The following is a 144,179-nucleotide window of genomic DNA, read 5'->3' on the forward strand; positions in this document are numbered from 1 at the left end:
ACTTAAACCTTAAAACCTTGACTCTCCTGTTAAATTAGTTTGGATTTTTTTTAAGACTCTTCCGACCAACTTCCTCTAATAGCCATTTAAAAAATCTCTACTGACCTTCACAGTATAGGACTTATTAAAAGTCTTCATAATCGATTTCTGCAACTAATTAACTTTAAAAGGCACCTTAATGGTGGAAGCCCCATTCCAGTTAAATTGGGACCTAATAGTCACTTTGCTAGTGACACATAACTGTCAAATGCTTTATGGAATCCGCTGTGAACAGTATTTCTCTGTGAGTTCCTTTTCCAATGTCCGAATAATTAAAAAGAATTTTTGCTCGAGGAACTCATAATGAATGACTTCTCTGTGTTTCACCATATTTCTGAGGAAAATTTGTCTTAAAAAATTGATTCAGGGCTGGAGGAGGCTTTGCATGCCTTTTTGCTGACTTTCCAAGTCTCAAATTAATAATCTTCACAGTAGGGAATACCAAAGAAGCTAATGGCAGAGTTACAATGGTAATCATTTTCTAAAAACTATTTCATCTTCCAATAGCTAAAAGAAAGTTTTTCAGTATTTTAAAGCTGCGGTATAATTTTTTGTTAAGAAACTGTATTGCCTGAGCGAATGTAGTAATTTAATATATAACATTACTTTTCAAGTACATCTAAAGATTGCATTTTCTTAATATAATTTTGAAATATTTATGAGAAAAAAAGTTAAAAAATCTCCTGTTTTGCCATATTTTGAGGGGATTACTACATGAGTGAGTTAAAATTTATGGCCAAGCAAATGCTGCACTAACACTGCTAATGTAGATCTGTTTCCCAAATTTCATTAAGATAAAACTTTAATTTAGTGAGGAGTGAGTTAAGAAGGAAACTCTTTAAGATAATATTATCAACAAACACATGTCATAGATCTATACTATTATGTAAATGTTGTGACTACAGCCATAACTTTAGCTGACTTCAACAGTATTGCCAGTTTTATCTCAACATTGGCTGGGGATGTATATTGCTATTTCCTCTACCATTATTATAAATCAAAAAATAATATGTGCTACATTCATTTACTGTCACTTACTGTATACTAAGTATGATGTCAGGCACTTATGTTATCTGTACGAGGCATGATGTCAGGTACTTATCACCTAACTCACAACAAACCAGCAAGGAAGGTATTTATATTAGCTAAGACTAGGTTCAACTGCGAGTAACAGAAACCTAAAATAGCAACATCTTAAACAAGGGAGAATTTTATTTCTCTCCCATAAAAGTCCAGAGGTAGGCAGTCTAGGTCTGGTTTCACAGTTCTGCTCCACAAAGTCCTTGGGGACCCAAACTCTTTCTCCCTGATAAGTGGTCCCTAGCTGCAAGGCCAACAGAGAGGAAAGGGCTGAAGGAAAAGAGGGGCAAAAGAAGCGTACTGGTTCCCTTAGGAAGATTCCTACGACATGACATTTCACTTAGAGCTCATTGGCCAGAACTTAGTCACGTAAACACACCGTGGGTGGCCATGTGCCCAGATAAAGATTGGGAGATCTAAAACATGGAGGAAAGGAGATAAACTGGGGGCCAACTAGGTCCCTTTTCTGCCACAATTATTACTGGCCCTATTTTATAGATAATAAATCTGAGCCTTAGCACTATTAACTTGTCCAAGTCATCTGACTATTCCATGTTTCCAAGAAGACTTAAAACTAGATCTGCCTATCTCAAAGTTCTGTGCTATTGGAGCAGGAGTGAAGGGGGTGGGGGATAAATTTGAGAAGCCTAGTAATATTGCCTTAAATGTTATCTCCATTAGTTATTGCCATGTAACAAATCATGCCAAACTTAAACAACAGGCATTTACTTAGCTCAGGAATGTATAGGTTGGTTGGCTGAGCAGTTCTGATCTGAGGCAATTTTGACTGATCTCTGCCTGGCAGTTGGCGGGGGGCAGTTCTAGAATTGCATTGGCTGTGATAACTTGACATTGCTCCACACAAGCTCTCATCCTCCAGCAGGCTAGCTTGAGCTTGAACTTGTGGCATGGGAGAAGTCCAAGAACAGACGCATGCAAGGCTTCATGAGACACTGGTTCATGATTGGTTCAGTGTCATTTCCACTGCATTCTATTAGCAAAATAAATAACAAGACCAGCCCAGATGCACGGGGTGGGGAAACAGACCCCATCTCCTGAGGCAGTGCAAGTCACACTGCCAAGAGCATGTATGTAGGAGAGTACTTACACATACAATTTTCTCTTCTGCTAGACTGAACCTGGATTAAGTCCAGGAAGGGATACAGAGAGAAAGAGTCTGTGGCTAAAGATTTTCTCATTGTCCTGTGAAACGATATTTTGTCCTGAATTGCATTCTTCCCTAAAATAGAATGCCCATGTTAAATCTTAATTCAAAGTGTGTGGACATCTGCAGGTTCTTGAGAAACAGAATGGAAAGAGTTAGCTTTGTTTTCTGGATTGTTTGGACCAGTTTGTTTATTCATTCATTTAACAAAAAAGCATTGAGTGGCTCCCATGTCCCAAGCACTATGCTAGGCGCTGAGAGATAGTGATTAGCAAATCTCAAAATGGTGCCTCCTTCCCTGGAGTTTACCCCTGGGGCTGGGGAGATGAGACATTGACTAATCTCACAAATACATGCATCGTGACAAAATGCAAAAAGTGACTTGAAGTAAGGGTATATGATGATGTGAGACTTTCTAAAACAAAGCCGATCTGGTCTGGGGCATCAAGGAAGCCTTTCTTGAAGAAGAGATGTCCAAGTTGAGCTGTGAAGGATAAGAATTCGAATTAGGAGTGTGGAGAGAGGGCAGGGTTCCAGGCAAAGAAACAGTATTTTAAAGGCCCTAAAGTTGCAGGGAGCCTGGCACTCAGGAAGAACTGAGAGAAAGCCTGTGGGACCAAAACACAGAGTGGCAAAGGAGGTGGGTTATAAGATGAGATGGAAGGGCTGGTGGCTGTCAGATGACTCTGGACCTTAGGTGGTTATAAGAAACATTTGCTTTTACCTTCAGAATAAAAAAGAGGCAAAGGTAATGACGCAGAGACCTGTGAATGTGAAAGATCACTTTGGGATTATGTGCAAAATTGGGTAGGCAGAGACCAACTGGGCAGCTATTACAGCATCCAAGTGGAATGTGAGAGCTTAGATTAGGGCAATGATGGAGGAGACGATAAGAATGAGACACATTCAGGAGATTCTGATGATAAAACCAGTCCCAGTGTAACGCATCAGCTATGAGAAGTGGGGAAGAGGGAGATGTTGTATGTTGAGTTTTTCACCCCTTCCTGCATCCGTGCTGTTGTCAGGACCTCCCTGTCATGTCTAGACTTTGGGTTTGACCATGGGGCTTCAGCCAGTGGTATCAACAGAAATGTCAGTGTGCCACGCCAAGTCTAGTAGTTAAGAGACCTTGTATTTTCCTACTTTGCTTTTGAGCCACAGCCACCATCATGAAGGGAACATGCCTGGACTAGCCTACTAGTCAATGGAGGGTGAGCAACACGTGGAGTGGAGCCACCCACAGACCTTCAGCAAGAAGCAAGCACCTGGCTGCTGTAACCTGAAACAGAGCGGACCAGCTGAGCCCCAACATCATGTATTTAGGGTTAGGGCCTATAAGAAGGTAAGTTAGGGTTAAATGAGGTTATATGGGTCAGGCCGTGATCCAACAGATTAGTGTCCTTTTTATAAACAAGGAGGGTTCTCTCTGTCTCTCTCCTCCCCTCTGCACCTCCCTCTCCACACACACCTAACAAAGAAGAGGTCATACAAGCGCACACGGAGAAGGGGGCCACCGAAAGCCAAGAGGAGGGGCCTCAAAATGACGCCTGCCTTGTCGATACCTTGATCGTGGACTTCTCAGCCTCCAGGGCTCTGAGAAACAAATCCCTGTTGTTTGTAAGCCACCTGGTCTGGGGTATTTTGCTGCAGCAGTCTGAGCCGATCAGGACGGTGGGTGTGAGGCTGTGAGAGGGCGAAGACGGGAGTGAAATGGATGGGGGATGCCAAAGGACAGCTCTGTGGGGGACAGGGCATAGGCTAGTCGTAAGTGGGCCTCTCCTTAGAAGGACACGCTTTATTTTGACAACTCGGATACTATTCTGCTCTTTATCTACTTGAAGTTCAAAGTGGTCATCAGCGTTTCCCACGACCACGTTTCAGCGCAGTGAGCGATCCTGACAAACATGACACGTGCAGAGTGGAGCAAGGGAAAGCAGGAGCATCAGCCACTGCTGCGCCCACACGGGCCCCGGCTCCTGGCGTGGGACGGGGCTGTGGCTGGGCGGCACCCAGGACAGGGCCCAACGGCCTCATCCAAAGTCCTGCTTGTCTCCGAGGAACAAGCATGAAGAAGGTTGAGTTTAAAGGAGGTTTTTTTTCCTCCTGTTGACCTGACCCAATCCATTTCCCTTCCCCTTGCAGAGGCTGCAGACTGAAGCTGATCTGCAAAAACATTTGCATAATCTTCTTATTTGAATTTTGTTTTTCTTCCTCATTGCTGTGGATAGACATTGAGGTGGGCGTAGAGCGAAAGTTGGGGGAGAGGTTTCTTAATCTCCTGTGTCTGGAAGGAGAGGCTGTGTAAAACCCTCAAGCAGCACGTGTTAAAACCTTGCCTGCCACCTTTTAAAGTGGCATCTAATACATGGCAGAGAATATTCTTAACAGTGCTGCTTCTTTGCTGCCCAAGAATTTCATACCAGTAACTATTGGAAAGCTTAAGTGTCAAGCCAAAAGAGTCTTTGCCCTGACACGGTTCTGACTGAATGAATGCCATTTGTGATGTGTATGCGTGTGTGTGACAGAGACAGAAACAGAGAGAGACTGAGACACAGAAGGAGAGACACAGAGGGCTGGTTGTGGTGGTTCATTCCCAAGGCTGCGCTGTTGGCTGGTCTGGGTTTCGTTCAACAGTTCTTTGACTGACATTTGACTCCGTTGCCTCTTTAGAATAAGGTCTTTTATAATTTCCTCCCTTTCTCCTGCATGATTTCTGTCCATCACTGGGTAGGGCAGAATTATTCCTAATGAGTTTTTGATTTGTTCTTTGGAGCCCCCGTTTTTTGTAAGGACACAAAAAAACTATTCATCCACATTGCTACCTTACACTAAACGTTCTTTGTTTAGTTAAATTCTACAGGCAGGGCAGCATAAACAGTCAAGAAAAAAAAAAATCATTGTACCGCCAGTTCTAAGAAGCTGGCACCAAACGGTCCTCTAAGGTTTGTTTAAACAAGAAATGTATTAAAAGAGAGACATTTTTCACAGTGATGATGGCCTGGACCACAGAAGTCACATATTTGAGTCCTGGACTTTGCAGGAGAACTAAGGAGCCTGTCAGTGAAGCTTTCCTCCAGGGAAGAGCTAATGGGAAGATTTCTTCACTTTGGAAATTCTGCATCTTTTAGTTTTTCTAAGGATAGTTTCAGTTTTTTTAGGCTTAGCACATGTCAATACTTGAGAAGAGGGTCAGAGAAAAGCAGCTGGAAGTGAAAATAATTCACTTGAAGCATTTAAAAGGTTCCTCTATGAAATCATGTTATTTAGTGATTTTTCAATCAAGTTGATCTTAATTTTCCAGCCACTTTGCTTCCAATTTGATCTTGTAGAACACCTTCAGCAGTAAGGATGTCACCGGGCAGAGCTGGGGTCAGGATGCTGTTTTTCTGTGCAGCCTGCACGTGATTGTGGCTGTTCACTCCCTGATCAGACCTCTGTCCATTCCCACCTTGCTGCAGATTAGACTTCATGTTTGTCCTGAAGCATTCCTAGACATGTAGAATGTTTAGGGCTGACAGGGTCATTCACTCGTTCATTCATTCATTCATACAGTCTGGACATATTTGTGCTTTGTGCCAGGCATTGCCCCAGGCCCTCAGTAGCTTCCATTCCAGCAGAGGAGTGGATATAGAAAAAGCCATTATAACCCAATCAAATAAATGTTATAATGGAAGAGTGAACATATAATAGAGAAGAACAAATCAGACTACATATTAGATCTGTTTCTTTTACTTTAACCTTCGTATTCTATAGCTTTTGCTACAGGTTAAGAATGTTGCCTATAGCCTAAAATATACAGGAGAGCCCATTCTCAAGGATCTGACCTTTGAGGGTACAACACTTTTCCATTCATATAGAGATTAAAAAGTTTCAGGACAGAGAGTAACAATTGTCTTGTTGGGGGTTTACAGGAACATCATGACTTGACCTATGGGGACAAGCCTGAGTTCTAATTCAGGTAAGACGATTCTTTGGGACACTAGTCTACCATCTTCTCAGTCTGCTGGCTTTCTGAATAAAGCTGATATTCCTTGTCCCAACAACTTGTCTCCCAAGTATTGGCTTGTTGTGTGGTGAGCAGTACAAACTTGGATTTGGTAACAAGCAGAGCACAGGGGAAGCAAAGGAGTAGCTATCTTGTCAGTCTGTCAGAAGAAGACCATGAAGGCTTCCTATAGCTGACAGTGGGTATAAGAATAATGTTTCTATTGGAGAACAACGTGTGCAAAGACGTGGAGAAGCTGAGGGACCACTAGTGGCTGAGTATTGCTTGGGGTATATTGTGAGCAGGGGAGCCACTGCCAATGGCCTTGAAATGCTGGGATAACATCTTGAAAAACCTTAAATGTCTAGGTCTAAATGCAAGAGCATTTAGATTTTAAACTATTAGCAATAGGAGAATCACTGAAGATTTTTTAGCAGATATTTTATGTTAGAATGGTCACTTTGGAACTAAGGGTTATGGATGGGGTAGTGGATGGAATCAGTGAAATTCAAGTCAGGGAAACCCAGGAGGTGAATGTAATAGTCCAGGCAACAGATGATGAAGGCCTGAGTTAGGGCAGTGACTTTGGGCATAAGGGGGAGGGATATTTAGAATAAGAGATTAACTGGGGATGAATATAAAATGAATCTAGCCTTTTCTGGCCTCACTGATTGGATGGAAAATTGTACCATTTTCCTGTATGAAATCTAGATATTTTCAGAGCAGTTTAGGGCTGAATGAAATGATGAATTCAGTTTTATTCTTCCTACATTCAAACTGAAGACATGGAATCCTGGAAATATAAGTGGCAACTGACATGAGAGAAATCTGAGGAGGGGTCAAGACAGAACTGTGGGGTATTCCACATTTAAAGATTAGAGCTCATCTCAACTCTGAATAGATTCCAGGTCCCACCCTAGAAGATTTAGAAGGCTTAGTGAGGAATGAGAATCTGTTTTTAAAAAGCTCCTCAGGGGATTCTGATGATCAGCTAGAGCTGAGCACCACAGATCAAGTCCCATCCTATTCTAAGAAAGAGCTGGAGCCTGAGGTCCAGGGGGTGGAGTGACTTTCCCAAGGTCCCAGGGCTCCCTGGAGGCTGAGGAAGGCTCAGATTCCCAGTCCACTGTCTGCAGCACTCACTTCTCCATTTAGATTTTATTGTCCTTGTCTTATTTAGATTTTCAAACCTCTAGGGACAGTGAGTATTTACATTCTCTGTATATAAAATGTGATGAGTTATAAATGCACGTCTAGCTGAGCTGTGGATCTGGTAGACTGAGGGAGTGCTGTCTCTCACAAATTCATGCCACGGGATTCCTAACAATGCCACTTTGTATAGCACTCTCAATTGTAGAGAGGAAACATGATCAGTGGCTCCATCTTAACATTCTGTTAGCAGCTTTCTGCAGAATCTGGTCTTGAACCTAACATCTTGATGTATAATCTAGAACGTGGAAAAGAAAAATGCCTCTATTTTTGTGGGATTAAAATAGCCCAGAATATACAGGTCTTTAAGAATTGATGGATGATGCAGAAATAAAATACAAGATTGCTGTGTTTAGAAAAGTTGGGATCTCACTGCTTGTGGGAGACCTTAGGTGAATATCAGGATTTCTCTCCAGTTTTTCTCTCCTTCGGAGCACATGTTCCCCTTGGAATGAGTCACAATAATATGACTTGCTTTAGCCAAAGAAATGTTAGCATAAGCAACGTGTATCACTTCTAGATAGAATAAGCATGTGAAACTTCTCCATTCTCCATGCTCTGTGCTGCTGCCCAGTGAACCCTGAAGACTGACACTGAGATGGTGGTGTCACAAGATGGTAGAACTTCTGCCAACCTGGACCATGGAGGCACTATGATGATCAGAGCCTCTCTGATGACCAGTGTAGGAAATATAGTATAAATTTTAAAAAACCAGAAAAACACCTCAGAAACTATTGTTTTAAGCCACTGAGATTTGGAGATGATTTATTTACAGCAGCATAATTTAGCATAAACTGACCCACGCACGGATCAATAGAACATGTGCACGGGAAACAGGCAACTAAAAACACAAAGGTGTCCCAAAGGGGAAAGATCTCTGCAGGCTGCAGTAGTCCTAGACAGCAATGCTGGTAAGCTGGAATAATGGGATGCAGACCAGATGGAGTTCAGCAGGGGAAAATTCAGGGTTACGCACTTGGAGTTGAAAAGTGAACATGTTCAAAGGCAAGGTGCCAACCACTCAAAGGCAGTTGGCTGGAAAATTAAAAGTATAGCTTTAGTGGATAGCCAGTTGACCGGGAGGAATTGTCACAACCCTGCAGTTCTGTTGATTGAAAAAAATGCAAGCAGAGAACTGTGGCAAATGAAAAGCATGTCTGTATCATGAGGTAATTGCTACACTGCTCTGCACAGATCACAACTGTAAGGGAGCTGGACCGGCTCTGGTCTCCATAGTTCAATGGGATTCAGAGAATGTGGAGGGAGTTCAGAGCCAAAGCAAAATAGTCACTCAGTGACCAGCCAAGAAGGGCTAAAGACCTGGGATTACTTAACCTGGAGAGAAAAAGCTCCAGGATCACTTAAGAAGCATCAGCAATGAACATAAACTTCAGAAGAGCCACTGCATGGAGGATAATGGCTGTTTTTTCTCTGTTGCCAAGAACACAAAACAAATGGGTTTATTAAAGTTCAACAAAAGGAAGAATTTCTTGACTCTAAGGGTTGTTTGACACCAGATAGGATGGGAGCTGTCTCTCTGGAGGACTTTACAAACATCCATGTTCTCTTGAATGTCATGGATTCACCGGTTCCTTCCTGAAGCTAAGGGATGAAAGGGTCTCTGTCTCTTTTCTGCCACGACCCAGACAATGGATGAAGTCCACCGTGGGACACCCTCCTGTGGGCATGCTGACGTTTTGCACAACTCCCAGTAAGCTCCCGGCAACTACATTCTTTTCCTTCTTCTCAAAAAAAAATGTATCAGAAAACAAAGGAGAGCTGTTGTGATCAAGATTACCTCAAATCCTCTTCATTAAAAAAGGTAAATATTTTGTAAATGTCAGTATTTTAAATTCTTGCTTGTAAAAATAACTTGTGATACGATCATTCAACACTTATTTAACAAATGGTGACTGAGTGGGGTGTATGTGTGTGTGTTTATCGGGTGGAGGATGCCTAAGGCTAAATCAACGTGCAGTTACAATTCAGTTGTGTGGGGCATGGGATCTGCTGTGAAGGGCTGATTAGCCCCCACTTGGAGCCCAGGAAGGCCTCCAAAGGAAGGCACATGCAAGCTGAAGTCCACAGCGGGAGAAGGAAGTTGGTTAATAGAGAAAGAAAGGCAAGGAAGCAGGGAGAGAAGATGTGTGTGTGAGGGAGTGGAGGCTTGAAGCATCTGGAGGAACAGAGAAACAGGAAAATATCTGAATCCAGAACTAGGGCTGAGGGGGACGGGTGATGGCAGGAGGCAAGGCTGGTTTGCAGGTGGCAGGGCACACGGGGTCCTGGCTGCCATGATGAGAAGCCTGAGTTCCATCCCAGGAGCAGAGTGGAGCCCTAAGATGGTTTAAACAGGGGAAGACATGATCAGGTTTGTATTTCAGAAAAAGCCCTCTTGCCATGTGGAAAATGGGTTAGAGGGGCTTTGAACTTAATCTGGCCTGGATTGGAATCTATATTCTGTATTCTGAGCTATAAAATTTTTGACAAATAATCTCACAGAGTCTCAGTTTCCTCATCTGTAAAATGAGTATCATGATGTCCATCTGGCAGGGTGGCCATGAGGATAAACTTAAATATTGGGTGTAAAAGGCCCAGAAAGTGTCTGATACCCTGAAATAGGTGCTTAGCAAACATAGGTTCCCTTCTGTATGAATGTATCATCAATTTGCAAGTGATAAAGGCCCTGGACACCGTACAGAATCAAACACTTTTTCCATTTGAGAGTGATTATCTCATGGATAGTGTCCATAATCCTCTTAAAACTATAGAGACCAGACTAAATTTTCCTGCAGCCCTTTAATCATCTTTGTGGTTCTTTGTGGAATCCTCTCCAATTTTTGAAAATTCCTCTTCAATTGTGGAGCCCCCAGCTCGATTAGTCGCTGTAGAGAATTCACAATAATTAGATCAACAGAGCGCAGTCCCAGGCTGCTGCCTCCACCATGTAAACCCAGTTAGCTGGTCCCCGTAGACGAATAGGTTGTGTTCCAGGAGTTCATTAGTAAGTTGGTTGTTTGGAACACAGAAAGCCTTTCCCCATAGAAACAGAATTATTGATGGTGGCTGGCTTCCCAGGCCAGTGCATAAAAATCTATTTAATGCACAGGCAGCTGAACCAGGGCCTGGCAATAATAGTCACTCAAGCCCTTGACTTGCCTAAGTCCCCATGGGACTCCCAGTCCCCCAGTCCCATGGAGCCCTGAGAGCCTCTGACCCTGGTCTTGCAACCCCGAGCTGTCCGAGGGAGGTGAGAAGTGGGCTGACAGTTTTTAACTGTTATCTGCAGCATAATTGCAAAAAAACACTTCTCTGAGCTAGATCTTTGCCTGCAATTGTGCCTATTAATATATAAGCAAGTAATCAAGACCTCCCTTATGATAAACACACCTACAATATGCTAAATACTTTACCTAGGTCTACTTAAATTATTTTAAATCCTCTTGATAATCTTGTAAGAAAACTATTCTTTTTATCTTTCCCTTTTTGCTGGTGTCTTAAGATTTTGCATGGCACGAAAACAGGCAGGTAGAAGGCAGTGGAAGTGAGATGGGAGCCCCGGCATTTGTCCTGCAAAGCTGGGAGCTTTTTCACTGCACAACACTGCCTCCCAGTGGAGTGTGCTTAACACAGAACCCAGTGTCACTAAATCAACTATGTATAATCTCCCTCCCAGTGAAGTAACAAGTTCTTCATTCATACATCCAACAAAGAATCTTTGAGTGCTTCCAATGAGCGAGGCCTTGGGAACGCAAAATTAAATTAGACTTGGTGCTCTCACAGAGTAGTTGAGAAAAGAAACAAGGAGATCAGGGACTGAAATCAATGAGACAAGAATATGACCAAATTAAAAAAAAAAGATTACACAGAAACCCAGGAGAGAGATTATTCAGACTAGGGTGGTTGTGATGGTAGGCAAAGAAGGCTTTCTGGAGAAGGTGAAATGAACTGAGTTTTGAAGGATGAGTTGGAGTTAGATGTAAATCTACATGACAAGGGGTCGAAGGATATTCTGTTCAGAAGAAACGGCATGTTTAAATGCATAGGGACACTAAACACATCAAAAATATGTTAAGTATTTCTTTGACCCATCTGCTTTTGTGATATGTCAGCACTTTTCAAAGATGAAGTAGCTGATCTTGTGGGATAGCAGACAAGTGAAAATAGTGTTTATTTTAGCTTTAATTTGCCTTTTTCCCACCGTGATGTTTTTAAATTCTTTATATATTTAAAAGTGTATATTTGTATTTTTTCTGTGAACTGTCTATATTTTATTGATTTCTCTATTGGGTATTTTGGTCATTCAAAAATTGATTTGTTAGGAAATGGAAACACTAATTTGAAAAGATATCTGCACCCATGTTCATTGCAGCATTATTAACAATAGCCAAGATGTGGAAACAACCTCAGGGTCCATCAGTGGAATGAATGGACAAAGAAGCTGTGATACACACACACACACACACACAGAGGAAAGTTGTTCAACCATGAAAAAAGAAGGACATCTTGCCATTTGTGACAACATGGATGGAACTTGAGGGCTAAGTGCTAAGTGAAATAAATCAGACAGAGAAAGACAAAGACAATATGATCTCACTTATTTGTGGAATCTAAAACAAAAACAAACCCAAACACCCTGAACTCATAGACACAGAAAACAGATTGGTAGTTGCCAGCGGCAAGGGGTGGTGAGTGGGCAAAATGGGTGAAAGGGGTCAAAAGATACAAACTTTCAATTATAAAATAAGTAAGTCCTGGGGATATAATGTACAGCATAGTGACTATGGTTAATAATACTCTGTTGTATATTTGAAAGCTGCTAAGAGAGTAGAACTTAAAAGTTCTTATCATAGGACAAAAAATTTGTACCTCTGTGTGGTGATGGATATTAACTAGATTTATTGTGGTGATCGTTTGACAATATATACAAATACTGAATCATTATGTTATACACCTGTCACTAATATATTGTTATATGTCAATTATACCTCAGTTAAAAAAACTGATTTGTTAGAGCTCCTAATTCATTACAGAATCATTTATCTTTTGATTTAAAAAAATTCTTCTAAAAACCTTCCCCAACCCTGATTATTTCATAACAATTAACTTCTCTTTTTACCTTCAGATCTCTGATCCAGCTGGAGTTTGGTCCAGGCAGTGTGTAGTCTTGCACATACATTTCCCAGCCTGCCTTGTAGCTTTTTGTCCTCATGGCCAGGAGCCAGGAGCTGGGAGCTGGGCTCAGCAGGTGACCCTGGGGCAGAGAGGGGCTCCCCAAGTGTGAAAGGAGTCCAAGAAAGCTGGGGCCACTGCCTTGGCTGGAGCTGGGAGGCCGGTGCCCGTTTGCACTGGCAGGAGGCAGCAGAGAGCGGTACAGACAGAACTGAGTCAACGCTGCCTGGTGCCCCTTCGAACCCTGCCCCCACCTTTATCTCTGTTGAATGAGAAAACCTGGTTCCAGACCAGAGGGTCCTAGGAGTCTTGATGCAGGCAGCAACAAACCTGCCACAGGAGAGGCGGCTCAGAAAGATACGACAAAGCCAACAACACACTGACACCACACCAAAACAGGACAAGGCAAGACAAAACAAACAAAACAAAAATTCCAAAGCACGAGAAGAAAACTAGCACAAAGACACTCAACACACTAAACAGCAGGTAATTCAACCTCTAATTGAACACCACTGGCAGACTCTCCCCCAGAATCTCTTTTCAATCAGGACAAATTAGCTGTGCTCAATCATTCCCGGGACATCCGGGTCACTCCTCCACTCCTGCCGTCCTAATCTTCACGTGGCATCACACTTCCTTTATTCTGTCCACGCCCCCTCCCTCCCTAACTCCTGAAACCCTTATATCCAGCCCTTGGGCCTTAGCAAACTCCTGTGCACCCTTTACCACCTTTCTGGACGCTCTCCTCAGCTTCTTGCTCTAAACAAAACATGATCTCACCCTGTTGTCCTCTTTCCAACCCCCTGCACCACTGGGCCTGAAAGTGTCCTCTCTCCTCATTGGTGCTTCCAGGCCATTCCCTCATCTTCCCTCCATCCATCCAGCTTTATTCTCCTGTCATCAGATTACATCATCCACCATCCACAATATCATAGTGCTGCATCCTCTGACCCAAGGGTACCCCATTCATGTCTCAGAAATGGTAGCTCCTAGCTCACTGTGAGTCTCTCCAACTTCACTCCCGTGTTAATTCTTGGTGATTTTAGCATACACATTGATGGTCGCTTCAATACCCAGGCCTCTCATACCTTGAACTCTCCTTGTCATCTCCCATTCCGCGTCTCCACTTACCCCAGTGGTCATTCTCTAGACCTAGTTACTGTCAATCACTGCAACCTCTCCAGCACTTCAAGTCCAGGCATCCCCTTTTCTGAGCAAGACTTCCTGTCTCTCTAGCTCACCTTTTAAGAAACTGAGATATAACTGACATATAACTTTGTATTAGTTTCAAGTGCACAACCTAATGATTCAGTATTTGTGTATATTGTCAAATATCACCACAATGAATCTACTAAACATCCATCAACACACAGTTACAATTTTTTTCTTGTGATGAGAACTTTTAAGATGTACTCATTTAGCAGCTTTCAAAGATACAACACAGTATTATTAACCACAGTTACTATGCTGTATATTATATCCCCATAACTTATTTATTTTATAACTGGAAGTTTATACCTTTTGACCCCCTTCACTCATTTTGCCCCCTCCCCCGTAACCACCAATCTATTCTCTTTATCCATGAGTTCAGGGTGTTTTGCTTTTGTTTTTGCCTTAGATTGTACATATAGGGCAGGGAAGGGTATAGGTCATAGGTAGAGTACGCGCTTAGCATGCATGAGATCCTGGGTTCAATCCCTGGTACCTCGTTAAATAAATAAGTAAATAAATAAACCTAATTACCTCCCCTATCAAACAAAAAATAAATAAACTACTTTGGTAGTAGATTGTGTATATAAGTGAGATCATACAGTTTTTGTCTTTGTCTGATTTATTTTACTAAGCATAATGCCCTCAAGTTCCATCTGTGTCATCGCAAATGGCAAGACTTCCTTTTTTTAATGGTTGAATAATTTTTCTATATATATATATATATATATATATATATATATATATATATGCATTTTATTACATGCCAGACATTTTATTTGCAAAGCTGTTTGTAGAAATAATTGAGTGAACTTGGATGATGAGAGGATTTACATTTCTAGTGCCTGGAGTGGGGGTAGGGGGAGATGCTAGCAATAATCTGTTGAGGAACTGAGATGATTAGAAAGTTTTTAGTCCCCATTTTTAGGGCCTATGTATTTCAGTTCATTGATTCTCTTAGGAGGTAGTTCTTCAGGGTCCCAACCCAAAGTGGAGGGTTTACTTGGGTCCTACCTTCTTAGTAAACCCTAAATTCCAGTCCCTGTGTCATCAGCCCCAAAGAAGCTGTCAGAAGTATGGACCAGCCTCCCGGGACCTCAGCAGCCCCTCTAAAATGCACAGACACTGCCCTTGGTTCACCTCTTTTGCCCTGGTCCTCCATGCCCACAGATGTGGAACTGTGGATTTAGTAAACCAGAAGTCATGTATATTGTATGCATTTATGGAAAAAAATCCACGTATCAATGGACCTGTGCAGTTTAAACTTGTGCACAAGTTGTTCAAGTGTCAACTGTAAAATAATATGAGGAAAGCACTTAGGATAGTACACTGGCACACAACAAATGCTCAATAAATGATGGCTGATCTTTTCTATTTCTCATATTTTTTATGTTTTATTTCTTTTGTTTTGTGCTAGCTGTGTTCTCTCATAAACAGAAAGCTGCTGAATTTTGTTTTTAAAATGTGGTTTATTGAAATTAAACATTCAGTAATATAATATTGTAAATCAACTGTACTTTAATACAAATAATTCACATGTTGATATGTAATGCACAATGTGAGTGTATTAGGAGGTGGGGTCTTTGGGAGGTGATTAGGTTATAAGGATGGAACCCCCATGAATGGGATCAGTGCCCTTGTAGAAGAAGTGAACAAAGAAATCTCCCCACCTGCTTTTACCATGTAAGGTTACAAGAAAATTACAGCTGTCCAGAAAGCAGGTCTTACTAAATATCAAATCCGCCAGCACATTAATCTTGGACTTTTCAGACTCCAGAACTGTGAGGAAAAAAAGTTTATTGTTTATTAAAACAAAATTCAAGAAGTGCACAAATTCTAAGTGTAGCTCAATGAATATTCATAAAGTGAACAAAGATGTGGAACCAGACTTCTGATCAAGAACATCCAGAAACCCTCCTCTTGCCTCCTTCTAGTCATTAGCCTCACCGAGGGTAACCATTTCTAACACCACAGACTAGTTTCATGTTGTTTTGAATTTTATATAAATGGATTCATCAGTGTGTGCACTTCTGTGTCTGGGCTCTTTTGCTCAACATTGTGTCAATGAGATTCACCCATGTAGGCAGGTACAACTGAAGTTGTTATTTCCTTGCTAATTCTTACTGCTGAATAATATTCCATCACGTGAATATACCACAATTTAATTTTGCACTTTTTGTTGATGGTCTTTTGGGCACTGTCTTGTTTAGGACCATCTCAAACAGTGCTGCTGTGAACACTCTTCTGTGTATATTTCAGTCAACCTCAGATGCACTTTGGTTGGGAATGTGCCTTGGGGTGGAATTGCTGGGTTACGGGATATGCATGTTTTAGTTTTACAAGACACTGATAAACAGTTCTATAAAGTGGTTGTACCAATTTACATGCCCACAGACTGTGCCTTTTAATAAGAGTTTTCAATTGTCATAACTGTTATGACCACTGTCATGTTATTTTGTGGTTTTGTTTTGGCTTTCTTGCTGTCCTTTTTTATTCAATATAAACAGAACTTTGTTTTTGCTTGCCTTTCGCAATATTTTAGAGGGTGAAGAACCTGTTTTTAATTTTACTAATGGTTACTATACAGCAATTCATAATCAATGTCACAAGTCTCACTAATTACCTAAATTACAATAAAAACAATTACTCTGACTCACTTTTTATAAAAATGAAGATTGCAGTGCTTTTACTTTTGCTCCCTTCTCTGATTCCTGTTTTCAATAAATTAATGTTGTGTCATAAATCCTGTCATCCAAAATTTAGCCTATCAGAGAGGTGCTAATCCGTAGGGCTTGATACTGGCCCATATTAAATTGACCCAATGGCATGATGCCATCGACCTTGAATGCTGTAGTAAGAAAAGCCATGAAACTACTGATTGTGATTATGAGGATCTTGCTCATTGCATTCCCGTGTTTTCCCAGCAGGGCATTGTTCTCTGATCACAGAACCAGAAATGGAGCTTTTCAATGAGCACATGGTTTACTTTTACCTTATGAACCTGGATAGTTCCCCCTTTGTAACAGTGGCTCCTAGAAAACTTAGAATATATTTTATCTCTCTGTGTCTATATCTTTGAAAACAGGATTGAACCCTTTTGGAAATGAGATGAAACATGAATCAATGTGACAGGAAAAAGGTGGTTTCCTTGTTGATGGTGGTCACCACCAGGGAGGGAAGTGAGATTAAGAAGAATAAAGAGTGAAAGTAACTTTCCTGTTTATTCATCTGTGTCATGTGTCTTATCTGAGTATGAATTTGTGTGTTAGTGGTATAATTTTAAAAACAAATGTGTATATATTGAAAAGAAAGAAAATAAAGGCAATTGTATTTAGGAGCTGGAACAGGACTTCCAAGACATGATCTGACTCAGAAACTCAAATCCTTCTCTCCAGCAAAAACACTAAATGCTGACACAGAGTAGGCCCTTAATAATTTTTTGATGAATCAATGAATGAACTGTAAGTATGCACTCCAAGGCTCACTTCCTCATGGAATAAATACAAAACAAAGGAGGCATCAGGGCACCCAGACAATAAATTCCTTCTCCATTGAATCTTCCCAGAACCTTCCTTTACTCTTCTCAGGACGGCGGCTCCTTGCCTGTCCAGTCCAGTGAGGAGGCTCTTACCATCAACTGGGAGAGTCATCCAAGACATGGCAGGTGTTTTCCCCACTTTTCCAAGCTCTGCGCCCCCTTCCCTGCTGTCACCACTGGTGCCTCTTGCTCGGTGGTAAGACCAGAGCTGCTCTCAGTTTATACCGAAGTCGTTGGTTCTCAAGTCTGGGTTCCCTGTGAAGGACCCAGGGCAGAGGGACACGTGACTCAGGAAAGAGCAGGGAAAAGCATGTGCTCCCATAAACTGGGCGGTCCCCACTTAGCCCTGCGACCCTTACCCCATCCAGGCTCCCTCATAGCTGGGCCCCTGCTCACTGGTTGTTGTGGCCAAGAAAGAACACATGGAACCTTTCTGGATAATTTTTGGGGAATTGGAGAAGAGATGAGAAAAGAGAACATAAAAAAAAAAAAATGCTCTAGGCCTGTTTTTAAATTCCCCTTCAAGAAATCTCATCGGCTTCCTCCAATGGCTGGACAGCTTGGATTTTGCCTGAGCTAATAGGTATTGAGTAGACTCACCGAATTCTATGTGTGGGTGTGATACCCATGCACATTGGATCCAAATTAATGGAGTTTTATATTATTTTTCTATGTTCTTTAATCCAATCAAATTTTAATTTTAAATCAAATTTCTGGAGCCTTGAATACAACAGTATACCAGCAAGGAAAATAAATGCATTTCAAAAGGGAAAAAAAAAGCAACCTGCTGTTTGATTTACATCATTTTATTAATGGGTTAGTCAACATTTATTCAGAACCCACTGGGTACAGTACATAATAGGCATGTGGGAAAATTACACAAGATGTAGGGAGATATTTCTTCTGCCTGCAAAAAATCCAACCAATTTAGTTGAATGGAACATACCAACTAAAGACATATGAGAACAGCTAAAAATACAAATAATGGGAACCTGGCAATTCCACTAAGGACATGGTAGTTTCAATTGCCCAAGAGCACTGAAGGGCTGGCTGGGTGAGCGGTCCTCAGACCTACGTGCAATGAAACATCCCACTTGGGGATATTGTGGCATTTCCCTGGCAAAATCCACCCAACGGCAAGCCTCACCTTTCTTTGTCACTATAGGAATAACCGTACAGGTAAATGTGGTGACCTGGGAGGGCTGTTTTTCTAACCATAATACCTGATTTTATTTAACTGATTATATCATTGTGGCCATTTGGGGATTTATGCCACAGGCTTTGTGACTATCTCAGCTCAAGACTCTTCTATCTCCCTCAGAGTCAGAAGATGCAGATGTGACACTGGCTCCAAAGACAACACTGGTACCACTCCGTCCTCCATGTGCCTCCCTTTGGCCGGCCCTCAATTTGTGGCCTTCATGTAAAATCAAGTGTCTACTCTGGATAAATCTGGCTTTTAAGGGGAGTGTACTCCACTTTTCAAAGCCTCCTTATCTGTGCTTTCTGTTGGCAGAAATCTGGAAGGCTGCCAAGGACCTGGCCAAAGACTGTTTTGAATGAGAAAGGGTGGGTCCAAGCTCCCTTCTGACTTGTCAAGAGCATTTCTGGGTCTTTGCGGGGAACCGTGAGGCTTAACTGCTCGTGCTTTTGAGTGGAGTGCCTTTGCGGCCCACTTAGTGGCTCAGAGCGATGGGTCTCAGTGCACTTGTGGGGAAGGACCGATTTTGTTTTAAATCCATTATGGAGCAATATTTTAAAAAACAACAAAAAATAAGGTACTAGGAAAATTCAATTTAAAAAACCCCAAAGACTATAAAACACAAACTCAATTTTTTTTTGATTCAACAGACATAAAACTACTCTTCCAAACTGCCATAAAAGTTCTAAAGGCTTCCTTCGTCTCTGTACATATCTCATTGCAGATTGATTACAGACAGTTTGCAGATTAGAACAGGAACTGGTCCCTGGCCTGAAGTTTGAGCAGCACTGTCTTAAAAGATGATGAGGCTGTGGGTTATTCTTGACTAATTGCTTAAGGCCAGGGGGCGGACCCCTGAAGTTGATTCCCTGCAGTTTTTTGTTCTGACTTAAACCAGAACTTGATAGTCTGAAATCAACAATGTTTCTCCCTGAAAGCCAGTTACCATCTCTCCTGGCCTCCGGGCTGAGATGCGAGCTCTTCTGCCCACCTGCCTGGAATGATTTAGTGCATTGTCCTAGTTTATTAACCTGCGGGGTCTCATTTAATGTGAGGAGGAAGGAAATAGTAAAATAATGCCAATTACGCCTGCTAGAAAATAAGCAGACACTTCACCCGTCAGACCTACCAGTGTTGCTGAGAGGGTCCCAAGAAGTTTCATTTTCACTGGCATCTTTGCAGGAGAAAGACCGGCTAAGAAAACCAGGGGAAAACAAGGGATGGATGTCCTCCTTTCCTGTGACCTGCCCGCTATCCACCTGCCAACCACGCAGGTATCCACCTGCCAACCACACCTCTCCATGGAGACGGCGGCAGGAGGAAGGTTTTGGAGAGACGGTGGCGCCAAGGAAATTGGGTGGACCTGGAGGCCCCGGGCCTGGTGTCAATGTCGTGAGTGAGCTGTTCTAACCAACGCTCAGAATCTACAGGGACAAACAACACAGGCGTGATTCCTGCCCTCACTGAGTTTAGAAAGTGTGAGGACAAGTAGCCATGTACAAAAACAGAATGACAAATTCTAAGTGTTGTAAGGGTGTATGCCGAATGCTTGAAAGAGACAGAAGGATGGCGGGAAGGGGAGGAAAGGCCTGTCTGAGAAAATTACCTGTAAGCTGAGAAGCCCAGGGTGGGTACCTCTAAGGCCCAAGAGTGAGGGAGGCATTGGTGGAGGATAAGGAATGGGCTGCTGGAGGGTGTTTTGGGGACTGAGGTCAGAGAGGCTGGTTCTTTGCTGTACCAGGGTGTTAAAATGCAAACATCCCTTCCCCATTTCTTCCATTTAGATGCAACCTCCCACCCTGGGGCCCTGCTGTGCCCAGGGAAAGATGAAGATGCCTGGGATTCGGCAGAAACTGTCCACTCAAGAACAGACATTTGCAGAGCTCCAGGGGAGGCAGAGAGGGTAGGCATCTGTTAAAATTGAGCTTCTTTGAGATGAGAAACACTAAGTATAAAATATCCTACATGGCTAATAACTTCAGCGTTTTGTTTACGCAATTGGAAATATCAATTTCAAATCATTTAAAGCCAGAATTTCAGATCAGTGAGTGAAGTTCCAGGACTGCATTCAGCTTGGTGCCTCCCATTGGCCATTCCGTCACATCAAATCGTAGTAAAGTGGAAGGGCTTCGTTGTGGAATTCTGAAGCCCGGTGTGTGAAATGGAAGAGTGCTATTTCAGCTGGAAGTGTAGCGCCTGTATAAAGGAGCAGCTGCAATAATCAAGGCAAGAGGAAAAAAAAAAAAAAAAAAAAAAAAAGAAACACCCCACAGGCTGAAAGTGTTTCCTTTAGTAGAGAATTTGTGACATTAGTGTTTTTTTTTTTTCTTTAAAGGAACAAATGTCCAAGGCAGCTGGGTTAATGAGTATAGTGTGTCCAGCTGCTCTTACCTCTGGAGACCAAGCACGTTGAAGTTGATGGGGTGTGAGCGGAAAAAGAGGGTGGTGATTGCAGCAGCCCCTAACGAGTCCTCACTGCACATCAATGCATAATGGGGGATGATTGGCACTGCCTGCTGAACAGGAGATGCTGGACTGTAATTAAGATGTTGGCGCTCATCAGAATACAGTGAAACAAGGGCTGCAGTGATTACTTAAACCTGAAGCTACATTCCACAGGATGGCTTTGCTTTTCAAATTCTTTGTTGTTTTAGTGTTCTCACTGGGGGGAAAAACCCACAGGCCATGCAAAATTAAGATGCTGTGTAATAGCAAAATGAATGAGATGAGACTGCTTTCTGTTTAATGGCCAGTATTTAGAGATGTGCTCTATAAAGGTCGATGGAAATCCCTGCAGAATATTTTCGCTCACTTCAGAAAGAGATTTCTTTTTGCTACGTGGTGATTTCCGCATCCTCCTCACATTCCTCTGTTCCATTATTTCTGCGTTGAGACAGAGTTTACCCACCATGTCACATCAGTGGAGAAATGTCTTCTAGGTTTGAACTGGGTTTTCTATTCACTGAGAATGACTGATGTTGCGGTTTTGCAAGCTCTCTTTGAAAATCAGGTTGAACCAAGCCTTGCATATTTTCTGTTGAATTTTTCAAAGCTTCCTCTATGTATTAGGATTTAGGTAAATACCAATTTTATACTCCTGGTGGTCATCTAGGAGTCATCCTTAATCCTACAGAATTGAATTCACTTTTTAAAAACCACACTTGATCTTTCTATCTTTCATTTCTTAGTATAGATACAGTTTTCCCTTCTGACCTGGGTTGCAAGTAACCTGTGTCTTACTGTTTTGTTTGCTTCTTGTGAACGACATCAGCAAGACATAGAAAAGGACCACTCTAGTTGGTCAGAAGATCACTAGTAACCTAAATTAGTTTAGTCAAATTGCATTCTTGAAAAATTAATCTCTAATTGTTTTCCTAAGAAGTTTTATTATAGTTTCTCATATTTGGGGGAGAAAAAAGCTGTTAGTCCAGAAGTCAATCAACCATACACTACAAAATATCCTCAGTCTTCAGATTTTGGTCTGTTTCATATATTACTCACACTTAGGCGTCTATCCACCCCATCCAGGCCTTCCAGTCTATTTGCAGAATTGTAATTTCTAGGACATTTTACGAGATCAGTTTGAATTTCTTGATGAACATTATCTTATAATAACCCTTTTCCTCTCCCCCGTAAATGTTCTCATTTACCTGATGGAGCTCCAGTCTTCCCATTAGAAGGTAAGGTGACTCTAAGCAGCTGTAAGTTCTCAGGAAGTTGTACTCACTCTCATGTAAATGAAACTGTGGTTTCATAAACCATAGGTCTCTAATTTTTAAAAAAATCATTCTTTAGAAACTATACATGCTATTTGCTTTTATGATTATTGTGTTACATAAGCATAAGTGATTCAGTACAGACTCGAAAGTTTGATTTGTGGACTTATGCTGGGTAAGCATGCTTACCGCCGTACAATGATTCAACGTCTGCAATAGTGGCTTAAACATCTTGGGCAATGTCATTACCCTCCCCCACCCCACCAAGGGCAGCAACCAGGGAGCACTGCTCTTGCACTGTGAGCATGAGTGCTCATCGACCTTGTAGCATGCGTCCTACAGGGGAAAGGAGCAACAACTCAAAATGACTCACTACTTACTATGAGCCATTCACCCCCTGTGCTGTTTGTTACAAACTTCTGAGCTAACAACTAACATTTAGTAAGGATCAGGCATGGAGCGATGTACAACCTGTTCTTAGAGCTACCTTGCGGGGTAGGTCCTACTGCTTATCTCAGGAAACTGAAGCATGGACATTAATCAGATCCTACAGAGCTGATTGGTGGAGGAGTCAAGATTTGAACTCTGGCCTGCTGGTCTCACTGCTATGTACCTATTAGTATCAACAGAAATCAACAAGGTTATTTATCACTTGAAGTTTGGTCTTCAAAATGAGAAGAGATTCCTTTCTTTGGCCAAGGTGAAGTCAAAGTTAAATTACTAATGGTTATGGATTAGACTATATAATGGAACCTAAGCTTCTTAAATACTTTTTTCTAATTGGCTTCTTTTCAGGATGTGCAAAATGTTTGATTTCAGCCTTAAGCAAATACAGTATTAATCTTTTCACTAAAAATAGTTAAGCTAGACAAATTGGCTTAGGCTGTTTTTGAATATGGGATAAAGCTGGGTGACGTGTGGCACACAGATACCTAGGGTAGACTTCTGTAAAGCAAGTTAGGCTTAGGTAAACACGGACTAAGTTTGTCTTTGTAAATACTGTGCTCTGCTGTCTTCACAAGATACAGCTGAGCCTCCCGCAAATGGCTGATGGTTTTACGTGGTGCTCAGTAACCAGATTAACGAAGCCCTGTTATTAGAGCGTGACTTCTTGTCTCTTATTTCATCCTGGTGGGTTGGGCTGTCTGTCTACCCAGGGCTTCTACAGTACATTCTCAGTCCAACTCCATTCATTCTCTTCAGGCCCTGGGTTACTAGTCTTTATTCTTCCTCCTAACACTTGCTAATGTCCACTTTGGAATTCCCAACCCAAAGTTCTATAATAGATTCTTCTTAACTGAATTACCTATCACATCTAATGTGATCTTTCTGGAAAAACATCCGTAGAAGCATTACCCTAGAATTTCCTCCAGGGTTACTTTTAAAGCCACTCTTTAAAAAAGGAAAACAGGTGATCAATATCAATTTTTATTGGTGTCCACATGGAGACAGGCAGCAGAACCAGTTTTCAGTGAAAACATTTGGCAACACCCTGGAAATACAGGTGTCATTGGCTGTTGTGAACATTTGTGCAACAAAACATTTCTCTCCCATTTCCTCATCTACACAAGCTTTGCTCCAGAATTAGTTCTGAATTGAAGGACTCTGCAGAATTACTTAATTTCAGATGAACGCCGTTAAAACTTCTGCTCCAGAATAGTCCACTTGGACGACTCACAACTGTGTCCTAAAATACAGGGAGAAGGCATTTTACAGAGCGAATGACTAAAGCCCAGACTGGCAAAGCAGCTAGTTGGAGGTCACTCAGTGAGACAGCTGTCCTGGCTCACGGTCCCACCACGATGCTTCCCTTCTGACCAGAGGCCGGGTGACAGTGGCAGCTTCTGCAGGATCTGGAAGCCAGTGGAGAATAACCTCCCTCGGAGCATTTGGGAGGAGGGGGTCTACGGCTTACTCTGTACAGTTACACTTGTGTATGAACGTGTGCCTTGTAAAGTTTCACCTACGCACCAAGGGCTTTCTCCCCCTGCTGAAACCCATAGTGTAAGCTGTAAAGCACAAGTGCTGTACGTAATTTCACAGAAAAGAAGGCTCCTCAAATGAGCTGGGAAACACTACATATTATCTCTGTTGTCATCATTCTAGGTGCATTAGGAAGCACATCTGCATATCGAGGAATGACCAGTCTTGTAGTAAAAAAAAAAACTAGATTTAAGTTTAACTTAAGAGTCCCTGGATTTATTTGGTTATGAACCATTTTTCTCCCTAGTTATCTTCATTAATACATGAAAGTAATCATCTTTTCCAGCAGAACACACTTTTGGGGAAAGGTTATTCTAAATGTCTATCAAGATTATACTGTTTAAACATGTATACATTTTAATGAGATTATATGCTAAAACAGCACGAACACTTGCTAACAACAAAGAAAACATCCAGGATAGCTTGTGAAAGTAAAAATTTTTATTCTGATTGACTTCTCAATGTATAGTTCAATATAATGCCAGTTTTTAATGGCAGAGATTTGGTTCCACTCAGACTCCATGATGCTACGGAGACCTACTACTTTTCCAGGAAAGTAGGTAAACAGCTGGAAACAGAAAGCACAACTTTCTAGCAGCATGGCAACTTATTAAACTGCAGACCTAGTAGGTCTGCAACTTTTATACTAAAAATGGCGCAAACATTAGCTGGTGACAGAAGTGGGAAGAGGGGAGCAAGATGTGAACATCAAAAGGAGTGATGTATGTCCTGTAAAGACAACAAAAACCCAAATAGAGCTACAAAGATTTTAAAGGATAATTATAGAAAAGGGAACCAAATACTTTACTCAAATGTTTTTTAGAGCCTTTCTGTAGAGATACAAATATATATATATATTTATCCAAAAATATGTTTTATACAGATAAATGTTTCTCAATTAAAGATGGGACCAAAGCTATAGTTATAACATAAAGTACTGTCTTTTCTAAGACTATTTATCCACATGAATTTTCAGTTTAAGGTTAGTGCATTAGATGTTTTCCAAATATATTTACCCAACATCCTTCTTATAGATATAAATAAAGTAGGCATTATTTTTTAAAGGGGTTTTCACGTTAAACACTATTTTTCTAAGATGCTGTGCGTATTGAACTTATGACAAGCCCCATTAAAGAATCATTATTAATAAAAGTATCAAAAAGGGCTATGTTCAGATTTTCTTCTTTATAGTAAATATTTAATTTTCTGATTTCCAGTTTACAAGTGTTGAAAATGCACAAGAAAGACTTTACTTCACAAATACTTTTATGTTAATATAAGATATTTTGATTCAATACATATGGTAATAAATCTCCACACGTCATAACCAAAGTATGCTTTTTTCCCTAAAAAAATGGGGATGTAACATTAACAACCACTATAAAATAAAGTACACAATTATTTTGGTGACTTTACAAATCTTTTTTCCCAGGTGTAAAGGGTACAAAAATTCCTAAAAATTAGAGAACACTGAAAACATATTAAAGTTTGACATCTGACTTTAAGTATTTCCATTTTGCCCTGAATGATAACTTAAAAAATATGACCTTGCTGGAACAGGCCATCTTGCTAATATAAAAAATTGGTGAGAGCAAGAAATTGTATTACTGATATGTAGAATTTTTGTAAATAGTTCTCTCTCCAAATCATTAGAAAAATGCTCTAAGATAAAAAACAAAATGAAATATGGTGGTGGTCCCTAAACTATTCTGAAGGCAGGTAGCTTCGTCTAAGCTAAAATAATTTTTAGTAATTCATCCTCCCCTCAAATGCCTTAAAAAAAATGCATGAAACAGTACAATAGCAAGAATCAAAGAGCACAAACTGTATTTTCAAGAACAGAAAAAGACCTCTAGGGTTGAAAGATACAGTAAAAAGCAGATTTCTTTGGGGACATTAATCAATTAGATTATAATTCATTATGAAGATTTCTCTTTTCTTTTACGGGGAGAGTCTGCTCCATTTGAAGTTACAGTTCCATTTACACCATTTTCTGAAAAGAGAAAAAATCAAGGTTAATTTCTTTGATAAATAAATGCAAGTAATAACATTTTTATACATAAAGGTACCTTCAGAAAAGAAAATATAAAACCCAATGTATACTCAGGGGGGTGGGTGTAAACTCAGTGGTAGAACGCATGCTTAGCATGAATGAGGTCCTGGGTTCAATCCCTCTGTCAGTAACTGAAAAAGCAAAACTCCTTCCACTGAGTCAGTAAAGATACAAAAGACTGAACAACACAAACTGACCTGACGCCTGTCTATAGAGCGTAATACTCAATGGACACAGAATATACAACCTTTTCAAGTCCAAATGGAACATTTACCAAAACTGAACACGTGCTGAGTGAGCCATAATGAAAGTCTCAACAAACTTCAAAGAACTGAAATCATTCAGACTATGTTCTTTAACCAGAGTTGAATTAAGCTAGAAATCAGTAGCAAAAAGAAAACTAGAAAATGCCCAAGTATCTGTAAATTAAACAATGTACTTATACATAATCCATTGGTCAAAGGAGAAGTTACAACTGGAATTATAAAATATTTTGAACTGAACGATAATGAAAAAACATATCAAAACTTGTAAAATGAAGGTAAAGCATTGCTGAAAGGGAAGTTTGCCCTTAATTGCAGGTGATTCATGAGAAGGGATGAAAATCAATGATCCATCTCAACAAGGTAAACCACAAACAACAAAATAGCAAATTAAACTTAAAGAAAGGGAAATAAACAGAAATGACACAACAGAAAATCCGCAAAAGAAGCCAAATGTTGGTTCTTGGCTGATGGAAAAAAAAAAAAAAGAGAGAAAGGCATAAATTACTAACACAGGAAATGAAAAATGGAAATCACTGCTGCTCTACAGGTATTACTAAGGTAACAGGATAGTATGAATAATTTTACATCAATACACATTACAAATTTAGACAAAATGGATAAATTCCTTGAAAAACACAATTTACCAAAAGAGAGACTGTAATAAATAGAAAAATCTGAACAATCCTATCTCTATTAAAGAATGTGAATCTGTTTTTAAAAATCCCCCTCCTAAAAGACCAAAAAACTTCCCATAAAGAAGAGTCCAGGCTAGACAGTTTTACTGGTGAGTCCTTCCAAACATTGTAAGAAATAATGCAGATCCTACACAAAGGACAAAACTGCCCAAAACTTTTTATAAAGCCAGCATAACTCTGATATCAAAACCTAACAAGGATATTCCAAAAAAAAAAAAAAAAAAAAAAGGCTAACCGTAGCCCAACCATTTACATGTACACAGATGCAAAAATTCTAAGAAAATATTAAAAAAAAAATCCTGCAAGAATGGTAAATTATCATCATCAACTTGGGTTGATGCCAGGAATATAAGATTGGACTTCCATTTGAACATCAATGCACCACCCAAAAATACGTATCAATATCCTTCATGAATATAGATGTAAAAATCCTCAACAAAATGCCAGCAAGCCAAATCAAGTAACATCTAAGATGATTATATATATGATCAAGTGAGGCTTATCCCAGGACTGCATTTTTGGCTTAACATCAATTAATACAATCCATGAAACCAACAGAATAAAGGACAAAAAACTATTTAATCATCTCAAAAGATGCAGAAAAAAGCAAGTGAAGAAACCTGACATTCTTTCTTGATAAAAATTACAAACAAACTAGCAATAGAAGGGAATTTTCTCAACCTGATAAAGCCCATTTAAGAAAAGCTCACAGGTAGCATCATACTTAATGGTGAAAGAGTAGATGCTTTCCTGCTAAGATCAGGAACAAGATGAGGATGTTTTTTTTCTGCTCTTGCTATTAGAAATTGTTCTGGAGGTTCTAGCCAGGGTAATTTGGCAAGAAAATGAAAGACATCCAGACTGGAAAGGAAAAAGTAAAACTATCTCTATTTGCAGATGACATGATTTTGTATACTGAAAATGCAAAGGAATCCACAAAAATACTATGAAATAACAAAATTAAAAATTATAAACCCTAATAAGTACAGCAATGCTGTAGGATACAAGATCAATATGCAAAAATCAACTGCATTTCTATACACTGGCAATGAATAATCCAAAAATGAAATTAAGACAATTTTAAGGGGGGAGGGTATAGTTCAATTCGTAGAGTGAATGTTTAGTATGCACAAGGTCCTGGATTCAACCCCCAGAACTTCCATTAAAAATAAATAAATAAACCTAATTACTTCTCCCCCAAATATATGTAAATATCCAATCATTGTGCTGTACACCTGAAATGAATATGCTGCATGCCAATTATACCTCAATAAAAATTAAAAAAGAAGATAATTCTATTTACAATAGCATTAAAAAGAATAAAATATTTAGGAATAAATTTAATAAAGAAGTCCAAGATTTTTACACTGTTAACTATAAAATTTAACTGACGAGATCATAGAAGACCCAAATAGACAGAAAGATTTCTATGTTAACAAACCCTAAGGCAATCTACAGATTCAAGATAATCCATATTAGAGCCCAGCTGGCTTTTTTGCAGGAATTGACAAACTGATCCTAAAATTCATATGGAAGTGCAAGGCATCCAGAATAATCAAAACATGAAAAAAAAAAACCTAACGGGTAGACTCACATTTCCTGATTTCAAAACTTACTACAAAGGTACAGTAATCAAGACAAGGGCGTTAAGAATGGACATATCCATGAACAGAATATCCATGAACAGAATAGAATGGAGAGTCCAGAAATAAATTCTTACTTTTATGATCTATTGACTTTCAACAAAAGTCCCAAGACAATTCAATAAAGATTAGTCTTTCAGCAAATGGTGCTGGGACAACTGGGTATTAACATGCAAAACAATGAATGTAAAATGGTGTAGCCACTTTGGAAACAGTTTAGCAGTTCCCCCGAATGTTAAATATACAGTTATTGTATGACCCAGCAATTCCACTTCTAGCTATATATCCAAAAGAGCAAAAAATAGGTATTCAAACAAAAACTTGTACATGAATGTTAACAGCATCATTCAGAGTAGCCAAAAAGTGGAAACAACCCAAATGTTCATCAACTTATGCAGTCAAGTGCTCTACCCCTGAGCTATACCCCCATTCATCAACTTATGGCTAACCAAAACACAGTATATCATTCAGCCATAAAAAGGAATAAAGTATTGGTACATGCTACAACACATATGAACCTTAAAAACATGCTATGTGAAAGAAACAGCTGCAAAAAATCACATAATATATAACTCCACTGATATGAAATGTCCAGAAAAGGCCAAGCTATAGAGACAGAAAACAGATGAGTGGCTGCCAGGGGCAGGGGACAGGAAAGGATGGGAAATAATTGTGAATGGGCATGTAGTTTCTTTCTGGGGTGATGAAAAAGGTCTGGAATTAGATGTACAACTTTGTGAATATACTTAACCACCACTGAAATGTACACTTTAAAGGGTGAACTTTATGGTATGTGAATTTTATTCCAAAAAAAGCAGTTATTAAAAAATATTACTGAGAGAAACAAAAGATAATCTAGGTAAATGGGAGGTCTTTATCATCTTCATGGGCTGAAATACTCAGTTCTTCCTCAACTGATCTATAGATTCAATGTAATTTCAATCTAATACCCCAGTGAAGCTCTTTTTCTGTGTGGAAATTGGCCAAGATGAACTAAAATTTCTATGAAGTGCAAAGGGTCAGGAGTTGCTGACCCAAGCCTGAATAAGGACAGGGCTGGAGGACATAAACCATCAGACATGAAGGCTTGTAAGGAGCAAACCAATGACAGACATTTTAACACGGCCCTCCTTGTGTTACAGCTCTGACTATTAACATTACAAGTTGAAAAAATTACTGCACTGTCAATGCATTTTTGATCAAAAGCCAGAAGGAGAAAAGACATCAGATGCAGACTCAAAAACGAAAGACCATTCAATCAGAAGTTATCACAAAAAGCTGTTCCACTTGGGACTAAATGGTAGATGAGAAGGGGCTGAAAAGAGGTTTTGTTTTTTAAATATGAGTAAGACAGTGCTTGAAAGCTCACTTTCCAGGTTAGTTATCCACTAAACCTACCCACGCACACGTCGGTCTACAGAGACTCAGAGTGATTAAGTGTGGAAAACCTGTGAGAGAAAATGTCAGGGGACAACCTTTAAGGGCGACAGCTGACCCCAGGGAACTACCAACTGCAGGATGGGGCAAGATGATTTTGTTTCTAATTTTGCTAAAAAGTAGAATAAATTTTCCTTCATTAAGACATGATTATAAATAGGATCCCATATTAAAAAAAGTTTTCCACTCCAGGTTTTCCCCTGCTGACTGAATACAAACCTGTTCCTTTTCTAGAAGACCTGCCTTTCGTCACTGTTGGTTTCTTCTTCACAGTTGGTGCCTGAAAAGTAGAATGTTCTCTCCATCTCCGAAGCTGAAAATTAATGAACTTCCACATCATGAATGCCTGGGTAATGCAAATGGAGGCCAGAACAGCAATTCTGGGAATATGAAGAAATAAACAGAAAATCAGAGTGCACCAAAACAATGCCACTGAATAAAGTAGTCTATCCTGCTTTTACAGTATTAACTCAGTGCTAAACTCCCACTCTGTTGACAAGATTATGTTAAATAAATAATCCCATGAATAATTAATCGCAGAAGTTAAATAAATGCTTTAGTACTTCCCCAATTTAGACATGGAATTGCAAAAGGTGTGAAATTAATTATTAAATGAATATCTTTCCTAACCCCCATCTTTATCCCTTTTTTTCATATCATAAACTGTTAATACATACTACATAGTAGTGCAAAGTGGGAAAAAAGTTAAATTGACCATACCTAACAGCCAACACATTGAAGTTTCCAGTACTGAAATCCAGCTTCTGATTCTCTGCTCTTGCAAGGCCAAAGCCAACAGTGAGTACCGAAAGAATTAAAGTCAGAAGTCTTCCCAAAACAAACAGAACTGCCCACAGAGAAAATCTGTGAGAAAAATGTCATTAAGTCAGATTATAAAACTGCAAAGATAAAAGATTCTAGGAGTCAGTACATGTATATTAAAACAGCATTTCTTATTGTTCTGAAAAAAGGATTCTGAAATATAACATTTGGGAAATGCTTCATATTATATCACATTCTTGGAGATATATAACATATCAGCACATGTAAGATTCTAGGAAGTCCAGTAAAGAAAGATTTTTTTTGTTTAGCTGATCTCTTTTTTTGTGTAACACCGGTTAATGATCTTCAGAACTACTGGTATACAGAACAATTTTGGGAAATGCTGGATAAAACAGAACAAAAGCTATGCACACAATTCTCATGAGTCCTATTTTTGCTTCTTTTTTTTTTTTTTTAAGGCTATACACTCTTTGTAAGTCCTACTGCTTCAATTTTGTTTTCAATTCAATCTTCTCATCAAAATATTTTAATATATTTAAGGCTGTATGATCTATTTCAATTTCTTCTGAAAATCCATTCTTCCCTACTATTCCTTCTCCAAAAGAAAACTGTGCACAAACAAGATGGAAAGTTATAACAGAAAAGTAAACCTCAAAAGCCCTCAAAATTACAAGTTCTAATAGAATATCTTTCTAGTTAAGAAAGACTATTTTAGAGAACAAAATACCAACTTCAATTGCTAAACAGTGTGATTTTATTTAAAGCTACCAACAGCTTATAAACCACTATGACTTCCCACGTCACGGACTTTGGCAATAACAAGGTCCTTGGCAACACAGGCACTGACTTTAATTACACAAGAAAACAGAATGGCTCAACAACTTACCCTTTCTGATACTTTTCATCACTAAAATAAAACAAGCGGGAAATGTGGAAAAGGAACTCAACAAAGTAGTGCAGCACCAAAAGAACAAGTCCTAGATGATTCAAGCTGTTAAAAGAGCACATTTACAATGAAAAGATTAATTATCAATTAAGACAGACTAACATACTATCTGCCCAGTCCATATTCCCATGCAGGAAAAATCCCAACTCACTTCAGAAGATAAGCTCCAGCAATGTGGAAGAGGTAAAGGCCAATGTAGACGAGCTGACGTGGAATATCTTCCTGCAAATGGAAAATTGCATAATAGATTAAAACACGATGGCACAGTCCTGCTCCGCAGGGGCTGGGTGGCAGTGAAAATGTACTCTCACAGCAGCAGGAGGCCCGCTGGCTACTCTGGCCTGCACCCTCCCCAGATGCTCACCCTAGCTGGCCACAGCTCTTTTAACCTCTCCTGGCTTCTGCTTTCTCATCTGCAAAACGTGAATAACACCTGGGTTTGCAGGTATTAGATGAACTCAAAATCCCTTGTAGGACTGAGGTCTGTAGTTCTTTTTATAATAAACATTAAATGATACAATATTAATAACCACGACCTTCTAATATGAAAATTGCTATGTTTATGCCAGCGGAGATGCTTTTGCTCACCTAAATCGTATTCAGGTTTTTTAGCTCACACTTTTAGCCCCTTTCATTGCCAATTAAATCATTAAGACTGAAGGTTAAAATTCATCTTCTCACTTAGGATGCCACCTAAGTGTATATTCTTTCTCTTCTTAACAATCCTGTAAGCTAAGGGTCCAGGATTACTTTTGCTTCTCTTTTTCTCTTCCATAGTCCCCAGTGACCTGGTTATCTTAGAAGGTGGTTTTCAAAGATGTAAGTCAAGTGGATCACGAAATCAACTTTGGGGGGGGTCACCCTAACATCTTTTAAAATATGAAATAGGATAAAAAATGTTAGAGTGCACATTGTATTGTTTCATGAAAATTTTATTCCATATTTCATACACACAATTAGGTAAAATTTAGTTTTTCACCTTGGGTTGTAGTCAAAAATGTCTGCAAAATATTAACAGTGCTAGGCCCAATAAACAACTTATAAAATGTCTGTACCTCTAATTTCTACTCTGTTTTGGCAATGCCTGGCATATATATATTATAAGGCTCTATGAGCCTGGTTGGTTATCCCATGTATTATGGCTCTAATTAATATTATTTAAATGGCAGCTGATGTCGGCAGACTGAACGGACTGGAACCTATTTGTCTGGAACCTCATTAGACTCATCTCTGGCATATAGCACAGTTGAGCACACGCCTCTATTGGTCTTCCATTTTGCCCCCTACATCTCAGTAGAGAGTTATTTCACCAAATCTTGAGAAAGAACGGAGTTTACAAGTATAGTTCTGAAATTGAAATTTTTTTTTTTTTTACTAAGCATGGTACAAAGATCAAGTGCTAGAAAGGTGGAACACATGACAGTCGAACAGTACTAGAGTCCTGTACTTCGGACTCTTGGGGAAGACTCCCAAGGCATGGTACCAAGTTTACAGGGGTTCTTCCAACTGGGGTGAGAAATATCTCTGAAAATAGACTGTGTGAAGATCCACATAATTTTCAAGCTTCCAAAGAAATATTTCTCCTTAATAAAGGAGAGAGGGAGAAAGGTGTTGAGATAACATGCTGAAGTTCAACCACAAGGAAGCCTCTTAATTCTTTTATCGTTTAAGCCAGCTCAGTAGTGTTATAAAAGCAATGTGATATGCTATGGATATAGAGGTGCCACTATACATACACGGTATACGTGTTTCCCAAAGTGTGGTGTATATACCATTCACATTATACAACATGACTTTAGATCGTACACAACAAAACACTTCAATTTTCACTGTAATTATAAGTAAAACATTTTAAGTTTCAGCAAGGTGGCATGTCAGTGACTATGTATGGGAAATACTCTCATATTCCTTCAGGTGTGCTAATCAACGTTCCAAATTTCAGAGGGGAAAATAATACTGGGGGGGGTGGTACTCAAAACTTATAATAGAAGCTTTTTAGTTTAATTGCTGAGTGAACACTAAACTCATTTCATTACATAAAAACTTGTGAAAGTCAATATAAAAAACTAATTTGCTGAAATAACTGCTGGAAAAATTATTTTACAGAAATGTAACTTAGGAGGATTAAAAAAAGTTTAAAAAAAAAGAAACACAAATAAGTTTTAAATATATGTCATTTAGCAGACAACATAAGCTACCTATCTTTTTTCCCTCTCTCACAAATCTAAAAACACTAAATTATAAATTACAGACTACATTTCGAAAAGTCATTCCGTTTCTTTTATTTTTTGTCCTTAAATCTCAACCTAACTGAGTCAAGGTTTTGCTTCCCATTAGTAACGAAAAGCCCAGAGCTTCCTCCCCAATGCAGGTTCAACTTGCATCTTACCCTGCCTCTGGTAGTCAACCAATTAAATCAATAATGGAGACTAAAATGTATCACAGCATCCATCTCCACAACCATCCAATGTCCAGCAAGAGCTCTGCCATAGTTTTGTCTTCAACTTTCATAAGGACAGAGAATCAAGAAACCTTTTTCTAAGTAACGTTCCCTTCAGCCTTATACAAACTGACCAGTGTCTCTAAAGCAATGTTTGCACACTCAAAACCTAACCGAGAAAAAGTAAACATAAAATGAGTGACAGAGATTAGTCCACCACAGGGAGTGGTGGAGAGTGTGGTGAACTGGAGAACATACACCCTTGGTTAACAGCACTTCATGTTATTCTAACAATTCAAAGGTAATGGGGGTGATGTAGCATGATTTTTAAAATGAGAAATGTAATCTAGATTTCATTTAGTAAATGGTTGCCTTTAGCAGCCCTGTTCTAGGCCAAACTCCTCTGACATTGTCTAACTCTCATGAGGTTAGCTCCACTGGTGGGGTTGCTTCCATGTCTGAGGCCAACAATAAAGACCTTGCCCAGCACCGCGGTCTCTGAGGCTCAAATGTCTCCACGAGGTGTGGGGATCGGGGACAGTAGATGAGGCTGGCTGAAACACCAGTGCTCTTAGAGGCTGTTCCTGGGACCAGTTCACAGGCCAGGTTACAGATCTCAGTTAGGGAGTCAGCGCCACTCAAGGCCAGCTCACCACTGTTCTAGAATCTAGAGACTAGGTGAGTATAAAAGTGGCTGAAAGCTATTTTGGTTTTCATGACATTTTTGCACATCATGCCATGATTTTGTTATGTTAATAAACTTATTCTACCAGGAGCAAGAACCGAGGTTTTGCTTATTTGTTTGTTTAAAGATGAATAAACTTTTAAAATACTTGAACAGAAAAAATATATAGTGAAAATGAGTTACTAGAAAAGCGTGGCCAAGCTCCTTAACACTAACAGTCAAATAGTTTATATAAGGATGATGTCATGCAGTGATGACTTAAAATTCTGATAGTCTCATTTTTCATGGAAAAATCTAAGAAACAGAGTACAAGTAAATCAAATTCTAAAATTATAAATAACCAGGTGACATTTTTATTCCAACAACTTTTTATTAAAAAGGTCAGCCATATGCTTTAGTTAATTTCTCTTTTTGTAAGAAAGTGTTTTTCTTAACTACTCTGTACTAAAAAACAAACTTTAAACTGAGTATCACATGTACGCCCAAACACAGGAAGCCATCTCATATTTAAATCTTTTCAAAACTCTCACACTATATACTGATTATTATTATTTTTTCTATAAAGTGTTTTTTTAAAACTTTTTTTTATTGAGTTACAGTCATTTTACAATGTTGTGTCAATATACCGATTATTTTGAACAACAACAACAAATACATGTTTGGGAAAGACACAGAGCCTGGAAACCTCAATCAGTGTCATTTCTAAATGGCTACTGAGGTCTAGTGGAGGAATCAAGACAGAAAGCAATGATGTACTCTGGAAAGACTGAGATGATTCAAAAAGTAGCTTTAGTGATGAAGGACAGATATTAACAACAAAGCTGCACATGAAAAGTGTGAATATAACCCTCCTGCAGTAGGAGTGGGGAAAAAGCATTCTTCTACTTTAATACAATTTATATGATACGCAATTATATGTAGAGATAATTAAACTAAATAAACTGAATATCAGAAAGAAAACACTTGGCTATTTCATCCACACTTCCCTGAAACTTCATATATTCAGGTTGGCTAAGAAATTACATTTTGAATCCTTTCCTGGGCAAAAATAGAGATTGTTTATATTGAAGCATATGTATTACATGTAATTAAAATATTCTTCTTATAAGAAACTGAGTAATTTGTGACTAACACACCTCTTGAACCGCTACTAAGTGTTCCTTCATTTCTCTGTAGGATCGGATCAAAACAATCACTGCACCAGTTTTTTCCAGTAAAGAGTTCTTCCAAAAATAATTTTTATAAATTTTAAGAAACTGTTTAACACATATGCAGCTGTTACTTTAAAATTATGTTAATTACTTGCAACAGTTACTTTCAACTGTCATATGTAGGTGTTAAAAATAGTTTCAGTTAAGTTCTAAGTTATGCAAATTATTCCATAAAAATTAGATTGCATTTCTGGAGAAATGCCATCTGGCAGGAATTGATAAGAAATGAGCTTTGAAAACAAAAATGGACAATTATTTTTGAAATGTCCCTCTTTACTTACATGGTCAATGAACAAGATACAGACATATGAATTAATAATGAAACCCAGAGATATTGTATTATGCCTGTGAGTATAAAAGTACATGAAGAGTTTTAAACATTTGGGCCATGGTACTAAGACATCAAGGAACTGTGATGGTCTCAGCAGTGCCGTCCAACAGAATGTTCTGCAATGAGACACGTTATCTCTGATCCAAAATGGCGGACAGTGAAACCACATGTGGCGAATGAGCGCCTGCCATAGGGCTAGTGTGACCAAGAAAGTGTTTAATTAATTTAAATGTAGCTAGCGGCTACTATTTTGGACAGAGCCGCTGTAGGACATCCATGGCTCACATTAGGTGCTTACTGAATATGGACAGGTTACTGGAAATTGTGAGCCTAAGAATTTTATCTTATCTTAAGACAGTTCTAAGTCAAAGGTTTGAAGGCTCTTCATCCTAATTCTTACAATCAACCAGAAAACATCTTACTTTATACACGGACTTCATACTTTATACATGGAATTTGGTGGTGTTTTCTAATTGTAGCAGACAACATTCATGGTGACATAGAACACAGAAAAATACAGACATGAAACAGTAGTAATCAAGAACCTATACTCATAAATTAACTATTTGCAGCACATATAGAAATAAGCGTTTGTGGCTTTTGAGAAGGCAGGAATAAACTAGTCACCGGAAGGGTGGTTACACTTCTATTTTGGAAACCTTCTCAAAGTAAGGGGATTAAAAAAAAGTTTTAAAAGTGGAAAAATGTAAAACACACAGAACAGAGAGTATAATGAACCCCCATGTACCATCACTCAACTTCATGGTTAACTCATAACTAAAATTCTCTTATCCACAGCCCCACCTACAGATCATTTCACATATGGGGGTTTTTTAAAGAATCTCCTCCACTCTCGAAGAGAATAAAAGCGCCTGATTAATTTATCAGAGGGAAAAGGTATTCCAGAAAAGAGAACTGATGCGTTGGAGGATGTCCATGTGAATGAGGCACAAGGAGAGGGAAAGGGGCACAGAAGGGAGAACACTTAGCACACAGGTGAGCAGCTCTGTTGTGGTTTGAATCAGTAGGGAGCCAGTACAGGCTGGAGAGGAGAAAGAGTTGGAATGGAAGTAAAGTCCAACTCTGTGACACCAGGGAAGCCTGACTTCAGAAGCACCGAGGGCGAAACCACAAAGGAGACACCGCAGTGCTCAGCCACTCACGGGCTGTTCAAACAAAACCAACATTTCCCCACTTGCTAAAACAAATAAACATTTCCCCCACCTATTTCAGGAAAAGCTTCACTGGTGAATATTTAACTATGGGTTACTTTTCTCAATACTGAATTTTTCTTCGGGACTTATATACAGTATCATAAGTTGTAGAATAATTTAATTAAGCCTTTTGGTCTCACTTGTGAAAATGATAAGAATATCAATAACATAAAACTAGTATCACATTTCAAAATTTGTTTAAATTTTAATTTAAATTACCGCTAATACAATTTTAAAATGATCAATTAGCATTTTAAATGTAAGATGCCCCTCTAAGTTAAAATGACTAAAGGTTTCTCCAATAAAGACTTAAGGATGCTCAGTCTTTGTGGAAAGAGCTGTGGTGAGAGAATGATGGGGGAAGAGCTGAAGTGAGAGGGAGGTTAGAGACAGGAGGAAATGTTCAATTTTAGATTTCTCAAAAAAAAGGAAAGAAATGACAAGACAATTTTTGAAACTGTAAAATCTCCACTTACTTTTTTGGTTTTCTGGAAGTAGAGCTCAGGAAAAGCATGAAACCAGTATGCCAGCTGTGCTATGTAGAAAAACTTCATTTGAAATCTGCACAACACAAGAAAGTAAAAAATACCTTTTAAAGCATAATATTTTTTAAAGAATAAAGTAAAAACAAATACTGGAAGTCAAGATATACTAAGTAGCTACCTCTGTGTTATCATTTCAGGCCCCCTTAGATACCCTGTGCACTTTCAACCACACTCCAACGCCACTTCCCCCAGCGCCCCAGGGTCTCCCATCATCAGTCAGCTCCCCTGGATTAAACAGCACAAGTGAAGACGTTATCCGCAGAACCCTGCTAACATGCGAGCGAGCTGCAAGGAAACAGAGCCCCCCTCATCCAGTGAATTAACACTGACAAGTGTGCCGCGTGAGCTGCAGAGAACGTAAGGAACACGCCTCGAAAGAGTCGAGTCTCAGACCGCTAAGGCTTCATCAAAAGGGACGTGGGAAGGGCAGAAAGGCTGAAGGAAACATGAGGGTGCACAGGTTGTATAATCCGTATTTCAAACAGCCCCTGGCTTTTTTCTTAGGGAACTAGAGTAACTACCCGGCTGAGACACTGAGAGCCCCGAATAAATGGAGGCAGCCCAGGATTCAAGAGAGGAGCTGGCCCAGGAGGCGCACCCGTCAGTCTAGAATCCCGTCTCCTCCCTACATCGCCCCACCTCTGTCCCCCCCCCCCCCCGCTCTCTCTGCTCTCCCTCCCTCTCCTCCAAGGTCTAAAATAGAAAACATGAAGCCAATCTGAATAATCCCGGGGGGGGGGGCGGGGAGACGGGGAAGACACAATCCCACACAAAGGTGGTATCTGTATCCTATTCTACAACAGTTCACTGAATTAAGATGACGTTCAAGTTAGAGTGGCCCAGCAGAGTGGGTGATGTGCACGGCCGTGTTATTCTGCTCACGTGGCTTTGTCCGGCTCGCACACCATGGTGCGTGTACTGCGCACTGTCTCGGTGACGCGCACCTACAGCCTGGCCCGACAGAGCACGTGAAAAGGGAGAGTTCCCTTGCTGTCAAGGCCCCTACAGTCCTGGTGAGCGTGGGCACGACAGAAGACTTACATAAAGGAGACAATTACAGAACCACCAAGACAATGTATAGATAAAATATTATACACCAAAATGACACATTCGGGAAAGGAGAAGCCAATGTAGGCGAAAAGTAGCAAGGACAACATGGACTAGCTGTACTGGAGCTGGGCTTGAAGAAGCAATCATTTAGCTGCCCGTCTTTGCAACCCCTGAGCTTCTTAACAGCACTGAACAGAAGCCTGGGGGGAGCTGGGAAAATAAAAAAGAAGCTATCCCTGCCCTCAAGCTAATAATGTAAGAGAATAAGAAACAGAAAGAGTAAGAAGAGACTGGGGCAAAGGAAAGGAGCAGAAAAATGTAGAAGACAGAGCGGTGAAGAGGAGAAAGGGTGAGGGAAGAGAAAGGGAAGACAGAGGACTCAACTAGAATTATGGTTAAAATCAGTTTTCTCAAGGTAACAGGTGTGTTGAAAAGACTATACATGTGAAAAAAGCACACAAGAATTTTTTTTCTTACAGTAATGGGACTGCCAAAGACATACCTATGATGTGACTGCCTAAGGTCCTAAATAGAATAACCAGAACAAGTCCTGCTTACAAGTGACATGACCATGGTCCTTAACTGAGGAAAGCCTGCTAAAAACAACTTACGTCATCAGGTTGTGGGGATAAGCTCGCCACAAGATAGTTGGGTCTGAGATGTAGTTTTCCTGAGAAAGAAGATACAAAAATTAGCCTAACAAGCAGGCAAACTTCTTAGAAAATAAGACAGCATTTGTATTTCTTGCACATTTACAATTTTCCACATCAAGTTCCAAAGAGCCCACTGAAGTCACACTTTTTAGATGTTTTAGTTATTTTCAGTTCAGTTGAATTGCTGACTTTAGTGAAGTGAAAATCAGTATGAGTGACATGATGTCAAAGAAGACGTAATTCCTGGCTTTTGAAATTCTTTCAATCCAGCAGAGGAAAAAATACATGTATGCAAACAAACATACCACCACCAAAAAAAGAGGAATGGTACTTAACTGAGGTACTTCAGCTACTAGAGGGATGAATTTTGTTGTGGGTAATCAGGGAAGGGGGAGTGGTTCAGAAGAGAGGCGGCACCCAACAGGAAACAAAAGATCAAGGAGCTGCCAAGTTTTACAGGATTATGTCCACTTTCTAACCAAATCTTTTTCTCAGATAAGCACATCTATTTAGTGAGAATTATTGTATATGCATATAAGAAAAATTTATCCTTAATATGTTCACACTGAAACATAACACGTTTATGTTTTTTTAAATGTACAAGATAGATTTTTTTTACAGCAATACAGAAGTTTTTTAATGTATAATATAGATGTTAGCTGAACTTTACATGCATCTATAAAGTATTATTAAAGCAGCAGTTTAAAATGGAACAAGCACTGGATTGAAAGGTTTGAGTTTTAGTCTATCTCCAGTCTTAAGTGTTGTACCCTGGAAAATTCACTTTGCTTATTTATTCATCTCTAATAGGTGATTAAAAAAAATTATGTGTCCTGATAAACTCAAAAATATGTAAACTCTGGGCTTCATCTAAACTTAAAGGATTGGTATTACTAATATTAAAGTAGACACTATCTTTTCCCTCAGTAGTCAGAATGATACACTTAAAAGGTTTAGACAGCTTTACTGGAAAAGTCAATCAGTATTTTAATTTCTCAGAAAATATCTGGACTGTTTTTAAAGAAGGAAATGACTGGAAACAGTACAACTTATGTAACCTAGTAAAAGTGTCACTGACGTCTTTCTGCTAATACAGATATCTGCAAATGACTACAAGATATGAAAACATTCAGATTGGCTAAAAATGAGTAAAGCTTTCTGAAACATTAAAGACAGTAGGCAATCTTTGGTGTATAAAAACTAACTAAAAGAGAGGCTTACTGATGAAACTTGATTTATACTAGTTCAACTGAATTCCTAATCTTAGATTAAAACAGTACCAGAGGAAGGATTTTCTAAGGTTCATGGTTTGCTTATATAAGCATTAAAAATAGGACATCATTTTCTGTTCTGAGTATATAATAAAACACTTTGAGATGAAAATTTAACCACAGTACATACTTACAGATATTAGAATGAATGTGCCCCAAATACAAGAAAATAGGTAGAATGCACTAAGCTGACCAGATTCATTAAACTTGCTGTGTTTCGTTTTGGAGAAGTGCATTCGCCTGTTAATTTTCTAAAAATAAAAACAATTGTTAATAATTAAGATTATAAAATATATTTAATATATGACTATCATAGTACAGAGAGCTAGTATTTTGCAAAGTATAGACTTCCAAGATTGTATACTTACATCCAACACATACTCTTGAATTATGGCATGAATAATTATCGCCACTAGCATGTAGAAGAAAACTGTAGCCAAATCTTTGATACCATAGTAATAAAGGAACGCTGATTCAGTAGCTTGTTCTTCTGAAGGCCAAAAAGGACAGGACACACACACACACAAAAATATACATAAGATTATAAAAACAGCACTAAATACAACAGTTATGGAAACAAACAAGAAAAGACTAACCTAATAAATAAACTCTACAGAAATATCATGGTAATTTGTTTTTGGACATCCTAAGTCTTAGAAGTGATGAAAATTGAGGAGACTATCTAGAAGTCAGATTATCTAAAGCCTCAGAAATTACTTACAAAGACTGGACACATGTTAGTTACAGTGTCAAAGACCAAAAAACAGGGACAGGGGGCCACGCTCAGATCCTTGGGAAGACTGTAAAATTGATATTACCTCAGGGGTAGGGATTAGGTTATACAAGTTATACTTAACCCATTTGCTTGTCTTTTCAAAGAACCGTGGAAACTTCCTACTACTAGCTCTACATTCAAACTGGACCCCACATTTACGATTCTGATGGAAAAGCTGACTTAACTTCTGCTTGACTTCATTTTGAACTCTAAGCAGTAGAGATAGAAGCAACTGCTACTTAAAATTGTTTTTAATCTTTAAAATTGCTAACATTTTTCAGAATATATCTTAATCAAATGCTTGTGAATTGATAAAAGAGCTTTATTCTTCTCTGGCATACTCAAATTTCAAGACAACTTTGTGGTTTTGAGTAATCTGATACCTGAGTTACTAAATCAAATATTTACAAAATGATATAACTGAACAAAACCCCAACTCAGTGTTGTATAATTATCTTACATTCTAAATAGACACTTGGGGCAAGTTTACTGCCTGAATATGTTAATATTTTGTTACCTGAATACCTCATCCCTCACCCATGCTAGTTAATTTTATTACTGTCTTCAACTACAATCAACTTACCATAACAACTTGATTTTTACATAGTGTCATTTAGGAAAACTTTTTGAAATAAAACCTAAAAGTATAGTTTGGATGCTATTACCAGATAACTCCTAGAGCTCATTGATCAAAAAGACAGGTAGAATGGTCGAGCACAGCAAAAAAAATGAAAATTAAATGGGCTTATTAAGAGAGTTGTTATTACAGGTCCAAAACATAACCTATAGGTCAGAAAAACTGAACCTGAACACTGTGCCCTTAGAAACCTTGATTGAACAATGACACTTTAAACAAATATAAAATATCTATTCTTAGGATTTTTCTTATGAAAAGATCACAGGGAAGAGAAGGCTAAAAAAGGTTCATTGATGGAATTTCAAGCCCACTTACAAAAATATACAGTAAACATCAGACACATAAAAACTGATTTTCATACAATATATGGGGTGAAGTCAACCAAAAACATCAGATATTGTATTACAAAATTATCAAAATAATGTTCAGTCTCATCATGAATGAGATCTGTGAAAATAATGAAGAACCTAGTGTTCATGGAAATTTCCAGGTCTGTCCAACTGAATTTTTCTACTGAATTAGAAAATTCCAAAAGAAAACTACCCACCTGTTGCAGGGAGGGTAACATTGTACTGAAGAGTAACAAAAATTATAGAAGCTTTTGCTGTTACCTAGAAAGAAAAAAAAGATCAAGTTCATTTGTGACCTTCTCCCAAATAGCAAATTGGGGGGTGGGGGAACATTACAAGTTCTGTCCAAACATCTAAGTCCCTGTGGCACCACAACAGACTTGACCGGACTTCTTTATTTTTTTTGACTGGACTTCTTGATCATCAAGGAGGTGAGTGTGGAAGTTAACATAATCCACCAGAGCATTCTACAGTTTGGATGAGACTGTAATTCACTCCTATCTTTAAGATTTCAAGAGATACTGTAGCTCCAGTAAACAGTGTTTTGATAAATAATGTTTCTCTACTCTAGATCTGTATATAGAACACAAAATTCTATTCAAGAAAAAATTTAAATGTAAATTAATGAAAGAAAAGGAAGCACAATTATCATGACAAAAATGGATCAAAGGCAGGATCTGTGGAGTGTTTGTGTTAATTTCCCACACACCTGGCATAGTTACATGGTCAATAAATATTTAAATGATCTGATTACTGGTAAAAGTAAAATGGTCAGAACAGAAAAATAGAACACTTACTCGATATTTACAGGTACCAGGCACTGTGCCACATAAGACAGGATAACAAAAATGAGTGACATAATCCCGATGACTAGAAACTTAAGTGTGGTCTGGACGATGGTAAACAAGCTGTTACAGACTGCAGTCAGTGCCAGTGAGAACGCAGGATAAACACTGCATTTTGTTGTTGTCTTTCCTGGGCTGAGGAATAAGGCAGGCTCTGGAAGGGCTTCTCAGGGCATGTGGTGCAGGAGCTGTCTCTTGTTGGAAAATACAAGTCCCCGAGGCTCATAAAGGGGGCTGGGGAGAGGCAGGAGAAACAGGAGGGCAAAGGTGGAGGAGAAGGAAACAGGGGGTCTGGCATGGGCACGCAGCAGGAAGGGGTAGAAAGACCCAGCAAAGTTACCAAGTGCTAGACAGGGCCCAGCTTGCTGAGTTAGGTGGTTTACATTTTACTCTAGCATGACCAGTGTGAGGAGCTCTCTGGGAAGATGGCTGACGGGGGTAAGTCCCCTTGGATCTGGACTCCACACTGCAACCAGAATCACTGCCATTCCCACACTCACCCTCCCTCCACCCCTGCCCCGAAGGTCCCTCACTGGATTCCCATTCTTTCTAGGATAAGAACAAAATGTCAACATGGCCCACATCACATTCCACTGTCTGGCCCCTCCTCTTGGACTCCCTCCTCCCACCACAGCGCAGGGCAGTTCCGTCTACAGCACTGTGGGGAAACCTCTCTGCTTCAGATCTCAGTTCAACCTCACCTTTTCAAGGAAGCCTTCCCTGCCTCTTAGGGTAGGTCATTTCCTTTGCTAGATTACCTTAGGGATCTGTGTTCCTTTCTTACAAAACACACTCTCCTGGTGTGGTTACATTCATAACTGCTGTCTCACTCACTAGGAAGTAGGTTCCATAGTAGCTGGGGCCATGCCTGTCTCTGCTCACCTCTACATGCTGAGAGCCTAGCATGGCACATGGCACATATCAGGCAACTGATCAGTATCACTGAATAAACATTAGATAAAATATAACTTGGAATAAGGATGCAAGTCAAGTCTAAGGGCTCTGTGAGAGACCACGTGAAAGACAAGAGGCCTGAACTAAGCAGTGGCAGCTGGACAGATGGGGAACTTTTGAGGCAGAATAAGGCTTAGTAAGCAAGAGCGAAGAATCAAAGATTATGTACTGATGCTTCAACAAGTAGATGAAAAGCAATACTATTAGTAAAGGTGTGGAATACAGGAGAAACAGCAGGTTTAGGGGAAGAAGAATGAGTTTTAGATAAATGCAGATTTCTGTAAGAGATACAGATGGAAAGACCAACAGGCAGGTAAGGCCCACACCGGGAACTCTGCAGGGAGACCAGAGTTAAAGATTTGGAAGTCTATTTACAAGAGCACAGAGTTGATGCTGTAGAAGTATATAAATCATCCACAGAGCGCATACAGGATCCGATGAGTAGGAAAACATCAGAACTGTGAAGAGAGCAGAGAAAAAGGTAGTGGCCAAAGAAGAAATAATCAAAGAGAGGCAGATTTAGAATAGAGCACGATGCCCCCAGAGCCAAAGAGGAAACATTTCAAAAAAGTGTGGTTAATAAAGTCAAAGTTTCAAAAGCGACGTTGGGAAAAGGCTGCCGCAGACCGGACAATTTAAGAAGTCATCAGTGGTCACAGCTCGAGTGATGTCAATGAAGGAGTGAGAGCAAAAGCCACATCACAGTGGACTGTGGAATACAAGAGGAACAAATGGTTCCCAGCGACAGGCGCCAGGTCCAGATTTATGTTGTTTTATGATGGGAGAGACTGAACTTGTGTGGGGGCAATCAGGAAACGAGCCAGGGCCAGGGAGGATTGAAACATATAAGGGTATAAAGGGATGGAAAGATCTGCAAGGGAATGAAATATAAGGCTAGAGCTAAAAGTTAATCTTGAGCAGTTTTCATCTTAGACCAGGCAGAAGGCAAAAATGATCAGACAGATAAGTTCAAAAGGCAAGGAAATGAAGACATTCACATCTGATGAACTATTACTTTCCCTGTGGGAAATAAAAAATGGAGTACCACTGTTAAGCATAGTTGGGGACTTGAATGATGAACATGTCTCTAGTTAGGGAAAGGAGCTGGCCAGGGAAAAGTAAAAAGATGCCTGGGTGTTACTGTTGTCTGAGGTTAGGGACCTTTGCTGTGTAATATTATCCATCAGCGTGAATGCACTACTTTCTCTGACAACACTTAACGATCCACAAATGGGGAGGCACAGAAAAGACAGATGGCAGGCTGGATCCATGGTTGGATATCTGCAGGCCAAACAGGGAGAAAGACCAAGAAGGGAAGGCAGCTGAGGGCCTGGGGAGTCTGGACTAGTAGTTAAAGTCTGCAGGACGAAAAGCAAAGCAACGAGGGGGCTAATATACTGGAGAAAAGGAAAGGGGACCAGGCACCATAAAAGCCTGGACCGGGTGGAGCTGGCAAACGAGCAGCAGCAGCAGCAGGAGGGAGAGGAACAACATGCAGGTTGTAGCTGAGCTCTGCCCTGCTGGAATTCAGGATCTGGAAGCACGGCAGGCCTGTGAGATAAAGTCCAGGGCATGGCCACTACAGTCACTTTGCTGGGGTAGATACAGAAAGGTCACTTGACTGAAAAAGGCCAGTAAGGCTTTTCTGTATCACACTTTGGGTCATTCACATGTATGAATTAGAGGAGAATGATGACATGAGTTTCTAGGGTAACACTGCTTTCATGTGACTATTTTTAATAAAGTTGACTGATTACTAAATTTCATTTTTTAATATCTTTGTTTAGGCTTCATAAACATACACACACTCCACATCCTTGTTTCTAGTTCAGAACATGAACTCACCACTACCATTGCTAAAAAACCTTTTTAAGTTTCCTTTACAATTGACAAGTGTAATTCTTCAAAGATAAATTTAATATCAAATTCCCAAAGCAACAAAAATTAGATTATCCTTTTATGCTAGGCTTCCAAATAAAATTAAAATTTGGCTTCCAGCTAGTTTAGCATGTGACATTAAGTAGAATAAAAGGAAAAATAAACTACATACCCCCAAAAGTTAATAGAAAAATTAAGCCAGTAATCATGCTCTTAGTAATTTCTAGGCCTCCTAAGCTTCATACCCCAGCCAGCATTGTTTTAGCTAAACTAATATTACAGTTAAACAATAGTAAGACAAATTAGCTTGGAATAATATATGCTACAGAAATATATAATGCCCTCAAAAGTAAACATAACTGAACTTTTGACCGTTTTGGACATTTAAAGCACTGCTTTCCACTTAGTAAGAAAGAATGAGACTTATTCAGATACACATTAAGTAGGTTATCACAAACTTTAAAAAATTATCTAATTCTGCATTCCTGACATACAATATCAGGAATACCAAAATATTTCTTGTGTGGTTACCTGTTGGGGCTTGGTATCTTTTCTTGTCATACAGAGATGTTAACTGTTTTGTACTTGTTAGCGGAAGGTGTGACTACTACACTGATTGGGTGCCCAAAAGACAAAGGCAATTTCTAAATAGCAAATCCCACTTCCCCATCAGCTTATATAAAATTAAGTTCTCAAAACAAAAAAGAAAAGAAAAGAAAATGTGTTGGCATTAAGACAAGTCAGGCTTAAAAATAAAACAAGCCTTCAAGACTGTTCTGTGATAGTTTAACTGTAAAGGTCCCCCAAATCTCGCATGGCACAAACAATCCGGACTTCTGAGTATCTGGAAAGTAACTCCGATCCAGAAGAAAATACTCCTCGTGGAAACCCCTAACTCCTCTTCTGTATCCTCACTTTCAGAATGTTTCTCAAGTATCCTTCTATCTTTTGTCTGTTAAAATTTCCTAACCGGAATATGAAGCCATTAATTACATACCCTGATCTGCATTATGTGGACAGATACTGACTCTACTAAAAACATGATTTCAACTTTCACAGCAATTTTTGGTAACATGAAGTCCCCTGGAAATTAAACTCTTACGTTTCCTCAAAACAAACTACTGCTTTATCCGCCTGATCAGTATATATAATCTCTTTATAGTGTCCAACTGTTGGACCCTTCTCTCACATAAAAATGCTGTCTTCTATTTTCCAACTTTGATAAACACCTAAGGAATAATGAGCCACCATTTATGGCACGCCTCCTGTAAGCCAAACTCTGAACTAGGCCTTATACATATTAGTTTAATTCTCAGAGTAATTTGATGAGCCCCATTTTACAGAAAAGGAAACAAGTTCTGGGAAGTCAAATGACATGCCCAAGGTCACGCAGTCCGCAAGCGGCAGAGCCGTGAAGTCCCTTTAGCTTCAGCGTCTGTACTGACTCATTTTGGCTAGTAGTGCAGTATCTATTACTGCTTTGTCAATTCCACCATAGACACTCTGACATTTCCTCAATATACTTACACAAAAGGCCTAACAGTTCTGCTGCAAAAACATCAGCTTCTCTATTATTCTAGCACAGACACTGGCATTCTATAGTTACATTAATATTGATATTCAGCAGCAATTAGCTTAAAGGTCAAGCAGCAAAACTAAGCTAGTGAAATTTTTCCCACCTTTTGAAAACACACTTTCAAATCCTAAAACTTCAATATACGGTGAGAAAAATGCAGTACAACTGCACAAACTTCCTTCTGTATACTACTTTAACATTCTTTTTTGAACTGACTTTAAAAATTTCTGTTCAGATCTTGGTTGTATCTATTTCAAATTATAAATTTTATAGATGTACATAAAGGTACACAGATGTACACAAACATCCACTCCTTGCTAACAAATCATTGACATGTGGGGCAAGGTACAGGGAGGTGGTGAACTTCCCTAGAAATGTGGTAAGAGAACATGAAATAGTTTACATAGAAGCAAAGTTATGACATTTCTAAGTGTCAGCATTTCTGATTTATATTCCATTTCATACAAAGCACTACAAAATACCTTGCAGGGAATATTACTCCTAAATTATATCTTTAAAGGTAGGAATTCCTACCATGTGGAGACAGGTTATGACAAGTTTTACAAAATTGTCCAAAATATTGCATATACACGAGTATTACTTATATCAAAGCAGAAAGTATACCTAAATGTAAAATTTGGAAGGTGAGTACAAATGTTAGGCAGTGCATTTTTAGTATCACATACATTCATATAGTACTTTATAAACCATGAGATGCTATCACATCATATTATCTGATTTTTGCAACAATGGCTGTGAGAACAGCACAGGTGGTGGTATTTCCTTACACAGCGCAGAAAAACTGGGGTTTGGCTTTGGGTGGTTCAGTAAGAAGCACAGGCCCAGCCTAAAGCGAAGTATGTGACATATGTTAGTTTCCTTCTACCTTCCCTTTCAGGATGCCTACTACCTCCTTAGCAGTGTACTAAGAGAACACTATTAAGAATTAAAAACATCTACATCTAGATTCAGAAAAGCCCGTTTGAAGAGAAGCAAAAATACGTTAAAAAAATTAGATTACTTAATAACATTTAAAACCCACATAGGCTCTATTTTAGAAAATTATTCATTGTTTTGGCCACTGGCAGCCTCATTCCACCAGATTTTCTCAAGAATTCTTAACGTCACTCATTAAACAAATATTTTGCAAGCACCTCCTATATGCCAGGCACTAGTCTAGGCGCCGGAAATAGATTAAGAAAACCCAAAACTTTCTGCCCTCACTGACATTGCATCTCAGGAGTAGGGCAGACAATAATCAAGTAAGATAATTAGTATATTTGATGGGGTACAGGAGCTACAGAGAAAAATTTAAAACGGAAAAATTAGGAATGGGCGTGTGTATTGGGGAGCGAGGGAAAGGAAGACGTGGGATGTTACACGTTCACCTTGCAAAGTTTATTACCCACATTCAACAGCTGTTAACCAAGTCATCACAATACTCGTTCTGTGGGAGGAGAATTTACACACTCCTGACATTTTCATCCTCTCCTACTTCAAGAAACGAAAAGGAAATTATTCGACTTCACGGTACTGCTGTTCAGAACCTGGATTTATGTATCAGATTTTGTTTCTTTAAGGAAAAAGCAAGTGTAAGAGCAAAAAGTTCGGCCACTGGTAACAATACCAGTTTTTGGGAGACAGGAGTTAAGACAATCGGATGCGCTTCGGAGCGCAGATCCCGCGGCGATCACTCGCTGCCCCGCGGCCACCGCCCTTCCAGGGGGCAGCGGGCGCCCGGCTCCATCGGTTTCACGCCAGACTCCGTGCCATCGGGCCCCCGCACCCGGCACCAAGCGCTCTCCCGCCCCGCGGCCTGGCCAGCTGGACGCGCCGGGCTGCCGGCGCCGGCCATTCCGCAGCCCGCCCACCGCCCGCGGCCAGCTCGGCACGCAGGGGCCGCCCCCGCCGCCCGCCGGCCCCTCGCCGGCTGCCACGTAACCCTTCGCGGGAACCAGGAACTGCGCGGTGAGGCGCGGCGCGGCCGGCGGGAGGGGGGGGGGGGGCGGCGGCGGCGGCGGCGGCGGCGGCAGGGGAGGCGCGCGCGGCAGCCGAGGGGGCGACGCGCTGGCCCCGGCCCCGGCCGCGGCCGGCGGGAGGCGAGCGGCGGCCAGGCCCGCGGGGCTCCGCAGCCCCAGCAGGCGCGGGCCAGGTAGGCCCGCTCCCCGGGGCCGGCACGTCCCCCCGGCCCGGGTTCCCCGCGGTACCGGGCCGACCCGCTGAGCTGGCAGCCCGGGCCCAGGAGGAGGCGGTGAGGTGGGCGGTTGGGGCGCGGGCCGGTCTCACCTCGAACATGAGCCCCAGCAAGAAGACCATCGCCACACAGGAGACGATGTCCGCGTGATTCTGCAGGATGAATTCGTGGCTCAGGACCGGGGGGCTCTTGGTGCTCTTCTTGCGAATCGCCATGGTGAAGCCGCCGCCCGTGCCTGCAGGTACTCCGCCCCGGCTCCGCTCTTCCCAGCTGCTCACTAACTCGCCTTCGCCGCCGCCGCCGCCTCCCACTAGCTGCTCCTCACAGCCCCGCCGCTGCCGCTCGCTGGGGCTTCACTTCCCATCCCACAGCCAGTACGCAGCCGCCGGGGCCGCCCGGAGAAAAAAAAAGAAAAAAAAAAACAAAAAAACCAGGGAGCCCACAGAGGAGGCGAGCGTGCGCACTGGGGAGACGGCGCTCGGTAGTGCCGCTGCCGCCCCTGCGAGCCCACAGTGCCGCCTAGGGACCGGAGGCCGTCTGTCAGCGGCAGGCGAGTGCAGGGAACCTGAGCTGCGTCTCCCCTGCTCCGCACCAAGCGGGGGTTGGGAGTCGTTTGAGGCGCGAGCTTCCTGTGCTTACTTACAAGCTGAATCCGCTGCGGGGTCCGTGGGCGGCCACGTACTGTGGCGTGCACCGCCTCAAGCATGCTTGGCCGCCCTCCTGGCCACCCTGGACTTGGGTGCCAGTGCTTGCCTGCACGTTGATTGTCACTTCTTGAAAGCCACCGCCACTATCAAGATAATCTAAACATATGCCTGCAGCTTAACTACAGAAAGGTAGGAGCTTTCTTCGGTTTTTAGCATCTGCCTTAAAAATTAACTTGAGTTATTTTAAACACTTATGAGGACTTTTTCCTGTTCCTTGTAGGCTTGAATTAGTTTTTTTAAAAAGAATAATTCCTATTTGGTCTCATTTACCCATCTCCCATCCCTCATTCCCCACCTGGCATCCGACTGAAGATGGGATAAGTGATCAGTTTGAATTTACTTGCCTCATGCTTATTATTAACAACACTTATTGACAATCTAGGGAGATGATAAAAAAAAAAAAGTTTCTGTATTAGGCATGTCCTCCTCTTTCATATTTCTGCCCAAACCAAGACTCCTTTGTATTATTTGTCCCGATGAATTGTACCACTCTCCACCCATTTGCCAAATCTAGAAACCAAAGTCATGCAGGACCGTCTGCGTCCTCTCATATGCAAACTGTTATCAAACCCAGGCCATTCTGTCCCCCTTCCCCCTTCCCACTGCTGCAGTGGGGGACTTCACCTCTTGTCTACAATGTTGCAACTCTGGTGAATGCCTTGGTTTAAAAACATGTTTTGTTTTTTTTTTTAATGTTTGCATTAGAAATTCTTTTTTTCCCTCTGTCTCTATATTTTAATTTTATTTTTTAAACATTTTTATTGATTTATAATCATTTTACAATGTTGTGTCAAATTCCAGTGTAGAGCACAATTTTTCAGTTATACATGAACACATATATATTCATTGTCACATTTTTTTCTCCATGAGCTACCATAAGATCTTGTATATATTTCCCTGTGCTATACAGTATAATCTTATTTATCTGTTCTACAATTTTGAAATCCCAGTCTATCTCTTCCCACCCCCCGCCCCCTTGGCAACCACAAGTTTATATTCTATGTCTGCGAGTCTATTTCTGTTTTGTATTTATGCTTTGTTTTGTTTGTTTGTTTGTTTTTAGATTCCACATATGAGCGATCTCATATGGTATTTTTCTTTCTCTTTCTGGCTTACTTCACTTAGAATGACATTCTCCAGGAGCATCCATGTTGTTGCAAATGGCGTTATGTTGTCAGTTTTTATGTCTGAGTAGTATTCCATTGTATAAATATACCACATCTTCTTTATCCAGTCATCTGTTGATGGACATTTAGGCTGTTTCCATGTCTTGGCTATTGTAAATAATCCTGCTATGAACATTGGGGTGCAGGTGTCATCCTGAAGTAGGGTTCCTTCTGGATACATGCCCAGGAGCGGGATTACTGGGTCATATGGTGAATCTATTCCTAGTCTTTTGAGGAATCTCCATACTGTTTTCCACAGTGGCTGCACCAAACTGCATTCCCACCAGCAGTGAAGGAGGGTTCCCTTTTCTCCACAGCCTCTCTAGCATTTGTCATTTGTGGATTTTTGAATGATGGCCATTCTGACTGGTGTGAGGTGATACCTCATTGTAGTTTTGATTTGCATTTCTCTGATAATTAGTGATATTGAGCATTTTTTCATGTGCCTATTGATCATTTGTATGTCTTCCTTGGAGAATTGCTTGTTTAGGTCTTCTGCCCATTTTTGGATTGGGTTGTTTATTTTTTTCTTATTGAGTCGTATGAGCTGCTTATATATTCTGGAGATCGAGCCTTTGTCGGTTTCATTTGCAAAATTTTTTTTCCCATTCCGTAGGTTGTCTTTTTGTTTTACTTATGGTTTCCTTTGCTGTGCAGAAGCGTGTAAGTTTAATTAGGTCCCATTTGTTTATTCTTGCTTTTATTTCTTCTAGGAGAAAATTTTTGAGATGTATGTCAGATAATGTTTTGCCTATATTCTCCTCTAGGTTATCCAGTTTTGTTCCATATAGTTTTTCATAATATTCTCGTATGATACTCTGTATTTCTATTTTATTTGTTGTAATTTCTCCATTATTGTTCCTTATTTTGCTAATTTGTGCTCTCTCTTTTTTCTTCTTTGTGAGTTTGGCCAGAGGTTTGTAAGAACATGGGTTTTTAAACCAGAATTCTGTCACTTATTACCTGTATGATCATGGACAAGTTGCTCAATTTCCATGACACTCGATTTCCTTATTTATTTATGTATTCATGTATTCAGAAATATTTATTGGGAGTCCACCATATGCAAATCACTGAGGATACTGAAGGAAAAACACGAATGAACCTATTCTTATGGGCTTTCATTCTAGTATGAGAAGATAATCTTTAAACAAGATTTAAAAAGTGAAGCATATGTTAAGTTGAGATGAGAGTCCTGGAGGAAAATAAAGGGATTGAATAGGGAAAGTGTGGGGAAGACCTGACGAGATGAAGGAGCAAAGCATGTGGATGTCATCTATAAAAAGGAGGTTAACGGTAGTACCTAATTCAGCAATTAAATGAGACAATTCAAGGAAAACACTTAGTAGAGAGTTTGGGCTCTATAAATGTTAGCTATTCTTATTTTCCTATTTTCTGATGAAACAATTAATAGTTTTACTTACCTCCAAATCACTTTCCAATTTCACATTAGAATGATGCTTCTAACGAAATTTTTCAAAAATTTTTAGTGGTTTCCCTTTAGCACTTTATGATTTAGCACCTGCCTACCCAAACAGGCTCAAACCCTGCCTCTATAGGCTCCAGTCTCTTAGTACCAGGAATACTGGGCTTCACACCCTAGCCACACAGTAGTGTGCTCGCTTCGCAGGCTCTGCCCTGGCTTTGTGCCTGCTGCTATCTCCGACTGGAACGTTTTCTCCTCTCCTCTCATCTACCCAGCACACTCCTTCTGTTCCTTCAAGTCTCATTCACATGGAACCTCACTGAAACCTTCACTAACTTCTGTGCCTGTCTCTCATTTGCATTTTTAAAAACATCAATTGCATTTTTTTATTTTTCAGTTTTATTAGGTAGAATTGTTATAATTTAACTGCACATATACAGTGCATTGCATGTAAATAATACACAATATAGCACATATTTTAAAAATTTACGTATATGTACTGTTCATTGTTGCTAAGAACGTTTAGAGCTGTAACTTTTTAGACTTATGTAATTATCAAATGAATAAAGCCAATCACAAAATAAGAATTAATTAAAAAAGATACATACAGCCCACTATTAACAGCAACATTATTTATAATTGCCAAGATATGGAAGCATTGTAAGTGCCCATCAATAGATGAATGGATAAAGAAGATGCAGCATATATATGTAATTTAATACAGCTCACCCATAATCAATTACATTTTTAAAAACAGCTTTAATGAGATATCATTTATGTCACATAGGTCACCTATTTTGAAAGTACAATTTGATGGTTTTTAGTATATTTACAGAGTTGGGCAACCATCTCCACAATCGAACTTTAGAACGTTTTTATTATTCCCCAAAGAAAGTTCTTTAAACTCATTTACCTGGAATGGAAGACAGTTGATAAACAAGTAATTACGAATGTGATGGGTATTTTCAAGACTTGTTTGGTGAAGGGTGAGATGGAAGTATTCTAGGTTATTTGGAAATTCATTGTTCCACTGAAGTGAGCTTTTAAACTGAAACTCACTTTTTCAGACCTTAAGATTTAATTATTTTTCACTCTTTTATGAGAAAATACCCCCCACTGGTCTCTTTCAGTTGCATAAACCTGCCATACTCTGATCAGCCTTAGGACTTGAGATGACTGTTGGATTTGGCAAGACAGAGGATGTGTTTGTGTCAATTTAGGTTATCTAGGAAACAGATGGCAAGACAAAGTTAGAATCGTAAGAGATGGATCGGCAATAACACTGGTGAAAAATAAAGGGGAGGGCAGCTGGTAGGGAAAGCCTCCAGACCACCGGCAGGTCTGACACCTGTGAAGAGAAAGAAGGAGGACTGGGCAGGAAGAGCCTCAGACTGAGGTGCAGCCTGAGAAAGTTGTGGCCAGCCCAGGGGGGAGCTCCTGCGCTAGTGCCATCTTCCAGAAAAGGTCGCAGCTGCTGTCAGGAAGTCCTCTCCCTCAGCTCCCTCTTGGGCTCTGGTACCCACTCCTTCCTCGGGCCCCTTGAAGCACTCCATGGTGATAGCCTCGGGGGATGGCATTATCTCTTGCGGGTTCCTTACACCCTGCCCATACCTCTGAAGTGTCCTTTTATGACCATTTCTCCCAAATTACCCAATTTGAATGTGCCACTTGCTCCTGCTAGGACCCTGACTTATTATGAAGATCATTCTTGACCTTCAAGAGAGTGTTTTCTTTGGAACGGTAGGAATAAATGACTGATCGGAGTGGGTTCAAGAGAAAATGGAACATGGCAAGATGGAGGCGTGAGGATAAGCAACTCATTGAGGAAGTTTTCCTGTAAGAGGAGGTGGAGAAATGGACAAGTAGCTGGAGAGCGGTTGAGGGGTCTAGGGAAGGTTTTTGCTTTCTTTTTGGATATGATCTATTCTGTTTGCATTCAGAGAGAATGACCATTAGAGAAGTTTCTTCTACAGGAGATACTTGCCAATCTGTGAGATGTGGTGGCATCTTGTGGACAGAGCACCCACAGGAAGAGGGCTGGAGTTCCCACAGGAACCAGGGGAAAGCAGGGCTTGTGGACAGGCTGGGAGTGGCAAGATGAAGTTGTCTTCTTCCAGTTGCTTCTATTTTACCAGTCGGCTATGAAATGAAGTCATCAGGAGTAGGGAGAGCATATTGGAGTTTGAGGAGAAAAGGGGGTAAAATTGGGGGAGGGTGAATGGATGAGAGGAATGTAACCAGACAGCAGCCCCTTCGTGAGACTTGGGGACATAAATTTAAAGTGAGACTCGTGGGCAGAGTCACATGATTTTCTCCAGTCCCATCCCCCTGCTTGGATACAGGTACAGAGAAGGCAGAGAGTTGGGGCTGGCTAGAGTGGTATGACAGAGGCAAGGATGTTGAGGGGAAACCCAGATTGGGGCAGGGGTGAGGAAGTGAAGGCTGTGAGGAGGTGGCTGTGGTCCTTATACTCTGTCACCCTCCACCCTTTTATCACTGTGAAAGGCGATCCTCTCCAGACAGCAACCCTGAGGCTCCCTGGCCGTCTAACTTCTAGTTGAGTTCAGCCAGTGGAAGGCACTGGGGCCAAAAACCAGAAGAGCGTTTTGGTGACTTACTCTCCCCTGACCCCTCCTTGCCTGACTGTGGTTCTGTGGTGGCCATGACCCTTGGTTGCCTTTCTCTCAGTGTTCTAGCTCACTGAGCTCGGGACTGATTCTCTCCCTGGCCTCTCAGGCTGTTGATGGTAAAGGCTTCCCACAGTCCTCGTCCCTTGGCGCTTCCCTGTCTCTGGTTGGTTCCCTCAACCGGCCCACTCTTCTGTGACCAGGCCTTTCATGAAACTCTCCCTCCAGTGAAGCCCTTGTGAGCGGGCCATCTGTCCCCTGCCAGTTCTGTATCCCCAGGTCAGGACAGCGTGCTAGGACCTCTGAATTGGAGGCGCCCGTGGGCTTGAAGGTGTTTGGAGCGGGGCTCGCTGTCTGAGGAGGGAGTGCTCAGAGGGTGGGATGCTGGGAGCAAATGCAGAGGTTGTGCGGGCTTTGGCCGTGAGCCGGGAAGGGCAGGGAGAACGGAGTGGGGGGCGGAGGGGGAAGGAGGGGTGGCTCATGGCAGAGAGGAGTCCGGAGGGGAGGGCGCTCTCTGCGCACTTTACCTGGACCTTCTGTCACCAAGAGTGACTGAAGGAGCAGAAAGGGGAGGGAGCCCGCGAGGGCGCCAGGTGGCAGGAATGAGGAGGAGGGGGCCGAGCAGGGGAGCCCGATTAGCAGGGGGTGGGGGGGTGGGGTCGTCACGTGGGGGAGGGAGGTGGTCTAGTTGGAGGGCTTGGGCTTCCCGAGAATCTGGGCTTTTGGGGGCGAGGGAGGAGAACCGTCTGTCCTCGGCAGAGAGGGTCAGGAAGAACACCCACTCCGCCCCTGGGCTCTGTGGTGTGCAGGGCGTGGGAGGCAACAAGCAGCTGCCTCCCGAGAAGGCTTGAGGGGAAACAGGGTTTAGTTTCCACTCAGAGCTGCCACCAGGTTTCTAAGCGAGAGGGCGAGGGAAATATGCAGAAAGGTGTGGAGGGTGTGAAGGATTTTGAACGACGGGGTCCCCAGGGGTGCCCGGGAAGGGCTGGGGGGAGGTGAGCTTAAGTCAAGTAAGCGGATGAAGGGCCACCTGGGGAGGAGAATGTGGTGATGATGATGGATGAGCTGAAGGTTTGCCTCCCGAGGGGACTAAGGTGGAAAGGGTCCCGAGGCGCGGGAAAATTACCCAGGCGGTCTTTTAGGGGAACGTGGGGGAATCAATTTGAATTTTAGCTTCCTTTTTAGGATGGGCCTCTTACGAAGTTTATAAGGAGGGGCGACTGCCATCAAATCCTCTGAACGAGGGTCCTGGTAGTGAGGAAAGTGGTCTTAGGGCCCTGGAGGGTCCTCTTAAGCAGATTGATTGCTCAGGTGTGTCCAGCGTGGCTACTCCACATACAGAAACCATATTCCTGGTAAATGTTGCTCTGGCAATGTAGCTTGGACCGTAAAATGCTGAGATTCTCAGGACATTTTAAATAATTTTGAAAAGGACAAAAAACAGATTGTTTAAAATTGGGTCTATCCAATCTGTGGTATAGGGTTGCTATAATTATGAGAAACATAAAAGAAACATAAAGACGCTTTTTTGCCCTCATAGAGGTTATCTCTAGCTGGTCTTTCAAGATGTATATAAAGAGGAAAAGTCAGTTCTGAGATGATGAGAAAGTAAGTGCAAGACAGCGCCTAATAGAAGTTAAGAACTAAAATGGAGCTGGTGGATTTCAGCATCTCCTAGGGGAACAAAAGGATGAAAAAGAAGAAATTAACATTTGTTACATGACCACTGTCCCAGGTATTTTGCTGTCACATAAGTTATATCATTTAGTTTTCACAGAAACCCTATGCAATAGTCACTATTCTAACTTAAAAATGGGGAAACTGAGGCTTGGAGATGTTAAGTAATTTGCCCAAAGTCCCAGGGCTGGTAAGTTGGCCTCATCAGGACTCTCTCTCAATGTATCTTTTTTTCCTCTCCTGTCTTTTGTTTCATGTTGGCTTCATTTTTCCCTATTGTAAATGGACTTTATTTACACAGCAGAGAACATGCTCACAAGTTCTATCAGAGCAATCCCAAGGAAAGACCTAGACTAGGCTGGCGTGGTTGTATGATCATATCTGGGTCATGTGGCCTGTCTTGGTCATGTGCTTTTCCCCAATAGTAGGGTAAGTAAGTCTATTATTAGAAGATACAGAGGAAAGGGTGTTGGGCAAATAAGAATATGGACCAACATAGATGTTCCAGAGAACACAGTGGTGGGAAGCTTCTAAAGGCAGACAAATTTGACACAACATTGTAAAATGGCTATAACTCAATAAAAAAATGTTTAAAAAAAAAGTATTTTGCACTTTTAAGAAAAAAAGAAAAAGAAAGACGTTAAAAAAATAAATAAATAAAGGCAGACGAACAGATGGAGGTGGTTGGACCAGGGAGAAAAATCCAACAGTAGTATGAACATGAGAGAATGAGAAGAATAGAAGATGGAGTGACTTGTATTTGAGGCAATGGCCAAGGACTCTGGAGGTGTGTAGTTAGTAGGACTTCTGAAATAATCTCGGCAGGCACAGGTAGAGGTGGGGGTCTTAACCCTGAGTTTGTTATGCTTCCCAGAGGGTCCTAGTTCTCATGAACAGGCAGGAGAATGGTGGTAGGTGAGTGGTTTCTGGGGAGACTGGTGCACGAGGACACAGCAGCAGATTTAGGAGATTCTTCACAAAGTAGTGGAGACTTCCCTCTGCCAGGAAGGCCACCCAGTAGGTCACTTTCGCCTGAGGAGAGTGAAATCATGAGAACATCCTTCTGTGCAAAATACTTTGCTAAACTGCTTCTGAAATTGGAGGGCTTATGCCTCAGGGAACTTGTGACAGTTGAACTGACATGATACCTTGTAGCCATCAGAAGAATGGTGTATGGCTCAGTGCCTAGTAGAACCAAGGTCTTGGGGTGGTGGCCAAGGATTCTTTGGAGCTGTTTCCTTGCTTGCATTAGCCCTTGTGCTCAAAGACAGAGTTTACAGCACAAGTAGAAACAATTAAAATGTATGTAATTCTTGGCAATCCCCTGGGCACTGTTGATGTACATTATTAATTTTAACCTCGTATCAACCAGGAATATAATGTTTTCCCTATTTCCAGTAAGGAAGCAGAGGCTAAGTAAAATAACTAGTTTAAGATTTTATAGCTATTAAATTTTAACACCCAAGAATGTGTTTATCTTATAAAGTTATGGTAAGATCTTACTAAAAGTAAATATGGTGTTTTGTGTTTAATTGGTACACGTCAAAGTGAAATAATTATAAGGGAATATGTGAATGTGTTCCGTTAACAACAACAACATGCATAATATCGATATCTGGATTAAAAGCAAAATGTGAACTTTAAAAAAACCCCAAACAGCCACAATATAATAGCAACTGGTATTTATTGGGTGCCAAGCACTGTGCTAAATATGATGAACATTTAATACTCACAATGACTCCTCGAGTTAGGCAGTATATCATTCTTTTTCTATAGATGAGGGATTGATTGGACAAATATATTACTAAACTGTTACTACCACCACTGTCACCACGATGATGAATGGGAATAGGAATAGGCCACATGCAGGGAAATCAATTAGTAGTTTATTTAAATTTAGGAAATGAGCACTAGGCCAGGGAAGAAAAGAGAGAGAGATCCCTGAGACAGTGTAAGACAAATGATAGATTTCGTCCCTATGAATCGAGCCACTTTCATTTCCTAGGCTCTTTGTCAGTCCTGGTCATCTCCTGTGCCCACCAGCATTTTCTTTGGCCTTCAAATTGCATCTCCATCCTCAAACTTTAGCATAAATATTGCCCTGCTAAGTGGATTGGGATTAAACGAAATAGGAGTGACCGAGGACAAATTCAACTTGGGACGTGGGAGAATAGCGATGCTGTTTACCTAGATGGTGAGCTGGGAAGGGGAGGAATCAGGAAGATGAGGATTTGGGGTAAGCAGAGGTGTTGAGTTTTAGCTATATTGAGTTTCTTCACATTGATGCCTGCACTTTGGGAGACAGCCTCGTGAAGAGTTCCTGCAGGTGGCAAAAGACTTAGACCTGGGGCTTTAGTGAAAGATTCAAGCTCATCCATACATTTGGAAATTGTTCAGCATGGTGGCCACTCAAATGGATTAGCTCTGTAAAGTGGTGAATAAAAGAAAAAGAAGAGAATGAATTTAGTCTTGAGGGTGCCCGTAATGAGGAGACTAAAGGGGGATCATGATCTCAAGTATACATACAGCATTTAATAGCAATGATTTTCAGAATACTTTTCAAACAGTAATTTCCCATGAAGCCTCCATAAACTCTGGATGATGAAACTTTTAAAAGCTCCCAATATTCTTTCACTCTTTAATCCTAATAACTGATTTATTTGAGGCTTAAATGCTATTGCAAGGAATGCACTGGTCCCAAGGATAGTATTATTAGAAATTATTTCCTCTGAAGTTGAAATTCATTAAAAGTGTACTAAATGAGACAAGTAATAAAATAGGGGAGAGAAAAGGACAATAGTTATATTAAAGAACTGAATTCCAAGAAAAACTGCTAAGACTAGCTTCCAGGAAGTCAAGGCAAAATGTGAACGTGGTGAGATAACTAGATATTTGTCCCATGGAAAGCATTTGAAACATAGTTAATTACTAGTGTCACATGGATCCTCCCTAACCTGGATATTAACATGAGTCTTACATAGAGTCAGGGGAGCTGTGCATGTTTTAAAAGTTCCCCAGGTGATTCTAATAATTAGTCAAATTTGACAAGCTCTAGTCTAATAAAGGAAACAGTTCACAGGTGAGAAAATCTTTTTTTTTCTAGCTCTGAAATCTGAGAGATTTTGTTCCATGAACACTGAAGAATGTGGAATAATAAAAGAGACAATGTGCTAAATAGCATTGAAAAAAAGAAACCAGGTAGGGATTTTATATGTGTGGATCTCACACTGACCTTTGACGAAATAAAACCCAACAACATAATAGTAAATTATAATTCTGTTCATGTAAAAAAAGAACTATTTGCATCAAGTGGAAAAAAATTATATTCCTTGGTCATTTTCAGAAATTCTGATTCAGTAAATCTGGTTAAGGACCAGAAATCTGCTCATTTGTAATAAGCACCCCGGTTGATAGTGATGAAAGTGGTTCAAGACCATATTTTTGTACCAAGAGACCAGATGGTTAATAATATTCCTTAGAGTTTCAGGGTTAGATATAAAATCTTGGGATATACCATTTGTGATAGATATTTTCGTTATTTTTGAAAATCGAAGCAGGGGAAGAACCAAGATTAATCTACTTCCACAAAGTAGGTGGGGAAAACTTCTGTGGTATGAAACCAGAGAGCTTCTTCTTTTTTTTTTTTTTATGGTGGGGAAAAAGAGGTAATTAGGTTATTTATTTACCTTTAATGGAGGTACTGGGGATTGAACCCAGGACCCTGTGCATGCTAGGCATGTGCTCTACCACTGAGCTATACCCTCCCTCCTGAGAGAGCTTCTTTAGTGAAAAATTTCTTCTGCCCTTTGGGGAAAACATTAAAAGCATAGGCTGCATCACATGCCAGAAGAATAGATGTTGGTCTCACTAAAAGGAAGAAATGGATAATAGAATTGACATTCTGTTATCATAGGTGACGATTTAGCATTCTCAGCCTGCCATTTCCTTTCCTCTCTTATCCTCCAACACATTTTAAAATCAGTGTTTACATTATTGCCTATGTAAAATTGCAGGATCAGATAGTATTTTGCAATTATTTCCTTCCTAGCATAGCCTTTTTTGGGAATCAATAATTGCCTCGTTTTTCCCCTACCAATGTGGTTTTCAGTTAGCTGATCATTCTTTCAGTTGCTCAACGAGAGCTGTTGTATGACTGCCAGCAGGTTTTTTTTTCCCCCACTAAAGGCTCAACCATACCAGATAATCAATTCCATTTCCCCTGACCCTGAGATCTCTTTCTAAAGCCTCTACTTCCTTTTGCTCCAATCTGGAGCAGGCTTTGGGGACACCTTTGTCTTAGAACTCACTTTTGATATTTTTCTAGGTTGGATTTACTATTTTAATTGTGGGCTTTCCTTTTTCTTGTTTTTCTGGAGCATGTTATCTAGCAATTCCCTAGAGAGAGGTGCATGGCAGATAGAATTTTTGAGCCCTTACATGCTCACAAGGTCGATAGTTTGGTTGGTTATAAACCTTGACATAATTTCTCCCTCAGGTTTTGGAAGGTATTATGTCCTAATACCCACTGTTACACTGAAAAAGCCAGCGCCATTTTGATTCATGCTCCTTTCTGAGTGATTCCAGCCCCCCAGTCCTTCCATCACTCCCATACCCTGTAATCTTTTAAGAGCTTCTCTTTACTCCTGATGTTCTGAAATTTGGCAACGGCATGACTTGATTGTTCTTGGTTGTTCTATCTTTCTTACATTGCTGGGCATGGAGTAGACCCTTTCAATGAAAAGACTCATGTCCTTCGGTTCTGGGAAATTTTTGTGTATTACTTCTTTGATATTTTCTGCCTGTTTTCAGTTCTGTTTTTCTGTACCCCCTATTACTTGGATGTTGTACTTCTTGGTTTTCTTTTAAAAAGTCTTCTTTTTTGTTTTTCATCTTTGATGTTGTTTTCCAAAAACTTTCTCAACTTGGTTTTCCAACCTATTTATTTTGGTTATATATTTTTATTTTTCAAGGCTTTTTCATAGAGCTACTTTTTATAGTACCCTGTTCTTGTTTTATAAATTATATTACCTTCTCTTATCTCTCTAAGGGTACTAAGAATTACAGGGAAATATATAGAAGATCTTGTGGTAGCTCACAGTGAAAAAGAATGTGACAATGAATATATGTGTGTTCATGTATAACTGAAAAATTGTGCTCTACACTGGAAATTGGCACAACATTGTAAAATGACTATAACTCAATTAAAAAATAATAAAAAAAGGATACTAATAATTAAAAAAATTTTTTTTCTACAGTCTTTTTTCTTTAAGATCCTGCTTGTTTTGCATCTTCCTGATGACATTTGGATTTCTGTTTATGTTAAGAGATACTGATTGGAAACTATATGTGTGTGGGTGGGGGTATGGGAGGGTTTGTCAAATTGTAGGCCTCATTGGAGATACGGCCATTGCGTTGGAGAACCCACATGTAACTGTATGTGAAAGTTTTTTTCTCTCTAGATTATTTACTTTCTCCTGAGATGAAATTTCCAGTCTTCTACCCGGCATTCATCTATTTGGCAGCCACTGTTCTGGGGAAAGGTGGGAAAAGGGGAATGGAGATCTACTGTTCTAACTTACACTTAATTTTTTTTTTCCAGCTTTTCGCACTGGATGAAACTTAGGTCTCTTCTTTGGGGTGGTGGTTGGCTGACTGTTTAGCACATATAAGCTTTCACCAATCCCACTTTTAGAACAGAGCTGTACCCCCACTTTCTGCAGAACCTGGTGCTGCTGAGTTCTAATCTTCTCAAAGGGTGGTTAGGGTGAGCTGGCTCCCTCCCCTCCTGCAGTGATTTTCGTCTCTAGTTTTATCACTTCCCTGGCTCCATTCACTTTCTTTCAAAATTAGGTTAAGATCTCTGCAAACCCCTCTTGTGCTGTCTTCTCAGGCTTGTACCTTTTACTATTATGTTTTATCTGTATCTCTGTAAACTTAATATATACTGTTTTTTATTGGGTCTTGGAAAGGAGTGGCAACAAACATGTGATCCATCAGCCACAGATCGTCAGTACCTAAGAATTACCTTTTCAAAGAATAATGCTTAATGGGCTTTGAAAAACTGCCTACAGTGTTAATGGCTTCTAATGTAGATTTGTTGGAGCGTCAGGATTTTAGCATTTTCGAGGAATCTTTCAGGATAAAATTGGTAATCAGCAGTCACTTTGTTGAGAATTTAATGTGATGTTATATAATAATGGATAAAATAAGCACAAACAGCACATAAAATTTAATACTATTGACCATCCCTTCTTGGATACCTCTCTCGGTGGCTGTCACACCACTCTCCCAGTGATTATCCCATCCTTGATCAAGCTTCCTTAAATCTTCCTTGCTCTTTCTCTTCCTGCATGCCCACCCGAAGGTCTACACGTTTACCTATTGCTTTAATTGCAACCTCAGTGTGGGACTTCCTACTTTCTCTCTAACCCAGACCACTTTCGTTAGCATCTCTGTAGATTGGGGTGCAAATCAGCTTTCCATCTTCCCCGTGGGCATGTATCTCCCCTCTGCTCTGGGGGACTAGCTCAGTAAATCCTGTAAGACAGACTTGGGTCTTTTATTTTGATTAAAATGTTTTATTATTTCTATTTTGAATAAGCAATACATTCAATAATTTAAAAGTCCAAAGATGTAAAAGGGTAGACTATGATGATTCCAGACTCATCCCTTGTCCCTCAGTTACCCGTAAGTTCTCCTGGGAGGTAATAAACGTTACCAATTAAAATTTTGGGGGGGGGTATTTTTCTAGAGATATTTTCTCCATACACAAGTAAATATACTTACACATGCCCCTCCCCCATTCTCCATTTTAATTCCAGATGTTTTTCAAAAGGTCAGGCATCGATGTGACTGGAACTAAAAATTTCACAATCAGTATTTCAAATATTGAATCTCTTTCCCCCTTCCAAAACAAAGAATCCTTTTAAGCTCTGCCCAAAGTGAAAAGAGGGGAAAGACTGATGAGTTTTCCTGCCTCAACAATGCCTGGAAATTGGTAGCAAGATTCACGCTGGTGCATGGTGCTGGTGAGCAAGAGAGACTCAGAAATCCAGTGCTGGCAGAACAGGAGTTGGCCCAGTCTGTCTGTGAGCTACCGCAGAGGGCTCTGATTTATTACCTATTTCACACACCCTGGAAAGAAGGGAAAGCTATTCGGTAAGGACTCAATACTGGTCCAGGATCCTCCTCTGACTCTCTTCTCCATCTGAGAAAAGATCTCACCCACTCTGACCACAGGGGTAGGCACGGGACCAAAGCTGGGCCAAATCTAGTACCTCATGTTTCCTTGACCACAGGGACTGGCTTAAGGACTGGGTCAGGAGCCAGGATAAACCAAGAATCCTTCCCCCTAGGATTTTCCAAACTAAAGCTGGAAGAACCAGCTTTCCTGGCTGGTTGTGAGTGGTTAGGATATGAGCCCAGGGCTTCCCGTAACCACGACCCCCACGATGTGAGGAAACCAGTCTGCTGTGGGAGCTCTGACCCAAAGGGGGAGAAAAAGAGGGACATTTGGGGTTGTACTGATGCGATCCAAATCCTCGTTACTGTTTACTCTTCTCAGGTTGGTTACAAGTGCCAACCAACTTCTCTTTTTGCTTCCACTAGTTGAAAATTAGTTTTTGTCACCTTCAACAAAGTATATCCTATCTAGTTAGCCCCATTCTATGTATCTAAGTGCTTACTAGGCATCTCCCTCTGATGTTCCTTGGTACTTCAAACTCACATCTATAGTACAGTGCATCGTTCCTCCCTTCCCCACTTTACCTACCCCACTTCCTGTGCTCCCTCGTCCTGGTTAGCAACCCAGCAACTATGGCAGCTGCTTAAAGCCAGAAACCTACAGCTCCATTGGACTTCCTTTCCACCTGATCCCCATCCCTCAAGACCTAATCAGCCTCTAAGTTCTATTTCTCTTCTTAAATATTTCTCAGATCTGTTACCCTGTCTTCTACTACCTTTGAGACTCCTTTGGCTTCTTTTTTCCTTCTCCCACTGTATTGAGAAGGCCATCTCAGAATGCTTACCCTGCGTACTGCCTCTGCTGAATGGGGTACCCTTCTGATAAAATTTCCTGTGATCCTTCTGGTCCCAGATGATTGGTCTAGAGCAGTTACCATAAGGCCTGATCAGTAACATGTAAGACAGGATGGCAGGAAAGCTCTCAGAAAGGGACACGGAAGATTAATTACACCAGTTGGGTCCTCTTCTGTGAAAACTGAATCTGAGACAGCTAGAGGGCTGCTCAGCGGTTGCAAAACAGAAGCTGAAGATTTATAGAGAGAGGGCAGAGGGGTGACAAGGAGGATGTAGAAACTCTTGAATAAGCAGAAAATGGGTAAGTAGAAGCTATGAATAATCCACAACTCCTGGGTTATTGAATGGAGGCTAACATAATTGGCTGGAGTGACAGAAACAAAAGGAAGAACAAATGTATTATAGTGGTTGGGGACAAACTTGCTGTTGAGGAAGCAACAAAATGATACTAACCCTGCCCTGGACCACCGGCCGCTTTCCAGTTGCTAAGTTGTGTTACTCCAGCCTGTGTGAAGCATGGCTGGATGACAGTACACTGGCTCCCGTGACTTTCCTTGTTTTCAGGAGATGCTTCTCAGCCCTGTGACCTCGACCCACAAATACTATTCGAAATAGTCTGGTTATGTAAATTAGTTCCTCAACCACGTGATGCTTTGCCATATCTCTGTTTACGTGCATACACTATTTCTTCCAACTGGAACGAGTCTTCTCCCAAACAAATGCCCCTAACTTCATCACCTGGCTGCCACTGACTCAGCTTTCAAGACTGGGCTTAGGCTCCTCTAAGCAGCTTTCTGTAACCCAACCAGGTTATATATACACTCCTCCTTTACTCCAAACAGACTTACTGATAACTGCATATTGTAACTGTGTGTCTCCACAACTAGAATTCGAGCTTCTTTTGAGAGCTGAGATGCTGTTTTGTTCCCCTTTGTACCCCCAGGGCCTGGCCCAGAACCCACACAAAGCAGATACTTAGTTAACATCGTGGTTTTTGTTAAAGCTCAGTTGCCTAGACTTTAAATAACCAAGTTTAGTAACCTCCCATTATCAGCCCTTTCAATAGATCCACTTGCAGCTTGAAGTGTGCTGTGGTGCCTTTAAAAAAACAGTGATTCCGTGGCTTTGTGCATGTGGTTCCCCCAGTTCAGAATGCCCTTCTTACCCCTGTGTCCTAACTTCTTCCAAGAATGGAAGTAGGGAGACCAGAGTTAAGGGTTGTTGTAGTAATCCAGGCAAGAGAGGATGATGGCCTGGACTAAGACGTATGGATGAAGTAAGAGATACTGATAAATCCTAGAAATGCAATGCTCAGGAAGTCCTTGGTAAAGAACTCAATATGAGATGTGGGGAGCACAGCAAGAGTGACTACTGGGTTTTCTGCTTTGATCAGCTGAATGGTGTTTTCATTTAGAGAGATAGGAAAGAATGGAGAAACAAATAAGAGGTAACTAAACATTTACACATTCATAGAATCAGGTTTCTTGTCTAAATTCTGTGGATGTGTGCTATACATAGGGATGGGAGTACTGGTTTTTCTCTTTTGGTGTTGGTGAGAATACTTAGTTGTTATTTTTTAAATTTGCCATTTTGACCATTTTTAAGTGTATGTTCAGTGGCATTAAGGACATTCATTTTGATGTATGTACAATCATGACCACCATCTATCTCCAGGATTGTTTTCATCTTCCCAGACTGAAATTCCTTACCCTCTAAACAACAGCTCTGGCATCCACCACTGTACTTTCTGTCTCTATGAATTTGACTAGTCCAGTCGCCACATGTAGGTGGAATCATACAGTATTTGTCCTTTAGTGACTGGCTTATATCACTTAGCATAATGCCTTCAAGTTTCATCCAGTTGTAACATGTCAGAATTTCCCTTTTTAAGGCTGAATAATATTCCACTTACATATATACAACAGTTTTTTTGTCTATTCATCCTTCAGTGAACACTTGGGTTGCTTCCACCTTTTGGCTATTTTGAATAATGGTGCCCTGAACCTGGGTGTACAAGAATCTGTTCAAGTCCCTGCTTTCAGGTTTTTTTTGGTACATACCCAGAAGTGGAATTGCTGGATCCTATGGTGATTCCATGTTTTTTTGAGGAACGACTAGACTGTTTTCCACAGCAGCTGCACCATTTTACATTCCCACCAGCAATGCACAAGGGTTCCAATTTCTCCATATCCTCCCCAACACTTCTTATTTTCCATTTTTTTGGATAATAACCATCCTAATGGGCATGAAGTGGTATCTAATTGTGGTTATAATTTGCATTTCCCTCATGATTAGTGATGTTGAACATCTTTTCATGTGCTTACTGGCCATTTGTATGTCTTATTGGGACAAATGTCTATCAAGTCCTTTTGCCCATTTTTGAATTGGGTTGTTTGTTTTTTGTTGTTGACTTCACAGTTATTTTGTAATATGCAGTGGTTTCAGGAACACAACTGGTCTCCAGTGTTTAGAATGGTATGAAAGTGCTAGGGACCTTGGGAGAAGGGGCAGGAAGTGGTAACCATGGCAGAGAAAGTTTTTATAAAGAATTTTAAGTTTTTAAGGAAGATTAAAGAAAGTATACTCTCAGAATTCTGAGTTCATTTTTGTATTGTCATTTGGCAACCTTCTGGGTTAAATAAGCATTGGTTGGCTCCTTTGAACCTAACCACTATTTGAAAACACTACTTACATTAAAAAATGCCCTGTCTTATAATCTTCCAATTTAAAAAAAACTTTTGGTATATAATTCACATAGATATTGATGGTTGTTTATATACTAAAACCTAAAGGTGGAAAGTAAGTTGGTTGTGCTAATGGATTACAGAAATTATTTCTCTGCAACATCTTTAATTGGGAATTTAATATTTTTCTATTACCAAAGTTGATTTACATGAATCATTTGTGGAATTCCATTATAAGAAAATATACATGATACAGAGCTGTAGAACTGATACATAATCATGATGTAATTGATAGGAACATGAAAACAAAGCTGTTAGCTACAGATTTAGACAAATGCTGCAGAAAGGAGGGATTACATTGAAATCTGTGCTGTTCACTGAAGCAGCTAGAGAAAACAGTATTATTGAGCACTGATAATAGATAAAGACTATTTAAATACTATCTAAGAATACTATCCTGTTTAAATTACATACATATTATTACTTTAAAAGAAACTGTTTTATTTTACCTATTGAAAATGGATAAACTGTTAGATTTTGAATTTTTGGTAAAATGTTATAAGAACCAGGTTAGATAAACAGCCAGTAGTACAGGTGTAAAATACAATTTTAGAATAAATGTGATGCTATTTTAAAGTACAGCTATGTTTATTTTTAATGTTATACACTCTATATTCTTTGTAAATAATTCATGGTTAACAAAACATACATACCATCCTCTGAAAACAAAACAATAGAAACTTTCATTCATCTGAAACTAAAGATGAGCTTTCCATTTCTTGTCAGGATCCATGTTGCTAACTGTGGAAAGAAAATTAGAGAGTAAAAATTTAACAACAGAAAAGCAAATCACTAGATTTTAAGTTATCTTGTAGCTAGAAAAAGCATTAACTCCTAACATAATTCTGTTGCTCAATACAAAGCTGGCTTGTGTGTGTGTGTGTGTGTGTGTGTGTGTGTGTGTATTTATATATAAAAACATTGCTGAAGCTTCTACACAAAATCCAACTTTGAACCTCTTGATTTTAAGGCTCTAACTTCTAAGACTATTAATATGATGAATTAATTTCACACTAGTAAACAGTTATAGAATTACTGTTTTAATTTCTTTGGCTTTACTACTGCTAAACCTTTGGCCAGTTCCCAAATCTTCTACGTGTAAAATTCTTCATGGCTGTGTGGTCTGGGAGTGGAGAAGCTATCTTCCTGCTACAGGCCTGAGACTGTCATTCTGGTGGGTGAGGACTGGAACCCCCACACGGGATTCTGATCCCTGTGGGAGCTTTTGTTCGTATTTGTGGTCCACTGGCCTTTCAAAACTGACCCTTTCTAGTGCCTGTCTCTCCAGTTTACAGTGACATTCCAGGGAGAACTCCGGTGGGTGGTGTTTTTCTTCAAAGGAAACTAGTTCATTTGTTAAAAAATATTTTAAATTGTGGTAGTAAAAGAACTGAAATTTGGTAGAATACTTACATATTTTTCCTTCTTTTTCTAATTTTTTCAAATGAAGCAAGACATTATGTTGGGCCATTTGATGTAAATACTCAGGAGTATTCTAAAAGCAAAATGAGTGACAGTAAAACATTTCTTTTTTAGAAAAGAACAGAGCTGATCTTTTTGAAACTTTTAAAGAAAAAATGCCAAAGAAGAAAATTTTAACTCAAATACATTTTTATATGGTAATAATCAAAACAATTTCATCTTGTACATGCCTCGCTCCAGGTCACTGTATTATGAAAAATCTATTTATAGATAAAATAGACGTAAGCTCCATAAAGATAGTAGTGTATCTGTTTTGTTCACTACTGAATGCCCAGTGCTTGGCAAAATGGCACACAGTGGGAACTCAATATTTTATTAATGAATGAATAAATAAATGTAAAAATTATTCTGATAGTTTTGCTACAGACAAATGGCCCAGTGGTTTATTTATTGGTTACATGATAAGATCTTTGCACATTTTTATAAAATTATATGTATTTCAAGCTTAAAATTTATCCTTCCCCAGACTTCTCTTAGATACTGATGTTTATAGTGAATTGTATCGCTGACGTGCTTCTCTTTTTACTCAACCTGTCTGCCACATCAACATTATGAATTAATGATTCCCAAGTATAAACCTCCAACCCCAAACTCTGCCTTAAGCTCCAGCACCATGCATTATATCCACCAGCATGATTTTCTAGATCTCATTATGTGATTTCCCTGCCTAAGATCCTTCAGTGGTCATTACCAGCTTATTGGCTGAAGCCCACATTTTTTAGCATGGCAACCACGGGCTTCCCATGACCTGCTCATGCCTGCCTTTCCCGCCTCATTTCCTGGGACCCCCGACCCCTTTCCCACCCATCCACAATATGTATTCTGGCCTCCAGTCGAATGCATTTTCTTTGTGGGTTTTCAAACATGCATGATGCTTTTATGACTCCCAGTGTTTGAATACATCTTTCCTTCTGTCTAGAATGACTTCCCTTCCCCTGTACTCTGGCCTGGGGAATGCTTACTCCTTCATGATCTAATTCAATAGTTAGGTTTCTGAAGCTTTTTCAGACAAGCCTCATCACCCTGCATCTTCACCAGGTAGACCTGATTCCTCTTTCCTTTATGCTGTGACATACTGTGTATAGGCCTTGGAGGAAGCTTGGAGTGACAGAAAACACAAGATTTGAGTATTTGACTTCTGACATTTGAGTATGTGACAGCTAATAGTTTTGTGCCCTCAGAAAAATGACTTGGCTCACACTTTTTCTGTCAGTTTTTTTCTTAACCTGTTAAGTTGGAATAATAGTATCTTTATCTAGTGAAAACTCAAGGTACTTGAAATTAAGTACCTCAAATTACTGTTGTAAATGTGATGCATTTAGTACAGTGTCTAACACATAATAACGTGCTCAAAAAATGGGAACTATTATGAAAGAGCCAGTATTACAAGTATCCACTGAACATGTCTGTGTTCTCTATAAACTGTGAGTCCTTCAAGGGCAGGGATCTGTAGTCATCTTGGTATCTCTGCATCTAGTCCAGTACGTGAGGGCATTCAGAAAATTCATTCCATGTGTGGAATGAATAAATGTCTCTATAATGCCTAATGCTGTTCTGTATGCAACAGATGCTGCAGACGTATGCACAGTGAACACACCTCTGAATGCAGATCCAGCATGTTGTAGGCACACACAGTTACTGGATGACTCACCTGTGAGGGTTATCAGAGAGTTCTGCTGTCTGAACTTAAGTTAGGAAAAACGATGTGTATCAGTGTATCGTCCAGTGGCTTTACTGTAGCACTGAGAGGAAATGAAGTCTTCCACAGAATTTAAATATTTACATTACCCTTTTACTCCTGGCACTTTTCATCTTCAGCCCTTTTACTCATTCATCCCTCCCTTGTAAAACAAAGAGCACTGAGTATGAGTTAACTGGTTTTGGATAACTTAGGCCTATGGGACATGAAGGTCCTTTACTAATTGAAACTGGCCCAATTCCTTTTCAAGCTTGTCTTTAGTTATGCTCTCAGGTATCTTATGGCTGTAGTTGTGATAGTGGGAGTTTGAAAACCTAGGTAATCTTATTCCAAAGCCCACATTCTTTTTCTCTTTTGGTGGTGGTGGGGATATAATTAGGTTTGTTTATTTATTTTTACAGGTAGTACTGGGGATTGAACCCAGGATCTTGTGCATGCTAAGCATGCACTCTATCATTTGAGCCATATTCCTCGCCCCTCCCCCTGCCGCAAAGCTTACATTCTTAACCCCAAAGCCATACTGCCTACACAGCAAATATCTAAGAAACATGTGCCAAGAAACTGAATTATACTGGTCGACTGCCACAGGGATGTGCTCAGAGGCCCCTGAGTGAGGGGCTCTTCCTCTACGGATGGAACGACTCCATGCATGCTCTTCTTCATGCTCTTTCTCCTTTTCATATGCTGGTAGGCTTTGCTACTGCTTCTCACTGCTGTAATCCCAGGATCAGTCCCTGGCAGATCACCCCTTCTCACTTGCTGCAGGTTGGGACACTGGGTGATCAAGATGACTAGACTAATACATAAGTCATAATAAAGCTTATTCATCAGGTTGTTGGCAATGGTCTCTCCCTGCCTGAGCAAAGTATGAAAGCCTTAATTAATGGCTCAGAATGGTTATTTTTGTCCTGCAGGCTGGTGTTTATCTGACTTCTGTGTTCTAGAACGTTGAGCTTACTGGTCTCAAATCTATACAAGTGACATTACTTATGAAACTAACAGACTCATTCTGCTCTGGGATGTGATGAGTTTACCACATCTGCAGTCTACTGAATAGATTATTCTATTACAATTGTGTCTATGTACAAGTAAAATAAACGAAAGTTACCTTGTAAATAATTTTTACAAGGTCCATTGCTGTGAATGATTTTTCAAAGTTCTCATGAAATACTGTAAGAATTTGCTGTTCTCGGATATTTCTGTGAGAAATGTATTGTAGAATTTTAGCTTCGGCATCTTGGATTACTGGGCCATGTCCTGAATCAGAATAATTATAAAAATTATTTCAACCAGATAAAAAAGTTAAGTATAACTTAATTCATTGTTTAAAAATAATTCATATGATATATTGAAAAAGCATACTAAACACATAATAAATAAATTATTTGGAAAACTATGCAGGTAAGAAGAGATTTAAAAATGACATACAATGCCAAAAAACATTAGAGACATATCAAAGTCTATATACACTGTGTTATTTTGTTCATTAAAAATAGAAAATAAATATAGCAATAAAACAGTAACTACAACAGTAAGACAGGTAATACTTACTGAGTGTTCATGATTTGCCAGACACTGCTCTAAATGCTTAATATATGTTATTCTTAGAAGAATCCCAGCAGTTAGGTACTTTTATTATCCCCTTTTGACAGCAGAAACTGAGGCATAGGGAAAATAAATAATCTGCCCACAGTTACATAGCTAAGAAGCTGGGATTCTGACTCGGGAGCTTTTAACCACTTTTTGCTCTTAACTTACAAAAGGCTGACAATGGGGATGTTAAATAGTTTTATGTAAGTGACCAAGAGCTATTAAAAATTCACAAGAACCACAGAAGAACTTAAGAGACTTCTGTCTACACTAGTAATTCAGAAATGCTAATAACCCAGATAAAGTTATACTGAAATTTACTTGCTCTGTAAAGACAGTGAAATATATTACACAAGTCTGCAAGAGGGATGTTTAAAATATCTGATAACAAAATATTCAGAAGCAGACTAACCTGCTCTATAAAGAGCACAGGCTTTAGAATTCTGACTCATTTATTAGCTGTGTGGCCGTGAGTCTCTAAATCTCTGAGGTTATTTCTTCAGCTGTGCAACGAGGACCACGCTCCCTGCTTCACTGGGTTTTTGTGAGGACAGGTCTGTGAAGGTCCCCGCACAGTACCTGGCGGGTAGGGTAGCAGGCTTTAGTGCACAGTAGCTATGGCTACAGAACATCATTTACACGTGAGCCCCAGCTGTGCTGATAATAAGCCAGTTCACTGGACTCACTGAAGCGAACAGTCCGAGAACCTGTACTAGGCAGCTTCTCGTTAGCTTTGCTTGAATGTGAGTGCATCAAATGTCTATTCTCTTCTCTTTCAAAATAGCTCTCAGCCTCTGTTCCTTTTATGTCGTAATATTAATCTAAATGTCCAGCCCCACTGATGTGTTTCCTATCCCCTCAGCAGTGGGAGCTCATGAGAAAATATGAAGGTATAGAAGACACTTATTTACAGAGCTTTCCATGGCTCTTTGGTTAGGAGCAGGTTAGAAGAACTTAAAAAATTAGGTAATCTAGTCTCTTTCTCCTTCTGGGGCTTCTTGTTGGGTCCTGAATCTTTCTTAGCTTTTAGGATGGAGGGGAGATTCATATTCCAGAGCAGTGCCATCAGAGCTGAACACTAACAACAAGCTTCTTTTTCTGTAGAATTAAAATAAATATACAGTTTATGTTTGTATGGAAGCCTTTGGTATTTCCGTACTGTGAGTTAAAAAATCTAAATCTCAGAGGTCAAATGTTACCCAAGGTTGGTTACACAGCTAAAATAGAGTCCACAACAGAAATCAAGTTAACAGCAAAGCTGAAGATAACTTACGGAATGAAAAAAATTTCTTGTTCCAGTAAGTTTATTTCCTTTTTTAAATAGTTCTGTTAATAGCTGTGTGATGTTAAAAAATAACCCTTATATCTTTATAAAATGTTAAAAATATCTTTATATTTATCTCCTTATATCTTAATAAAATGTTAAAAAATAACCCTTATATCTTTATAAAAAGTTATTAGTACAACTCTCAGCCTTCTTTTCATTGCTAGACAAGGCTCAGGGGTATAATTTAGAAAGAAGTAGTTTATATGTATCTCTTCCACGCTGAGAACTCAAAGAACACATCCAGACAAACCAAAATGAATCTTCCTCATCATCTGACACAAATGGTTTGCTAGATTAAAAAAATTACCTACCTGGATATATAACAGCAGCTTTGACTTTTAATAACTCTTTTAGGGAGTTCATATAATCATAGAGGTCTTCAAATACCGTTGTTCCTTCTCCTAGGATGCAATCGCCAGAAAAGAGCGCATTTTCCTCTTTTAACAGTAGAGCCATATGATCATCAGTGTGGCCAGGTGTATGTATAACTCTGGTTCAAAGAAGAAAGAGTAGCAATTATGAACTCTTAGGCTTAGAAGACATTTTGGGAAGTAAATTATTCTCTATCATCTCTGGACAAGACACAAATAAAGGATGTCAACAAGTTTTTTTTAAAAAAGCTCCTTTTTCTCTTGTGGCCCTCTGAAAATTATCAGAAAATTCTCTGCTTTAGCTAAATCACACTTCTCACTCTAAAGTGCAAATTTAATATTTCTGCTACCTTTTCTTTCTTGTAAGTAATAAGCACTGATTACAACAAATTTGGAAAACAGAAAAGGCAAGTACTTAAAGGAGATAAAAATCACCAATCATTCCACTACTCAGATAGTGCTTTTATTATTTAAAACTGTATTTTTTTTCAAACACACACACACACACACACATCACTACACACATTCTTTTATGAGAAAAAACTAAGAAAAAAGCACTTTCATATGTTGCTGGTGGGAGTCCAAAATGGTAGAGCTTACATGGAGAGGAATTTGGCATCTTCTAGCAAAATTACATATGCATTAATCCTTTGACTCATCAATCCCACTGCTAGAATTTACCCTGAAAATACACCTTTACAAAAATAAAAAATATGTACAAGTTATTCATTCATACACTATTTGTAATAACAAAATAGTAGGAACATCCAGATGTCCATCCATAGGGCACTATGGATAAAGTACAGTACAGCCACACAATGGAATATTATGCAGCTATCAAAAGAGGAAGGTCTCTATGAATTCATATGGAGTAATCTGCAGGATATACTGTCAAGTGATAAGAAAGCAAAGCACAAAAGGGTGTTCATAGTATGCTCTTTTGTATAAGAAAGAATGGTAAATAAAAATATAAGCATATATTTCCTTATTTTTGCAAAAAGAAAGGGAGTATAAATAAAAAACTAATGAATATAGCTGCCTATAGCAGGTAGGCAGGTGGGGTGTAGGGAACAGAGATTCAAGCAAGAGTTCTCTGATTAGAACTTTTAACATTTTATGTTTTAACTTTTAAGCTATGTAAATATTTTATATATTCTAAACATAAAATTAAATAAAAAGAAAAAGAAAACCTTAATACTGAATATGGAAAGAAGTGAATCTTACTGTGTACTAGATAGATAACAAAGCCACAGTAACAAATGAATTAATTCAAATAAGCTTTAAATGCAATACTAAGACATCATTAATAGAATATATCTTAAGATAGGGGGAGGGTATAGCTCAGTGGTAGAGCACATGCTTACCATGCACAAGGTTCTGGGTTCAATCCCCAGTAACTCCCTTAAAAATAAATTAAATAAACAAACCTAATTACCTCCCCCCTCCAAAAAAAAAAATATATATATATATATATATATATATGAATATCTCATAAGATGAAAAAAACTGCAAAGATATCTTGAACTTTAATATGCTTATTGCTGGCAATATTATTGGTTATTATGTTTCTGAAATGAATTTGTGTTAATTGTTTGATAGGATAAACAAGTAAATAAATTGATGTGGAGAACCAAGGTTTTCACTATGGGATAAGGGAAAAATGCATATGAAATAAGGAAATTAAGGTTTGGGGTTGTTTGTTATTTGAACTGAGGAATCATGAATCATTTTTTTCCCTCGCTCTGTCTATAAATAGGCCAAGAAGCACACCTCATGAGATAAATTATAGTATAGTGATATGTCATAGTGTCTGCAATTTCTCTTCTTTTTTGTTTTGATGTATTTTTTCACCAGTTTTACTGAGATATAATTGACATACAACATTGAAGTTTGAGGTACACAAGATAATGATTTTATGTATGTCTACATTGTGAAATGATCACCATAAGTTTAGTTAACATCCATCACCTCACATAATTACATTTTTTTCCAGTGATGAGAAATTTCAAGATCTACTCTCAGCAATTTTCAAATACACAATACATTACTGCTAACTACAGTCACCATGCTGTACATTACATTCCCAGAACTTATTTATCTTATACCTGGAAGTTAGTACCTTTTGACCACCTTCACCTATTTCTCCCACCCCCTACCTCCCAATTCTTACAACTACCAATCTGTTCTCTGTTTCTGAGGGCCTGGATTTTATAGATTCTGCATTTAAGTGAGATCATACAGTATTTATCTTTCTCTGTCTGACTTAGCATAATGCCTGCCCATGTTGTTGCAAATGGCAGGATTTCCTTCCTTTTTTATAGCTCAGTAATATTCTACTGTATATATACCACATCTTCTTTATCCAGTCATCTGTTGATAGACACTTAGGTTGTTTCCATGTCTTGGCTATTGTAAATAGTGCTGCAGTGAACATTGTGGTGCAGATATCCCTTCAAGGTAGTGATTTCATTTTCTTTGAATATGGACCCAGAAGTGGAATTGGTGGATCATATGCTTTTACTTTTTAAGAGTATCAATTTTTAAATTTTAATTTTTTAATTGAAATGTCGATTTACAATGTTGTATTAGTTTCTGATGAAGAATATTAATTTTTAAAGATTTTCTTTGTATATTTATATCTTAAAAACAAAATTGAGATGTTTTAATATCTGATTTAAAATTTTTGCACTTACCACACTGTATTTTTCTGCATCATTAAATTGTTTCTAAAACGGTTTTTAGTGTTTGCAGAGCAGTCTACTATATGAGTGAATCATAATTTAATTGCCTATTGCTGGGCAGTTTTTCTCCATCAGTAATACTGAGATGAGCATCCTTAAAAACAGTATTTTTTGGCTGTTTTTCTGATTTGGTCTCAGAATTTTTTTTTTTTTTAACAGAGTAGTTATTCTATGTACGTCTCTCCTCCCTCCTCCCTCCCCCATACGTGTATGTCTGACTCACTTCAGTCATTAAGGTTTAAGCTTTCTGGTTTTTAGACTTTCTTGCTGTCACCTTTATATGTACTGCATTTTATTTCCTCTTGTTCTTTTCTTGGTGATTTGTCAGCTACCTATCCTTAAGTAGATGTAAGAAACTGAGCAAACTAACCTCCCTTAATGTCAGTTTTTCACTGAAATGTGAATAATATGTGTCTCAAAGGATTGCTGAGAGGTTCAAAGACAAGCATTTAAGTGCTCAGCATATTTGGCACAAAGTTACATGCCTAATAAATGGTAAATATTTTATTTTAGTAGTGGATAGCTAAAAGTTTAAAAGAAACATACTTTATTTTTTCTTTTACATTAAAAATTGACAGAACAAAGCAATTTTTATTGATTTCACCCTCTATTAAGATAAAAAATTTAGCACACTTATTTCCTTTGTCTTCTTCAGTTTTCAGCTTTTGTTAATAAAATTATTGTAACAGTAAAGACTTAAAACATGACAAATATTTTAGTTCAATAACCTCCATTTACATTTATATAAGGTTTATAACTATACTAACAGTAAGCTAGTTAAACAAAGAGCTAGGTGTAAATAATTTGTTCTGTAGAGAACCTGATTTCTCAGCCACATAGAGATAATCCTTTCTACTGGTTATTTTTTTTCTGTTATTACTCCTATACTTTGAATTATACTTCTGTTATTGCAGGTTTCATGTTGTTTTCCTATTTGTTTACCATTCTAACCTTACAAGGCTATGAATTCCTGAAAGGCAGGACTCCTGTCATATTCCCACTTTTATATTCCCAGTGCTTAGCAATTAGTAGTAGCTAATATTAATATATTGCTTTCCATGTGCCAGGCACTGACTTCAGGGATTTACAGGTATTATACACTTAATGCTTTTACTGGTCTGGGGTGGGTACTATTAATCTCTTCATTTTACATTTCAGATAACTGAATCACAGGAAATAGCAATAAATGTTTAATGAAATATGGTTTAAATTAAATTTTATTTAGCTTAAGAGGTCAATTATCTTTCTCTTTGCTTATTCTAAATAGCACTGCATTTTTATGTGCTTGGAATACTTTAAATACATTTTCTCAATGATGGATTTTGTGGGGGAGGGGAGGGCAAATAGAATTGCAGATTTGTATTTACTATTTAGGAACTGAACATGTATTTCTGGTTAAAGATAGTGGTTTGAACACCTCCATCTTTACTGTTCTTCCTAACACACCAATAAAATTACCATAAAGGGATTTTTTAAAAATGGCATAAACTCCCAGGGGTGAGGACAATGGACCACATCATCAAAATTTTAGAATTTAGAAAGAAGACAGATGAGTGATAAGTGACTTATCAGACATGAGAAAACTGAAGCCTAAGCTGGGGTTGGTAAGAGCTGAGGACCAGCCAGATTTACAGACACTGCAGAATTCTCCAGTCTCAGGATGTTGGTCCCAGGAATCTGGAGTAAAAGGTGAAGTGGGAGGGGAGGCTAAAACGAGGACTGGTTGAGAGTCTGCTTAACAAACATTTAGATCCTCAGATTCTCTTCCCATTTTGAGCAGTTTGACCCCACTGAGGGAGAAGACTGGAGATTTAACCTTTGAAGAGGGTAAAACACAGGCCCAGGTGGCGGTAGTGACACTATACTGAAACCAGGCTGCGTGAATCTCTAAGCCTTCTTTTCACACTCAGCTCCTAGAAAGGCTGGCAGCCAGGCTTTTATCCTACATGAAGACTCTAAGAGTCTTTTCTGGGGAATTTTACCAGCTCAGGAAGAAAGACTCTAAGATACCAGTGTGGGAAGTTCCCCAACTAAATTAAACAATTCATCTAGATTAACCCTAGAGTGAGGCTCACAACCTACAAAAGGTCTCCTCTCATTTTCAGAGCTCCCAAACAGCTGTGTAGTCTCCGTGAGAAGACATCAGTAAATACCAGATGAGCATAATTACTAGACATCTGAAGAAAGCCCCTCTCACTGAGGAGAGCAAATGAAAACAAAGTTATTTGGAGGCCAAAAATTAAAAGGAAGAAAATTACCCCCAAAACAAAAAAAAAAGCACACAACCGCCTATCCCCCAAAACTGTAATGTCCTCAGAAAGACAAAAAGTTGCAACTATGAAGGAAGAAAGGATAGTGTGAAAGGACCATTTAGGGAGCCAAAAGAGCTTCTGAAAATTAAAAATGTGAGAAGAGAAAAGAAAAACTTAATAGGATTAGGAGATAAAGCTGAAAGTATAGCAAAACCCCAAAAAGATGGAAAATGGGAGAAAAAATAAAGTTAGAGGACAAATTTAAGAGTTCTTACTAAAGGAGTTTTAGTAAATGAAACAGATCAAAACAGATGAGATAAAATAATCAATGAGCAACTTCAAGAACAATGGTTAGAACTGAAGGACACAGGTTTCCAGACTAAAAAGGCCTATCAAACAAAGACCCAGCACCATAAACTCCCTCCAAGGTGCATCGTGGTGACATTTCAGAACACAGTGAAAAAGCTCAGGAATCAGAAGGGTTTCAGATTTCTCAATCACAATATTGTAACTAGAAGGCAATGAAATGTTGCATACAAAACTGAGACTGAAAAAAGATTTTCAACTTGGAATCCAGACCCAGTGCACCTTAAATCAAATCGGATTTAAAAAAAGACATTTTTAGACATGTAAGTCCTCAAAAATGCATGTTTTTTTTTCTCAGAATGCTATTGCAGATGAGCTCCACCAAAAAAGGAGTACCAGGAAAATGATGGGGTACAGGAAATAGGAGGTTCGAGGCTAGAGAGAGGCAAAGGGTGAGTGTGAAGGGAATTGTGGGGTGACGGCAGCATCAGCCTGGTTCCCCAACTAAATGGAACCTGGGGGAAACCAGTTGGAACGCAGCAGGCTGGGAGGCTCTGAGGGAGGGAGGTTCTTCCAGAAGATGAAAGTGCGAGAATCCCTGATACACTTAAATATCCTGAGAGGAGATGTATGTAATCAGAGTTGAGTTAATGATAAGTACCTAGAAAATGATCCAAATAAAAACCAAAACAAAACAATTATTAACTGCAGGAAAGGAAAAGTAAGCACAGTTTACAACATGGTTTAGCTGCAGTGTCTATCGTTCTAATAGTGGAAACACTGAGCACTAATCTCGTCAAAATTTTGACCCCATAAGGTTGGGAGACAGGAACGTTGCCCATAAATGGGAGAAGGGGAGAAACCAATTCTAATTTTTTTTCAGAGTGGGAAATTAACAAATACCTGGAAGGAAAAATGAAGACACAGCAAAGAATCAAATAGTCCTTCAAGATTTGTTACTGTTACTGCTCCACCCTGTTTAATTTTTTTCTCCCTAGAGGTATCCATTTGCACTTCTTTGCCTAATTATTTGCATATGCCTGTATTTTTATGCACAACAAAGCCAGAGTATCACAGGTAATTCTGAATGCCTCCCTTCCTCTAGACCTCGATAAGCCTTGCTACTGACCTAAATGTATTTTCAAATTTGGTTTTGAGATTCTGGAAATCATTAACCTTTCTTTTAACGAAGAAACTTAGATTACATGATTTTTTAAGTCTAGTCTTGTATTAAAAAGCGAAATCTATAGAAAGTACACAAATAAGCTTAAATTACACACGTTAAGCTTTCCTCACAGGACCGTGTTACTACTAAGCAATTATGAACCCTCACCAAAAAGATGTGTAATTGCCATTAACAACTAAAGGTGCAGTATTTCCACAAGCAACTCTAACAAACCTTTAAAAGCCAGATAGTTTCACTACTACTTCATCTATCCCAGAGCATAGAAAAAGAAGGAAAACTTATGACTCTCAAATCTGATAAAGGCTGCACAAAGAGAAAACTACCACCCAATCTTACTAATGCATATTGTTATTAAAATCTTAATTAAAATATTAACAAACAGAATTCAAAAGCAAATTTAAAAATAATGACATTGTGATCAAGTAAAATTTGTTCAAAAAATGCAAGGGTGTTTCAGAATTGTAAGAGCTCTGAAATTAATAATAAAGCTATGGAGAAAAGTAAGGCCATCTCCCTAGACACTACAAACACATTTGACAAAATCCAACTCTTAAATAACAGTATTTAAGAAAACTGAAATGATTATAACTTAAGAGTTTCTCCTTTGCCAAAAAAAAAAAAAAATCCTTAATATTAAATATTGAAATGTAAAGCCTTTGAAAAATCTACTAAAAATGTAATAGAAAGTACAAGAACATGAGATACTAGCATAATGGGAGCAATTATTTTTGAGCGGCATTGAGAACTGTCATTAAAAACTATTAAGCTTTTATGGTTTCTAAGTGTATGCTTTATGTATTGCAAACAATTACAGTATTATAGCTGTACCAGCAGCAAGGTATTAAAGAGATGTTAGAAATCATGTCTTTTCTGATTAAACCCACTACAATCTGTTAATTAAAGTATTCAATGTTATGTGAAAATGATTCTAGGGGGTATATATCCAGCAACTATAAAAATATGAAGTCAATATACAGGATGGGAAAAAAATTGCAAATCATATATCTGGTAAGGAATTAATATCTAAGATATAGAACGAACTTGTGCAACTCAACAGCAAAAAAACAACCCAATTAAAAAAAATGATCAAAGACCTGAATAGACATTTTTCCAAAGATATACGAAAGACCAACAGGGACATGAAAAGATCCTCACCATTACTAGTCATTAGGAAATGCAAATTAAAATGACAATGAGATGTCATCTCAGCCCTGTTAGACGGGCCATCAGCAAAAAGAGATAACAAATGCTGGCATGAATGTGGAGAAAAGGAAACCCTTGTGCACTATCAGTAGACTTGTAAATTGGTGCAGCCACTGTGGAAAACAATATGAAGTAATATCAAAAAATTAAAAATAGTACTACCATGTGATCCAGCAACTCCACTTCTGGGAATATAGCCATAGGAAATGAAAACACTAACTGGGAAAGATATTTGTACCCCAATGTTCATAGTAGTGTATTTATAATAGCCAAAACAAGGAAACAACTTAAGTGTCCACTGATGGAAGAATGGATAAAGAAGTTGTGGTGTGTACACACACACACACACACACACACACACACACACACACACACACAGGAATATTATTCAGCCATAACAAATGAGGAAACCCTACCATGTGTGACAACATGGATGGACCTTAAAAGCATTATGCTAAGTAAAATGAGTCAGACAGAGAAACACAAATACTGCGTGATCTCACTTATTTGTGGAATCTTCAAAAAAGACAAAAAAAATCAAGCTCATAGAAGAGATCAGACCTGTGGTTACCAGAGGTGTGGGGGGGGGGACTGGAGAAAGGTAGTCAAAAGGTACAAATTTCCAATTATAAGATAAATAAGTACTGGGCATATAGTGGACAATATGAATACTAAAATTAACACTGCTGTATGATAAATAAAAAAGTTATTAAGAGAGTAAATGAAGAGTTCTTATCACAAGGAGAAAATTGTTTTTTCTTTCTTTTCTTTTTATTGTATCTATATGAGATGGTGGATATTAGCTGAACCTACTAATATAATCATTTCATAGTGTATGTAAATCAAACCATGGAACAACTATGTGGGTGTGGGTATGTATCTTATATTATGGACAGTCTTATGAACAATCACACACAGAATGCATTTATAAGTAGAATCCAATTTTTTTTTTAATCTACAAAAACTCATTTGGAGAACCATTCTGTTTCAGAGCCTGCAAACTGTCTTATCTGTCAATGTGCTTGCAAGACCTCCTTTATTATTTGCCTCCCACTCTTCACACCAGAACTCGCTTTAGATTTTCTTTTGATATCTTCTAGGCTGAAGGCAATAGGATTTCTTAAATCAGGGAATCAGAAATTCCAATTCTCCAGTCACCTGGGTGGCTAATGCTTTAATCTGCATAAAAACTGCATTAAAATTCACTTCACATAGGCAGGGGGAGAAGAGGAAATGACATCAGAGGTGCTTTACTAAAGATCAGAGGCCTTGTAGCTGTGGCCTTCCCATTCATCAGGTAGAGCATTTATCTAGTTCTGCCACCTCTGTGATAGAGCAGACTTTATAAGGATGGCTCTCTCAGAAAATTTGAAACAGCCAACAAAAGCTGTCAGGTTGACTTTTCTCTGAGACTGAAGGTTACAACCAGAACCAAATCCTTACTGAAAAACCTTGATAACTTTCTACACTTTACTAGGATGCTTGGTGGGTATTATCTCTATCTCTATTGTATTTTTTTTTCTTCCAAATTTGGCAAGCAGACAAGATCTTTGAGGTTAAAACCTAATCTGATTAGATGTGGTGGGTCAGGGGAGAGGGAGCGAGAAGAGTGAGGAGGAGGAGTCAGCTTCTGTCTTAGCAGAAAAAAACTTCAGTACAGAGAAGCAGATATTCTCAAGTCACAAAGCAAGTACAGATTGTGGGGAACCACATTTAATTTGGTTTTAAAAGTTAACAAGTTTGCAAGTGACAGAGCACGCGCTCTGCATGCAAGAGGTCCTCGGTTCATTCCCCAGTACGTCCTACAAAAATAACCTAATTACCTCACCCCCCACAAAAACAACAGACAAATACAATAAAGATAAAATCAAGCCCATTAAAAAAAAGCAATCATAAAAAAAACCAAAAATGAGTTTGAAACACCTTTTTGAATCCCTCAGATAGGTCGTGGGGGATTATGGGTCTGACCTGAAACGTATTTACTTCAGCTATGGGTCACCTTTTGGAAGTTAGAGCACGAGAAAGCCCTGAATTTAACCGTTGGGTAGGATCCCTAAATCCCCCCAAGCAGGAAATGTTAATCTATTCTTTTAAAATTTAAATTTTTTTCGAAAAAGGTAATCATAGTAATGCAGGAAAACAGATGTGGGGTGTGAGGAGGGCTGAGTCCCAGGTCTCAGTTGAGTGTGGGTCCTTGGCTTCGCGCAGGAAAGAATTCAAGTGCGAGCCACTGTTGAGCAAAGGTAGATTTATTTAGAGAGATACATACTGCATAGAGTGTAAGGCAAGAGAAAGGCAAGGAAAGAGGTGTGGGAATTGGGTGCTCAAGTTAAAGTAAAAGTAGGTCCACACTCCATAGACAGAGGGCCGTCTCCAAAGGGGAGAGAGTGAAAAGGGCCACTAGGCCTGGTGCTGTCACTATTTATGCTCTCAGTAGCTTCATGTGCCTACAAGTGGGATCAATCCAACTGCCCTGGGGAAGGGGCTGGGATTCCCAGGGACTGGGCCACCACCCATCCTTTGGCCTTTTGTGGTTAGCCTTGGGGCTTTCATGGCGCCTGTGGGCATGTTATTTGATCCCGCTGTTACAATGAGCATATAATAAATATCAAGGTCTATTAGAAGTCAAACCTCTTAATCCTCAAGACCAACTAGGAGGTGACTCTTCCACCATTTTGGTTGCTGTCATTCCTTGAGTGGCTGGGCCCTGCCCAGTTCCCTCCTGTCTCAATAGCACAGGGAACTATATTCACTATCTTGTAGTAACCTATAATGAAAACGAATATATGTATGTATATGTATGACTGAAACACTATGCTGTACACCAGAAATTGACACAACACTGTAAGTGCACTATACTTCAATAAAAAAAAGGTGATCAATTAATTCAAACAAATCATTTAAAAAAAGGCAGATAGAAAAGCTTTTTCTTTTGTCATGTTTCTCAAGCAACCCATTTTCTCTTCCCAGAGTAACCAGTGTTACCAGATCTTTTGTATCCCTCCTGAGATACTTTCACTCATGCAAGCAAATATGTAGAAATCTTCCTTACCCTTCTTTTTAAAACACATATATACATTGACACCCCTCACCCCCCGCCCTTCCTGGCTCAAGGACATTTACTTACCTTAGAGTGGCGCCCTCAGTCTTAATCACATCTCCATCTTTCACATAAATGTACTGCTGCTCTCCATCTCCTATAATTTCCTCTCTCCTGGGATTCCGTGGGAGTTTTTTAATGCAATATTCAGTGTCTAGTCACAAAACACGTAAAAGATATTGTCACACTTTAAATGATAATTCAGCCTTTTAAGAGATCAATTTTCATAGAGCTGACTTGTGAAAGGCTACAAAAAATATTAACATTTAGAGGCAATAGAAATGGGATGAATTATAGCAGCGTATATCTGGGATGGTAACTGTTCCTGCTGTCTCAACGACAGAGATTTTTATTCTTTTATGCCCCTCTAGGTCTCTATAAAAGCCTGTGTGTTTTTCTAGTCATTCCTATTTTATACAAAAACTTGAAAGTCACTCTTCATAATTTCAGCTAGCTTTGAGATTGAGATGGGTGTTGAAGAGGCAGGAATACAGAATCCAGGAACGTTTCTCTATTGAGATGCCTAACACATAGTAAAAAAAAAAAAAAAAAAAAAGTCATGGCATCATGCCAATAGCTAATAATAAAAGGATGATAACATAAAGTTCTTTCTGTGAATGCTGAAAAGAAGCCCCAAACCTGGGGCTAAGATATTAAACCATTAAAATAAATGTAACGCATATTACCCTCACTGACACAAAGAAAATCATTAATTAACCAGTCAAATAGCTAACTGGCAATGATCTAACCAGTATACTATGTACAGTAACTACAAGCACCAAGACATCAAAGTGCTGAAACACTGTCATAATTGGGGAAATAGAACACAAACAGGCAATAATTAGAGAACTACACTCGGTACCATTTAATGGATACCAAATGAACAACTGAGCTAATAAAAGCAACAGGAGTTTAGAGAAAGGAGAAACAATTAGGAAAGGATTCATAAATATGATAGAACTTGCGGTACAACTTACAGGGTGAGGAGGATTGGGAAGAGTTCAGAGAAAGACCTGCAGGTAAGGGGAACAGCATTAGTAAAGGCATAGAAATGAGGACGAGTGTGGCATCTGTGCAAAACACAATGCTACGAACTTGTCTAATGCAAAACACTGGCTAGGAAGAGGGGCCTCTCAAATAAAGAGGAGAGGGGCAAATAGGATAAGCTCAGATCATGGAGGGCCTTAAGATGCCTTTCATAGAGCAGAAGAATTTAAACTTCAGTGGGGGGAGGGTACAGCTCGGTGGTAGAGTGTGTGCTCAGCATGTACGAGGTCCTTGGTTCAATCCTCAGTACCTCCATTAAAACAAATAAATAGATAAACAAACAAATCTAATTACCACCCCCCTGCAAAAAGAATAAATTATTAAAAAAAAAAACTTTATCACACGTGTCTACCGTGCACTCTTTAGTAAGAAAATGAAATAGTGTTAAAAGGTCAATTAGTCTGGCAGTTGTAGGTGGGGGGATTGTAGGGGGAGCGATCAGAAAGACCAGGAGGGGATGACTGCAATAACCCAGCTAGCAGGTAACCAGGGCTAGTGTTGTATCAATGGAAATACGGAGGGAGAAAAAGACATTCAGAGGAAAATTGGCAAGGCATAGAAATCTGGCTGGTAGGGAGGATAAAGGAGGTAGAAATACTGCAAATATAATAAAAACAAAATAAAATGACAGCAACTAGACCTTCCCTCTCCAGCCCCAAACTCCACTATTTTTTATCTTTGAGGCTGAAGCAAAAATAATATGCTATTCGGGGACTGACATTACAGAATAAGGCTGTCTTCATTATGGAGTGAGATAGTGAGGTTTTTTGTTTTTATTTTTAATCTGCGTAATTTTATCTTTCAGTAAAGAGGTGGAGATATTATACTTCTAGTTATGAAATCTTTTCAAAAAAACTCAATTACCTCAAAATTAGAAAATAAATGTCATCCTATAAAAATAACTCCATTTAAGTTTTTAAAATTATATGCAAATATGAAAACACTTATATTCATGACAGCAACTTATATAAGAGCAAGATGGAGAAGGGCATGCTGAAAGCAATCATATAATAATAATAATTTTTAATAAAAGTTTATCAAGATATAATTCACAAACTATAAAATTCACCCTTTTGAAATGTACAACTCTGTGGGTATTTTTTCCAGTACAAAGACTTGTATAATCATAATCACTGTATAACTTTTGAACATTTTCAAAACACTGTACCCAGTGGTACTCATTCCCTATTCTTACCTTCTCCCAGCCTCCTGGCAACCACTTACCTACTTTCTGTCTCTATCATATAATTATTTTATCAGAAGGAAACCCTCATTTGTTAAGGTTTAAATATTAGATTATAACATCATTGCTGATACTAATTATTTAAGTTCATACAAACATGTAATATTGTTCCTGTATAATACTTTCCAATAAAAACACACTTTAATTGAATAGCATAGAAACAAATATTTGACTTCTAGGACTAGAATGTTAAATACATGGCAAAGGCCCAACTTCAGCTGCAAAATAATGATTATCAAATAACAAAATATATTTTGTAAGGTTTAGTCAAAAACTAACCAAAACAGAACACTTAAGCAGCCTGGGGCTGTACAGTTCTCATGTCTAGTAAAATTCTGGCTCCCTGTAAGTCACCAGGAGTTGCTAAATCATACACTGATTGTAATTTAAAATTCTGTAAGCAGGTTGCTTCGGAGTTACTGTATCTTCCCATAGAAATCTTATAAATGGCATTCATAATTTTGGTCTGGCCTGTAAAAACACAGGTTGTTAGTGCTGTCAAGTAGTTGAAAAATTTCTGCCATACTAATAATTCAACAAAGTTATAAAAAATTAAACTAATAATTAAAATATGGAACAGAAATTATAAAGCAAAACAGAACAAGAATGCTAATGATTAAGGATTTAGAGAATGAAGAAACACATGGAACTTTTGCGGGGAGATTCTGACCATTACCTCTGTATAATTTCAATGTGGAATAACTCAAGGTTTGCATATAGCTGGTCCAGCTTCAATAAAGTTCAGAATGAAACACAACCAGCCACTTCTTAAATAAAGTATGAAAGTTTTAGTGGCTATAAAACAGTGTCAAATTTCTCCCTGATTTTCTTTAAATCAATATATTAGGTAATCTAGTATATAAGTATTATTTTGTATGGAACCCAAAACTATTTTAATTTTTACTTTAAAGAAAGTGGGTGAGATGTCCATTAAGAGGTGAATGGATACACAAATGGTGGCACGTTCCTACCATGGATTACTATACTACTTCACAGTAAGAAAGGAACAAACTACTAATGCAGGAAACATGGGTGAATCTCAAAAACATGATGCTGTGTGAAAGGACAGAGTGATTCTGGATCCCTATGTTACGGGCAACTTTGGAACACAGGCAAAACTAATCTACAGTGAAATGAAGCAGATGAGTGGTTGCTGGAGGTGGAGGGGGAAATCACTGCAGAGAGGGATGGGGGGGCCTCTTTTTGGGGAGGTGAGAATGTTCTTTATCTTGATTGATCATATAGGCGTTTGCCAAACTATACACTTAAAATGGGTACATTTCATGTATGTAAATTCAGGCTCAATAAAGCTGATTTATGAAGGAGAAAAAGGGGGCCATAAACATTTTAATTTTGCAAATTGGCTCTCATGCTAAAGAAGCTGACCAAAGCTAATTAAGGAATTTTGCCATAGTGTTTTTTTTTTTTTTTTTGCCAGTTTTTTTTCTTTAATTTTTTAGTGGGCAAGGGGAGGTAATTAGGTTTCTTTGTTTATTTTTGATGGAGGTACTCGGGATTGAACCCAGGACCTCATACATGCTAAGCACGCACTCTACTACTAAGCTATACCCTCCCCCTGCCATAGTTTTTTAATTCACAAAATGGAATGATAGACAAGAGAAAGAAAGGTGAGGAAAAGTCTGATTGATAGAGAATGATTTCCTGTGCCAGGCAGTCCCCTTGGATTGGGAGGAAGGAGGTTAGAGGGGTAGGTAGGCAGGTTTTTACAGTGGTCAGCCTGGTGATGCTGGGTGCTGTAGCTGAGAATGTTCTGGTGTCCCAATTATAGTCTCAAGAATTAAAAAGAAGGTAATTAAAAATGTTAAAAAATATTAGTTGAATGCCTACGTACATTCTTTTTGTGAATGAATGTTCTTAACCTCGTCTTGCCTGGACATGCCAAACATACCCCCATTCCAGGGTCTCTGCCTTTGCACTGCCCTCTGCCTGGAGTGCCCTCCTCTCAGATACCTGTAGGGCTCACCCCCTCTCCCTCCACCCTGGATATAACACCGGTGATTGCCTTATGTTATAGAAGACGTGAGGCCACGTTTAGAACATGGACAGTAACAGCATCCGCCTCACAGAACTCATGAGAAGTTTTCACGCAGGGCCGGGCACAAGGTGGATGCTCAGCAGTAGTTAGCCATTATGCAATCTAAAATAGTCATTGTTACACAAACTAAATTAAAACTGACCTTCATCACTGCGCAAAGGGGAAAAATAAGAGGGAGGAGTTATGAAACAGAAAATAGGACTTTTCCTTTCCTCTCTTGTTAAAGTTGGGGACAGTATTCAAGTTATGTTCATTTCTAAAAGTACCATTTAAATATAATGTATTCAGTACATGGTTTACTAGCTTACTTAGCTTTGCTAACTGAATTAAATTATTCCAAAAACAGTTTTCTTCAATGAGCTTAATGTTTTCTGTTTACCATTATTGATGTTTTTACAAATATCAGTTATGCCTCCAGTGTGATCACGGTGCCAGTGGGTCACTATGATTTCCTGGATTGCTGTGTTAAATTCAGTTAGAGCCTGCTTTAAGCAGCTGATATATTCTGGAATTGCTGGTTCTCCAGTGTCAATGAGGATTCTCCTGAAAATTAAAAGATAATCACACAATTGGAGCACAGAGTTAATAGCAGCATATTTCTCACTCATAAATTACAGTACATTTAAGAAACTGCATAAATTATTTTGCTTCCAACATGCTTGAAAACCAGCTGTATCAGCTTAACTGTAATAATCTCACCTTAAGAAAGCTCTTTGAAAAAACTTATAGCTAAATATAAGCCTGAACAAGGAATATTAGCAATAATATTGAACATTTACACAGCACTTAAAAGAAATACGGCACTGTTCCAAGGACTTTTCATATTTTAACAATTATATTCTTCAGAACAACCTTGCAAGGTGGGCATTTCATTCTTTTATCCAGAAATTAAGTACCTCGCTCAAGGTTACTCTGCGAGGAAATGGCAGAACCAGGTATTCTGGCGCCAGATCTGCCTTCAAGATCTTTTACAGTATCTTCAATATATACAAAATCTTGTAGTAGCTCATGGTGAAATGAATATGTGTAAATTCATGTATGACTGAAAAATTCTGCTGTACACCAGAAATGGACACAACATTGTGAACTGAGTATAACTCAATAAAAAAAATATTTAACAGTATCTTCAAATGTCTCAAAGATATCAAAGAATCTGATTCAATGGTGTCCCTAAGGAAACCAACTCATCTGCACAATGTACAAAATGGATCCTTGATGTGTTTCATGGGCTCCTTACATCAAAGTGAAGGCAGCAGGGATGCGTGGGGAAAATGTCTGAGCTGCTTTATTTCTTTACCCAGACAACCTTATTAGTTGTACTTATGGTTCTGAACCTTCCTTTGACAGGAGAATGTGGTTAGCACATCAAGGAGGGAGCGGTCAACAGTGTAAGAAGATAATGAAGTTCAAATAAGATGGGAATGGAAAAATGCCACTGGGTTTAGTGATACAGGAGCCACCTGTGATCTTTGTGGAACAGACGGATACCAATATCAGAACCTCTTACTTGGACCCAATTAAGACTCATTGCTGATTACCTGACATCTACTTATACAGCACGGCAGTAGCACCTGTACATTAACTTGTTCTAGCTCAACTGTATGGGCTCATGATCATCCTCAGCTCTCACCATTCCACTCCACGAGTTCATGTGAGTGGCAGCATAAAGCAGTACGAGACTGAAGACTGAACCTGCTCTTCCCTCAATCAGTTTCAGGTTCTCTAAGTCTTTCAGCACCAGCGCTTTGCCATGCTGAGTGTGATTCTAGTGTTTAAGGATATAGTGTTTATTTTTCATACAACATGGCCCCTAAAGTTGGCAAGCCCACTTCTTCATCTGGTTTTCAGACAGAACCAGCCATCTGTTTCATCGCTGGAAGAAAAGCAGGCTGTGTTGAACTCACTGAGAGACAGTACACTCATCTTCAACACAGTGTTTTCACGACTTTCTAGGGTAGTTTTAACAATATGCTATTTTCATCTTAGGTACTGACTTTAGAACTCGTTTAAGATGACACACTGAAGAGAGAAGAGAATACCCATGGACTTCCTGGGGTCTCAGCCAACCCAGACTCTGTGCTAGATGTCAGGTGTTTTTCGTGCTTCACTTTCTATCCTCCTAGATCCTGGAGGCACCTAAAGCTCTGACCCTGCCTTGTTTACCCCGGACTTAACTTTTTACCTGCTTGACTTGCTGTATTTCCAGTTCCCCATCCTGCTGTTTCCAAAACTATGATCTACTAGAAAAAGGCAAATACAGTAGATACTTCAAATGAAACCCCAATAAAATATACTTATTAAGCTGTTTTTAGTAGTCAGCTGTATTTTATTAATTTTAATACGTCTCAACTGCACAATTAAATTCTGTGCTCAAGGGGAACTGAATCTTATTTTATTGTCTAGAGTATACTAAAGACTAAGTACTATATAAAAATAGCTCAACCCACTTACTGTGCAGTAAATCACATATGCCCGTTTCTGCATAATTCCACTAAAACAGAATGCAGCTGAACAAGAGAAAACTCTTAGAAATACAGACAAGTTATTCCATCTGCAAAATAACTTAAGGCCACACAATAGTAACGAAAAACAGCTCCTCTCTCCCAAGGGCTAGGGGTCTCTTTTGGGTTTCACAGCAACCCTGCCCTCTACTGCTGATTTAAGAAAAAGGCCTCAGCACACGAATCGCTTTTGCGAAAGGAAGTTATGCTCTGGGCCAAACACCAGTGAAAAACCAGCGGGTGCAAAGTAAACGCTTTCCTGGATTCGTAACAACTGCAGGAGATCCTAGTTTCTCAACAGCTTAACATGCTCATCTTGGCATTAACATCAAGCAAAGTAAATTGGGTCTCAAAAACAGGATTTTGTTTTTCTCCATCAGTCATTTGTAAGTCAGCTGACCACCTGGGGTGGTCGTGATTTAGGGGCTGTCCTGAGTCGGGGCGTCGGCCGCCGTGCGGTGCCTGGTGCTCGCGCACAGCTTCTCCGACCGCGGTGAGTAGTCGTCGCAGTCTCACCTCCGCGCGTCCTGCGGGCCGCTGTGTAATCGGGGTTAAAGGGGACGTTTACCTGGAGCCAGTCCCCACCAGGTAGGTGTTGGTGCCCTGCAGGGTCATGGGACCCGGGTTACAGCCCAGGACGCGAACCACCCGACTGGACAGCCGTTCGACCCGCTGCAGTGCGGCAGCCATCTCTGTCTCTGCCGCGCAGGCGGATGGAGGGCGGAACCAGCAACAAGACCCGGGGCGGGGGCGGAGGTCACGTGACGCCGCGCGAGCGGAGCGGGAGGGGAAATAGCTAGCTGTGCTGGGGGCGGGGCCAGCGGTCACCGGACGCCACGGGGAGGGGCGGAGCGAGGGGAGGGGGCGCAGAGATGGGCAGCTGTGCCGGGGCGGGGCTAGAGGTCACGTGACGCTGCCCGGGTTTCGCGGGCCGAGGCGCAAAGGAGTTCGGCCGCGCGAGGCTTGAGGGGGCGTGAGGCGACGCTCGAATTCTGTCAGCGGGCTCTATCGCCTGTCACAGAGCCTGGTACATTCTTTGGAGTTTGTGTCCAGGCAGGCGAGTTCATCCAAGTGGGTGATAGACATTTTAACCTGGGAAGTCTTGTGATGGAGCAAAGGGCAGGCAGGTTTGGGGTTAGGCACTGAGTTCAGTCTCCGGAAGGGTTGCTCGTCAGCTTCTCGGGTGATGGTGGGGGGTGTGTGTGAGGAGTAGCGCGCCTTTTATAATAAATAGCAGTAACGAACGTTTACTTAGCGTTTACTGCGGTGCTAAGCGCTTTTTACAACCACTATCATTTGCTCTAAACATTATCCCTTAGCTTTTTTTGGTTTGAAATTAGGATTTCCCTTGTGCTTTTCATCACCATTTCATTTAATAAATTGCCACGCTCTTCATTTAGTAGGTGAAGAAATGGGTGCAACAAATAATTTAAAATTTAAGTGACTTGAGTAGAGTCGTGCAAAGTGACAATAGACACTAGCAGAAGAGCAGGAACAGAGGGTCGTGATGAACTTGGGTTAGACAAGTAGAAACTGAGGTGATTGTGGGATATCCCTGTAAAGAAGTCAGTAGACAGATATGTGGGTTGAGCTGAGAAGAAAGTTCTAGGCTACAGATACAAAACTGAGTCTTTGTGAATATGTTTAGCAATATGATTTGAAGTTTAAGTTCTTCCCCCAGAAATAAGACCAATGATTTTTACATTCTGTTCAGTTACATTTAACAATAATTTATCATCTACCTATAAGGTATTGTAGATGTATGGGGGGGTGTTAAAATGAATAAGATGGTCAGCTTTCTAGAGGCTTATAATAGGAAGGAGTTGTACATGATCTTATTTTAAAGCATATGTGGGTAAGTCCTAGAGAAGTATAGTTAAAGTGATGGGATAGCAAGGAGGAAGGGAGAATCAAATTGACTAGGAAGATCCAGGGACGCTTAAAGGTGTGGATTTTGAGCTGATTTTTAAAGAGCTGATAGAACTTTAACAGGAAATGTAGGTGGAAGGGCATTCTAGATAGTAAATAACCTTGAGCAAAGGCTTGGAAACAGAACTGTAGTGTTTATTTTAGGAATAGAAACCAACAACCATATATTCTTGAGGCACAGGGTTTGAGAAGGTACACAGTTTGAAAAAAGTAGGTCTAAGTTAATGATATATTGTAAATTCTTTATCAGTATTTCAGGTTCAAGAATCTCTCTCCTTTTCAAACATGAATTGTCTGCTTGGATATGCTGTGTGGCAAATTGCATTTTCTTACAACTTAATTGATAATACAGTCAAAGCTTGTAACCTAGGCAGCCTATAAAAGGAGCCATGTAATTCCTTCCCCGATGTGACAGTTTTAAAGGGGTGTCCTGTTGTCACAACTATATGGACTCTGTTATCACTGGATGAGAAATCGCATATATGACTAACAGGTGATTTCAGCTTCATTTTAGTTTCGATCTTAAAGGTTCACACACCCCTTATTATCCTTGCTTTCAGTGAGGAAGAAATAAAAGATTCCCAAGATGAAGATTCTCTGGAAGGGTCTTTGAGTTAAAGAAGGCTTTTTATACTTGAAAGGTAAGTCTATAACAAGTGTGTTAAATTTGATTGACAAGGGAAAGTTTGTTGGTTTGTACTTCAGGTATCTTCTTTATTGTGAAGAGATCATATGAGTTCAGCAGGAAAGGGTTGTGTATTTTGGCTGGCATCCAGGTAGCCAGACAGCTGGGCTGACCTCTGAATGTGATTGGATTGAAACTGTCCGATTAAGTCAGTAAGTATCATGAATTCTCTATGTCAAATTTTGTAGGTGGCATTATTTCTCCTAAGGTGGTATTGATCAGTCGTAGGAATAAAGATGAACTATCTTTCATACAAGTTATACAACTATGTGGTCACTGAAAGAGTTGCATGCCCCCCCCCCTTTTTTTATGAGAGCTTCTATATTTATTACGTACTTTGCTTTGTAGTTTTCTTTCCAGTTGGTGTTATGTTCTGCTTCATTGAATTAGGAATTTAGAAGATGCCAAATCAGATTAGTTTATTGAGTTTATTAGTTTATGTTCTGTCAATAATGCAATTTCTAAGTTTATTAGAAATTATTATTTCCAATCTTGTAAAGCTTGATCCAAAATGGCTAGTGTTTTTCTTATCCATGCCAGGTAAAGGAAGCTCTCTTTGTGGTGAGAGCAATTAAGAAATGCACACATATTGACACAACGTTGTAAAATGATTATAAATCAATAAAAAATGTTAAAAAAAAAAAAGAAATGCACACATGGAGTGCTTAGTTATTATAGTCTGTAATTTTAGGGAAATTATCTATAAGGTCTACCTCGTTTTAAGACGCAAACATGCGGAGTCGGGGTAGGGGCACGGTCAGCCCTGAAACACAAGGGGCGCGCGCGAGGGGCGCGCGCGCAGCGAAGGCAGAGGTGGGACCCAGGCGGATATATTCAGAGACGCGTCCAACAAATAAATAAGGCAAGTCAGGAAGGGGCTGAGGTGGGTGCAGGCAGGGGAGGGAGCTGTGAAGGGGCAGGCAGGGCTCCAGAGGTCACAGCTGAAGATGCAGGTATGTGGGGCGTGGGCCGTCTGGAGCCTAGGACCAGAAGGAGGGAGGGCATGACCTGGAGGGAAGAGGAGAGGACAGGGAGCAGGGGTAGGGGAAGGAGTTCAGCACTTCGGAGGGGGAGGAGGTGGAGACCGAGGACGGGCTCCAAAAGAAGTGACGGGAAAGCTGCCGACAGGGGGCTCCCCCTCCCCCAGAGCGCCACACCTTCCTGGGGGTACTTTGCTTTATTGTGCTTCACAGATATTCATTCTTTTGTTCTATCGTCCTTTTTTCTTTCTATCTTTCTCTCTCTTTCTCTTTTTTACTAATTGAACGTTTGTGGCCACTCTGGGTCAAACAAGTCTACCAGGGAAATTCATGGCCTACTAGATTGGAAAAACTCAGTTTTTTTAAAAGTTATTTTTTCCATTTTGTTGGCCACAACGTTCTTGACAGGAAAAGTATCAATAATGAACCTTTTTTTTTTTCCTCTGTAAGAAGAGTGAGATATCTTTTAATATTATTCTGAAGACCTTTAAACAAAATACTTATAAGTGGTAAAATGACAAGAATGCTGTAAGTATTAGGTTGTGTGTGTTTTTAAGTAAAACTTTCCCCTCCTGGTTTTTAAAGTAATAAATGTTCTTTGTAGGACATGTAGGGTGTTAGTCGGCTCAGGCTGCCGTAACAGAATACTATACACTGGGTGCTAAAACAACAGAAATTAATTTTCTCACAGTTCTGGAGTTTGGAGGCCCAACATCAGGGTGCTAGCAGGGTTGGTGTCTGGTGAGGCCTCTTTCTTTGGGTTGCAGATGGCTCCTTTCTTCCTATGTCATGTGGCCTTTCCTCTGTGTGTGTTTGGGGGTGGGAGGGGGCGAGATAGATCTCTGGTGTCTCCTCCTATTCTTATAAGGACACCACTCCTATTGGACTAGGGCCCTATCTTTGTGACTTCTTTTAACTTTATTACCTCCTTAAAGGCCTGTCTCTAGATACAGTCACATTGGGGGTTAATACTTCAACATGATGACTATTGGGGAGAAACTATTCAGTCTATACATATAGAAAAGCATGAAGAAGAAAAAATCATCTATAAGACCATTAATTCCCCAGATAAAACCACTGTTAACATTTTTTTTGGTATTTCTCCAGTTATATTTCTGTTGCATTTTCAAAGCTTGGCAATTATAACGTAGTATTTTTTCATTTAACATTCCTTTAAGTTGTAGATTGCAAACTCAGATGCTTGTAAGTGTCAGGCAGACAGGCAAGGAATAATGATAACTAACATTTGTTAAGCCCTAACTGTGCCAAATAGGTTTCCAGAGGTTTATGTGTATTATATATGTTATCTCTTTTAACCTTCACAACAACTCTGTGAGGTATATACCATTATTATCTCTACATTTCAGATGAAGAAAATAAAGCATAGGGAGGTAAAACAACATATTTAAGGACACACAGCTAGTAGGTAGCTGCATTAACATTGAGGCCTAGCTGTTGAAGTGACTGAAGTGGGGTGGCTGGCTACTGTGGTGAACTTGAGAGAGCATGTCCCATCTGGGGGGCACCACTGCTCATGGAGGAATGGTAGTCTAGTGTAGTAGATCTTTGAGTTTTTTGATAGCCTTGAAAAATCTGAATTTTTATATGAAATGATGGCAATTAGGAAAACTAAAAAGTAACAGTTAAGTCAGATTTCATCTGCAGATTACAGTTGGCCTGTATTTATAAAATAGCATTCTTAGTAGTAGTATCTACCTCCTAAGTGTGATGTGAGAATTAAATGGGGGAATTTTGTATACAACATGTAGCTCAGTAGCTGGCATGTAGCACTAAGTAAATGTTAGCTATCATCAGTAGCACAAATATTTTCTCCAGTCATCAAAATTCTTTATAAGTATCACTATTGTTTTTATTTTGAGAAATTATGTAAGTAATACATTGGTACATGACTGTTGTAAAAAACTCAAACAATATGAGAGAATGTTTAAAGGACTGAAATTGCATTTGCTTCCTACCCCTAACTCCCTAGTCCTCTCCTTATAGAATTAAAAACCACATATGCTGTGCTTATCCTTCTGGCATTTGCGTTTTTTTTACTTAGTATGTCTTAGAGATCTTCCAAAGTCAGTTTAGACAAAGCTACTTCATTGTTTTTAAAGGTTGCACGGTGTATTCTTTAGTATGGATGTACCATAATTTATTGAACTAGGCTTCTCAATTGTCATTTCAGTTTTCAATTTTTTACTGTTATAAAAAAGAATCTGCAAAGAGCATATATTGCTCTTTGCGCACATTGGTAAATATTTCCCTAGGGGTTTGATCCTCGGATGAAATTGCTGAATCAAAAGTATATTAAGAATTTTCACAGTTACTGTACTTTTGTTAAATGTATTTTTAGTATCTTTGTAATATTCATTTTATGAATCTACTGATATTATCAATTCCTTATGTTGACACATTTAGATTTTTTTTCCAATTTTTTGCCACTATAAATGGTTCTGTGATAAATATCTTTGTAAGATATGTTTTTAAAAAGATAAATAGTCTGAGAGGAAGTTATCAACTAGTAACTATATTTCTGAGACTTTACTTTCTGGGAGCTATTATAAGAGTCATATTAATTGGTAATATATTATTTTTAGGAAAAATAGAGCTTTGATAAAGGCCTGGCCTAGGGTTTTTAATATTATACTCAAGATTTTTAGATTCTTTTATATGTTTCATTTTAGGTGTTGTCATCTAATGAAGAACACTGAAACAGCAGATTGAATAAAGCCTTGGAACAGCTAGATTAGAGGTTTAGAAAAGAAAGTTAAAATTAGTCACTTTGGTTTTTAGTGTTCCAACTTCATAATATTTATTCTTTATTCTAAATAGATTTAGGGAGTAGAAGTTAAAATTCAGTGCTATACCAAAGGAAGCACTTATATTTGTTATGTTTTTTTTTTCTTTTTGTATGAGAGAAGAAGGTAGATAACCAAGAGATATAGTGATTTATAATGAAATATACTAAGTTGAATTTTGTGATGTCAGTTCTTGGCATTATAATCTATATAGCTGATTTAATTGTGGACATCTGGGTGACTGTCAGGTTTTTCCACGAAGGACAATATGTTTTTGGTATTTTAACAGTAGGCTTTATGCTCTTTGGAACACTTGTGGTACAGTGTTTTAGTTATTCTTGGTTCAAGGCTGATTTAAAGGAAGCAGGCCAAGAAATCCAGCATTGTTTTCTTCTACTTCATTGCTTGCAAGGAGGAGTTTTTACACGGTGAGCATACACTTTTGATCCTTAACATTATTATTCTTTTATTCATTTAGAAGCTACCTTTCTGAACGAATATATGTATGTATATGTATGACTGGGACATTATGCTGTAAGCGAGAGACTGACACATTGTAATTGATTATACTTCAATTAAAAAAAAAGAGTTTAGAATATTTAAAAAAAAAAAAAAGAAACTACCTTTCTGTATCTGGGTAGTCAATGTACAAAGTTCCCCTGTTTGCATGTAGCACAAAGGTCACTTGCTCCTCACTAACAGTGCTTATGTAAGTTATTGTACTGTCAGAATTTTCCAGGTTCATTATTGGAATGTTTTAATTTACCTAATTAAGTTACTTTTTCTAATATGTACTTACTTTTTATGAGAAGGAAAAGGGCTCATTTCTATGTCTTGTAAATCTTTTATTCTCTATTTTATATTTTAAGACTGATTATGTAAATATAACCTCACTTGCAACTCTGAAAGAACACTTATTTTTTGTTACTTATAGCATTGATTTAACAAAATGAAATTTATTGCAATAATGCAATAGCTGTGGTTAGCTAGGTACAGAATCATCCACAGAACTAAAAACAACCTTAAGAATCATGTTTAAAACCTTTTTTATGGTTAAAGGAAGTAGGATCTAAATAAGTCCTGAGAATTCTACGGTTTTCCATATACCTAATTTCATGACCTTTTCATTATTATCTTAAGGGATTTAATTCTGTTAAAAGAAATATATATATGTGTGTGTATGTATGTATGTGTACACATACATACATACACATACACACACACACGAAAGGAAAAGAGAAGAATTAAAGACAAATATTAAGAGGATAACATACTATTTTGTTACGGTTGGGTTTTGAATTTGGGCTATTTTGATAGCCATCTTTCCTCAGAGATATTTTAGTGGCCACAGAATTCTAGATGAGTAGTTATTTTCTCTTTGCAAATTACATTCTCTTGTCTTTTTGTTTCCATTGTCACTACTGCATAGCTAGATGTCAATCTTACTCTTGTTCTTTAAACGTAATTTGTCTTTTTTTCCCTTTGGCAGATCTTACAATTTTTCTCTAAATTTTTGGGTTTCTACAGTTTATGATGTATCTGGATGTAGGTTTATTTTTATTTCTCTTGTTTAGGATTTGCTGGTTCTCTTGATTCTATGGATTGTTATCTTCCGTGAGCTCTGCATAATTCTCAGCCATTAACTTTTTTGACATTTTCTTTACCACATTTCTGTCTCTTTTTCTTCTGGGACTCCAAAAAAATTAAAAAAAAGTTAGACCTTCTTGCCATTTCTAACATGACTGTTTTATGTTAGATTGTTTACTTGAGATTTTTGTTTCCTGAATTAAGCTCATATTTCTATAAACAAGCCCATATTGCTTTTGCTGCATTCCATAGAATTAGTATTATGTTTTTGTTTTTGTTTGTCTCCAGGTATTTTTTTTTTTCTCTTTGATTTATCAGTGACTCATTGTTTAGTAGCATGTTTTTGTTTTGTGCATTTTTTTCTTGTAGTTGATTTCTAGTATCATGCCATTGTGATCAGAACAGATGCTTGGTGTAATTTCAATCTTCTTAAATTTATTGAGACTTGTTTTGTTATCTGTCCTGGAGAGTGTTACATGTATACTTGAAAAAAAATGTATATCTTGCTGCTTTTCGATGGAATGTTCTGTATATAATCTATTAAGTCCATCTGGTTTAATGTGCCATTAGGGCCAGTTTTTCCTTATTGATTTTTCTATCTGGGTGATCCATCCATTGATATAAGTGTTACTGTTGATTTCTCTCTTTATGTTTGTTAATATTTGCTTTATATATTTAGGGGGTCCTATATTGGGTACATATATATTTACAGTTGTTATATCTTCTTCTCACCAATCTCCAGCAGCCAGTTGCAGCTTGTCCCTGATGACTCATGTCTAGGACTGGAGATCACAGGGACCCTTTGTGTCAGTTTCCCTTAGTTCTGTCTGCCAGGTGGTTGCCATTTTCTCCTCTAGACCTCAGAAACTCCACTTCTGTCCCCACTGACATCCCAGCTGGAGAGGGGGCATCCCAGTGTGATGGTGCCTTTCTTCCTGTGCTACTCCCTCCCCTCATGATCAATCCTGCGCTGATTTTTTCTTTTTTCTTTTTTTTTCCTTTTTTTCTCTTACCGGATTTTGTGAGAATTCTGTATTTCGAAGCAAGAGACAGAGTTCAGTAGGTGTTCTGTGCGATTCAGTTGGTTTGTACTTTCACAACATAATATTTACATTTCTGTTGAGTGGTTATTTCTTCTGCCTTGTATTGCAGCTAGCACTTTATAGGCTTGACCTTCATATTAGATTGTAAGGTCATTAAAGGTGGAGGTCATGTTCTCATCACTTTTGTAAACATTCTTTCCTGGCATCTAGCCCACATTGAATATAATGGGTCATGTTATAATAAAACTGTGATGATAAAAATATACTTTTGTTTGCTAGGTGAAGATTCTTTGCATAGCCATATATGTATCCATCTTGTTTACAACAAGAATATCTTATATTTGTGTTACACTTTCAACTTTTCAAAGTTCTTTCATATCTACGTCTCTTTATCTTTATGGGAAAATTGTTGTGAACTTTCATTTATTCATTCAGTAAATATTTTCTGAGAACCTGCTATGTGCCAGGTACTCTTCTAGTTGTTTTAGGATGTAGCAATGAATGAAACAAAAGTCCCTGCTTTCATGTAAATTTTATTTTTTTATGAGAAGGTACAGATAAAAAAAGTAAACAATGTGTCAAGTGTTGGTAAAGAAAAATAATGGAGGATAAAGAGTTAGAATGTGATGGGTGGTGTGATCTGGGAAGATCTCCATGAGGAAGTGGCATTTAAGTAGAGATCTGAATGAATTTAAGGAGTAAACTTGTACAATTTCTGGGGTTTAGAAGAGTTCCAGGAAGAGTATTAGCAAAGCAAAGGCCTTTAAAGTTGGGAAAAGCAGCAAGATGGGTACACTAGAAGCACGGGAGAAATGAGATGGAGAGGTAGTGGGGGTAGTGTGTCTGTGAAGCAGATTATGGAGGGCCTTGTAAGATATGGTAAGGGCTTTGGGTTTTATTCTAAATTTGATGGAAATCACTGGCACATTTTGAGTGGAGGAGTAACACCTGAACTGTGGTTAAGAGGTTCAATCTAGATGCTGTGTAGAGAATAGAATGCCAAGGGAGCAGGAGTAGAAGCAGAGAGACCAATTATGAGGCAATAGAAGTAATCCCGGTCAGGAATGTTGACTGGTTAAACTAGGATGGAGGCAGTAGAAGTGATAAGATGTGTTTAGATTGGGATATATTTGAAGTTAGAACAAGAACCAAGAGAACCTGCTGAGGAATTTTTATAGGGTATGAGACAAAGCAGTTGGAAATTATTACCACTTTTTGGTCTGAGTAACATGATGAATGTTAGTATCATTTACTGAAATGGGAAACATTGACAGAAGGAACAGGTTGAAACAGAATATATAGCACTGCCCTAGTTTTATATACAAGGAAGCTGAGGTGTGGATAAAGAGTTTCGATAATCTTTGGGCTAGAATGCTGGTTGTCTTATTGCTAGCCTCAGATATTTTCAAAATAAGTGTCTCAATTTTTTGTTATTAATTTACTTGAATGATGATAACTCATGTTTATTTAAAAATTCTTTCTAAAGAAGAGCCTGAGCAAGGATATTTTAAGAGTCTTTGAAACATTGTATATTTTCCAGGATGGTAATGATGGAAGAGCCTAGCACCTTTTAGATTATTGAGTACAGTTGACCCTTGAACAACATGGGTTTGAACCGTATGGATCCACTTATATGTAGATTTTTTTCCAGTAGTAAAAACTGCAGTACTACATGATTTGTGGTTGGCTGAATCCACAGACAGGGAACCAAGGATACACAGGGCCAACTATCAGTTATGCTCAGATTTTCAACTGCACAGAGTCAGTACCCCTCACCCCTAATTTGTTCATGGGTCAGTTGTAATTATTTGCTAGATTAAATTGAAAGAAGATTCAATCTCATCTTCAACCTTGACATTACCTTAAGGGGATGTATCTGTCTTTTAGTTAAGGTAAATTACATGAAGTGAAAATTGCAGTTTGTCTTTCAGAATGTAGTGGTTAAGACTTGAAATCATAAGGTCTAAGTTTGGACTTCAGGTCTGCCTCTTACACTCTGTGTTTCTTTCAGCACATCATTCTGTTCTCAGTCTTACTTTTTCCATCTGTTAATTTAGAATAATACCTATTCATCTCTCATAATATTGGGAAGATGAAATAAGATTATGCATGTTTAACAGTGCTGGCACACACTGGCACATCAAACATGCAATAAAAGTTATGGAGACTGCGCAGATATAGAAAACAAACTTATAGTTATCAAAGGAGAAAAGGGTGGAGAGGGCTAAATTAGGAGTTTGATATTAGTAGATACAAACTATTGTATGTGAAAGAGATAAACAACAAAGTCCTACTGTATAGCACAGAATTAATTATATTCAGTACCTTGTAATAAACTATAATAGAAAAGAATCTGCCGAACATATAACTGAATCACTTTGCTGTGCACCAGAAGCTGACACAACACAGTAAATCAACTATACTTCAATAAAAAAGAAGTTACGGAGTCTGAATCTCATAAAGCCACCATGAGATGTTCACAAAGTTGAGGGAAATTTATAGTAGGGAAAGTTTGTGGGAAAATTCTATACTGAAACACATGTTGCTCTCTTCAGAATTATTATGTATATTAACACATATAAAGAATATATTACTGAAGGTAAATATTCATGTTTACTTTACAGGTATTGGTTTGCCTTGAAGAAGGGTTATCATGTGGCTTTCAAATATAGCAGCAAAACTGATAACTTCGTGGAAGAACAAATTGATCCTCATAAAGAAATTATAGATAGAGTGACAGATTTGAGCATGCTAAGGCTCTTTGAGACCTACCTGGAAGGCTGCCCACAACTTGCTCTTCAGCTCTACATTCTTCTGGAACATGAGCAAGCAAATTTCTCTCAGTGTAAGTCTTTCTTAATACCTTTTGTTAGGTGGTTGCCACTGATATCTTAAGTCAATTATATAACTCTTTGGGTTAGATTTTTTTTTTATCATTTTTCTTTTTAGAATTATTTATATTTTGAAAAGAAGTACATGGTTGAAATATCAAAAAGTGTCTAAAGATACGTTGTCTCCCTCTCCCTTCTTCCTATTCCTTCCTTTGTTTGCCCAGAAAGGAAAATATTGTCAGCTTTTTGATGATTCTTTCAGAAAAGAATTTAAAAGCCTATCATTTTTTCTTTTATAGAAATGGTAACATAAAACTGTTTTTGTTTTTTGCACTTAACAACATAAACAACATATCTTGGAGATCTAAACATATCAGTACAGAAAGAGCTCCCTCATTTATTTTTATTATTTGCATAGTATTACAAATTATGGATGTATCACAAATTAGTTAACATGCCCCTCTTTATGTTAATTTAGGTTTTTTCTACTGTTTTGCTATTGCAGAAAAAATGCTGCAATGAATCATCTTGTGCATGCATCCTTCTGCATGTGTGGATCCCATTTCTGTCCATAAGGTGAATTCCTTATGGAATTGGAATCATTGGGTGAAGGTGCCAGTGCTACAAAACTAATGAAAGTTTTGCAGATTCACCAGTATGTTGCTCTTCTGTAGCGGATTTCCTCATTTGGGTTAAATGTACATTTTTAAAGGACAATTTGGTATTTCCATTAAAAAAATCTTTTAATAGGCATTTAATTTGAGATATTAAAAACTCTATTTATTTGTTAAATAATAGTTTCAATATTCACCATCAGTGTAGCAGATTATCCTCTCCTCCAGAGTTTCCTTTATGCTTAGACTCACCTGTGAGATCAGTTCATCCCCCAGTCTTCCTGTTCCTAGTTTCCCGTGTCTAGACTGGAGTCCCTTCTAATGTTTTTACCTTTACTTTGGTTGTTAGTACGACACTGAAATGAACCTACTGTGTATGAGACCTCTTTTTCCTTGTAATGCAAAGAATATGTGGATTGGGACTTAAAGGTTCAGTATTATATGGTCCCTGAAGCTAGAAGGTCAACATTTAGAGCTTATAGCCTGTATTATGGCTAAAAGCTAATGTGAACTGTGACTGCTTCTGGGCAGTGGGATTATGAATGACTATATTTATTTTATCTTCTTTATACTTTTCTGAATTTCTAAATTTCCTACAATAACCATATATTGCTTTGATAATCAGGAAGAATAACTCAAAATGTAAAAGAAAAAAATTTAAAAAACAAGTTTATATATATAAGTACTTCAGAAGGCTGAACATATTCTTTTATCTTGTTCCTTCCTGAAATCATGCTAAAGAGTAGACTAATGGGGTAAAAACAATATAAACCCACAAGGACAACGAGAATGCAGAGTAGAACAGCAAAGTAGAAATATCAGCAAGTATTTAGAAGATGGAAAGCAGATGGAAAACTTGGGTTATTCAAATCAGTTCTACCACTGAAAGGCTAAATCATTTGAATCAACCCTCCCTGTGAAATTACCTAAAACAATTGGATAAATATTTTCAAAAGTCTTCATAAAAGCATAACACAGTCTGATCTAACAGGCCAAAATGTGCATGAAAGTGGGAATGGCAGGGTTAAGCAGGACCGTGAGGGCATTTGTACCCTGAGGGTTTCTATATAACCTTATAAACAGCAGATTTGGTTTTGATGGCTTCCCAGGGTGCGGAGGACTGGAGACAAAACTCAGGGTACTCACAAGGGAGGGACATCTGGTAGAAAATCCTAATCCACAAAGCTGGCACACCAAAAGTCACCCTGCTCAGGATAAAAGTGACATTATCTACCTCATTCTCCACTTCCAAGAGACTGCAAGGAATATTGCCTTGGTGCTGTCTAGAACAGGGGAAAAAAAGTCCCTGAGAAGTTATAACAACATGATTTGTGACCAAAATTCACATTTCTAACTAGTCCAAAACACAAGACAAAACAAAGCACCTTCAAAACAAATAAAAGCCGAGTTATGATATAGTTTAAAGTGGTCCCAGACTGATAGTGCCCCTAGGTGTCTGGCAGAAACAAGTATAAATCCTCCCTGGAGGAGTCCACCTTCTCACAAACAGTTTTCCAAGGAAAATGAATAGTTTATACTAGTTTATAGCACCAGAAGAAATGAGGCACCAAGAGTAAGAATCAGCAGAAATAGAAAAAAACTCAGTAAGACATTAGATATTAGAAATTACCAGGTGCATTGTATTATGTTGAAAGGAGTAAATGATGAACTTGAAAATATGAAATAGGAAACTATAAAAATGAGTTCTATATTTGAAAAAGAAAAAAGTAGAATTTATGAGATGGGAAGAGATAGAAAATATGATAGATATTAGGAGTCATGGAAGATGGGATGAGAATGTCTAGCATACATCTGATCAGAGTTCATGAAGGAGAGGAGAGGAATAATGGAGCAGAGGCAACATTTGAAAAGTTAATGGCTGAAAAGATTTCAGAACTGATGAGAGTCACCTACGCACAGATTCAAGAAGCCCATCATTTCTCAAGCAACTAAGTAGAAAGAAATCCATTTACAGATACTAACTGCTATATATATAAAATAGATAAACAACAAGTTTATACTGTGTAGCACAGGAAACTATATTGAATATCTTGTAGTAACCTATAGTGAAAAAGAATATGGAAATGAATATATGTCTGTATATGTAGGACTGAACTATTATGCTGTACACCAGAAATTGGCACAACGTTGTAAACTGATTATACTTCAATTAAAAAAAAAAAAAGAAATCCATACCACAGCATATAACTACTAAAGGAGATAACAAAGAATGTCCTTCAGATAGAACAGAAGTATTCTGAGATGCAAGAAGGAATAAAGAGCAAAGCAGGTAGTAAATATGTGGGTAAATCTAAATGAAAATTGACTGTATAAACAAAAATTCTACCGTGTGGCTAAGAAAAGATAGACTAAATGTACAAGGAAGCAATAACCTGTAAGTCAGTTGGAAGATGAATGGAGTTAAAGTGTTTTAAAATTCCTTGTGTAGTTTAGGAGAAAGGTAAAGCAAAGGTGGATCTGGGTCTTTTGAGATATAAAACTAAAACATTTAGAGGGACCTTATCTTAAAAAAAGAATGTATTATTAGGAAAACAAAATTAGATATTTTGTTAGTCTGCTTGGGCTGCCATAACAGAATTATCACAGACTGGGCAGCTTAACCAACAGAAAGCTATTTTGTTACAATTCTGGAGACCAGAAATCCAAGGTCAAGATGTCAGTAGGGTTGGTTTCTGGTGAGGACTCTCTGCACTTGATCTTAGCCAGAAGGCCGAGAAGTGGTAGGACTCTTTCTTTGGATTGCAGGTTTTGGATTGCAGACCTGCTTGCTGTGTCCCCACATGGTCTTTACTCTATGTATGGAGAGAAAGTGAGTTCTCTGGTGTTTCTTTCTCTCTTACAAGGACATCAGTCCTATTAAATTCGGGCCCCACTGTTATGACCTCACTTAACCCTAATACCCCCCTAAAGGTTCTGTCTCAAAGTGTAGTCACACTGGGACTTAGGGCTTTAATATGAATTTTGGAAGAATACAATTCAGTCCATAAAAGGTATGAAAGTAGGCACTGTTAAAGTAAGAAAATAAATTACAGCAAATTACAGGGATAAGAAAGCTGACCAGTACCACAAACTTCAAAAGAGAAAGAAAAGTAATATATCTTTATTATTTTAATACTCTTTTCTCTACATTTTTTGGCTGTTTACTCTCTGATTGGCTTTTGACTTGATAATGATTTTATAATATAATTTCTATAGGGAGAAAAGATTCAGTCTTTTTTCTAGCATAGTTAATTGAAATTTGTTTTTTTTTATTTATTTTTAATTTGGGAAAGTTTCAACTTCACAAATTAATGACAATATTATATGTATTTTTTTGATTATTGTCAAATTTGGGAAAAGCTTCAACAATTTCTTCAGATAATATGCCATAAGATTAGAATAGATCAAGATTTTTTATTTTTGGTGAACTAATTTTAAATACTGTTTGAATTAACAACACTAGTTTATTGCCAATGTCTCATTTAGTGAATATTGGGAGTCTTACTGGGAGTTTTCTTCACTGGTGTCAGTAATGTCAAATCAGAAGGAAATTAGTAAGATTCTATATAAGTATGATTGGGCAAGGTCATTTCATACCAAGAGGAGTGCAGAAGCAAAGGCATGGTTTGGCAAAGACAAGGAATTTAGTTTGGATGGAGTGAAATGTATAGATTAGACTAGCAAAATGATCAGGAAAATTATGTTGGGAACAGGTAGGTATGTGGGAAATGGGAAATGATGTCAAACTGATAGCACCAGCTGAATGAGCATAGTCCATTGTGCCTTAACGTTAAGTAATTAAAGGCTTGTTGAGAGCAGTAATCGTGTAGTGTTAAGATCAGGAGAACTGCTTGAGAATCCTAGATCTGTCACTTACTAGTTGTAGTTATTCAAGCAAATCTTGTAAACATACCCCTTAAACCTAAAGTGTTCTCAACTCAGTTTCCCTTTAGCCAGATCCCCAAAATGACCACAGCTGCTTCAGTAAACCAGGGGAAAATGTGGGGATGGGTAAGAAGGAATAGAGGCGGGGAATTTGGTCAATTGCAATTAAAATATCTTATTTTTCCAGATTATATAAAAATATATGACAAAGTGAACCTATTGCTAGGGCTTTGCTAGGTTTGGAAGGAGTCTGGGCATATGTGGGTCCTGATTTAAGCTTCACTAGGTTCATGATAAATCTACTTTTGAGGTGAAAATATTGATTAACTTTAAACTTTGATATGTTTAATATGCATGTTGTGATTTCTAGGGAAACTGTCAAAGAATAAAAACATCTTATCACTGAAGGACATGGGTTATTAGATTGAAAGGGTGATAAAAATGGCCCATACCAAGCCCATCATTATAACATTTCAGTTAAGATTAAGATAAGATTCTAGAAGATTTGAAGGAAAGAAAGATCACTTAGGGATAGGGAAACTGAATAGCATTGAAATTCTTAACTGTAACACTTGAGATTAGAACTTAATAGAGCAATGACCTCAAAGTTTCAATGGAAACCATTTTTAAACTTTGAATTTTATTTCTAACAAAACTGTATCAAATATGAGGGTAGAATAGAGACGTTTTGAGACATACGTGGTCTCAAAATTTGGCTGGGGTGCCGCTTTTCTCAGGAATGTCTGGAGAATGATCAAAACATGGGAATGAAGCAAGAAAGAAATATGGAAACAGGAAACAGGAAGTCAGCACCGAAGAGAGGTGAAGGGAAGCTCGGGGAAGATAGGAAGCAAACCTTGACAACAACCACCTTTGAGCAGAAGGCTCATATTCTTAAAGAAAAAAATAACCTAATAGATGTGTATCAAGAAGTTTAATTAATTAATTTACAGAATTTGCTAAGAAATACTGATAAGAGTCATGAAAAACTAAGCAAAGTAAGGAAACAATGTAAAGTTTTAAAAGAAAGGAAATATAATCAGAGTGCTTCACTCTGAAGCACGTGACTGAGCTAAAAAAAAGGGCTGTATTTATGTAGCTATAATAAAGTAAACACTGAATATTGATTCCACCAAAAATTGCGATGTTACTCTTTGGGATAGAAGGAGGGAGAGGAAAATGGAAGGAGGGTGTGTATATATGTGTGCATATGCAAAAATTTCCTTTTCCCAATTAGGAAATCAATAAGTAGTGTCTAACATAGGTAAATTAAGAAATAGCACAATATGTGTTTCACTTAGAAATATGGCAATAAATGTCAGAAGAAAAGCTAGAAAAGTTGATAATGATTTTTTTCTGGGGGTCATGACTGGGGTGGGGAGGGATAGAGCAAGTTCCTATTTTTCTTCTAAGTTCTGTGGCACTTACTGACTGACTTTTGAAAACTACATATGTTTTAGTTTGGTGGAAATTAAAGCCAATTATAAAAAAGAAATCACAGGGAAATTTAGCAGAAAGTGATATTTTAATTCAAATACTGCTGAATTAAAAAGAAGGAAAAAAGAATTCCAACTCATTGAGCCAATGAGGCTAAGTGGGAATAATGAACATTCTGTATTTTGCTCTAAATTTTTTTTTTCTTTCTAATTCTCCAGTATCTTTGCTTTCAGTTTTGTAAGTCCCCAGCTTTGACAGTGGGGCTAATGGCATGCCTTTCCAGAGTAGTAATGAACTTAACTCTTCTGTTACTTGTTGGGGAAAAAATGGGGTAAAGATGTCAAGCCTATAGAAATTTGTAAGTTTTAGAACACATTTGTTCATTTGATCCATCATCTTAAAGATATGGGAAACTGAGCTTGTTGATATCTCATACTTATGTTGAATTTTCTGTTTAACTTCCTGCCCTCTCTTTCTCCCTGCCCACCTCTCTCTCATGATACTGTTTTTTAGTGACTTAGTTATATGCCAAGGTCAAAGCAAAAAAGACAGGAATAGCTAGGACTGTAACTGTAGTCTCTTAGAGAACTTCCAGAGTATGGCAAGTGTTCCATTAAACCAGTTGCTCAATAAAATTTGTCCAATGCATTTATTTAGACTCTTATAAGCAGTCTTACGTAGTGGTTAAATACACCAACTTTGGAATCAGGCAGATTTCAGTTCAAATTTCACCTCTCTGCAACTTGCTGGCTGTGTGACTTGGGTCAAGTAATATATACATTCTCTAAATATCAATTCCTTCATATGTAATATAGGAATATTAGTACCTATTTCAAAAGATTAGATGAGTATATAAAGTACCTGACATATGTTTGTGGATGTGTGCATACAGGTAAAGCTTGTATGGCATATAGTAATTTAATATTGCTATTATTATTCTTATAAAAATATATCTTAAAAATTTTTTTTGTTTTGTAGATGCAGCCATCATGGTCTCTTGCTGTGCTATTTCTTGGTCAACTGTTGATTATCAAATAGCTTTAAGAAAATCTTTGCCAGATAAAAATCTCCTTAATGGACCCTGCCCCAAACTCATATATCTCTTTTACAAGTTGTTTACATTATTATCTTGGATGTTGAGCATTGTACTTCTTTTATTCTTAAATATTAAGATTGCTTTATTTCTGTTGTCATTTCTTTGGTTTTTAGGCATATTGTGGGCATTTAAAGAGGACACTCAATTTTGTGCTTCCCAGGGTATGGAATTGATGTATAGGATTGTTGTTGGATTCATTCTTGTCTTTACATTTTTTAATATTAAGGGACAGAACACCAAATGTCCCATGTCTTGTTATTATATTGTAAGAGTGTTGGCCACATTGGGGATATTGATTGTGTTCTGGTTTTACCCACTCTCTATTTTTAATTCAGACTATTTTATACCTATCAGCATCACTATAACTCTTACTCTTCTCCTTGGAATTATCTTTCTTATTATTTATTATGGGACTTTGCACCCAAACAGAAGTGAAGAAACAAAAATGGATGAAATTGATGGAAAACCAGTTCAAAGCGATTGTAGAATGAAGTATTTCCTAATGGAATAAGCTATTCACTTATGAGATATGTTTAATTTTTTTGTTTCATTGGTTAGTAAAGAAAATGTTTGCATATGTGTATGTGTTGTTTTTTATTTTTGCCTTCTTTTATTTGAGATCAGTTCTGCTACATTAATTATGAATGTTAGAGAGTATAATAATATTTTTATTATTTAAATCAATTTCTCATTTGGTTTTGAAGATCTTGGGTACTTAGATATATTTGCTTATTGCCTGGTAGAGTTGCCATCTTGAACCTGAATTGAAAGAAATGGTCTGCTTCCTGTAATTAGAAGGCTGCAATTGAACTTCCCAACTTTTCCCTCATTGTTTCTGAACTAAAACTGATGTACTTATTGTGGGGAACTCAAAGGAAGAGAATAGCAGAATACTCACTCTTCTTTCCTGCATTTTCTTGATTCAGTGTGTGTATTTTGAGCAAGGGACAGATTAAGTAGAGGAAAAGAAAGGGGGGAAGAAGAAGAACACAAAACAGAAAATTTACCATCTTAAAATCATTTTTAAGTGTACAGTTCAATAGTGTTAACTATATTCGCTTTGTTGTGCTTAACATTTTCATCTTGCAGAACTGCGGTTCTGTTCCCACTGAATAACAAATCCCCATTCCTCTCTCTCTCTCTCCAGCCTCTGGCAACCACGATTCTATTTTCTATTTCTATGAATTTGGCTACTGTAGATACTTCAAATAAGTTGAATCATACGTTATTTGTCTTTTTGTGACTGGCTTATTTCTCTTAGAATAATGTCCTCAGGGTTCTTCTGTGTTGTAGCATGTGACAGGATTTCCTTCTTTTTTTAAGAAAACTGAGTAATATTCCATTGTATGGATATGCCATATTTTCTCTGTCCATCACTGGGTTGCTTCTACCTCTTGGCTATTATGAATAATGCTGTAATGAACATGGGTTCGCAAATCTCTCTCCAATATTCTGCTTTCAGTTCTTTGGGATATACACTCAGAAGTGGGATTGCTAGGTCATATGGTTATCCTATTTTTAATCTTTTGAGGAACCACCATACTGTTCTCTGTAGTGTCTGCATCATTTTACAATCCTACCAACAGTGTATTAAAATTCTCATTTTTCCACTCCTCACCAACACTTGTTATTTAATTAATTAATCAATTTAGGAGATAGCAGCTATCCTAATGGGTATGAGGTGATATCTCACTATCGTTTTGATTTGCATTTCTTTAATTATTAGTGATGTTGAGGAACTTTTCATGTACCTGTTAGCCATTTGTATATCCTCCTTGGGGAAATGTCTGTATTTGATAAGGTGTTAATATCCAGAATATAGAAATAACTACAACTCAACAACAAAAATACCCAAATAACCTGATTAAAAAGTGGAGTAAGGATTTGAAGTAACCAAATCATATTTAAACAGTTTTCTGCATTACTCTTTCTAGTAAGAAGTAGGAGTAATAGGTAGGACAGTTGGGTTAGGTTAAACTCCTGGAAATAACGAAGCTTTTCTATCAAACTCTCTTTTCTTTTTCAGTTCTTTACTTTTTCTTTTCCTTGGGTCAGCTCTTAATGAATGTGTCCTCATACAACAGCCTTCTTTATTACAGAGAGAAAAAAATTGCCATTCCTACATTTAGTTTTATAACTTAATATAAAATTGCTGTCTGGCTGTTGGGAAGAATGGTGAATTTACTGGATACGACACATTTCAACTATTAGAAAACAATAAGTAAATGTTAAGTGCTAATTCTCTGTCTAGCACTCTGTTAAGTACTGTTTTGGATACAAAACAAGTGTAGAATAAAATTACGTTTCTTGAGAGAGTAGCATACTGAAGCGTTTACAGAAACTGACAAACTATTTTTCAGAATGTTTACTATTTGCGATTTTCACTTAATAGTAACTTAAACAAATCTCAAGTAATAGAAGTGGCTATATTTATATGCTTACAAGGAGTATATATAAAAACGCAGTAAGATGTCCCTTGCACTACTCTTTAAGAAAGTTAGGCAACGTGGAAGAACCTTTTACTCTTGATGGAGCTAGGGAATCTACAGTTTACTTTGGGAACATGATCCTTGTATGTGTGAACCCCACTTACTGCATTTCTCCCTTTCTGTGGATGTTTGGTTTATTTATATATATATGTATATTTGAGAGAGTGAAGATGAGAAAAGAAGTTAAACTCACTTAGCAGTTCTTGAATCAGTACCTTTGAATCATAAAGGACCAAAAACCTTTGAGTCATAAAATTAAAGTGCTTGTCATTCCTTCCTAAAGATTTAAATGCCTCTGTGTTACTTCCCTTCAGCCAAGGGAAATTCTTATAACATCATCTGTAGGTTAGATTTGTTGGTGATGAATTTCTTTTCTTTTTCTTTATCTGAATATATCTTTATTTCTGCTTTATTCTTACAGGATATATAGGATATAGAGTTCTGGATTGACAGTTTTTTTCTTTAAGCATCTTAAAGATTATTCCACTAATTTCTGGCCTCCATTCTTTCTGATGACAAGTTAGTGATAATTCAAATCATTGCCCCCCTTTTTTATAATATGTTGCCTTTCTCTGGCTATTTTGAGATTTTACCTTTAGTTTTTGGTTTGCAATAGTTTGACTACTGTATTTATGGGTATAGCTTTTCTTTGTAGTTATCTTACTTGGGGTTCTCTGAGTATCTTAAAGCTATAAATTTCACCATATTTAAAGTTCCTGGCCATTATTCTTCATATTCTCTTTCTATCACATTATCTCTCTTCTTGGACTTCACTAACACATATGTTAGACCTGTTGATATTATTCCACAGACCGTGAAGGCTCTGTTCATTCTTTTCCAGCTTATTTTCTCTGTCCTTTATATTAGATTTGTCTTCAAGTTCACTGACTTGTATTTTATCTTAAGTCTGTTAAGTTCATCCAATGAATTTTTTAAAAAGAATTCAGATTTTTTTTTATATTTTTGAATTTTCATTTGGTTCTTTTTTATGGCTTTTATTTCTTTGCTAAGTTTTTATATCTTTATTCATTATGAGCATATTTCCCTTTTTATCCTTGATAATAATTATAATTGATGCTTTAAAATCCTTGTCTGTTATTTCCAATATCTGCATCATCTCAGAATTGGTCTCCACTGATCCCCTTTTCTCTTCAGTATGGGTTGCATTTTCCTGCTTTCCTTATATGTCCTCTAATTTTGAATTGTGTCCTGGATGTTATGAGTGATGCACTTTAGATCCTCTTGATTCTGATTGTTCTTTATAGGATTTTTTTTTTTTAGCAAGCAGTTAGCTTGAACTTTAAACTCTGAACTTTAAACAATTTTTTTTTGTTTAGCCTTCAATGTACTGCTTGGAGTCTGCCCTCATGTATGCATAGTTCAGAGTCAGTCAGAGACTTGGGAAGAATTAATATCTGGAATGAGGTTTACTCTATGTTGGCTCGCTCCTTTCTAGAATTTTCACTGTCACTTTTCAGCTAATGTGGTCACTCCATACGCTGTCCTCTGGGACTTTAAACTGCTAGGACTGCAGATTTTCTACTTGGGTTTGTGTGCTCAGTGTGTTGACTGTGGTCTGTCTTCACTTAGTGCCATTTCTTCCCCTTAATGTTAACCTCTTTCCAGTGTCTGCCTGCTTTTCTTGCTCTCAAGTGCTTTCACTTTCTTTTTCCCATATTTTGTCCAGAGTTTATAGTGGTTTTTTTTTTTTTTTTGTGAGAGGGTTTAAGCAGTAAGAGCTCTACCCATCTTTTTTTATTAACCAGTAATATTTTCAGCAATCTTTCTGTAATATTTGCATTTGTTCTGTGTTATTTGCTTAAAAATGGTGTGTAAATTTATTTAACATTTAAACTTCTCTTAACCCTTACTTATTTGGCCCTCACAAAAAAGGGCAATATAGATATTATTATTATTATTATTATCATCATTATCATCCTCCTCCTTCTCCTCCTCCTTCTCATCATCATCACTACCCTTTAGCTGGGAAAATCAAGCCTCACAGAATTTAAGTAACTCACCAAAGCTCACACAGATCAAATCTCATACTTTTGACCTCAAGTCCTGTTTGCTTTCTGTGGGACCATGCTGTTTTTTTTTATCTGATAAGTAGATGAACTAACCATTGGCAGCCTAGAGCTGATACTAACATATACATGATTTACAAATTATTAGTAAATTACTTATTTGCCCACAATACAATTTTAAAAAGTTTGGCCCAAATATTTTGGCCTTAATTCAGGATGGAGCTGAGGTTGTATCACTGATAGTTTCAATAATTCAACTAACAATATATGTATTGGGAAGTAGCAATTCATGTAATGGAGAAAACGGGTAGAAAATAATATACATCTGCTAAAGAACTTGAATATTAAATGCCCCACAGAAACCTGGATTGAATATTCAATCCATTCAACTAACATTTTCCCCTTGATTTTATAGCCAAGAAGCAAACAAGTGGATCCGGGTCAGATGTTTTGGCTAGTTAACAAGCTCTTAAAATGAACTTTTGCTATCTAGTGAATTTATTCTTATTCATTTTATCCTGTTATTTTCTGAACCATCCAGTCATGGATTTATAACACTTTAGAATCTCCCCAACTAAATGTTAGCTTTTTCTAGATTATTCTGCGCATATAAGAGGCCTTTGAACATTTAGGAAAAACATTGGAATAATTATGAGCAAGACTCTCATTAAAGAACACTCATAAGCACTGTCCTGGTCAAGGTTCTCCAGAGAAACAAAACCAATAGGATAGATACAGATACACGTAAGAGGAGATTGATCGTGAGAATTGACTCACGTGGTTATGGAGGCGGAAAAGTCTGCAGGCTGGAGAACCATGAAAGCCTGTGTGCTATTCTGTCCAAGTCTGAAGGCCTAAGAATTGTGGGGCTAATGGTGTAAGTACTGATCTGAGTCCAAAAGCTTGAAAACCAGAAGCGCCAATGTCTGAGGACAAGATGGATGTCTTAGCTCAAGCAGAGAAAGCGAATTTGTCCTTCTGCCTTTTTGTTCTATTTATGCCCTCAATAGATTGGATGATACCCGCTCACACTGCGGAGGGCATTTGCTTTACTCAGTTCATCAAATCAAACGTTATGCTCTTTGAGAAGCACCCTCACAGACACACCCAGAACCAATGTTTTACCAGCTATCCTGGCATCCCTTAGTCCAGTCAAGTTAATACAGAAAATTAATTATCACATGCACCTGTATACTTTCACATTTGCTTCAAACACAAATAGAATGCTTCCCTTGGACTAGTAGTTCTCAAATATTAGTGTGCATTGGAATCACCTAGAGGGTCCGTTAAAACAGTTTGCTGGGCACCGTCCATTGAGTTTCTTTTCAGTAGGTCTTACGTGGGGCTTGAAATCTGTATGTCTAAGAAGTTCCTGGATGTTGTTAAGTTGTTGGCCTGCCCACCTGGCTTTGAGAACTGCAGACTTTTGAAGGCTAATATCGCTGTTAATAACTAGTTACAAAATAGCCACCAGAGGGCAGTGGAACCACAGACAAATTGGATGTGCTGCTTAATAGTTTCCCTGGTTTTGTGCTATCAGCCACAGTATTGCCGCAAGCTGTAAGAAGACCAAAGCCAAACATGAATTTCCTGTACAGTATCTTGAAGTTCATTCTCAATTGTAATATAAATCAAATCTTGTCTTTATGATTGGGGAAGTCATAGAGGTATGATGCAACTCTAACTCTGGCTGATGCCCCTTTCATGATCATAATAAATTAAAAATTGGACTTTTCTAAGTGGACATTTGCACATATACCTAGTAGTCTTTGGGGGTGAACATGAACAATTTGTATTTTCCCAAAGAAGCTACATAGGTTTAGTTTGTTATGGAGATAATTCTACATGTAAGTGGTATTTATTATTTTAAGACATGCACCTTTTATTTCATGAAAAAGTGAGACCTAAGTACTTTTTAAAAATATTAAACTTAGTATACACTAAACTTCAGTTCACAGATCTGAGGGCTGTCTATGGGTTCAGCACTGTGGTAGGATAAGTTTTAGTAAATAACCTGTTTCTTAATTGATCACCACTTCAGAGGGAGTTTTGTATTTTTTGGTGGTCTGTGAATGAAAAGCACTTTTTAAAAAATTGTGCGACAATTACTGGGTAATCTATTTATTCTATTTTTAAAAACAGCTTTATTGAGGTATAAGTCACATGCAACTCGTCTATTTAAACTGTACAACTCAGTGTTTTATAGTGTATTCTCAGACATGTTCCATCCTTACCATGGTCAATTTTAGAACATTTTCATCACCTCAAAAAGAACTTCAGTACCTTTATCTATCACTTCTGTGATGGTTAATTTGTGTGTAGATTTGGCTGGGCCACAGTTCCTTGATATACAGTCAAACAGTATTTTGGATGTTTCTATGAAGGTGTTTTTGGATAAGATTAACATTTAAATAGGTGGAATTTGAATAAAGCAGATTATTTTCCATAACATGAGTGAGCCTTATCCAACCAGTTGAAGGCCTGAATAGAACAAAAGACTGACCTCCCCTAAGCAAGAAGGAATTCTGGCCTTCACACTTGAACTACAGCATGAGCTCATCTTGGGCCTCCAGCTTGTTGGCCACCCTGCAGATTTTGAATTTATACTAGCCTCCATAATTGCATGAGTCAGTTCTTTAAAATAAATCTCTCTGTCTCTGTCTCTCTCTCTCTGTGTACACACACACACACACACACACCCTATTAATTTCATTTCTCTGGAGAACACTAACTAATAACCTCTTCCCTCATCCAACCATTACCTCCCCATCTTCCCTTCCACTGCTCCCAGTCCTAGGCAACCACTAATCTACTTTGTATCTCTATAGATTTTCCTATTCTGGACTTTCATGTGAATGGAATCATATAGTACGTGGTCTTTTGTGACTGGCTTCTTTCATTTAACATAATGTTTTCCGGGCTCATTTATATTGTGACATGTATCAGCACTTCATTTCTTTTTATACATAATAATATTCCATTGTATGAATATACCACATTTTGTTTATCTGATAGTCCGTTAATGGATGTTTGGATTGTTTCCACTATTTGCTATTATGCTTCTATAAACATTTGATACAAGTTTCTGTGTAGGCATATGTTTTCATTTCTCTTGGGTATATACCTAGGAGTGGAATTGCTGGGTCATACAGTAACTCTGTGTTTAATTGTTTGAGGAGCTGCCAGACCATTTTTCAAAGCAGATGCACCACTTTACATTCCTGCCACTAGTGTATGAGGGTTCCAGCTCCTTCGCATCTTCGCCAACAATTGTCATTTTTGATACTAGCCACCCTAGTGGGTAGAAATGGTATCTTATTGTGGTTTTGATTTGTATTCTCCTTTTAACTAATAATGTCAGGCATCCTTTCATATGCTTATTATTGGCCATTTGTATATATTTTTTGGGGAAATGTCTATTTAGATTCTTTGCTTATTTTTAAAATTTGGTTATTGTCCTTTTTATTACTGACTTGTGAGGGTTCTTTATATATTCTAGTTTCAAGTCTCTTATCAAATATATGATTTGAAAATATTTGCTCCTATTCCTTGATGGCCTGTTTTGAAGCACAAAAGTTTTACATTTTGATGAAGTGCAATTTATCAATTTTTTTCTTTTGCTACTCATATTTTTCATGTCATGTCTAAGAACCCTTTGCCAAAACCAAGGTCATGAACATTTGCCCCTGTGTTTTCTCCTAAGAGTTTAATAGTTTTGGTTTGTACGTTTATGTTTTTAATCCATTTTGAGTTAGTTTTTGTGTGTGGTATGAAGTAAGAATTCAAAATGTCATTCCTTTGCATGTGACTATCCACCTCTCCTGGCACCATTTTTTGAGAATACTATTCTTTGTCCATTTACTGGTCTTGGCACCTTTGTTGAAAATCAGTTGGCCAAAGAGTAATCAGATTATTTCTGGGTTCTGAATTCTATTCTACTGATCTGTATGTCTGTCCTTGTACCAGTACCACACTCTTGTGATTACTATTGTTTTGTAGTAAGTTTTAAAATTGGGAAGTGTGAGTCTTTCTTGTTATTTCCTCTTTTTCAGGATTGTTTTGACTATTCTGGCTCCTTTGCAATTCCATATGAATTTTAGAATCAGCTTGTCAATTTCTACAAAGAAGTCAGGGATTCTGATAGGGATTGTAGATTAGTTTGGAAAGTATTGCCATTTTAACAATGTTAAGTCTTCCAGTCCTTGAATGTGGGTTGTTTTTCCAATTATTTAGGTCTTTAATTTCTTTCAACAATGTTTTATAGATTTCAGAGTATAAATTTTGTACTTTTATTAAATTTAATCTTAAGTATTTTAATATTTTTGATGCTATTGTGAGTGGAATTGTTTTGTTGATCTCATTTTCAGATTGTTCATTGCCAATGTATAGAAAAGCAACTGATTTTTGTGCATTGATCTGGTATCATGAAACTTTGTTAAACTCACTTATTAGTTGTAATAGCTTTTTAGTATTACCTTAGGATTTTCTATATGCAAGAGTATGTCATCTACAAATGTAATTTTACTCCTTCCTTTCAAATTTGGATGCCTTTTCTTTTTTGTGTTTAATTCTCTTGGCTAGAACATTCCAGTACAATGTTGAATAGAAATTATGAGAGCAGATATCCTTGACTTGCTCCTCATCTTAGGGAGAAAGAGTTCAGTTTTTCACCATTAATTATGATGTTAGCTGTGGGTTTTTCATAGATACTCTTTATCAGTTTGAAGAAGTTCTCTTCTATGCCTAATTTGTTTAATGTTTTTATCATGAAGGGGTGACATTTTTTTCAAATTCTTTTGAGATGATTATGTGGTTGTGATGATTATGTGATTTTTGTTTTTTGTTCTACTTATATGATGTATTATATTAACTGATTTCAGATGCTAAACCAACCTTGAATCCCTACAATAAATCCCGCTTGGTCATGGATCTTCTTTTTTCTCTCTTTCTGGTACTTCCTTTATCTCTATGTTTGTGTGGCTAATAGTTTCTCGCAGTTCTCTGAGGTTCTGTTTATTTTTCTTTATTCTTTTTCCTCTCTGTTTTTTTGCTTACATAATCTCTATCAATCTGTCTTCAGATCTAGCAATTCTTTCTTCTACTAGTTCAAGTCTATCATTGATCTCTTCTAGCAATTTTTAAATTTCAGTTATTGCACTTTTAACTCCAAATTTCCATTTGGTTCTTTTAAAAAATAATTTTTGTCTCTTTACTGATATTCTCTATTTGGTACAACATTGTCAATAGTCTTTCCTTAAGTAAACATGGTTTTTACATGGTATTTTAAACATGATTTTCTTTAGTTCTGTGAGCATGTTTATAATGATTAGTATGAAGAGTTTTTACACTGAATCAGACATCTGGTTGCTCTCATAGGACATTTCTGTTGCCTACTTTTATCTTTTTTGGAGTATGGGTCATAATTTCTTGTTTCTTTGCATGCTTCATAATTTTTGTTGGTAATTGGACATTTTAGGTAATATATTGTAAGAACTCTGGGCACTAGTCTCCTCATTCTGGGGCTTATTTACTTATATATTTGTTTAGTGATTGGCTGGATTATTTTAGTGCAGTCTGCCCTTCCCCTATCCCCTACTCTCAGTGTTAAGACTCTGATGCTGCTCCTCAGGGAGGCACAGTTTTAGGTTTGCCCACAGTCGCTTTGGGATGACAGCAGCACTGTTCCTGGCCACACTCAGCTGTTAAAACTGTAGTAAGTGTTGGCTGGCTACTCTGTTTTTCACCAAAATGTCCTAGAGCATAAATTCCTCTACAAATGATTCCAATCAAAATATGGCTCTTTGGACAGAATAGTTTCTGAGGTCAGTGTTTGATATGTGTTCTGACCCAGGAGAACTCCTCCCAGCTGTCTTATTTCCCAGTTCTCTCCTGCATATTAACCATCCTACAGTCTAGGCTTTTTCTTCATTAGACACACAAATCTCCTCCCAATTGCCTTTTACCACAACCTCCACTGTTCCTGAGAGTGCTTGTAAGTTAAATTTCTCTAAGCTCTATTGCAAATGAAGTCAGTATCTGTGGGAAGAGATCAGGAACTATCTGTTTTATGACTGCTTCTCCTCCAGGTGAAAATCTCTGAGCTGTGTTTCTGGAGCTGAGGGTGGGGACAGTGGCAAGCTTCTCTCTGGGTGACAACCCCATTGTAGGAGCCTCAGTTCCACAAGTGGGAGTTGAGTGAAAGTAGAAAGCCCCCACCTCTTGACTGTACTTGCCTGGGACTTATCTCCTGTGGCAGACATTTGGGTGCAAGACGAGGAACATTGAAGTCTTGCTGACCCTTGGGAAGAAAGCCCTGAGAGGGAGTCCTGTGTTCCTGGCTGCAGCAGTCTTGAGTGGAGTGTCTGCCTCGCTATGCTAGGTGTGGGGTGGGGAGAGTGGTCTTGATTCAAATACCACAATCTCTCACCTTTCTTATAGAAACTTTCTTAGGTTTTCTTGAGTAGATATTTCTTCAGTTGCTGTTTACACTTAGGACCATTTCCAGAAGCTTTAGTTGCTTGCTTTTTAATAATTCTCACTAGTTTCACGAAGGAGTGAGTCAGTGGAACGCTTCATGCTGACATGCCACTATTCACAGCACTGTGTTGTTCTTGACAACTGTCCACTAACCTGACATTATGAAGATTCATACAGCTCAGCCAATAAGAGTCTCTTGATTCATTGTGGGAGTTCAGGGCCCTACAGGTATCCATTTAAACATAACCCTTCTTTGTATGGAGCTGCTCAGATAATTTGAATCTGGGATGCTCTATGAGACCCAGTTCCCAGTTCAGTCCTTTCTAAACATTTTTCTATGACACAATGGTAACTTTTTTTTTGTCTTTCACAGATAACAGCTGTATTTAGACAGTGTCCTTTTTAAGTCAGTCTTGCTGACATAATTTCTTGGGTTTAAGATTAGAGTAGCTCAACAGCTAACATTTTAAGTTGCCACTCACCCTCTTGTTTATACTGTCAGCAATAGCCAAGCCAGAAGGCTTGGGCAGCACAGTTAAAGAGTAATAGCAGAGCTCTGCATGTGTGGCCTTACCCTGCTGGTGCTTCACGTGGAGCTGCCAGGCTGGTCTAGAGGCAAATCTCTGGTGTGCTGGCCTGTGTTACTTGTGATTGTTTGGGATGAATTATGTAGAGGTCTGTCTAGCAATTTGTGACAGGCAGAGATCTTTGAGTTTCTACCACTAAATAGTGATATAAACAAAAAAGGGCAGAAACACTGTTTAACTGTATTGTACAGGAAAACGTATAATTTCTATTTCCATCACAGAATATACTCAAATATCTTAAATCATATGTATCATTCTCTCTATAAAGGAAAAGGTACATTGCCTACACAAAAAGCAAAACTGAGTCATTTAAGGGCTTATAACAAGGAAAGATTTAAAATGGTTAGAGATATAACAAATTTGGCAATATTTGTAAGAGACAGAATTCTTAGGCTTTATTTTATATATGACACTAATCACTAAGATCTGATTTTTGTACATCTTTCACTGGGATTAAAAAATCAAATGTCAAGGAAATTTCCCACTCTTGGTTATAATATTGCAAATGCCTGCTTTCATTAAATCTTCATTCCCTCCCTTTTCATGATAGGTACATTTGGGCTATATAGGGACTTCCAAATCTTTAGAGTTAAAAGTCTTTCCAGTTTTCAGTAGAAATGTGTTTTTTGTTTTGCCAGAATTGTCTTGCCATGTTTTTTTGTTTTTGTTTTTTGTTTTTTTGGTAATGAAGAAGAAGCTTTCATCATGGAATTTTTCATCCAACTCAAGTTCGTACAGTATACAGCTGAATGTGCATTACCCCAGGTACAGTAGGCATTTAGTAGGACTCACTTCTTTAGGAAATAACAGCTGTTCAAAAAGGGGGTTGGGGGCAAGGAAGGGAAGGAGAGGAAGGAAAAAAAGAAAAGTAATAACTCTTCTAAGGACGTAGTTCAGTCATGGGGTATGCGCAGATGAGTTTTTTTCCCTTTTTATTGTGAGGAATGTCTGAAAATCATCTCTTTGACAGATCATACATCATTCTTGACCTTGTCATTTTAATCCAATAGTAAATAGAAAACAAATGTTTTTCTTTCTTGAAGGTATGATTATAACATCTTGCAAAAGCATTTTTAGTAAGTTAAATTAAAGATAATAAACCATTTTTTACTCTGCTATTGTGTAGAAAAGAGACAGCATCCTATGGAGTTGTTTTAATTACCCTATTGGTATGCATTGTGACATCTGGTGGCACTGGTGAGCTCACCTGATGGACCACAAAAAACCCTGATTTATGAACCCATAATTGGGTTTCCAATAAACATTTGTCAAAATAATATATTAGTTCAAACCAAAGCCTTCTTTATTTATTCATATAAAAGAGCACTTAACTTTCAACAAAGAATTGCCTATCATCAAAAACACTCTGTAAATGAATCAAATTTATGAAGACACGGTCCTAGAGGGTGACTGCTCAAAGACTACAGCTTATTTTAACTCTTTAGAGGACATAGCATTCTAATTTGCTTGTTTTCACCATATACCTTCATACTTTTAAGTCCAAATAATGTATATTTTAATATTCACTTGTTAAGGTACATGTTACAAAATGAATCTAGTGACTTTTAAAAATGTTATTCAGTTATGAAATTAGTATATCGTTAGCAGTTATCATTTTATAGTTATTTAAAATTCTGTTACGACAACATATTTTTATCCATTCTTATTTAATTTACTTCTAAGTAAGAATAAAATGTACACTGGCCTGATACTAGTTTGTAAAATGGTAAGGCTTCTGATAAGGGAATCATCATTGATCTTTATTTTAAATATTTCAGCCATTTTACATGTTTACTTTTTAACAGATTAGTCTTTGTTTCTCTTGGAGGTTCACATCAATAAATAAGATAAGTAATTTATACAAAAGTGGGTATGTCTTGGAGCCTTCACTTTGTAGAGCACGTTATTACAGAGCACCTTATGAAGCATTATTTTAATATTTAGTAGTCACGATCTTCTTTTCATTGTGGTATAATATTCAGTTTTGAGTATACAATTCAGTGGCATTAAGTAATTCACAATGATGAACAACCATCATCACTGTTTATTTCCAGAACGCTCTTCATCATCTGGAACAGAAACTCTGTACCCATTAAACAATAGCACTCCATTCCTCCCTCCCCAACCCCTGAGAAAACTCTATCCTGTTTTCCTTATTAATTTGACTGCTGTAGGTATCTTAAATAGTTGAATCATGCAATATTTGTTCTCTTGTGTCTGGCTTATTTCATTTGTAATGTTTTCAAGTTTCATCCATGTTCATGTATCAGAATTTTCTTCCTTTTTATGGCTGAATAATATCTCATCCTATGTATACACCACATTTTGTTTATCCACTCACTCATCTGTCAGTGGACACTTGGGTTGTTTCCACCTTTGGGGTATCGTGAATAATGCTGCTACAAACATTCATGTACAAGTATCTGTTTGAGTCCCTGCTTTCAACTCTTTTGGAGTGGAATTGTAAGAACATGCAATAATTCTATGTTTAACTTTTTGAGAAACCTCACTATCCCTTAAAAAATGTATTAAAAGTGTCATTCCTTATGCTAAGTATTGGAGTCATCCTAAGTCATGATACTGTTTGAAAATGTTAATATATAAACAGTTTAAGTTCAGCTGTTCACATCAATAAGGATTTAAAGAACACTGATCATATTCCAAGTAGAATGTTAGCCATTGAGGTCACAAAGATAAGTAAGACATTTTTCTTTCTCTTTCTGGCTTACTTCACTTAGAATGACATTCTCCAGGGACATCTATGTTGCTGCAAATGGCATTATGTTGTCATTTTTTATGGCTGAATAGTATTCCATTGTATAAATATACCACATCTTCTTTATCCAGTCATCTGTTGATGGACAAAAAAATGAACATAAATACAAAACAGAAACAGACTCATAGACATAGAATACAAACTTGTGGTTGCCAAGGGGGTGGGGGGTTGGAAGGGACAGACTGGGAGTTCAAAATTTGTAGATACTGAATAGAATAGATAAATATGCATAATACATAAATAAAATTATACTGTATAGCACAGGGAAATATATACAAGATCTTGTGGTAGCTCACAGCGAAAAAAAATGTGGTAATGAATATATGTATGTCCCTGCATAACTGAAAAATTGTGCTCTACACTGGAATTTGACACAACATTGTAAAATGACTATAACTCAATAAAAAGGTTTAAAAAAATTACCAAAGAGAAAAGATAAATAAGATAAAGTTCCTGATCTTAAGGGATCCTTATAATCTCCAAGTTTTAGAAAAATTCAGTCACTAGTAATAGTCTCAAGTCTGCTATAAAATTTGGTGAGCTTTATTTATTAAGTTATGAAGCTGAAATGAGTTTTTCATACTCCTGTTAACTTTTTAACAAAAAGTATAGAGGCATTCTTGAAATTATGAACCATATGGGGTGGATTTCTGGTAAAGAAAAGTTGACCCTGAATAATTTTGTGATCAGATCTAGAATAATTTTATGTTTGGAGGATGTAAAAATGTATTTACATGCAGGGATCTCAGCCTGGGGTCTGTGAGAAGGAGGTTAGAGAGGAAAGATTGTGGGCTATAAGGTAAACTAAGAGATTCCCACTGGTATATCCTCTACCTGTAATTGGAGTGAAAGCTTAATACATGTAAGGGTGGAACAAGGTTCACCACTACTTCTAAAGAGTGGTGATTTAATTTTGAAAAATGTCCCAAGGCAGTGGTCTTGTTTACTTAGTGTACTTGGTCATGGGACCTTCTGGGCCTTTTCAGGATAGAGCAGGGATCATCTGTTGAAGTTCTTTGAGAACCTATCTACCCAAATACATAGGGTTAGGATTAGGGTTAGGGTTGGGTCAGTTTGTCCTCTGCTACTTTTCAGCATTTTTAGAGATTTGGGTTTGAGGTCAGAATCCCCCTGTAGGTATAATTTGAGAATTCATGGCTGGCCCTTGGAGGGGTTCCAGTAATATTTTCCTCCTATTTATAATAAGTGATTTTCATATACAATGAATATATTCAATTTATAGGTGTTTGAACTTTTTGGCCTACATGGAAATTTCAGATTAAAAAGCAGATCTAGAATTTATTTCTGAATAAAAAACAAAAAGAAATTCCTTTTCTTCTCTCATCTTATAGTGAATGTAAGGCCAATGAGCTGTCTCTGTCTTTTATTTGAAGCACAAATCAAACAGTGGTGTTGCTTTGCTTCAAATTAGTATTCTAGTGTATTGGGGAAGGGGAACTTATATCCTGGCCTTGTGTTGATCCTTGAGTATACACTGGCTGATAACTGGTGAGCTGGATTTGGTGGACCCCATTTCTAGGTAATATATTGGCATTTGATCCTGAAGTCTGCGACTAATACAACTCCTGATATAAGTTTAAACTCAGCTTTGCCAGGACCTGGTGGTTCATCCTTTCTGGCATGGCCTTATCTTGGCTCTCACTGATACTGCATTTGTCTCAAGTCTCTACCATGAACTGCACATAACACTGGTTGCCTCCTACAGCCTCTTCTGTGGATCTCCTTGCTCTTCAGCATAGAAACCGCACCATGACTGCTATCCTATTAACTTCTCATTCTTTCCTCAGGGGTATGGGGAAACCTTTGGGCTTATTCTGCTAAATGGGAGATTAAGAATGATAATTAGGCTCTCCTTTTGCATGACTACTCTTTTCTGCCTTTTTTTATTTCGTTGGGGCTGTACCCATATTAGCCTTGCACAGTGTGTTTTGTTCCTGACTCCCAAAGGACAAAAAGCCCCTTTGCCCTCAGCATTCCTTTTATCTTACCTAAAATTTTTTTTTCCCCTCTTTGGGACTTCAGCCTGGAGAGGGTAGGTTAAGAAATACTTTGCTTTTTATGCTTCCCTTCCATCTATCTTCCTTCCTCTTCCCCAAAGCCACTTGCAAAGGAAGGAATAGACTTTCACGCTTCTTGCTGTCTTATCTGGACTTCTTTTATGTGTAAATCTCTAATCAAGTTGGCCATATCTTCCTCTTCACTCATTAAACAAGGAAATAAAGGAATTAAAAAAAAGTCCTTTTCTCTCATACAAAGCCTGGTTTTCAGGACTATTTTTTATCCTTGTTGACTTGAAAATTCCATTTTGTGGCCCAAGTGATTACTACCTTTTATTTCTCTTTATATTAATGCTGCAACAATCCTAATCTCCTCACCCCACTTCTCAATGAAGATGGATACCTTAGGATGTCTGTATGGTATGTAAAAGAGGAAAGCCTGTTAATATATTTCAAAAAATGTTACGCTTGTTATCTATGATCAAGTGACTATTTTAGTTCATCTGACTTGCATGTGACATTAGCCTATAAGTGAAGATAGGGTTAGACTAGCTCAGAAGAAAATGTGGCCTGTGCTGATTGATATGTAAGCTGGTAAATGTTCCTTGACTGTATCCACTAATGATAACTTGTGGATTGACCTTTAGATAATGCATTCTCACTTGCCAGGACCCATTTTCTAAGATTTGAGTAAAGCAAATGGTCCAGTCCAGCTATAGCATGAATCTTTGAGGACCTGACAAAGATAATGTTGGATATTGAGAGATCTTTGCAAGAATCACTTTTTAAAAATACATAAAAATTGGCTTATGATAAAAACCAATAAAATACTCTAAAAGGGTTTTAGATAAACAAAATAAAACATAAAAAATGAAAATGTTTTGCCTGCCATGTGTAATGTACTATTGAATACTTTCATCATTAGACTTTATTTAAGATGGTCCAGCCAAGTACCAAACTTATACATGGCAAGTGGATACCATAACACTATGAGAATACCTTTATCTTTGCATGATTACAGTGTGTTTTCTCTATTAGACTTTAAGCAACTTGAGACCAGGACTGTGTCTTATTCACTTTTGTAATCCCAGACTCTAGAGTGATAACTGAAACATTGTAAATATTAATGTGTTTGCTGTCTGTATAGATCTTCGCTGATCTCTGAATAAAAGACTTATGAAAGTGAACATAAAGGAAATGATGTATATCTCTTTTTAGTGTTGTAAGCTTGGGACAATACTCCATGTCAAAGGAAGCTGATAATTTGAATTTTAACTTGTGCTGACCCTGAAATGAATTGGAATGGCCCACTTTTATACTAGGCAGAGATTTGGGGCAAAGCAGATTTCTTGGCAAGCCAATCTAGCTTAAAACACTGTGGGGAGTGGGGAATAGCTCAGTGGTAGAGCATGTACTTGGCATGTACGCGGTCTTGGGTTCAATCCCCAGCACCTCCATTAAAAAAAAAAAGTATAAAAAATAAAAAACTCTGTGAAATGCCCTGGTTATTAGTCTTCACAAGTTATCAAGTCAGGAATCCTATAACATTTATGACACTGATAGGAGTTTAAAAGTGTATAATGTTTCATTTTATGTACTGCAAGTACTCTCAATTGGGGTATCTCCTCATCATAACATCATACTGAAATACCAAGGCAACTTTTAAAAAATATTTATACAAATGTTAAAAAAATAAAATAAAAAAACCTTGTGAGATGAACAGCAAAATCAGTTCTTTGATTTTTTAATTTATGAGTTGCAAGTCTTTGCTTTTTAGGACTTGAAAATGTTTCAATTTTCCCCATTTCTAGCCAGGTATAAAGTAAGGGGAATATTTTGGTATGAAAGTTTAAAGAATTTTAATGGCAAGAATAAAGCATTGTTGGTTCCAGTTGAGTAAGTGTTTTGAGAATTGTTATTGTTTTATATAAAAGGTTATTTGTGCATGTAAGGGAAACATACTTTTGTGATAAACCTATTACATAGTCATTGTGCTATAACAGAAGTCTTGTTACTTTGTAAAAAGCCCCAATATTATGATTACTGAGTGCTCAGAAATGTTCTTTGAGTGGTTATAAACAGATCTGACCAATAGATATGGTGAGGTAAGCAGTTTATAAATCTCTTTGAGGGATTTTTAGTTTGGATTGCCCAGCTGAAAAAGGAGTATTATTTGGCATGCCTATGGATATAATGGTATGCTGGGCGGTAGGTCTGTGGCCTAATTCAGCCAGAGAACATGCATTAACAAATTGGCTCTGTCAATGATGGATTATGCCTGAAAGAAGTTAGCTGAATGCAGCCTACTGGCCATGGTCATAGAGCAACACAGCTTTTTTTCGTCCTCCCATCAGGCTGACTTTTCTCTTGGCTTAGCACTTAACAAGCTCCACATGCAAAACTGGATGATCCTGGTTGTTGTAAAGAGGCCTCAAAGTGTGCATTTTGGAAAAGAAATACTTGGATTAAATTTTGTGTGTTAATCTTTTGGAATGTGTGTGGATCAGACTCAGGGAAGGAAATTGATAGCTTCATGGTGAAATTTGGCATACCATTTCTAACTTCCATTTGTCAGCTATACAGGGTAAGTGTTCAGGGTCAAAAACACTTGATTAATTTGCTAACTACAAAGACAATGAGTGGACAGAATGAGTGTGTCATTGTACTATTTGAAATTAAAACCCAGTATAAAGTCAAGCCACTTAATTAGTCCTTGAGTCAGTTGGTTGCAATGGACTCTTCATTTCTTAGTAATTTTGTTAGGTTCAGTAAGAAGGCAGAGCATGACTGTTAGTATGGGGCTGCCTTTATGTAGAATAAAAGTATAGAGATTTAAAATTTAGAGCAGTGGTTCATTAGAAATGATTCCATACCATTCCTTTGGCACTCTTTAATACTTTTCAATTTTTCTTTGCATTGCCCGGAGGATGGACACATGTCACCTTTAACAGCATATTTCTTCATTGAGTTCATACTTCCAATTTTATGCTTGATGGAAGTTCTCAACTGATGATATGCCAGCTTTCTGGATTAAAAGTGTCAATAAGGCCTTACATTTCTGAGAGAAATAGCACATGAATTGTGTAACAGATCCATTTATTACTAATCGGGCTAGAATGTGCTTCAGTGCAAAGAATGTCCAAATCTCAGTGGCTTAACAAAACAAAGGTTTAACACTCACTCAGTGCTACGTGTCCACAGAATGGCTGGCAGGATCTCTGCACAGGTTGACAAGAGGTTCCATTTGGACAGATGTTTTCACGATTACATTGAAAAGGGAACATGTTAAATCATATCCTGGCTCTTAAAGCTTCCACTTCATATCCATTCACATTGTGTTGGTCAAAGCAAATCAGTATTTGCTTACCCCAAAGTCTCAAAAATTTTCTCCTATGTTTTCTTCTAGGGGCTCTAAATTTTGACATTTAGGTTTCTAAGCCATTTTGGGTTTTGTGTGTTTGTGTGTGGTATGGGACAGGGATTGAATTTCATTTTTTCCCAAATGAATTTGTTGTTCCAGAACAATTTGTTGAAAAGTCTGTCCTTTCCCTATAGAATTATGGATTGTCTATTCTGGTCCATTACTGTATATGTCTTTCCTTAGGCCAGTGTGTACTGTTCTGATTACTGTAGTTGTAAGTTTGAAGTAAGTAGTGTAAGTCCTATAACTTTGTTTATTGTTTTTTAAATTATTTTCATTGTTCTAGGTCTTCTACAGTTCCATATAAATTTTGTATTTTACAAAGAAGCCTCCTGAGATTTTGATTAAGCTTGCTTTGAATCTTTGGGCCAACTTAGGGAGGGGAGATTTATATCTTAATCCTATTGAGTTTTCGAATATTTCTTCACCTACCTTGGTCTTTAATTTTTCTCAACAATATTTTATAATTTTCAGTGTATGTATTTCATTAAATTTATCCTTAAGTATTTCATTTTTCATGCTAATGTGAGTGGTATTATTTTCTCAATTTCATCTTCTAATTATTCATGCTAGGATATATAAATACAGCTGGTTTTTGTAAATTGGCTTTGCATCCTGTAAACTTCCTAAATTTACTTATTAAATTCTAGTAGCTTTTGGGGGTAGATTTCTAAGTATCTTCTATGTATTAGTAGTTTCTTTTGCATGTTAAGATAATTTATCTCTTGTTTTTCAAATAGTGTACCTCATTTCATTTCTTACTTTATTTCACTAGTAGGACCTCAAGCTGAACAAAAGTTGTTAGAGCAGATATCTTTGCCTCGTTTCTGATCTTTGGGGGAGAAATATTGTCTACATTCTTAAGCATGATGTTAGCTGTAGGTTTTTAGTGGCTCTAGGTTTTTAGTAGATACCGCTTATCAAGTTGAGGAAGTTTTCTTCTAGTCTCAGTTTTCTGAGATTTAAAAGATAAGAATGAGTATTGAAGTTTGTCAAATGTAATTTCTGCATTTATTGAGATGCTCAGATATCTTTTTTTTCCTTCATTCTGCTAATATGATGAATTACATTGACTTATTTTCAAATGTTGTATCAACCTTGTATTCTTGGGAAAACCCCACTTGCTCATAATGTATTGTACTTTTTAAGTATTACTGGATTTAATGCTTATATTTTATTAAGATTTTTGCTTCTCTGCACATAAGGCATATTAGTCTTAAATTTTTTTTTCTTGTAATGTCTTTGCCTCTTACTGATACTGGGAAAAGACTTGTCTCAGAAATCAGCTGAGGAGGGGTCCATCCTCCTATATTCTAAGAATTCTTTTTAAAGAATGAATGTTATTTTTTTCTTAAATATTTGAAATGATTGAACAGTGAAGCCACCTGGGCCTGGAACTTTATGAGAAAAGTTAAATTCTAATTCAGTTTCTCTAATTGATATGGGGGACATTTAGATTTTCTTTCTTCTAGTTTTGCTAATTTGTGTCTTTAAGGAGTTTATCTATTTTATGTAATTGATCAAAAATTCTTTGTATAAATTATTTTATAGTAGTCTCTTCTTTTAAGTATCTGTAGGATCTTAGTGATTTTCCTTCTTTCAGTCCTAATATTAGTAATTGAGTTTTCTTTTCTTTAAACTAGGTGTTTTTTTCAATTTTATCAAATTTTTCAAAGAACTAACTTATATTTTATTGATTTTCACTTTTCTTTTCTGTTTTATTATGTTCTACTCTTATCTTTATTATTTCCTTTTTCCCGTTTACTTAGGTTTAATTTGCTTTTCTTTCCTAGTTCCCTAAACTGAATGCTTAGACAATTGATTCAATTTTTTTCTTTTTTAATATAAGTATTTAAACTGTTAATCTCTCTCTAAACATTGCTTTAGATGACCTCTCAAATTTTGACATGGTGTAGTATCATTTTCCTTGAGTGCAAAATATTTTTAAAATTGTCTTACGATTTTCCCCCCACAAAATCAGGTTGGTTCCTTGACTTATGGATTTTATAGAAAGGTGTTGCTCAGTTTCCACATATTTTAGAATGTCCCAGATATTTTTCTGGAATTGATTTCTACTTTAATTCAGTAGTTGTGGCCCCAGAAAGTACTTTGTATGACTTTATCCATTAACTTGTTGAAATTTGTTTTGTGGCATTAAATTTATTGAGACTTATTTTGGGTCTGTCTTGGTGAATGTTTCATGTGTACAGTTGACCCTTGAACGACATGGGTTTGAACTGAATAGGTCCACTTATATGGGGATTTTTTTCAATAAATATTTGAGATCCTCTGTATCTGTGGTTTCCAACCACAATGGTATGAAATTGAAAATAAATTACAAGAAGAAAACTGGAAAAAACACAAACACATGGAGACTAAACAATATGCTACTAAAAATCAATAAGTTAATGAAGAAATCAAAGAGGATATCTAAAAATACCTTGAGACAAATGAAAGTAAAAACACAACTTTCCAAAACCTGTGGAACACCTAGGTTATAATAAACCACCAAACTTTCCAACTAAAGAATTAGAAAAAGAACAAACAAAGCAAAAAATTAGCAGAATAAAGGAAATAATAATGATCAGAATGAAATAAGTGAAATAGAGAAAAAAATAGAAAATACGAAACTAAGAGCTGTTTTTAAAAAAGACAAAATTGGTAAACCTTTTGCTAGATGCACCAAGAAAAAAAGACAGAGGGCCCAAATAAATAAAATTAGACCTAAAAGAGGAGAAGTTACAATTGATATCATAGGGATAAAAACAATTATAAGAGATTAATATAAACAGTCAGATGCCAACAAATTGGACAGCCTAGAAGAAATGAATAAATTTTGAGAAACATAATCTTCCAAGACTGGATCAAGAAGAAATAGAAAATCTGAACAGACTGATTATTAATAATGAAATTGAGTCAGTAATTGAAAAACTCTACTCCCAACAAACAAAAGTGCAGGACCAGATGGTTTCACAGGGGAATTCTACCAAACATCAAAAATATAAAGAAGAATTAATACTTATCTTTCTCAAACTATTCAAAAAAATTTGAAGAGGCAGGAACACTTCCAAACTCATTCTAAAAGGCCAGCATTACCAAAACCAGACAAAAACACTAGAAAAAAAAGAAAATTATAGGCCAATCTCCCTGATAAACATAGATGGAAAAGTCCTCAACAAACTATTAGCAAACTGAACTCAACAATATGTTAAAAGGGGGATCATGATCAAGTGGGACTTGTTCTAGGGATACAAGTATAGTTCAATATTCATAAGTCAATCAACATGAAATATCACATTAACAGAATGAAGGATAAAAATTGCATGATCACCTCAATAAATGCAGAAAAACCATTTGGCAAGATTCAACATCCATTTATGATAAACTCAACAATGCTGATACAGAGGGAACATATCTCTACATAATAATGATGAAAAACTGAAACTCTTTCCTCTAAGATCAGGAATAAGACAAAGATGCCAACTCTTGTCACTTCTGTTTAACATAGTATTGTAAGTTCTAGTGATAAGAAATGGATAAAAAGAAAGAAAAAGCAACCAAATTGAAGGGAAGAAGTCAAACTGTCACTATTTGCAGATGACATGATACTATACATAGAGAATTGTAAAGAAGCCACCAAAAAACCACTAAAGCTCATCCATGAATTTGGTAAAGTTGCAGGATAAAAAATTAATATACAAATATCTGTTGCATTTCTATGCATTAATAATGAACTATCAGAAAGAGAAATTAAGGAAACAATTGCATTTACAATTGAATCAGAAAGAATAAAATACTTAGGAATAAATTTAACCAAGGAGGTGAAAGACCTGTACTCTGAAAACTATAAATCATTGATGAAAATAATTGAAAGTGACACAAATACAAAGAAAGATATCTTATGTTCATGGGTTGGAAGAATTAATATTGTTAAAATGTCCATACTGCTTAAAGCAATCTGTAGATTCAGTGCAATTCCTATCAAAATAACAATGGCATTTTCCCACAGAACTATAACATATAATCCTAAAATTTGTGTGGAATCTCAAAGGACTGCAAATAGCCAAAGAAATCTTGAGAAAGAAGAACAAAGGTGGAAGTACCACACTCCCTGATTCCAAACTATATTACAAAGCTACAGTAATCAAAATAGTATGGTACTGATACAAAAACAGACACATAGATCAATGGAACAGAATAGAGAGCCCAGAAATAAGCCAGCACACATATTGTTGTTTAATCTATCACAAAGGAGATTAGAGTATACAATGGGGAAAAGAGAGTCTCTTCAAAAAGTGGTGTTTGGAACACTGGACAGCTACATGTAAGAGAATGAAACTAGAACATTTTCTTGCACAATATACAAAAAGAAACTCAAGATGAATTAAAGACTTAAATGTAAGACCTGAAACTATGAAAGTCCTAGAGTAATGACCAACAGGCACATGAAAAGAAGCTCAACATTGCTGATCATCATGGAAATCGAAATCAAAACCACTATGATATATCACCTTACACCTTTCAGAATGGCTATCATCAAAAAGAACACAGATAACAAATATTGGTGAGGATGTGGAGAAAAGAGAACCCTGGTACACTGTTGGTGGGAATGTATATTGGTGCAGTCACTATGGAAAACAGTATAGAGGTTCCTCAAAAAATTAAAAATAGAACTACCATATAATCCAGCAGTTCCACTTCTGGGTATTTATCCAAAGAAAAATGAAAATACTAATTTGAAAAGATATATACACTCCAATGTTCACAGCAGCATTATTTACAATAGCCAAGATATGGAAGTAACATAAGTGCCCAACCACAAATGAATAGATAAAGAAGATATGGTGTATGTGTGTGTGTGTGTGTGTGTATATATATGTACATAAATACATAAATGGACTATCACTTAAATGATTATAATATAGGATAATATTATCATACTATAGTAATATATAATATTATAAAGAAGAATAAAATCTTGCCATTGTGACATCATGGATGGATCTGGAGGGTATTATGCTTAGTGAAATCACTCAGACAGAGAAAGACAAATACAATGTGTTTTCACTTATAAGTGGAATCTAAAGAACAAAACGAATAAATATAACAAATCAGAAATGGACTCATGTACAAAGAATAAACTAATGATTACCATATGAGGAGTGAAGGGAGGGGGAAATGGAAGGACATTAAGAGGCACAAATTACCAGTTATAAAATAAATAAATTACAGGGATGTAATGTTACAGCCCAGGGAATATAGTCAATATTTTATAATAACTGTATGGTGTGTAATCTGTAAAAATATCAAATCACTATGTTACGCACCTGAAACTAATACAGTATTGTAAGTGGACTATATTTCAAGAAAAAAACCTGTCTTCTTTCACTCAGCATAATCATTTGAGAGTTATTCATGTATCAGTAGTTTATTATTTTTAATGATGAGTATTTTATTGTATGGATATACCACATTTTGTTTATCCATTTGTGCATTGATGGGCATTTGAGTTGTGTCCAGTTTTTGGCTTTTCAAATAAAGCTGTTTCAAACATTTGTGTACAAGTCTTTGTATAAACATGTATTTCCCTTCCCTTGAGTAAATACCTCTGAGTGGAATGGCTGGTTATATGTTTAACATTTTAAGAAACTGACAAACTGCTTTCCAAAATGGTTGTATTATTTTATATTTCTACCAGCAGTGCATGAGATTTTCAGTTGTTCCATGTCTTTGTCAACACTTGATGTCTTCATTTTGTTGATATTGGATGCTCTGATGTACAGTGATCTCTCATTATGATTTTAATTTGGGTCTTATTAATGATGAATGATGATAAGCATCTGCTGATATGCTTATTGCCATCATATCTTCTTTGGTGACGTGTCTGTTCAAATCTTTTGTTCACTTAAAAATATAGATTGCTTTTTTCATATTGAATTTTGAGAGTCCTTTATGTATTCTGGATACAAGTCCCTTATCAGATACGTACTTTGTAAAGGTTTCTCCCAGTCTATGGCTTGTTTTGTCATTCTCTTAACAGAGTCTTTTCAAGAGTTGAAGTTTTTAATTTTGGTGCAGTCCAATTAATCAATTTATTCTTTTATGGATTATTGTTTTTGTTTCATATCAAAGAAATCTTAGCCTCATCCAGGGATTAGCGAACTATGACCTGTAGTCCAAATCTGACCTGATAATTATTTTTACATGGTCTGTGGGTTAAGAATTTTTCATTACAAATTTTTATTGAGATAACTGTAGGCTCTTCAAAAAGATATATGCACCCCACTGTTCATAGCATCACTATTTAAAATAGCCAAGACATGGAAACAACCTAAATATCCATCGACAGATGACTGGATACAGAAGTTATGATATATTTATACAATGGAATACTACTCAGCCATAAAAACCGACAACATAACACCATTTGCAGCAACATGGATGCTCCTGGAGAATGTCATTCTAAGTGAAATAAGCCAGAAAGAGAAAGAAAAATACCATATGAGATTGCTCAATGTGGAATCTGAAAAAAAAAACCACAAACAAAGCTTAAATACAAAACAGAAATAGACTCATAGACATAGAATACAAACTTGTGGTTGCCAAGGGGGCGGTGAGTGGGAAGGGATAGACTGGGATTTCAAAATTATAGAATAGATAAACAAGATTATACTGTATAGCACAGGGAAATATATACAAGATCTTATGGTAGCTCATGGAGAAAAAAATGTGACAATGAATATATATATGTTCATGTATAACTGAAAAATTGTGCTCTACACTGGAATTTGACACAACATTGTAAAATGATTATAAATCAATGAAAAATGTTAAAAAAAAAGAAAGTGAAAGAAAAATACCATACAATGTCACTTACATGTGGAATCTAAAAAAAAGACAAATGAACTTATTTAAAAACAGAAACAGACAGACATAGAAAATAAACTTATGGTTACTGGAGGGGAAAAGGGTGGGAAGGGATAAACTGGGAGTTTGAGATTTGCAGATACTAACTAATATATACAATAGATAAACAACAAATTCATACTGTATAGTACAGGGAACTATATTCAGTATGTTATAGTAACTCATGGTGAAAAGGAATATGAAAACAAATATATATGTGTTCACGTATGACTGAAGCATTATGCTGTACACCAGAAATTGACACAACATTGTAAATTTACCATACTTCAATTAAAAAAATACATACATATAAAAAGAAAAAAGATAACTGTAGGTTCATGTACAGTTAAAACAAACAATAAAGAGGCATCCATGTAAACTTTTCTCTAATTTCTCCCAATGGTAGGTGTTTGCAAAACTGTATAGTTTAATATCACAACAAAAATATTGATACAATCCACAAACCTTTTTCAGATTTTCACAGTTTTACCTGTACTCATTTGTGTGGGTAAATGTGTTTTTTACATTTTAAAGTAGTTGAAAAAATCAAAATAATATTTTTTGACATATTAATATGAAATTCACATTTCAGTGTCTGTAAGTAAAGCTTTATTGGTGCATGGCCACATCCATTCATTTATGATTATCTGTGACTCTGTGAAAGCAGAATGGATAGTTGTGACAGAAACCATATGTGGTGATCTCTTTGCCTCCCACTGCTGCTCAGTGCACTATAAATTGCAGTGATGCAGTTACAACTTGACAACATTTTGTGTACCACATATCACTGTACCATGACATTATATTTACTGTTTTAATTACAAGGGTATTCCTGTCATGTCACAATAAGAAGAGAAAACTTGACTTTGAATATAATACTTTTAAGGCATAGTGGAGTTTAATGATTTAAATTAATAATTTGTTAAGAAATTAGATAGTAACGGATTTATTTATTGTGAAATGACTCATTAGCTGTGCTGAAAGAATGCAATATACATTGACATTAGCATACTATTCATCACAATATTCCCAACTCATAGGAAAGAGGAAAAATTAGAAAATTTAACATGAAATATCTCATCATGGCAAATTTTTTTTTCCCAAAAATAAAAACATGAGGCTGCAACCAAAGTAAGTTTTCAAGTGATCCATTAGTTAGCCACGCAAGGATTTATTTTCTTTCTTTTTTTTTTTTTAATTAAAATACAGTCAGTTAGAATGTGTTAATTTCTGGTATACAGCCTACTATTTCAGTCATACACATACATACATATATTCATTCTCATATTCTTTTTCATTATAGATTACTACAAGATATTGAATATAGTTCCCTGTGCTATACAGAAGAAATTTGTTCTTTTAATCTATTTTATGTGTAGTTGTTAGTATTTGCAAATCTCGAACTTCCAATTTATCCCTTCCCACTCTTTCCCCCTGATAACCATAGGTTTGTTAACTATATTTGTGAGTCTGTTTCTGTTTTGTAGATAAGTTCATTAGTGTCTTTTTTTTTTTTTTTTTTGATTCCACATGTTAGTGATATTATGTGGTATTTTTCTTTTTCTTTCTGGCTTACTTCACTTAGAATGTTGATCTCCAAATCCATCCATGTTGCTACAAATGGCATTATTTTACTATTTTTTTAAGGCTGAGTAATAGTCTGTTGTATAAATATACCACAACTTCTTTATCCAGTCATCTGTTGATGGATATTTAGGTTGTTCCCATGTCTAGGCTATTGTATATAGTGCTGCTATCAACATTTCGGTGCATATATATATGTGTTTTTGAATTTGAGTTCCATTCCATTTATCCATATGTCTGTTTTTGTGCCAATATCATGCTGTTTGTTTAGTGTAGCTTTGTAGTTTTGTCTGAAGTCTGAGAGGGTTATTCCTCCAGCTTCATTATTTTTCTTTAGTATTGCCAAGCAAGGATTTCTGACGGTGAATTAATTAAATCTTATTTGTAGCACTTAGAAAGAAGAAATATGTCCAGAGAAAGCGTTTGTTTAAGATTATTAGTTGTTTGGCAAAAGTGGTTGCTCAGAATTGAGGACGTTAGGAGGAACATCAGTAGTCAGTTAAAGAACAAGGCAACTGATTTCAAGTGGGTTTCCTTGGTTCTTGAAGAGTTGAAAAATGCTACTGATATTCCTTAATTGTTATGGTTTATTCAAAGAATTAATACTAAGTTTGAAAGGATAAAGCAGCAGCCCTCTGAAAAGTCTGCAAGGAGCAACTACCAGTGAGAATATTTTCAAATAAGTTATGAAAACACTAATTTAGTACAACCTGAGGATGGTATCTGCTAAAATGTGTTACAAATGATGATAATAAAAACATGAATGAAACAGGAAAGATTTGGTTGAACAAATTAACAAAGCTTTTGAAAATAAAAGTTGTTTTAAGCCTTTGGTTATTTGGTGGCACTTTGCAGGAAGTATTTGAATCTATTATTTATTTTTGAACCCGCAGTGTTAACAGTGAACTTCATTCACTCGTACGGGTTTAATCATTATGAGTTCTGGGAATTTTTGTCAGAAACAGAAGCAGAATATCCTAGCTTGCCCTTCCACACAATGGTTCAATGTTTCAGCAGTGCTAATATTTTACTGTGATGTTTTGAGTTCTGGGCTAAGACTGAAATGTTTTTGAAAGTGAAGAACTTTGAATTGTTACTATCAAACACCAAGTGGCTTTGGAAATTAGCTTTTGCTGCAGCTTAATGAAGTTTATTAATGAATTCAACCCAAAATTATAAGAAAAACAGTGCTTACATAAGTAACTTATAATGAAGCAGAGTCATTTTGGTTTTTGGTTTTTGAATCTCTAGTAATGTCAAGCTTCTTTACACACTTCCTATACTGTCCAAAGTTAAAATAAGAAATGAGACTTTCATTCCTATACAAATTTATAGCAGGTATCTGTTTCAGAAGCATTTTTTAGATTATAATGCAAATGCAAAAGAAATTCCATGTTTTAAAATCCATTTAACTGTGCAACTGGGGAGCTTCCACCTAATCCTCAATTAGAAGTAATTAATCTGCAATGTAATAATGTGCTGTAAGGAAAATACCAAGAAAATAACTAATGGAATTCCAAAAATGCCTTCCAAGTGATGAATATACTCAATTAAAATCATATGGTTATGGATTACTATCAGTATTTGGTAGTACCTATCTCTGTGAAAGACATTTTCAAAGATAAATATCTGTAAAATCTCATTACAGATCATTATAGATTAGCATTAAAAGATGTACATTTGCAATTTTTTAAATTTATTTTTTATATTAAGATATTATTCACATATAAAATTAATCATTTTAAAGTGTATACATAAGTAGTTTTTAGTATTTTCACAAGATTGTACAATTACTATGTAATTCTAGAACATTTACATCAGCACCAAAAGAAATGCCATACCCATTAGCAGTCGCTAATTTGCCCCTTCTTCCAACACTATTTACTTTCTATCTCTATGGATTTGCTTATTCTGAACATTTTATATAAATGAAATCATTTATGTGACCATTTGGTTTCTTTCACTTAGCATAATGTTTTCAAGGTTCATCCAGTTGTAGCATGTTTTAGTACTTCATTCTCCTGGCTGAATTACATTCCATTATATGGATATACCACATTTGTTTATCCACTTATTAGTTGATGGGAACTTTGGCTGTTTCTGCTCTTTTTGTTATTATGAATAATGCTCCTATGATTGTGGACAAAATTTTGTTTGAACATTGATTTTCAATTCTATTGGGTATATACATGCCTCACATGGAATTTTTAATCCCTATCTCCATCTTGCCATCCTTTCTGATACCTATTCTTCCTTCAGTCTTCTCCTTCTAAGTAAATGGCATCATCATTTAAGGCAGAAACCTAGGGCCATTTGTATTTTATCTCTCTCCCTCAACCTTCACCACCTTCCTTCAGTCCATCAGTAAGATTTGCAAAGCTTGTCTCCAAAATATATCTTTACTTTTTAAAAATTTGAAGTATAGTTGATTTACAACGTTGTGTTAGTTTGTCGCATATATTGAGTTATACAGTGATTGAGTTATAGGAGTAAGTCAGACAGAGAAAGACAAATATCATATGATATCAGTTATCTATGTGTAATCTAAAAAAGACACAAATGAACTTATTTCCAAAATACATCTAGAATGTGTTTACATTTCTCCATCTCAGCTGCCATTATCTTAGTCCATCCACCATCACATCTTGCATAAACTACTACAGTGGCATCATATTGGTATTTTTCTTCTTTCCTCTTCTCCTTCCAATCCATTTCCATATACCAATGAGGAGAGCAGATGATCTCTTAAAAATGTAAATAGGGTTATGTTAGTCTTCAGCTTAAAACATTTGACTAGTTTCCCAATATATTTATTTATAAATAAAAAACTTTGTGTCATGGACTACAAAGACTTACATGCTCTACTCTGCGGTACTTACCTTTATAATCTCAATGTTCTTCTCTTTGTTCCTGTGTTCCTATGGTCTCCTCTCTGGTCTTTAGATACCATTCTCTTTTATGTTTTAGCACTTTTGCTCAGGTCATCTACTTGGGATGCTTTTTCATATAATTTTTATATGATTATCTCTTTTTCAGCTTAAAATCTCAGAAAGTCCTTCCCTGGTTATCCTATCTAAAAATCATTCTCCATCTAAGTATTATTATTTCCTGTTTTAGAGCATTATTTATTTATTTTTCTTTTGTAGCATCTTTCTTACCTTATAATTACATTCGTTTAATTTAACAATGTGTCTGTTTATTGACTTTCTCTTACCTAGACTCTAACCTTCATGAGTGGAGAGATTATGACTTTTATTAACTGTAATAAACCAACACTTAAACTATGACCATTTACCACCATAAACTAGTGTCTGGAACTATTTGTTAAGTGAATGGTTGAATGAACCTATTTAAAGAACCTTAGAGATTCTGGAGAAATCTATGAAATCTGGGGGCAAATGGCCATATGTATTGGTAGCATTAGATAACATTTGTGCTGGGTCATGCTGAATACATTTGACAGTCTGTGACTTTCGTTTGCATTAAATTCCTGTAGGGAAATGTAACTGGGGATTGAGTGGTCCTAGAGATTGTGCCATTTTGACATACCTCTGCTAAGTCATTACTAGAGAATTGGGTTACACACTGGCCTATTGACGTGTGTGGTTGCAGTTTGGCAAGGCCAAGTCCATGGCTGGCCATCTGTGTCTTAGGTCCTTCTTTAGCTCTGGAATGGTGAGACAAAAACACTCCTGTCTTTCTAAAGCTGATGAAGAACAGACTTCTTCCCTGGAATGGGGCCGAATGGTAATGCGCCTCCAAGGACTGCACTGAGTAAACCTTCAG

General features: G+C 37.8%; 3 protein-coding genes and 1 long non-coding RNA gene across 12 annotated transcripts; 2 read left to right on the forward strand and 2 right to left on the reverse strand.

The window, feature by feature from the left end:
* Positions 1 to 8,439: 8,439 nt before the first annotated feature.
* Positions 8,440 to 24,122, forward strand: LOC123611894 (uncharacterized). The gene is made up of 3 exons (XR_006718991.2): positions 8,440 to 9,300; positions 19,781 to 19,990; positions 20,383 to 24,122. It is a non-coding gene; the product is annotated as an uncharacterized LOC123611894 (long non-coding RNA).
* Positions 24,123 to 24,716: 594 nt separating this feature from the next.
* TRAM1 (translocation associated membrane protein 1) lies at positions 24,717 to 51,115 on the reverse strand. Its single transcript, XM_010967124.3, has 11 exons — positions 50,822 to 51,115; positions 43,480 to 43,543; positions 41,889 to 42,010; positions 41,655 to 41,771; positions 40,208 to 40,266; positions 38,478 to 38,562; positions 32,272 to 32,342; positions 32,061 to 32,165; positions 31,112 to 31,255; positions 30,611 to 30,771; positions 24,717 to 26,290 (listed from the first exon to the last, which is right to left on the reverse strand). Exons 1-11 carry the CDS (start codon positions 50,942 to 50,944, stop codon positions 26,217 to 26,219), a joined length of 1,125 nt encoding a protein of 374 aa, XP_010965426.1. The 5' UTR covers positions 50,945 to 51,115; the 3' UTR covers positions 24,717 to 26,216.
* Positions 50,833 to 112,685, forward strand: XKR9 (XK related 9). Of its 8 annotated transcripts, none has more exons than XM_045504419.2 (5): positions 50,833 to 50,970; positions 95,707 to 95,787; positions 99,502 to 100,043; positions 104,870 to 105,090; positions 111,991 to 112,685. In XM_045504419.2, exons 3-5 carry the CDS (start codon positions 99,772 to 99,774, stop codon positions 112,617 to 112,619), a joined length of 1,122 nt encoding a protein of 373 aa, XP_045360375.2. In that variant the 5' UTR covers positions 50,833 to 50,970; positions 95,707 to 95,787; positions 99,502 to 99,771; the 3' UTR covers positions 112,620 to 112,685. The 8 variants fall into 8 exon arrangements, with proteins under 8 accessions (XP_045360375.2, XP_045360380.2, XP_010965425.2 ...); XM_010967123.3 differs by lacking the exon at positions 50,833 to 50,970 and adding an exon at positions 51,306 to 51,565; XM_045504421.2 differs by lacking the exon at positions 50,833 to 50,970 and adding an exon at positions 94,112 to 94,288.
* Positions 69,214 to 93,944, reverse strand: LACTB2 (lactamase beta 2). 2 transcript variants are annotated; one of them, XM_010967126.3, is made up of 8 exons: positions 93,786 to 93,944; positions 91,096 to 91,259; positions 87,348 to 87,383; positions 86,398 to 86,524; positions 75,523 to 75,701; positions 73,403 to 73,551; positions 70,527 to 70,608; positions 69,214 to 69,854 (listed from the first exon to the last, which is right to left on the reverse strand). In XM_010967126.3, the coding sequence occupies exons 1-8, from the start codon at positions 93,905 to 93,907 to the stop codon at positions 69,811 to 69,813; spliced, it is 903 nt and encodes a 300-aa protein (XP_010965428.1). In that variant the 5' UTR covers positions 93,908 to 93,944; the 3' UTR covers positions 69,214 to 69,810. The 2 variants fall into 2 exon arrangements, with proteins under 2 accessions (XP_010965428.1, XP_010965429.1); XM_010967127.3 differs by lacking the exon at positions 87,348 to 87,383.
* Positions 112,686 to 144,179: the final 31,494 nt, after the last annotated feature.

The sequence above is a fragment of the Camelus bactrianus genome, chromosome 29, assembly GCF_048773025.1.
Source record: "Camelus bactrianus isolate YW-2024 breed Bactrian camel chromosome 29, ASM4877302v1, whole genome shotgun sequence".
NCBI lineage: Eukaryota > Metazoa > Chordata > Mammalia > Artiodactyla > Camelidae > Camelus > Camelus bactrianus.

What these genes read in the sequence shown, in the direction of transcription:
- TRAM1 (XM_010967124.3), bottom strand. Translation starts at nt 50,944, where the DNA reads ATGGCGATTCGCAAGAAGAGCACCAAGAGCCCCCCGGTCCTGAGCCAC. An exon ending in TGCTGGGGCTCATGTTCGAG is followed by an intron (nt 43,544 to 50,821) that starts GTGAGACCGGCC and finishes TTTTCTTTCTAG; the next exon opens with GTAACAGCAAAAGCTTCTAT. An exon ending in GCACATTCATTCTAATATCT is followed by an intron (nt 40,267 to 41,654) that starts GTAAGTATGTAC and finishes CTTCTTTCTCAG; the next exon opens with GAAAACTACATCTCAGACCC.
- LACTB2 (XM_010967126.3), bottom strand. Translation starts at nt 93,907, where the DNA reads ATGGCTGCCGCACTGCAGCGGGTCGAACGGCTGTCCAGTCGGGTGGTT. An exon ending in TTGTAAAAACATCAATAATG is followed by an intron (nt 87,384 to 91,095) that starts GTAAACAGAAAA and finishes CCTTACCTGCAG; the next exon opens with GTCTTTCTCTGAACTCTTCC. An exon ending in AGAAAAAGAAGGAAAAATAT is followed by an intron (nt 69,855 to 70,526) that starts GTAAGTATTCTA and finishes TTCTTTCCACAG; the next exon opens with TTAGCAACATGGATCCTGAC.
- XKR9 (XM_045504419.2), top strand. Translation starts at nt 99,772, where the DNA reads ATGAAATATACTAAGTTGAATTTTGTGATGTCAGTTCTTGGCATTATA. An exon ending in CAAGGAGGAGTTTTTACACG is followed by an intron (nt 100,044 to 104,869) that starts GTGAGCATACAC and finishes TTTACTTTACAG; the next exon opens with GTATTGGTTTGCCTTGAAGA. An exon ending in GCAAGCAAATTTCTCTCAGT is followed by an intron (nt 105,091 to 111,990) that starts GTAAGTCTTTCT and finishes TTTGTTTTGTAG; the next exon opens with ATGCAGCCATCATGGTCTCT.